The following is a 144,179-nucleotide window of genomic DNA, read 5'->3' on the forward strand; positions in this document are numbered from 1 at the left end:
GCAATAGCATTGGCGAATCATTATCAAGCAGACTGAGCATGGTTCATGAAAGTGAAATAGTGTCTGACTAATTTAAGAGTTTTAATCATCTCAGAGAAAGTGAGGACTGCAGTCAGGTTTCGAGCAAAAGCTCATCAGGAATGAGGGGGTGGCCCAAGGGGGCTGAGAGAAAATGGGAGGGGGTGTGGGAGGTGATGGCAATAGGTCAGAGAAGAGGGGGGAGCAGGTAGGTAGGAAGGAAGATGGACAGGTAGGACAATTCAGGAGGGCAGTGTCGAGTTGGCAGGTTGGATTTGGGATATGGTGGGGGATGGGGAGATGAGGAAACTGGTGAAATCCACATTGATCCCACGTAGTTGGAGGGCCCCAAGGCGGAAGTTAAGGCCTTCTTCCAACATGCATTGGGTAGTTTGGTTTTGGTGGTGGAGGACGCCCAGGACTTGCATATCTTTGACAGAGTGGGAGGGGGGAGTTGAAGTGTTCATCCACGGGACAGAGGGGTTGTTTGATATATGTCCCAAGATGGCGTCCTGTCTCCCCATTGTAGAGGAGACTTCATTGAGAGCAACAGAATCAGTAGATGATGTGTGGAAGTACAGGTAAATCTCTGTCAGATGTGGAAGGATCCTTTGGAGCCTTGGATGGTGGTGAGGGAGGTGGTGTGGGCATAGGTTTTGCACTTGTGGTGACAGGGGAAAGTGCAGGGAGTGCAGGATGGGTTGGTTGGAGATGTGGAACTAACCAGGGAGTCATGGAGGGAATGGTCTCAGCAGAACACAGATAGGGGTGGGGAGGAAAATCTCTCTCTGGTGGTAGGGTCTATTTGTAGGTAGCAGAAATGGCAGAGGATGTTGCATTGTATCTGGAGGTTGGTGTGGAAGGCGAGGACCAGGGGGGTTCTGTCCTCTTTGTGATTGGAAGGGTGGTGTTCAAGGGTGGAGGTGCAGGAAATGGAGATGTGCTGGAGGGCATCATTGACCATGTGGGAGGGGAAATTGCAGCCCTTGTGAAGAACTCATCTCCACATACCTTGACACTGTCCTGTCCCCTTGGTGCAGGAACTCCCCACATATGTTCAGGACACCACCTACGCCCTCCATCTCCTCCAAGACTTCTGTTTCCATGGCCCCCAATGCCTCATCTTCACCACAGACATCAGGTCCCTGTACACAGGCATCCGCCACAACGAAGGCCTCCAGCCGCTCCATTTCCTCCTCATCGTCCTTCGCCAACACAACCAGTACCCTTCCACAGACACACTTTCGATTGGCTGAACTGGTCCTCACCCTCAACAATTTCTCCTTCGACTCCTTCCACTTCCTCCAAACCAAAGGGGAGCCATGGGCACCTGCCTGGGCCCCAGCTTTACATGAGGGATATGGAACAGTACATCTTTCGCAGCTACACCGGCACCATTCCCCACCTTTTCCTCCGCTACATTGATGACTATACCACCATGAGGTAGTTAGACAGTTCATCAACTTCAATCACCTTCCAACCTGACCTCAAGTTCATCCAGACCATCTCAGACACCTCTGTCCCTTTCCTGGAGGTCTCCATGCCCATTTCTGGCAACCGACTCAGCGCACACACACACTTCAAACCCACCCACTCCCACAACTGGACTGCACCACTGTCCACCCTGCCTCCTGTAAAAATGCTATCCACCACTCCCAATTCCTCCAGCTCTGCTGCATCTGCTCCCAGGAGGACCAATTCCACCATATAACAACCCAGATGGCCACCGCCTTCAAGGTCTGCAATTTCCTATCCTACGTGGTAGACGATGCCTTCCAGCGCATTGCCTCCACTTTCTGCACCTACGCCCTTGAACGCTACCCTCCAAGTGCAAGATTGACAGAACCCCCTGGTCCTCACCTTGCACCCCATCAACCTCTGGATACAATGCATCATCCTCTGCCACTTCCACCACCAACAGACCCCACCCACCAGGGATATATTTCCCTCTCCACCCCTGTGTTCTGCAGAGACCATTCCCTCCATGACTCCCTCATTAGGTCCATGCCCTCCTCCAATCCACTGTGCCCCCTCCCCACCTCAGCACCTACCCCTGGCATAGCAAAAAGTGCAAACTTGAGCCTACACCTACCCAGTCACTTCCGAAAGGATCCTTCCATATCCAACAGAGATTTACCTGGACTTCGACATGTCAACTACGGTGTTCGCTGCTCTTGATGTGGTCTCCTCCATATTGGGGAGAGAGGATGCCAACATGCGGAATGTTTCACACAGCATCTTTGGGACGCATCCTCTACTAACAAACTCTAGCCACCTGACACCTGGAAGAAGAATGCCTCATCTTCTGCCTTGGGACCCTCCAACCAAAAGGGATCAATGTGGATTTCACCAGTTTCCATTCCCCCCTCACCTTATCCCAGATCCAACCTTCCAACTGTGTGCCACCCTCTTGAACTGTTCTACCTGTCCACCTTCCTTCCCATCTATCTGCTCCCCCCTCCTTTCCAACCTACCACCATCACCCCCACCTTCATTTACCTATCACATTCCCAGCAACCTTTTCCCCCCATCCCCATCCACTCCCATTTATCCCTCAGCCCCTCACTTCCTGATGAAGAGCTCAAGCTCGAAACATTGACTCTCCCGCTCCTCGATGCTGATTGGCTGTGCTTTTCCGACACCACACTTTGATACTAATTTAAGAGTTTTCTCAACTACACAAGCGAGAGGATCCAGTAGATGCTTTCATAAGGCATTCCACGTAAGGTACCTCACAAGATATTAAAATAGAGTTCATGGTGTTGGAAGTAATGTATTGGCATGGAATTGAGAATTGGCTCATCAGCAAGCAGTGAATGGGAATAAGGTTTTTTTTCCCCAACTTAGGACCAGCAGGGTTTCACAGGGATCAGTACAGCACTACAACGGTTTGTAATATATTACTTGGATGAAGGAAGTGAATGTTCTGTAACCATTTTACTGATGACATTAAATTTGGTCAAAAGGTAGTTTTGTGAGGGATACTGTTCACATTATATTCCATACAAACTAAGTTTGTGAGAAGATTTGTAGCTCAGTTGCTCGTTGTTGTGGTTCTGTTCACAGAGCTGGGAATTTGTGTTGCAGACGTTTCGTCCCCTGTCTAGGTGACATCCTCAGTGCTTGGGAGCCTCCTGTGAAGCGCTTCTGTGATCTTTCCTCCGGCATTTATAGTGGTTTGAATCTGCCGCTCCCGGTTGTCAGTTCCAGCTGTCCGCTGCAGTGGTCAGTATATTGGGTCCAGGTCGATGTGCTTATTGATTGAATCTGAGGATGAGTGCCATGTCTCGAGGAATTCCCTGGCTGTTCTCTGTTTGGCTTGTCCAATAGTGTTGTTCCAGTCGACTTCATGTTGCTTGTCATCTGTGTGTGTGTGTGTGTGTGGCTACTAAGGATAGCTGGTAGTGTTGTTTCGTGGCTAGTTGGTATTCATGGATGCGGATCGTTAGCGGTCTTCCTCTTTAGTTTTGCTCATGCTGGGTATCGGGTCCTTCGTTCTGGTGAGTTGTTGTCTGAGAGTGGCTGTTGGTTTGTGTGCTGTTAAGAGTCCTAGTGGTCGCAGTAATCTGGCTGTCAGTTCAGAAATGCTCTTCACGTATGGTAGTGGGGCCAGTCCTTTGGGTTGTGGCATGTCCTCGTTCCGTTGTCTTTCCCTTTGGCACCTGTTGATGAAATTGCATGGGTATCCGTTTTGGTGAATACATTGTATAGGTGTTCTTCTTCTTTTTGCAGTTCTGGTGTACTGCAGTGTGTTGTGGCCCTTTTGAATAGTGTCTTGATGCAACTTCTTTTGTGTGTGTTGGGGTGGTTGCTTTCGTAGTTCAGGACTTGGGTGGCTTTTCTGTATACCTTTGTGGTGAATTCTCCGTTCGGGTTCTTCCTCTCCAGTGAATCGGATTCCTGAGAGTGTGGTGTTGATGATCCGCTGTGTGTTCTCTATGTCTGTGTTTTTAATGATTGCAAATCCACATATCCGATCCAGAGTTTGGAGTGAATTTAAGCACTACACTCAAGGCCTTTGGGAAGAAACAGAGGAAGACACAGGACTTGTTTGAAGAGAGCTCAAGTAAGCTCACCGCTGTCAGATGCAAAGCATGTTGCACTACTAGAGCACAAATGCCACCCTACCCAGGCAACATTGCAAACACTAAGGATAGCAAGAGGCAAGACCCAGAAAACAGCCAGACGCTGCGTAAGTGATTACTGGCTACAACTATGCATAAACATTCAGTCATCATTTGACACAGGCAACATCTGTGGAGTGTAAGAGGGGGATCAAGAAAACCATCTGTCCAACCCAGAGCAAGACTGCCCCACTGAAAACCAAAACCAAAGACAAAGGCAAGCAGATAGAGATATGGGTGGAGCATTACTCCAAACTCTACTCCAGAGAAAGCAGCATCTCAGACAGCACGGTAGGCACTGTGGAATGCCTGCCTGTCACGGAGGAACTGGATGCATTGCTTTACTCAGCTCTTCGGCAGTCAGCAATCGACAGCCAGGATTGGATGGCATTCCACCAGAGGCCATCATGTGTACAAAGGGCGTCCTGCTAAACCACCTGCACAAACGACTGCGCCAGTGCTGGAAAGAGGAAGCAGTGCCTCAAGACATGAGACTGCAACATTGTCACCCTATATAAAAAAGGGGACAGGCGCGACTGTAACAACTACTGGGGAGTCTCGTTGCTAAGCATCACTCACTCGAATGATTCTGAATAGACTGCAAAAAATTGCCAAAAATGTATATCCTGAGTCTCAGTGCGGTTTCAGGTCAGAACGCTCCAGGATCGACATGATCTTCTCCCTTCAACCTTGTGAGTAGATGTCCTGTGCAAAACCCTCACCAGGATTGGCTGTCCCGAGGGTCCTCAGGATAGCTCAGTCATTCCACACAGACATGGAGGGAGTTATTCAATTTGACAGCTCTTCTTCAGAAGCCTTCAACATTTACAGTGGTGTGAAACAGGTCTGTGGGCTAGCCCCAACCCTGCTCAGTATCATCCTCGCCGTCACGCTAAAGCACACCTTTGTTGTCTACCTCTACACCAGATCGGACAGGAGGCTGTTCAGTCTGTCCCGGCTAAGGGCAAAAACCAAGGTTTGTGAAGTACTCATCAGGGATATGTTGTTTGCAAACGACAAAGCACTGGCAACACACAGAGCAACTGCGATTCCTCATGAACAGTTTCTCAGGACTCTGCTAGGACTTCCACTTGACCATCAGCCTGAAGATGACCAATGTGTTGGGTCAAAGCGTTGACCACCCCCTGCCATTACCATCACCAAGTTGGAGGGAGTCCACAAGTTTACACACCCTGGCTCCACCAACACGAATAGTCTCCTCCTAGACTCGGATCAATAGATGGATTGGACGAGCAGCCTCAACATTCATCAGGCTGACAAAGATGATCTGGGGGAACAGAAAGCTAATGATGCACACCAAGGTTGCAATCTGGGGGCCTGCATCCTCAGCACACTGCTTTTGGGCAGCAGACCTGGAGCCTCCACCCCAGACAAGAGCAACATTGCATGCCTTCCACCTTCACATCCTGGACATGAAATGGGCTGTTAGAGTCACCAATGAGGTCCTGCCTCCTGCCCAGTTATCCAGCCTCTTCACCCTGCACCAACAACGCCATCTTCACTGGATGGTCCATGGGCACCGCATGTCAGACAGGAGGATCCCAAAGGATCTGCTGGATGGGAAACTGGTCTCCAGCAAAAGAGCACAAAGAGCAGCCCCATCTTCATTTCAAAGATGTCTGCAAGAGAGACATGAAGTCACTGCATATGAACATCAAGGGGTGGGAGAACATTGCAAACGATTGCTCTCGCTGGAATTACACAGAGGTCTTTAAAAAAGAATAGCGGAGGCTTACTGTTTAAGAAAAATGCATCTGCTGAAGAAACAGCACTGGAGAACAGTGCCTTCAAGTGCAGTCGCTGCAGCCGGGACTGCCACTCCCATGTGGGCCTCTACAGCCACAACAGACGCTGCTCTATCAAAGATTGAAGCAAGACTTCCCAGGCGCAGATCCATGGTCTCGCAAGACGACCGGGTGCCACCTATAAACTTTATTAGAGGCAGCTCAGGGAAGATTCACTCAGATGATCCCTGGAAATGGAGGAATTGTTTTTTGAGCAAAGATTAAACAGTTTGGATCTTCACTTACTGGAGTTAAGAATGAGAGGTGATCTCAATGAAACAAAGAAAATTTACAGCCTAGTAACAGGCCCTTCTGCCCCTCCAAATCCACCGTCTAAACCTATCATTCAACTCCTAAGCATCTGTATCCCTCTGCTCCCCACCTACTCCTGAATCTGTCCAGATGCATCTTGAATGAATCTACCATGCCTGTCTCTACTGGCAACACATTCCAGGCACCTACCACCCTCTGTGCAAAGTACTTTGTGCATGTATCCCCCTTAAACTTTTCATTTCTCACCTTGAACTTGTGACCTCGTTATTGAATCCCTCATACTGGGGGAAAAAGCTTATCTACCCTGTCTACATCCTTCATGATTTTGTAGACCTCAATCAGGCCCCCCCAGCCACCATCCTTTTTTGTAATGAAAACAATCCTAACCTACTCAACCTCTCTTCATAGCTAGCATCTCCCGTACCAGGCAACATCCTCATAAACCTTCTCTGCACCCTCTCCAAAGCATCCGCCTACTTTTGTTAACGTGGTGACCAGAACTGTCACAGTATTCTAAATGTGGCCAAACAAAAATCTTGTACAATTTTAACATGACCTGCCAGCTCTTATACTCAATACCCCGTCCAATAAAGGCAAGCATACTATATGCCTTCTTGACCACTCTATCCACCTGTGCAGCAACCTTCAGGATACAATGGACCTGAACTCCCAGATCTCTCTACTCAACTTTCCCCCCCCCCCCCCCCAAGGGTCTTCAGTTTACAGTATAATTTGCTCTAGAATTAGACTTCCCAAAATGCATCACCTCACATTTGCCTAGACTGAACTCCATTTGCCACTTCTCCAATCAACTTTTCAATCTATCTATATTCTCCTGTATTCTTTGACAGTCCCCTATGCATTCACTACTCCATCAATCTTGGTATTGTTTGCAAATTTAGTGGTCAGACCAAAAATGCCCTCTTCCAGATCATTTATGTATATTACAAACAACAGTGGCCCCAGCACTGATCCACATGAAACACTACCAGTCATCTTTCTCCATTTTGAGAAACTCCCTTCAATTACTACTGTCTTCTGTTGCTCAATCAGTTCTTTATCCACCTAACTAGAACACCCTACCACATTGTGTGACTTCATTTTCTCCATTAGTTTACTATACAGGATTCGTATAGGACTGGACAGGGTAAATTCTGAGAGAATACTTCCCTCATGAGAGAGTCTAGGTTCAGGGGGTAGAGTCTCAGAATAAAGGAACACCAATTCAAGACTGAGAATGAGGAGGAATTTCTTGTCTCAAAGGGTCGAGTGTCTTGGGACTGCTAACCACAGAATATTGTGGGGGCGGAGTCCTTGCGTATATTTAAGGCTGTGATAGAGAGATTCTTAATCAATTGGGGAATCAGGAGTTATGGGGAAAGGGCAGGAAAGTGGATCTGATGAGTGTCTGATCAGCAATGATCCTACTGAATGGTGCAGCATGCTCAGGGGTCAAAGAGCCTAATCTTTTTCTTATTTCTTACGGTCTTATCAATAGGGTACAGCATGAACTACGTACATTCAAGGAAATATTCATTTGGGAATGATCTACTCAGAGGAGTCTTAATCTCTCAACAATTCTAAGTATGTTTCCTTTTGAGAAGAAATACAGATATAATTACTCATCTTGCACACTATGCATCAAATATTTGGGTTACAGCAATTACTGAGATTACATACTATATAGGCCATGCATTGCTTAAATAGTTAACCAATTTATATAGATAATATAGAAAGGTTTAAGAACCAATTTAAATTGGTTAAATTAGTTCTAGAGATTAAAGGTGACAATGAATTTCCAAGATTCTTTGGTGTCGCTCTACTAACATTACTTAACAAGTAGTTAATATCAAATAACATCTGGAATAACAAGGATACCTACGTGAGGTTTCTATTTATTGATTACAACTCCACCTTCAAGACTATAATCCCAACCAAACTATTCTCCAAACTCCAAGACCTAGGTCTCTGCTCTGTCCTCTTAACTGGATTCTCAACTTCTTGACTCACAGACCACAATCAAAGATAGACCAGCACCTCCTCGACCATAATCCTCAACATTGAGGCCCTGCAAGTTCACCGACTACACTACTGCTGTCAGTCGGATATCAGACAAGACAGAACACAGGAAAAAGGTAGTGTTTGGTGACATGGTGTAAAGGTCACAATCTTTCCCTCAATGTCAGCAAAACTAAAGAGCTGATCATCAACTTCAGTAAGCAAGGAGGACATGCCCTATCTACATCAAGGTGGAGATAGTGAATAGCATTAAGTCCCTAGGAGTGACAATCTGTCCTGGATCACCCACATTGATATGACAGTGAAGAAAGCACAACGTCTCTTCATCTTCAGGAGGCCAAAGAAATTCAGCTTGTTCATAAGGACTCACCAACTTTTACAGATGCAACATTGAAATAATTGGTTTGGCAACTACTCTGCCCAGGACCATAAGAAACTACAAAGAACTGTGAATACAGCCCAGTCCATCATGCAAGCCAACCTTCCGTCTATACTTCATGCCTCACAGGGAGCCAAAGACCCCTCCCACCATGGTTATAATCACTTCCAACCTCCTCTGTTGGGCAGAAGATAAAAGGCGTAAACACATGTAACCAACAGATTAAATAGTTGCTTTCCTTCTGTTATTAGACTTCTGAATGGACTTATCAAATGCAAAATCTAATGTTGATCTTGCTTTTGGTGCACCTTCGTTGCAGCTGTAAATTTGTATTTCTCACTCTGTTCAATCACCCTATGATCTTTGTAGGTTATTGATCTTCCTGTACTGCATGCGAAACTAGGTATATGTGGCAACAATAAATAAAATTATAATTGTAGCCATTCAACCTGTTGAAAGGCTATTCTGTAGGTCTACTGGATCAGTTCAATTTATCTACTCTGCCTGTTTCTGGTTAGTCTTATTCAAATGACAAATCCTGCTGAGAATTGCTTATGTATTCAGAAAACTGTTTTTCTCCCCTTGTTGTACTTTTCAAAATTTTCTTTGAACTTTGGTGAATCACACCAAATCCTGTGGAGACTCATCAGATAAAGGATCTTTGGGGCAACATGCCTTATTTCAGCAGAGACTCCAGTTCGATTCCAGCCTTGGGCAACTGTCTGCGTGGAGTTTGCAAGTTCTCGCTGTGCCCGTATGGGCTTCTGCTGGGTTCACTGTGAAGGCGGCGTTTGGTCAGAGTATTAAGTACAGAAGTTGGGGGGGGTCATGTTGCGGCTGTACAGGACATTGGTTAGGCCACTATTGGAATACTGCGTACAATTCTGGTCTCCTTCCTATCAGAAAGATGTTGTGAAACTTGAAAGGGTTCAGAAACAATTAACAAGGATGTTGCCAAGGTTGGAGGATTTGAGCTATAGGGAGAGGCTGATCAGGCTGGGGCTGTTCTCCCTGGAGCTTCGGAGGCTGAGGGGGGACCTTATAGAGGTTTACAAAATTGAGGGGCACGGATAGGGTAAATAGGCAAAGTCTTTTCCCTGGGGTCGGGAATTCCAGAACTAGAGGGCATAGGTTTAGGGTGAGAGGGGAAAGATATAAAAGAGCACTAAGGGGCAACGTTTTCACACAGAGGGTGGTACATGTATGGAATGAGCTGCCAGAGGATGTGGTGGAGGCTGGAACAATTGCAACATTTAAGAGGCATTTGGATGGGTATATGAATAGGAAGGGTTTGGAGGGATATGGGCCAGGTGCTGGGAGGTGGGACTAGATTGGGTTCGGATATCTGGTCGGCATGGACGGGTTGGACCGAAGGGTCTGTTTCCATGCTGTACATCTCTATGACTATATACAGGTGAGGTGACCATGCTAAATTGCCCTCAGTATTCATGGGCATATAAGTAGGTAGATTAGTCATGCTAACTGTGGGGATAGGATGTGTCTGGATGGGACACTTCAGTGGGCGAGTGCAGATCTGATGGGCAGAACGGCCTCTATTTGCATCATAGGGAGTCAATGCTTCGTCTTCTCCTCTCAAAATCAGAATTCCAAATTCAGAAGAGTTTACTTACAGTTGGCTATCTACTTCTCATCATAGTGCTCCTGAGTTTTATATCACATACTCAACACATTTACATTCAAAGGAGTCACAAGTCCACCTTCCTACAACTGACCACCGATCCTCACCCCTCAACCATACATCAGTGCAATGTGGCAACACAGAAGTTCTTGTGACACCAGGTTTCTTAATCAAGCTGTAATGCAGTTAAAAATAAAAACAAATTGCAAAGCAGAGATTAAAAAAACAGCATCTGCAAAGACTTAAATATCTTAAAAAGATTGGACTTTTGTCATTGTTAGAAATAAATACAACAAATTTGCTTTGAAAGAGTCTTTAATTTCTTTAAGTAAATCTATGACAATATTTCCACATCCATTAAATAAGAGTAATTTGTTTTTAAGCAATTTTTATATTACAAGAAAATTACTGTGCACTATATATTGTACAAAAATATGTCTGTTTACATATCTTGGTAAATCACCCACAATATCAGCATTATAGCAATTGGACATCACAGCAAGCAGCTTGAATCTCTCGTGTTTTAGTGCACTGCACTGTGGAATAGAAACTGCTATTGAGATTACGTAGCCCTTTCATTTTAATGTTGTGAATGGTTTTGGGTGTTGCACATTTCTCTCCTATCCTCCACTTCGTAATTTACTCCCCACCTCTCCCAAAGGCTTAACTCAGACTAAGATATTGTTTCACAGGTGCAAGCTGCCTTCCATTCTTCGATAGTGTCTTCAGATGCAAGCTTTGGCAATGTGAATTGATGGGCTAATTTACCACAGCAAGTACTAACTAGATTAATAAAAAATTTAATTTCACTATCCTGATTCTCAGGTGCAGAGCTCAATTGTAGTGCCATCTTGCCTGAAATTTATGACTCTGCACACCGAGAATCAACCCAAGAACATTCTGTTCCATATGGCTCAGTGCTATCCTGCAGAATATCTTCATCTGCCAAGCCCTTGGGAGAACTTCTTAAGTAGCACTTTCAATTAAAGACTTGACCTTGTGAATGATTAATGCATAAGATTTGGAATGATAAAATATATTAGTGCAACATAGCAACAGGAAGGGAAAGAGAACCCATTTAAGTGTTATTTATTAACTACAACTACATACAATCTCCAAAATGTGCAACTTTTCTGCCACTTGGTTTTTACCTGGTTAGGATATAGGTTATTGGTGATTAGTCATTGTAAATGCATAAAACTAATGCTGACCAGCACATTGTCAACAAGCCAATTAGAGACCCAGATACTCTGGGTAACTATAACAATTTATACATTTTTGCACGATAAAACTATTAAGAACTGTGCAAAGGGGTTAAAACGACCCACATTAATCTGTTCATGCTCAATATTTTTGTAAGCTAGTCTGTCAATGATTTCTTCAAAAATTCACACTCCAGAATGCTATTAACCTATTTCACTAGCTATTTTCCCAACCCTTCCAAAACTAAAAGATTTTGGTTTGTGTTTCAACACGGTGGGTGCAGAAACAAAGAGCTGGAATAAAAGACAATTGCGATTTGCAGGGTAAACAACCTGGGGGTTCATCAAAAATAGTCACTCAGTCTAAAGTGCATTGACGAACAAAGGAACTTGGAGCGGTTCATCAGTGAAGAGAGTTTTAGGAATGGATGGAAAAGTTTATGGAGTCTAAATCAAATCAATTGGAACAGGCAAGATATCCCCTTCTTTCCCAGTCAGAAACACATTTGGAAAACAGATGTGCTTTACTGGAAAGAGAAATGTAGCATCAAACCAAGTGCCTGGGTGCAAAAAAAAAGACAGGGATGGAACTGGGGTGTACAAATCTGTACAAGGATTCATAAACCTCCTGTACAAGAGGAGACTGCTACAACGCAACAGCATTTTAATTATAGCTCTGCGTCCCTTTTCTTCCACCCCAACCTCATCAAGTATCCCACAATGCACTGCAAGAACAAAGTAGCAGAACAAGCAAAGTCATTTCCTCTCATCATCCAGAGCACCAGAACAATCAAACTCCTCTCAGGATTTCCCCCGAGGAACACATACACACTGCTCAACACCTTTACACATTTAAGAGGTTGCATATTATGAAATTGTGATTTATAATATATATTTTACAATTATTTACAATAATTTTTCATGAATTCTTGATTGATAATCACATTTTTCCCAACCTAGCCCAAGGCCCACAATCATATTGCTTTATTAAAAGTCAAATGGTGCCATCACTTCACTCAAGTTCAAAAAAGCCAGACAAAATCAGCACTGCCATTGTGGCACTAGTGAGGGAAAAGAATATTGTGCATACAGTGCAAAGTCAATAGTAAAGAGAAATCGGGAACTGTGTAACTAAGGCTGCTAAACCACACAGGACAGTCTGGGATGGCAGCGTGTAGGACTAGACTAACTTCCATACCAGGAACCCACCTAATTTTAATGACAAATTATGATCATTCTATTTTACCCAAAAATGTCAAATATTAAAATCCCATTGTTGAACGTGGCTTGCACAAAGCATCAGTAATAAACTACTTTTGTTCCCATGATATTTTTCTTGCCGCAATTCCTGAAAGTGACAGTTTTAACTGGGCTTAGTTCATCCTGCTACACATTACCTAGATGGCCATACACCATATATTAGCTCAATGGAAGGTAGTGGTCTATTTAACTGAAATTAGGTCAGAATCAAACTAAGCCCCATCTTCAACTGACATTCCTAAAGATGCACTTTCCACTTGGGATGACGAGTGTCCAATTAGGAATAGGAGTGACTTTACGCTGCTCCTAATCGTAGGGGTATTAAGTTCAAATGTACCACCCCAATTATTATTCTGGTTTCAGCCTAGCACAAAACATGACCAATGTTAGGGCTTCTACCCGATAGCTACTGGTATTGGTCAATTTCAAATGAGGTCCAAAAGAATCTTTTTCACTCCATTTTGTTTGGCTTGTAAGAACCATGTGCAAGGTTGCGATACAAGCACAATGCTTCCCTGAAGACATCATTCCCATTTAGCAAGTTATCCTGTAGAATAAAATTAAATCTCCCCAACATTAAATTCTCTCCAACGGAGACATACTCTGACATCCTGGTTAAGGGGAGAAATTTGGGCATTTTCAGTGCAACTCAGCCACAGGTAAAATAGACTACTTTCAATTTTAGCTCAAGGTAACAATCCAACGCATCCTAAATTCTCAAAATCTTATTTCAAACTTGTCAAATGTAATCTCCTGCCCTGTTATTTCACATGAAACCAATAACTCCACATTTATACTGTTATAATTCAACACAAGTTGGGTGAATGCATCATTTTCCCAATTGGATTGTGGTGAAATGCAACAGGGGTGTGAATTTTTGATATAGGTTTTGAACCAGGACACTCTGTGCGTTAAACAAGAGATTTTATCCTTCTGGATTTCGGCGTTGTAGGGGAATTACTGCCATAACAGCAGGATGAATTACTAAAAGGGAACAAGTTAGTAGTCGGCTAGGATAATTGTGGGAACAATTTGAAGTGATGAATTATGAGCATATGGAACAGCACTGAGGTGCTGGCTTTATTGATTTCTTTCTGTAGTGTATTAGTGCTGCTATGCTAGATATGCTTTGTGATAAACTGACTGGGAATAAAAGATTTAGTATTACACTTCCCAATACAGAACAAATGGATCATTTGACTAGGCAGGAGCTATGAAAATACACATATATAGCAAATACAACCAAATTCTATGATAAGATTCCCTGACCAGCCCTGAAGTTTTTCTTTTGAATGCTGAACGGTAACATTTTACCCATAATTTTTATACATTATAAAAATCAAGAATAATGCAGTATTTAAAAGCTAATCTTCTGAGGCAGTTCTCTTACTTCATTGAAGAAAATCTTGATGTCATCAGTGAATCACCCTGAGAGGGTTTCAATGGTCTGAACATTTTGCTGTTCCTAATTCCCATTTCAGTTTAGCACCCACCACCCTCCTCTCCTCCCCCCCCCCCCCCCCCCCCCCACCTTGAAGGGAAAGACTTCCCACCCATCTCAATGTTTTGTGCTCATTGTTTTTTTTTTCGTTTATACAGTCAAAAAGCAGAGAAGGTAAACATTTTTCACAGCTAATATCCAGAATTTTCAGCACAACACACCATCTCAGGTCAGGAGGCATCAATGGTAAAAGGGAAAAACTGAAATTTAAGTGTCCAAAGTTTAACTAAGGAGGTAGCAACATTGATCAGAGGGTACAGACTATAAAACCGATGAGAGCAGACTCTGTCCAAAGGTTTGCTTTGTGACTGTTGGAGGACCAGACATCAGTAGCATTTTCCACACCTACCACCCTTGAAAGATATTGCAGAATTATCACCAAATTAAGGGCACTTTGTGCGATGGGTCCACACCTCTTGGAATTAAAATGGAGAATTCCCAGACATTTCAAATAAGGACATCACAAGTACAGACAGAACTCCCACTGGACCGGTTTGGCTGGATTATAGCTCAGGTGCCAGAGATAACTTATTGGTACCCATTTATCTTTTCATTTTAATAAAAATGCAACCGGTATCTAAATAATACTCCTTTAAATTTTAACAACAGTTCAACAAAATAACACATTTGTATCTTCAAATCCAAAAAGCCAAACTTAGAATTCTTACTACAGATGACACCCCTGCTTTAAGAAAATGAATCTTTAGATTAAAGTCACATTTAATGCCCAGTTTCAACCTGCCCTATTTGCTGTTTTATAGGAACTGTGACAGTTCCTCAGATCAGACTTCTCCAAGCAACACATACAGTATGTTCATAGTAAAATACTTTAATTAAAATAACTGGAAGACAATTTTAAAATAATGCTGTATTAAATAGGAGCAAGAGTTCTGGCAACAATACAAAGTGCTACCGAGGTGATTCAAATCAACACTTCAGTAAGTAATGTGATGTGCAATAAATATTTATACGACTTAGGGGCTTTTGTCCCCAAGTGGTGTTATTGCTCGTAAATTAAATATTTTACGAAATCAGTAACTTGTTGCAATATCTTTCTTCCTTGGCTAAATACTGTACTTTAGCACTAACCTCAAAGGCACCTCCCACTACATTAGAATAATATTTTTCCATTTTCCCTACAAGTCATTCAGGTGAGATGCCCATTTAGTTCACGCATGTTCCTTAGGCCTTTGATATTCAGAACTAGTCACTAGAATCAATCCTGACAGCAGGCAAAGACTCTAGCTTCAATTTGAGTCCAAGGTTATACATGTTAGTACATGCACCATCAGTTCTCCAGGTACAAATGAATGGTTTAGATTATGCAAACAAAACTTTCATGGTTTGTCTTCAACTTATTTTCTTTACCCCAGAATGGCTAGTGCCTAATTTCCTCTAAAAGGTGACTTTCCTGCTGATAAACAAGTTTTACATTTTTTTAAACTTCCCTTCTTAAAGCTGCTGATTGTCACTGTCACTTTCTAGAACCGTTCGGCTGTTGACACCTTGCTTAAGTGCCAAGCTTCATATCTCAGCTCTGACAGGAAGGATTATCAAGTTGATCAGTTTTTGAGCTCATCAAGCCTGTACCTCAGTCAGACATCCACATGTATGTTCTTAGCATTGGAAAACACTATTACTTTCCTTCCCTCCTTCCACCCACAGCCCCCAAGGGTACACAACCATAAATAGAGTACCCTAATTGAGCTCAGATTGGAGTTCGATTGGAGACCTTACAGGTCAGAATACCTCAAACAACCACCAGAGGTGGTGAGTGACCTAATAAGCCAGAGGGATTTCATTGAGATTTTAAACAAATACAAACTTCAGTTACACTTCAGTGAGCATTTTAAGGGATGAAATTAAATTTTAAAAAAATTAAAGTGCAAAAAAAATCCTTGAAACAAACTCAGTTTCTACAACTCAAAAGTCACTTCTGGCCCCTTTGATCATGTTGTGAAATACTTTGCTGAAAGTCTAAATAGTAATTTCAAATTCCTCAAAATTAATTGACTTCAAATTATCCAGGTATAGTGCTGTGGTCAATTTTGGGAGTCTTAAAATTTGTATAATTATCTATCACACAATACTGAATTAAAAATAATCCATTCCATTCTACCATTCTATGGCCCTGACCACATTTTGCTGGGAACTAAAGACACCAACCTACCTCAGTTAAGAGCTGTGAAAAATGTCCAATTTCCAGTATTAACAGTTTAGCTTTGAGAGATCATGTCCAACATTATTTCAAGCACCCACATTCCATATAAAAACAGATGTGGATTTCTTGTAACCTTAAGACACTTTTCACTGAAGTCCTTCATCAGTAATGGGAGGGATCAACTGAAAGAGGAATACTAGAGGACACTTTGTATTTTCTTTATAAATGCTGTTCTTTCACTTTGGCCCTCAACATCAAATTCTTCACAATCCGATTCAGATAAATCACCATCTTTCCACATGTCAGAAATTCCTTTGTAAGATATAATCCCTTTCCCGTTTTGTAGAGTGTAGACTTTCACTTTGCTGAACTGGAATCCTGACCTGACCTGAAGAACTATGAATATTATAAAAAATACCATTATAATGAAGGCACAGATGGTAAAAGCAAACCATATAGGTGCTTGAGATTCAGTGAGTGGTTCAACTACTTCCTCATTTTCCAAGGGAGATTCCCTGCTGACTTGCATTTGGGGTGAACAGCTCAACTCAACTTCATTGTAGTGTGAATGAGGGAGGCAAGAGAGGCAGCGATTGGCTGTAATCCCATTGCATGTGCGGCAAGAAGCATGACAAGGAAGGCAGGCCAAAACTTCTGGAAATTCAACATTGTTGTCCAAGACACTGTCAACCAATCCTTTATAAAAGCCTGGTGGACACTTTTCCACGCAGCCTTGCTGATGTAGAAAATATTCACCTTCACATTCTGAGGAGACAAAATAAGAGAGAAACAAATACTTCATGAACAATTTCAGTTGCAGTAATTTTACAGCTGCTGAGGTTCCAAGCATGAAAGGCAAAGAAATTCAGACAAAATGAAACATTTTCCCCACCACTTAAGATAAGATTTGACTTGATAATAAAACAAGGTTAAAGAACACAAACACAGTTGGTGTACTTGAATATGGTTTAACAGACTAAAGGCTGGAAAAGTCTGTACAAGATGTAATGAATTTGTCAAACCTACAATTTGTTGGGTTTTAGTTTAGCACTGAAGCAATTAGGACAATTTGATCTTTCAAAGTTGATTTGCATCAGCAAATAATGTTCTAAAGTGATCAAAATTTAAGTAGTAGTTATGGTTACAGAGGAGATCTGGTGCTGACTGCTTTGCTATAGATCCTGTTGGCTTGGGGAATGTGTTGTCATATAGTTGGGGTAGGGTGAGAAAGAGCGTGTACACATTTTGAGAATATTTATAGGGTAAGATTTATAAATTACCTTGTTGTATATGTTAACTAATTATTGCACTTTACTGACTTTGTTTTGATAAGTTGATAATTGTACTTAATGAATTTTGTTAACAGATAATTTTGATCAAAACTTACATAAATGGATAAAGGTATTTAACTAGTCATCCTAGTAACCAGAAAAAAGTACTTGTGCGTTACAAACTGTGTAGTGGTTCTAGAGTGACTGGGTACGCCTTCAGTGTCACTCTTATCAGCATCAAATAAAATAATGGATACTCTCAAATAAATTAAGTAGACAAATTAGCAATGCAAATTTAAAGCTATAAACATACTTCCTAAAATAAAATGAAATAAAAACAAATTAGAAATATCTACAATATCCACCACTATAAGGAGATAGTAAAGGACAATATAGATTTTGGGTGTAGATCATCATTAGAACTCCTTAAAAGCCAAGATTAAAACTGAGAGAATAATCTCAACTTTAGAGAAACTCAAACCTCTCTAGAAAACACCTATTTAAAATGCTCCCAGTTTAACTGAGGCAAAAAACGGTGATCAAAACACCAGATTCCTGTTTCACTAAGAAAGGCAGACATGGCTCATCAGAAAGCAGAAGTTTGTCAGTTTTATAATTCAGTTTATAACAAAGCTGAGGCACCATACCCAAAATGTTTAACAGATTATAATGAAAGATAAATTCACTAAACACAACCCACAGTATCTATGGCCTGCTGGTTAGAGAAACCTTTTAAAATAGATAGCAGGCTGCATAAAGTAATGTCAAACTTTGATGTTTTTCAAAGCATTTTGCCAATTATTTTGTTATAAAATCCAGGTGCATACCTCAACTGCTAAAATTTAGCTAAACAATTACTTCTGGTGTGCAAAGAGCACTTAAGACAACATTCACAGATTATTCAACCACTAAGGGAACTTAAACTCAGATCAACTGTATTTTCACACAATACCACCACAGCAGGAATCATGCTCAGATCTTCCCTCCCTCCAGAGATAGGTGATATGGACTTCAATTGAAGAATGCCTTTTTTGCCCAGCTAAGAACTAAATGAATAGACACTACAGATGGAACCTTGATTTCCTGAATTGTGTATTCACCCACAAAGAAGAAATTTTCAGAAGCTCTAAAAGTTTTAAATCACCAACATTTGCCATTTATATAAATGATCTGGATGTGACCATAGGAAATATAGTTAGTAAGTTTGCAGATGACACCAAAATTGGAGGTGTAGCCAATAGTGAATGGGATCTTGATCAGATGGGCCAATGGGTTGAGGAGTAGCAGATGGAGTTTAATTCAGATAAATGTGAGGTGCTGCATTTTGGGAAAGCAAATCTTAGCAGGACTTATGCACTTAATGTTAAGGTCCTGGGGAGTGTTGCTGAACAAAGAGACCTTGGAGTGCAGGTTCATAGTTCCTTGAAAGGAGAATCACAGGTAAATAGGATCGTGAAGGCGGTGTTTGGTATGCTTTCCTTTATTTGTCAGAGTATTGAGTACAGGAGTTGGGAGGTCATGTTCCAGCTATATAGGATGTTGGTTAGGCCACTTCTGGAATATTGCATGCAATTCTGGTCTCCTTCCTATCAGAAGGATGTTGTAAAACTTGAAAGGGTTCAGAAAAGATTCACAAGGATGTTGCCAGGGTTGGAGGATTTGAAATATAGGGAGAGGCTGAATAAGCTGGGGCTGTTTTCCCTGGAGCGTCGGAGGCTGAGGAGTGACCCTAAAGAGGTTTATAAACTCATGAGGGGCATGGATAGGCTAAATAAACAAGGTCTTTTCACTGGGGTGGGGGAAGTTCAGAACTAGGGGGCATAAGTTTAGGATGAGAGGGGAAAAATATAAAAGGAACCTAAGGGGCAACTTTTTCATGCAGAGAGTGGTGCATGTATGGAATGAACCGACAGAGGAAGTAGTGGAGGCTGGTAGAATGGGACAGATTAGGTTAGGATAACTGGTCGGCATGGACAGGTTGGATCGAAGGGTCTTTTTTCGTGCTGTACATCTCTATGACTATGTCAACTGATAAAGAAATGCAGTAAGATGTGCACTAATAAATGCACTGTCCTCTTGCTTTTGTTGCACTTTAAATCAGCACAAGTTGATCATAATATTGCTCACAAGTGTCCTAATCTGGAGAGATCTCATCACATTTTTTCTGCAGCACACAAGTATATTGTGCCAATTTATCCCTGATAGGCCAGTGACAGAATGTGAAGAAATGAAGTCATTTGATTGCGAAGTCTACAGTCAATGCTCATTTTGTGAATATAAACGACTGCTTTTCTGACTGATGGAATTTCAAAGCTAAAGACATGCCGAGCCCCAAAAAAAGGGCCCACAGACAGTTAGTATTGTTAAAAATATCATGAAATAAAAGCCATATTTGAAAGTAGTCTCAAAATGAGTTGGGCTCCAATCCACCCATGGACATTTCTGCAAATAAATGACCCGATTACTGCACTGTTAAATGCATCTCTATTAAATTTACTTGACTTTACTATTCTTGAGTCTGGAATTTGCTGTTGGTTGCAGTGGACTTTATATCAGAAATTTAATTGAGTCCATTATGATATCTAAAGTGAATATTATTTCTAACATAATTTTTAAAATGCTGCAAAATCCTCTAAGGCTCAGTACTGAAATTCACACAAGACAATTGGTACAATTTAAGTGCATTACTTTGTTGTTCTACCAAACCACAATTTGCATCGTGGGGAGAGCTGCAAATGCATCTTTTAATAGTTAAATCACAAGGATGCAGCGCCCCAATGTGAAACTGTCCAATTCCAATTAATCATTAACCTTAAATTCAAGCCCTCAAAACAGTTAGTGATTCACAGAATTCAGGATGAAGTCAGAGCCATTTTTCATATAAATGACACCCAATATCTCAAGTTTGCCTGCACTGTTCTGTCCAATGATAGCTGCTCTTTAAACGAAGAGCTCAAATTCAATAATTCCGTCCTCATAATACCTCTCTATATCAAATCCGCTAATCATTCCTCATGTTCAATGGCAACTTTTCTTGCTGCCATGTCCCTCATCAACATGATGAAGGTAATTATCCCAAGCCTTTCTGAATAAATCTAAACTACAAATAGTGCATCTGATAATGCTTTTCACTCGTTCAGTTGTTCAATCCTGGGAAAGCATGTTAAAATTCACTTATTCAAGGTTTGTGCGAAGATTTGTAGCTCGGGTGCTCATTGTTGTGGTTCTGTTCGCCGAGCTGGAAGTTTTTGTTGCAAACGTTTCGTCCCCTGGCTAGGCGACATCATCAGTGCTCTGGAGCCTCCTGCGAAGCGCTTCTTTGATGTTTCTTCCGGTATTTATAGTGGTCTGTCCTTGCCGCTTCCGGGTGTCAGTTTCAGCTGTCCGCTGTAGTGGTTGGTATATTGGGTCCAGGTCGATGTGTTTGTTGAGGGAGTTTGTGGATGAATGCCATGCCTCTAGGAATTCCCTGGCTGTTCTGTCTGGCTTGCCCTATGATAGTAGTGTTTTCCCAGTCGAATTCATGTTGCTTGTTGTCTGCGTGTGTGGCTACCCGATACCCAACATGAGCAAAACTAATGTAGTTTACAAAATACCATGCAAGGACTGCACAAAACACTATATAGGACAAACAGGAAGACAGCTAACAATCCGCATACATGAACATCAACTAGCCACGAAACGACACGACCAGCTGTCCCTAGTAGCCACACACGCAGACAACAAGCAACATGAATTCGACTGGGAAAACACTACTATCATAGGGCAAGCCAGACAGAGAACAGCCAGGGAATTCCTAGAGGCATGGCATTCATCCACAAACTCCATCAACCTGGACCCAATATACCAACCACTACAGTGGACAGCTGAAACTGACACCCGGAAGCGGCAAGGACAGACCACTATAAATACCGGAAGAAACATCAAAGAAGCGCTTCGCAGGAGGCTCCAGAGCACTGATGATGTCGCCTAGCCAGGGGACGAAACGTTTGCAACAAAAACTTCCAGCTCGGCGAACAGAACCACATTCACTTATTCCCTCACACTCTTTTCAATGGGCTACATGGTGGCACAGTGGTTCGCACTGCTGCCTCACAGCACTAGAGAGCTGGTTTCAATTCCCGCCTCAGGCGACACTGTGTGGGTTTCCTCCCACAATCCAAAAATGTGCAGGTTAGATGAATTGGCCATGCTAAATTGCCGGTAGTGTTAGGTGAAGGGGTAAATGTAGGGGAATGGGTCTGGGTGGATTATGTTTCGGCGGGTCAGTTTGGATTTGTTGGGCCGAAGGGCCTGTTTCCACACTGCAGGTAATCTAATCTAATCTAAACATGTAATTAGATAATTCTAAATTCCCAAATGACCTTTCTTTTCTCCTTTTCTGAAGTATTAGCCAAATCTCTCTATTACATTACGGCTCTAGTATTTTACTTAGGTTTAGTTAAAAGAAAAATTCTAAAAGGTAAAAGACTAAAAAAAACTGATGAATTACTGTAACATTTTATTTCACCTTTGTAGCTTACACTCTATAACCATGGCAATGCCTGCAAGCTGAACATTACAATAAGGCGATGGCCTGGTTTCTAATCTGTTGTTGTCATACCTAACTTAAATAGATCAACGACCCAAAGTAGTAGCAACTTAGCCTAGTTAGCACAGATGTTGAATTTGGCATTTTTAAGATAAAACGCTCAAGATCATTTTTTTAAAAATGGAAGAATAAGACATTTGGCCCCTTAACATGCTCTGCCATTCAACAGGATCATGGCTGATCTGACAGTGATCTCAGCTCCACTTTCTGACCTGCTTTTCCAATAACCCTAAACTCCCTTGTGGATCAAATGTTTGTCTAATGCTGCCCTGAATATATTCATCGATGCAACATATTATTCTACTTGGAAGAGAGTTCCAAACGATTAACTGATACCCAGAAGATATTCTTCCATCTCCAACCTATTTTAGATCTGTGTTCCATATTGTCACAGACTCCTCCGGGCGGGGAAACACCCTTTCAGCATTTACACTGTCAAGCCCCTCAGAAGCTTACGTTTCAGTAAGATCACCAGGTTCCCACTTCATGCAGAATTCTGCAGTCTCAACCTAATTATTCTGCATCTTTATTTTTGCTGCCAAAGTGGACAACCTCATTTTCCTCATACTGTACACCATTCGTGAAGCCTTTGTTCAGTCATCTGTCATTTGCATCTTTTCATTGTCTAACCTTGTATCTGCAAATTTGGATACATTCTGTACCTTCATCCAAATCATTAACATAAATTGCAAATAACTGAAGAGCCAGCGCTGATCCGTGTGCATTCCACTCATTACATTTGTAAACGTGAAAATGACTCATTTATCCTGTTTCCTGTTAGTTAGCTAATCCTCTACCCAAACTAAATAATTAACACAATGCTTTTATAAACTTTACACAAATCTTTCAGAGCAACACAGAGCACATTTTCAAATCAAAATTTCACAATAAAGCTTTTTTGTAATCTTTTCGCCAAGCCCCATCATGCTACAAAACTCTACCTTTTACAACCGAGGATTTAAAAAGGTCCTTTTCAATGGAACAATTAGCACCAAATAGCCATCAGCTTCACACAGGCAATAACACTGCAAGAGAACCTCAACTACTGAGCCCAAAACACCTGCGCACAAAACAAAGGTTTGAGTAGAAAAACTTTCAAATGCAGTTAAGTGACACTACAAACACTGTTGAACCACTGAAGGGTACCACTAGCCATTCAAATTGCTAAATTTAACAGGTTAACAGCCGTCTGTAAATGTACGTCAATTTCATGGAACTAACTTGGAAAGAATTTCTATTTCCATTTAACTTCAGACATTTTGAAAACCAAACTCAATAGAGGACTGTTTTCCCTTATAGTCAGAATTAACTTGTTAAACATTTCACAGAATACAAACTATTGACAAATGACACTATGTAAAGAGGGGTGGAGGTTAAGGATTGCATGAAATATGTTAATTATTTTCTATTTCTGCTTGTAGAGGGCGCTCTGAGACTAAGCTTTATTTCTCTCTACATTCAACTCTATGCCTTCTCTTGCTTACTTACCTGCACACACTTGCTGAGAGTTCAGTGTTTTGCAGTTGGCAGGTAGTGTAATGTTGGTCGATTTCTGCTGGCTGTTGTTAGTTGGTGCTGTCCCATAAAGAACCAGCGTAAATTGTCTCAGAGTACCTGAACAGAGAAGCTCTATTACAAACTTTCTGCTATAAACAAGCATATTTAAAAAGCAATAACCAGGACAGTAGTAAAAGGACAAAGACACAACTTTTCTAAACACAAAATAGTACCTGAAAGCCACCAAATAGGGCAAGTAGGAACCTGTTAGTGAATGGCCCTTCAACATATTTTCCATGAAGATACTGTGTTGATGCTACTCCTTTAACAAAGTTAATCTGTCCTTGTTTTATCCCCCCAGAGTAATCAAAGGTAGGGGTTCCAATATATCTGGAAATATCTACTTGAAAAACCTTTGTTTCTTTAAAAACATGTACAATAAAAGGGGAGTGGCTAATTTTCCCAGTTCAGGGTTTGTTTTTAGCAAGCTTTGTAGCTGCCGATTAAGTTTTAGCTGGAAGCCCAGAGAAGCCTCCGGGGACCCAAAGCAGCAGTTCCAGGCTGACCCCTGCACCCCCACCCCCAATCCTCTGTGACATCTCTCCTGTAAGAACCAGTGTTTGATTTTATCTATTTTTGCCAAGGGGGTGTGTTTAAGGGGATGCTGCAAGTATTTAGAACAGCATCAAGAAATTAGATTAGAGTCGACTGGGTTTTCCGACAGGTTAGGTTGTTGTAATTTTGGTTCTCTTTTGTTAAGTGTTTCATTCAGTAGTCTGTAAATAAATTCTGATTTGTTTAAAACAGTGCTTGGAGCAGCTGCATCACTCCTGGAATATCCACTGTACACATGCTTAAAAAACTGGAAAAGTTAGGGTCTGGGCTCCCTTCTTGGAATGTTTTGAAGGGATCTAGCCTGGTCCACAGCAATACACACTAACTGTTAAGCTACCTTTTCTCATCTAGATTCAGATCACACTTGTGTTGAAAATGATTAGCTTATTTGAGAGTGTAAGAATCAACAAGTTTGTAAATATGAAGTTGTTGTAAATCAGACCTCAAAACAAAAAATGATATAACTACTCAGCAAGTCTGGCAGTGTCTGAAACTCTGCTACTCTCTCCACAGACGCTACTTCCAGTAGTAGCAGTATTTAACTTGTGAAATGTTGGAAAATATTGTTCCTGTTAGCATGTTAGCGGGCTAGAGATAGGAGACCTATACCAGGCAAGAATTGGGGGTAATTGAAGAAATATAGTAAATCATTAGATCATGAAATATACAAGATGCAGAAACAACATTTAAAACCAACCTGTATTTTGGAAGCTATTATAGGATTGTGGAAAGAACATGGAAAAAAGGCACGAGAGCAGATAGAGTTCCAGCAGTATACTGGCCTTTCTGGTAATACAAGTTTCTATGATTCACAGCAACCATTAGGAAAAAAAGGTTTTAGTCTAAATACTTAAAGACAATTATGGAAACAAACCAAAATTATTTGCACCAGAAGTATTTTCTATTTCCAGAACCCATTCTCCTGAGGGGTTTTCATCCCATGAATGAGTGGTCATGAATGCCCAGTCAGTAAATCCCTCAGATGAGTAGTCATGCTCTCTGCAGTAGATAAAAACACAATTGTGAGTGACTACAAAGCCTTATGGTTCTTCCAACGAAAACACCAAGAAAAATTGATACCATTGTTTTCTTTCATTTCTACCCTAACAGAATTAAAAGGACTGAAATGTCCACTCATTTAATCAATTATGAAAATGCTTAATATCCCTTCTCAACTTTATTACAGATCATTCAATATCAGCACTTTATATAGAAAAGGCAAGTCTATGATTTATTTGGTCAGTGTTGGACAGGAATTTAAATTGTGATCTACCGAAATCCCACTCCAAAGTCACCACATTTAGGATAGTGCTCTGACCATCTCCTATCCATTGAGGCAGACAGGATAGAAACAGAACACTGATTCTGATCCTGAATATAACGATAGTTAAAACACAATATTCACAGAAATGAGTAAATTCACATTTTGTGCAAATTATTGCTCGTGAAGACGACTCAGGTTGCTCATATTGTGCAAGTTCAATTGTCGAGTCAGTTATTAACACCCTCCAGTTTTGAACTCCCCCTATCAGGTGCTCTATATACACTGACAAAACAGACCTAGACACAAGGATACTATATATTTGATGATTTACCTTTGTTAAATGCTTTCACTAAAGATCAATCTCTATAAGCAGGATGACTCAGCTTGTTTTCAATAGCACCTAATATTTGCATTGCCTAACTGAATTAAATAATCAGAGCAATGATTGTGCACTTAGCTCTTTCTAGAGAAAGAATTCCAGTAAGTTACATTGGCAGGACTCCTTCAGAATACTGTAGCGGCACAAACAACAATAATAGCTGCTCATTTTCAAAATACCATTGTGCTTTGTTTACTAGCAAGTGACTTGCTGCGTACAGAATTTAGCAAAATGAGAGCTTTAGAGTGTGTCTCTAAATATTGTTTTAGGGAGTGCCAGACTGTGCATTGCTGTATCTAGTCAGTGTTGGTTGTCATTAAGGCCCTGATTGTGATCCTTGTCAGAAGGGATAAGCGAATGCTCCCTGGTGACTAGCTAAAAACTTTTGCTTTAATTGTTCATGCAATGTGGGTATCACTGGTGAAGTTAACATTGATTGCCAAGAAAGCAGTTAAGAGTCAACCACATTGTTGTGGATCTGGACTTACATAGACCAGGGAAGGATGGTGGATGTCCTTCCCTTAAGGACAATGGTGAATCAGTTTGGTTTTTAATCTGTCGTTACATTAAGCTAACTTTTTATTCCAGATTTTTATTGAACTCAAGTTTCACCATCTGTCATTGTGGGATTTAACAATATTACCCAGGATTCTGGATTACCAATCCAGTGATTTTACCACTAGGCCACCACCCTCAACTACAAATCTGCTGGTCATAAGTGGTCAGCCACTGATTGTGGACTAAGTTTCGAGTAATCTTTCTCAGCAATAAAATCACTCTTTCACTCCAATCTTCCATTGAGCTGTAGTTAATCACATTTGCAGGTCAATTAGGTAATCGAGTCAGTCCTCAGTGAGTCACAATGGACTGAACGTTAAAATCCTCTTTGTCAGGTACTAATCAACAAAATGTTGACAAAAAAAAGAGACACTTACAGCAACAAAATTTACCCATTAAAGAATTACAAGCTAATTTCTATCATCCGCGGGTTATTTAATATTAGTAATTTTCATGCATCATTCTCTTGAGCTGCAGCAACATCATACCTTGGTGCCAACAGAGTTGACCTCGTCCCCATAGGACTGGTGAGAAATATAGCCAAGTCTCCACGCTGGTTATATGATAGTGTAATCCTTGCCTGCACATGCTCTAAGGAGTGGATAAAATTTGAACTTCCAAGGCATGCATCAACCCTTTTTCGAATCTCCAATCGAAGGTTACCAATATCCCTGAAGAGATAAGTTGAACACCAGAACTGTAGAAATCCCTGAACTCTGAATTACATTAAGACAGTATCAGAATACCAATTCAAATAAGCTATCAGCATGCAGAATTAAATTATAATGTGGGGTCACAGTTTCAGGATACAGGATAGCAGATTTAAAACAGATGACGATAAAGTACTTCTCTTAAAAGGAGGTGAATCTGTGAAATGCACTAACTCAGACTGAGTAAAATTAAGGAAATAGATAGATTTTTAGTTAGCAATGGATTAAATGATTATGGAGCGTAGGCAGAAAGTGGAATTAAGGCCAAAAATGATATCAGTCATAACTGTATCAAATGGGAGAGCAAGTTTAAGGGGCTGAATAGACTACTCCTGCTCCTCATTCTTATGCATTTGTTAAGTCAATTGGAAACAAGGGTCTCCTGGGATGAGAGATTTATTGCAGTTCAAATTCTAAATCGAATCTTGTACTTTTCAGCTTAGCCTGGCAGGTAGAACTCCTGCCTTCAAACCAAGTTGTTTAGGTTTCAAGTTCCACCCAAGGACTTGAACAGAGAACCTAGGCTATCAATACAACATTGCACATTTATTGGAGATGTCAGCCTTAAGATGAGCTGATAGATATTCCACCCGCCTATTCTGGTGGTTCAGTTAAACATTAAGATCTTCAAATACACTTTGAAGAACAATACATGGCCTAATTTCCATCAACTTTTCTCAAGTACTGTAAGAAACAGATTAGTTTGACATACATGCATAGCCATGTGCAGCCAGGCTTAAGAAACTCACATACATGAATGTTTTGCAACATTTGAGAAATGTGCTGGGGCAATTCAAAAAAGCCTTCAGTTATTGCATTGAGTGCTCATCTGGATACAATATTTATATTTTCGGTTCTGCAAGTAGGTATCAGTCATCAGCCTGCATGGTGAAATTATAGTTCACAGGACAGACGTGGAAGAGAAAATGCAAAGTACAAACACAAGTGGAAAGCACATCAGAAAGTATACTGGCCAATAAGAATGTGCCTAAGCACTAAGTTTTGAGATTAAGAATTTGCACAACAAGGTTGTTGCAAACAAAGACAAATAGCTGGAGAAACTCAGCAGGGATGGCAGCTTCTGTGGAGAAAAACAGTTAACATTTTGAGCACTCCTCTACTCCAAATAACTCAAAAATGTTAACTGTTTTCTCTCCATGGATGCTGCCAGACCTGAGTTTCTCCAGCAATTTCTGTTTGTTTCAGATCTCCAGCAGCTGCAGTTGTGTTTAATTTTAGGATGGTTTTATTTTATTCACTCATGAGATGTGGACTTCGCTGGCTAGGCCAGTATTTATGGACTCTCCCGGGTTGCAGTGAACTGCTTTCCTGAACTGTTTGTGTGTTTGGTGGGTAGACCCACCTGGCAGGTAGACAGGGAATTTCAAGATTTTTACCCAGTGACAGTGAAAGAATGGCAATATATTTCCAAGTCAGGATGGCGAGTAACTTGGGGAGGAACAGTGTTGCCATGTAGTTTTGACCTTGTCCTTTTAGATGGAAGTGGTTATGGATTTGAAAGGTGATGTCCAAGGATCTCTGGTGAATTTCTGCAATGTATCTTGTCAATAGCACACACTATTGCCACTGAGCTTCAGTAATGTAGGGAGTGGATGCTTGCGACTGTGGTGCCAATGTAATACAGTCTTCAGCTCGAGGATAAATAGCATAAACAGATTATAGGTTTTTGATTAAGTCAGATTATTAGCATGTGTAAATTCTAAGAAAGTAATTGATAAAATATACAAGCACAAACATTTCCATGTAACATGAAGTTTCATAAATTCCCCAAATTTTTCTGAAACTCCCTGGCATGTGATTACTTTTGTTCAAACCACAACTAGACTGCAGAAGTTAACAGGCTCAAGGCAACCCTGATGTCTGACAATCAGCCCTTAAAGAGTTTAAAGTTGAAGAATTTGCAGCAGTATCAGATAAAGCTGAAGATTATCATCTCCATTATAATATAATGCAATTAACTTCACTCTCAAGTTGAACTGTATTGCTCGAGCTGTTTATTTTTTTTCTGTAGAACGTGGGCACTGCTGGCAAGACCCAGCAATTGTTGCCCAGTTCTAGTTGTTTGTGAACTGATTGCCCCTGAAATGGCTTACAAAGAGTCTACAAAGAGTCAACCACATTGCCGTGGATCTGAAATCACATGTAAGTCAGGTCAGTAAGGACAACAGATTTCTTGCCCTCAAGGACAGATGGGTTTTTCCAAATTTGATTGTGGTTACTTTGTCAACTTACGCTAGTTTTTATTTCCAATTTTTCAAACAATTTGAATTCAAATTTTATCACCTATCATACAAGACTTGAACCCATTCCAGAGGCTATGGAATACTGGTACGGTTATATTAGTGTTATGACACCATCTCTCTAGTCAGTACAAAAATCAAAATGCGTGTACCATATTCAGGCAAGTTGCTTCAAACACACACATCCTACTGATAAATCCGCACAATAAGCTCATCATCACATTTCCATGACACTAAAATTGGCAAGGGATATACCTACATTATTGATTTCTTGTTTAATAGACATTCTGCTGCAAATAATAGAACTTACTGTTTCGCCTGTCAAGATTCGAACAGGAGCTCACCATCATACAATGAAAATTGGATTAATACATTTTTAGTGAAAATGATACTGATTAGATTACGTTATAATAGAATGGATAACATGTCAGGCAGAATTCTACAGGGACAAAAATCCATCAAGGAGTTACTGTATATAACATTTCCATCTAGAAGTAGCACTGAGATTTTACTTTATAAATAACTTGACTTATGAAGTTATTTTGCTAATTTAAATATTAATACACTACTATTTTAAGACTGAACAATTTTAAATATGGCTGCATTTATGATATCACACAAGAATCAGGTTGAGATAAGCTTAAGTCAGGGAACTATAGACCGGTGAGCCTGACCTCGGTGGTGGGGGCAAGTTGTTGGAGGGAATCCGAAGGGACAGGCTGTACATGTATTTGGAAAGGCAAGGACTGATTAGGGATAGTCAACATGGCTCTGTGCATGGGAAATCATGTCTCACAAACTTGATTGAGTTTTTTGAAAAAGTAACAAAAGAGGATTGATGAGGGTAGAGCAGAAGATGTTATCTATATGGACTTCAGTAAGGCGTTCGACAAGGTTCCCCAGAGGAGACTGATTAGCAAGGTTAGATCTCATGGAATACAGGGAGAACTAACCATTTGGATACAGAACTGGCTCAAAGGTAGAAGACAGAGGGTGGTGGTGGAGGGTTGTTTTTCCGACTGGAGGCTTGTGACCAGTGGAGTGCCACAAGGATTGGTGCTAGGCCGTCTACTTTTTGTCATTTACGTAAATGATTTGGATGCGAGCATAAGAGGTACACAGTTAGTAAGTTTGCAGATGACACCAAAATTGGAGGTGCGATGGACAGGGAAAAGGGTTACCTCCGATTACAACAGGATCTGGACCAGATGGGCCAATGGGATGAGAAGTGGCAGATGGAGTTTAATTCAGATAAATGTGAGGTGCTGCATTTTGGGAAAGCAAATCTTACACTTAATGGTAAGGTCCTAGGGAGTGTTGTTGAACAAAGAGACCTTAGAGTGCAGGTTCATAGCTCCTTGAAAGTGGAGTTGCAGGATAGGATAGTGAAGGCGGCGTTTGGTATGCTTTCCTTTATTGGTCAGAGTATTGAGTACAGAGTTGGGAGGTCATGATGCGGTTGTACAGGACATTGGTTAGGCCACTGTTGGAATATTGCATGCAATTCTGGTCTCCTTCCTTTTGGAAGGATGTTGTGAAAGTTGAAAGGGTTCAGAAAAGATTTACAAGGATGTTGCCAGAGTTGGAGGATCTGAGCTACAGGGAGAAGCTGAACAGGCTGGGGCTGTTTTCCTTGGAGCGTCGGAGGCTGAGGGGTGACCTTAGAGATTTACAAAATTATGAGGGGTATGGATAGGATAAATAGATAAAGTCCCCTGGGGTCAGGGAGCCCAGAACTGGAGGGCATAGGTTTAAGGGTGAGAGGAGAAATATATAAAAGGGACCTAAGGGGCAACATTTCCACGCAGAGGGTGGTACATGTATGGAATGAGCTGCCAGAGGATGTGGTGGAGGCTGGTACAATTGCAACATTTAAGAGACATTTGGATGGGTATATGAATAGGAAGGGTTTGGAGGGATATGGGCGGGGTGCTGGCAGGTGGGACTAGATTGGGTTGGGATATCTTGTTGGCATGGACGGGTTGGACCAAAGGGTTTGTGTCCATGCTGTACATCTCTATGACTCTATGTGGAATAAAATGCAGGCTTTTAGGTGAAGTGCGCTGAAAGTCTGATAAATAATTGGACTGGAGTGCACATGAATAATTCTATCACTATTTATACATTGTTTATAATGGAAACAGCCTGTTTTAACTGGTTACCTATAAATGAACTTAAAACAATCAAAGCTAGAAAACAAAAATTAGCAGGAATACTAGCCAATTACCCCTTCCAAATTGGAGATAAGATTAGATTCCCTACAGCATTGAGACATGCCCTTTGGCCCAACAAGTCCATACTGATCCTCCAAACAGTAACCCACTCAGACCCATTTCCCTCTACTACGGGCAATTTAGCATGGTCAATTCACCTGACCTGCACATCTTTGGATTGTGGGAGGAAATCAGAGCACCTGGTGGAAACCCATGCAGACACAGGGAGAACGTGCAAACTCCACACAAACAGTTGCCTGAGACTGGAATTGAACCTGGGTCCCTGGGTGCTGTGAGGCAGTAGAGCTAACCACCGAGTCATTGTGCTGCCGTAATGTTTTGTTTCACTCCTGCTGCTGCCTGTCTAATATCAGACCACTTATCACACCTGAGTTTCGTGGTTTGCTTACTGTGGCTGAGTGCTTTAGAAGCAATGCCACGAAGCCTTTACATTAATGCAACAAAGTGCAAGGATTATATTGAAATACTTTAGACAATAATATAAAATAAGCAATGTGAGGTAGTAAAACAGGAAAAACATTTTTGGGAACTGTATCTCAACAGACAATAACAAACTGGATATTAAAATGATTGCTTCGGTTTTCCTTTTCTTTAATCTTTCTGAATAAAGGTAATTTGGCAATAACACACAATAATTGTATCAGATCCATTGCAAGGGTCTTCCATTTCATATTGGCAGTAGACAATTGTCCCTTCATCAGAAACAGATTATTAGCCAAGTCTCTCTCTCTCTCACACACACAGCTCTCAAACATCAATCTTTAACTCTGCTATTAAGCTACTGCTGACACTACTGTGTAACTGATCTGTCAGATCCCCCATCATCACAAAACAACTATTCATTCCTTGACCTGATTAAGCACAAGTAGCAATTAGTGAGATGCATGAAACTTAAATGAGATATCCAGTACTAAGATGTCAGGTAACAGTCAATTCCTTTTCATTTCTTTTCCGTGAAAAATCTTATCAGACAGCTTTTTATACTTTCAAATTTTGAAAAATTCAAATACAACTTGATAAATGTTAATTTACACCAGGAAGCTTCAAAGCTATTTTAATGGTGGTGTTAAAATGGCAGCACAAGTTGAGTCAGCTTGTAACCCGACTTCACAGGGCATTGGTAACAGGACATGCCCAGCTCACACAGCACAGGGCATGATTTCTATAAAGTACTACACTGGAGCTGTGAGCACTTCCAGGACTTATTTTAAGTGTGCCAACACTTCAACTTGCACTCTTATCAGCTGCAAGCTGCACTGCGTGCACACGGAGAGGTCTGAGAGATCAGATTCAGTCAGGCAATAAAAAGTAAAGTGCAGCCACAAATTAATCAGCGACTTTTATTCTGGGGTTTGTTTTCAGACAGACAAAAATAAAAGCCAAATACTGCAGAGATGCTGGAAATCTAAAATAAAAACAAAGTGCTGGAAAATACTCTGCTATAAAGAGAAATAAAAGTTAATGTTTGAGTCCAGTTAGACTCCTCTTGGGAAGAACCATTGTATTGATGTTAGTTAAGACAGAAGCTTCAATTTAAAACGTTGATGACTTGATTCAGTAGTTACATAGGTGTTAAATGGAATTGACCTCCGACATAGAAAGAGGGAAGATAATTGTGAATTGTGAGCTAACTGATCAAATAGCCTTGTTACATAGCATGGATAAGAACTGGTGACCTTCTTGACCATGTTCGGGGAAGAGAGCACTACAGAATGACATGCTGTCTCTCGATAGTCAATGGAATTGGAATCGTAAATTTTGTATTTTTTCTTTTCTGCAGACACCAGTGGCTGTTACCACGTGAACCAGAATCATCTCCAACATTGGGAGAAGCTTCCTGGGGATTGTTTGGTTAAGATAAGCTGCAGATTTCAGTATATAAAGCTGATCCATGATCCAACATGATGTAACAATTCAACTGGACCTGTCACTGGGACAGAAGAATTGATCTTCACATTATAGGTTCTGGGAGAGTAAGATTTGGTTGCTATTGAATATCAGGTATGAACAACGTACATGGCTGGGACGTCTTCCAAGATCCTATTAAAGTTTCACAGATTGATGACAATTAACCAGAAGTACTGGAAAACACCACCCTATACAAGACAAACCATACCCTGACCAGAAATCCATATCTTTAGGATGGGATTGGTATGCAAATTAAAATTGATGCAAAAAGGCGATAAAGAACTGTTCATGTAATTGCAGCCAGAATTTATTCACTAGCATTGTCCTTCACACACATCACAATCCACACTAACAGAAATTATAACATAAATAGTAAATAACTAAGTAAAAGCTACAACAATTCTATGATTGCATGAATGACAAGTTATGATAAAACACCGCTTATTTTCAAGGAAATCAAGGTTAATGACCTGCAACACTTACTTTGGCTCAGATATGATAACAATGACACATTTCCGTTGATCTCCAACGTTTGTCCAGTCCTTAGCTAGTGCAACCATTGCTCCAGCGTCCAACAGCCCATATCCATAGGAGTGACTGACTGTATGAGAACAGGAAGTGTCAGTAATACAGCTTGTAACAATATTCCTGTCCTTTTTTTAAAAAAAAATTGCTAAATTTACAATAAAATTGCTTAATGCGTTTTTAAAATACTGCAAATGTACAATTCAGAATTTGCCTGTCCAGTCATCTGAAGTAGTGAAAATTCTCAACTGATCTCACCAAAATTCTGAAATTGCATTGCTACCATCTCATAAATGGAAAGATGCAGTCATTGAATGTACAGTACATTGATGCGTGCAGAGAGGGGGAAGACAAAAGGGACAAGGGATTCTATTGCAGGTGTGATACTGAACACAGAAGGCTGCTCAAGGACAGGATACACATCAAACTTTTCTCCTACCTTTGAATTCCTAACTTAAATAGTCCAAAGAACAAATCTTTTCTCATCAACATTTTATTCAGATGCTGCTTCTTTTGCATTCTCTTGCCCAACAAAATTTGATAAGCCACATTTACAGATGATCGAGCCTCGAGGAAAGGCTACACAAGACTAAATTCTACAGAATCTACATTTTTTGATGAAGTTTTAAGTGGGAAAAGCTTAACATGTATTCAAATTAAACCAGGAAAACAGAACAACTAAATAAATACTTTATACAAGTATTACAATAACTTCTTTACTCAAGTGTATAGAGTAATCTGCCAGCTGAATAACAGAAGTATTGGAAACTGTAAAGGTTGGAGTAGTTGTTATAGGGAAGTTAGGAAACCACAAGGATAATTTCAAATGGCTGTTTTTTGGCTCATTCTTTAATTTCAAGATGAGTCTCACTGCGAGATTTAAGCATTAAATGAAACAGCTTACCTTTGCGGCCAACGCCATTGATAATCCAATCATCTGTTGACAGATGGGAAGGTTTGGATGTCCGTACCACAAGGTGTTGCATATCCCGCCATGTCAGATTTTTACTAGATGGGGAAAATACAAGTGAACAAATGGGATTTTCAGCATTATTTGAAAGGCATACAATTTTCAACAAAATGTTACTTTACCATACTTATGCATCCGATTAAAAAGTGATTTAAATTGCAACGGACGGCAAAACCAAAGAAAATTAGTTTTTATTTAACTGAGTGCAACAAAATAGATTTTTAAGTTAAAATGCATTTTTGCCAATTATTCTTGTACAATAATCATATTGAAAGAAATTTTAATTTAATTAAATAAGATTCTATAATAAACTTTGCAAATTTACTGAGCAATTCAAATTCAAACATACTGCTTCATCGTGTCATACAGACTGGAACAGATTCTCTGTCCACACCAGACATCCCAATGTGAGTCCCATTTTCTAGCATTTTGCCCATATCCCTCTAAACCCCTCCTATTCATATACCCCATCCAGATGCCTTTTAAATATTGCAATTGTACCCCCCCCACCACTTCCTCAGACATTCCATAAATGCACCACACTCTGCTTGAAATAAGTCCTTTTTAAATCTTGCTCCTCTCACCTTAAACCCACACCCTCTAGTTTTGGACTTGCCCACTCTTGGAAAAAGACCTTGGCTATTCATCCTATTGATGCCACTCATGATTTGGCAAATATCTAACAGGTCAATCCTCAGCCTCCAATACTTCAGGGAGAAAAGCCCCAGTCTATTCAATCTCTCCCTATAACTCAAACCCTCCAGTCAGAGCAAAATCCTTGTAAATCTTTTCTGCACCCTCTATTCTTTAACAACATCCTTCCTACAGAAGGGCGGCCAGAACTATACACAGTATTCTGAAAGTGGCCAAATCAATGTCTTGTACAGCTGCAACATGACATCCCAATTTCTATATGCAAATATCCTGATAATAAAAGGATATTAAATCATGGAAAGAGTTTTCTAGCTCTGGTTTGATTTTTAAGAACTTTAGGGTGGGGAGTGGTGGGGTGGTATCAAGAGGGTTCAGAGAAAATGTCAGGAATAGGATTCATGGCATGATGGGCATCCCAACATTTTTCGCAAGTCAGATACAAACAAAAATTGGCCTGAGCTGATGCTTTCTTGGTCATAAAGCTTGTCAACACACTTAGGCTGAAGCGTAGAATGATTAATTGAATGATATCAATAGAAGTACACCCCAGCAGAATTCAATCATCTCTTGGGAAGATGGAAGAGAATTGAGGGAGATGGTAACGGAATGAGACTAAAATCTGACCAAATCTGGGACACACTTTCCTCATTCCTGAAGGAGGGCATAAGCCCGAAACGTTGAATCTCCTGTTCCTTGGATGCTGCCTGACCTGCTGCGCTTTTCCAGCAACACATTTTCAGCTCTGATCTCCAGCATCTGCAGACCTCACTTTCTCCTCTAAAATCTGACCAACACAGCTCATATTTTAACAATCAAATCCTATGATGCAGTTTTGACAAGCAAATAGCTACAACTTTGTTGCTTTTTTTTCAAAAGTAGTTCAACTACCAGGTGGCACACAAATGTCACACGAGTAGCTACATGGTTGATTACATGATAATGCATACTTTGCTTCCAGTGCAAGGGCAATGATTCCGGCAGCAAGGGGAGCAGATGCAGAAGTTCCAGTATGCGATTCTGTACATTTCTGTCTGAGATCAGTGGTAACCTAAAGAGAAATAAAATGAACAGATGTAATGAGGTTGCAGCCATTTCAAGAAGGCAGTAAAACTGGCACCAAGAGCTGGAACATCAGAAAACAGTCAATACAAAACAGGTTTAGCCACATTAGCTCCAATAAAGGATCACAATCTGAACCATTCAACAGTCTCTACTTGAGGCCAGATGTTTTCTGATCTGATCACAAATGAGTGACGCAGCATTAACACCTGGTTTATAGTGTTTTAAATGTGCCAACATTCAAGTCTATCCAGATAATTCTAACAAAGGTAGTTTGTACTGAAGTCTGTCACAAATTAGCTGGTATTAACGAACAATGCACAACAGGCTTACGCAGGATGGGGCATAGAGAGATCAAAGTTTTAAAAGCTGTGGAATTTGAATAGGAAAGCACCACTGTGATTTTGTCTCATTTAGAAGAAACTAGCATTATAATGTGTACATGAGAATTATGGAATAGATTACTAATAAAGGTGGTGATAGAGAATCAATGGTAGAGTTTTTTAAAAATCTGTTTGCTTGTTAAAAAGGTTCATTAGTGTCAGCTGCAGAATACTTAAAAAAAAATTAGAATAGATAGATCACAAACCTGAAAGACCTTTGCATATAACATTACTATGTGCAAACTTGTCCATAATTTACCCTTTCAAATGTAGCTGTTTCCATATTTGTGTTTGCTTCTTTTTCTAATGTCCAACTGAGACAAGCTAATGTAGGAGGAATTACCCAAACCTTCAGGCAAAAACTCAAACCAAAACAGCTGGACTTAAACACAAAGGAAGCCATCAGTGCAAGCTTGTCTTCAGCTGTCCTTTCTCATCTTGCTTTCCCAGATTGTAATACATGCCCTTTAATATTTCTAAGGGAGAAGTAACCTCTTAAAAATTGTGACTGAATCAGATTAATAGTCACTAGGATAAAGTAAAACCTGAATGAGAATAATAATTCAGGCATTACTGTTGCTAGATATTTACCCAATTAAAGAGCTTTCAGTGCTACATTTTGAAATTGGGTGCAGATTATTCCAGTATTGTTCTGTTAATAACAAAGCAGTCATACAAAGATTAGGACTCTGGACAACAAAACTTTTATCATAATAGCTACTTACGATCTGTTTTTCAAATTGACCTCCACTACTGTATGTAGTGGCAAGTGTTGAAGAGCATGCCTCGCTGTACCAAGGTACATTCCCATTCTGAGTTGTACTGCTGATTGAAAGGGTGTAGATACTATTTGTATATCCATCACAGTTACAGCTGTCATGTTCCCGGCCACCATTCCCAGAAGCCCACACAAATATCGAGCCAAGACGACCACGTCCCTGCAAATATTTTTTTCAAAACAAGTTAGCATGCTCACCTTGTTAACCATTATTGCATAATTGTATTACAAAATGGTCTCTGCTCACAATTATTAAATCTGCATTTTACCCAAGCCCCTTGCATAATAAGAGAGGTCTTTTGACCGATCAAATTTATGAAGAAATGAATATTCAATTCTGCACTTATCTTGAACATACAAGTATTATTTACTTTACCTGTGAAATGCCTTTAAAAAACGCTGCCTGTGCTAATTTAGCAGGACCATCCACTGTCTTTCCATCATCCTCTGGACCCCAACTAGCACTGTAGATATCAATATGTTGAGGGTACATACTAAGGGACCTAGCTTCCACAGCATCAGTCACCTCTCCATCTAGCATCCGCACACCTACAGAAACCAAGAAAGTGTACAACTCTTAACATTGGCACTAGCCAGTTTTGGAATGAACTATGAGACATCTGCAGGTTCAAAACATAGCTGAAACTACCAGAGGGAAGGGGCAAAGTCAGAACACAACATTTTTAAGGAAAAGATATTGAAAAGAAATTGCCAATATTCAAAAATAAATTGCAAGAAACATTGGCTAGTAAATTAAAAACAGGGACAAAAGAACACATCCCACAGACACAATGTAAGAGGAGGAGGCACTCAGCCCCTCAAGCCTGCTCCACCTCTCAATATGATCATGGCTGATCACCCCGTCCCAGCTTTCTCCCCCTCTCCTTTGGCCACTTTCGCCTCAAGAACTACACCAACAAAGTTACTCCAAAGTCTTCAATGTTTTGGACTTAATTTCCTATGTCTGAGAATCCCCACGGTTCATTACTGTCTGGGTGAAGAAATTGCGTCTCATATCTGTCTGAAAAAGTCTACCCTTTTTTCTTGCACTATAACCTTGGTTCTGGACAAACAAACATGAATACTACTAGTAGGGCGTGGGTGCGAAGGGAGAGGAAAAAAGAATTGAAAAAATTGACCACATTTTCTGCTCCCAGGTGATACCCACTTCCTGTTGGCAAGACCATGTAAAAGATTAAATTTAAACTGTATTGGCCTTCGTGGATACTCACTGACAAGTCTTGCACCTAAACAGTCTTTTGGGCAATATGCCAGAGACAGACTGGCGCCTAACGTAGTGATCTTAGCAAAGAGGGAGGGAGGACAGGAAAAACCCAAATTGAAAGTACTGTGCTTTAAAAATATTCCGATGTGCATACTGGTGTTTTCTATTAAGCTAATTGCAGTTGGCTAATATAAAACAGATTCATGTCAGTAAAAGATCACAGCATTTTATTCCACAAATGCCTCAAATTTGCCACAACTGCCATTGGCAGCCAGTATGAAGGGTTTATATCATCTGACAGGTTTTTGAGCAACTGAAAGATAATCTTTCAGTAGCTGACAAGCTGTTGTACGAGCACCACTTCAGCTTTGAAGATTCACCAATTATTAATTGTCTAAAATTTTTAATGGGATAATTTGAACAAGCAAATGATCTAAAATTTGTGGGAAAGTAAGCGACAATAAAGAAATAAGCAATTTACAAATGGATATGAATAGGTTTGGTGACAGGGCCAAAATTTGGCAGACGGAGTTGGATATGGATGAGTGAGAGGTAATCCATTTTCATCAGAAGAATAGAGAGGCAAACTATTATTTAAATGGAGAGAAACTTCAGTGTGCTTCAGTGCTGAGGGATCTGGGTGACCTTGTGCATAAATTGCAGAAAACTAGCATGCAGATACAGCATGTAATAAAGACAGACCAGTGGCATTTTGATATTTATTGCGAAAAGAAGAACGTTTAAAAATAGGGAAAAGCTGCTGCAATTGCACAAGGCATTAGTGAGACTGCATTCAGAGTATCACAGAGAGTTTTGGCCCCATTTACTTGAGAGGGGATGTGTTTACATTGGAGGCAATTTAGACTGATTCCATAAATGAGAAATTTGTCGTATAAAGTGAGATGAGCAGTTTAGGCCTGTACTCTAAGAGTTTAGAAGAATGAGGGGAGATTTAATTGAGCCATACAAGATGCTAAGCAGATTGACAATAGATATGGAGAGGACATGTCCTTATATGAGACAATATAGAACAAAACGTTTTCCCATAAAGGGTAAAACATGAGATAAGAAAAAAATTATTCTCTCAGAGGGTTCTGAATTGTGGAATTCAATACTCCAGAGTGTGGTGAATGCCAGGACAGTGAGGAAATTAGATTAGATTAGATTAGATTACTTACAGTGTGGAAACAGGCCCTTCGACCCAACAAGCCCACACCGACCGGCCGAAGCGCAACCCACCCATACCCCTACATTTACCTCACACTACGGGCAATTTAGCATGGCCAATTCACCTGACCCACTCCCTGACACAGGGAGAACGTGCAAACTCCACACAGTCAGTCGCCTGAGGAGATAGTTAGATTTTTGATTAGCAACTGATTGAAGGTTATGGGAGTGGGCAGGAAAGTGGAGTTGAGGCAGAGATGAGATCAGCCATAACTGCACTGAATGGTGGAGTAGGCTTGAGGATTGAATTGAAAATGTGTTGCTGGTTAAAGCACAGCAGGTTAGGCAGCATCCAAGGAACAGGAAATTTGACGTTTCGGGCATAAGCCCTTCATCAGGAACGAGGAGAGTGTGCCAAGCAGGCTAAGATAAAAGGTAGGGAGGAGGGACTTGGGGGAGGGGCGATGGAGATGTGATAGGTGGAAGGAGATCAAGGTGAGGGTGATAGGCCGGAGTGGGGTGGGGGCGGAGAGGTCAGGAAGAAGATTGCAGGTTAGGAGGGCGGTGCTGAGTTGAGGGAACCGACTGAGACAAGGTGGGGGGAGGGGAAATGAGGAAACTGGAGAAATCTGAGTTCATTCCTTGTGGTTGGAGGGTTCCTAGGCGCCTGGGAACCCTCCAACCACAAGGAATGAACTCAGATTTCTCTTATCTTAGCCTGCTTGGCGCACTCTCCTCATTCCTGATGAAGGGCTTATGCCCGAAACGTCGAATTTCCTATTCCTTGGATGCTGCCTAACCTGCTGTGCTTTAACCAGCAACACATTTTCAGCTGTGATCTCCAGCATCTGCAGACCTCATTTTTAAGTTGAGGATTGAATTGCCAACTTCTGCTCCTAGTTCTTGTGTTCTTCATCCACCCAATATTCACTCCCCATTATTCATGGAATTGAGCACCCACCCCTGCTCACATAAGACTTTTGAAAGCCAATGCTTTGGCTCAACATCTGCACTCAGCATAGCTTGGGTGTGAAATTTAATGCATTAGGGCTCAAAACATTCTTGTTCTAGAAAAATGGTTTGTTGCTATGGGATTTACAGATGATCACCACTAACCTTTTGAGATGAATCGCAAGCAAAGCAGTCTATAAATAAACCTTCACATAAAACTTGAGGAATAACATGCCAGACAAACACCATCACTAGAGGGAGTGGTGGTGGAATGTGGGACGAGAGAGAGAATAATTACAAACGCCAATTAAACCAATGCAATTCTTGCAAAAAGGAAGGAGGGTTAATGCTCTACCCACCAGCTTCTCTTTTCGACAAGGTAATTACCTCAACAAACAAAAGGTCACTGGCTTCTGGTTGGCATGGAGTTGGCAACTTTTGTAAAATACAATTCACCAAATATTCTTGGATCTGACCACCGGGGGTGGTAAACAGGATCAGCTCGAACAACAATGCCCCAAATAGTGGGCCAACATTTATGATGTGCACAATTGGGTTTGCACCATTATCAGAACTATGAGAACAGCACGAGTAGATGTATTCAGCAGTGACAGATGGGGTGGAATTGAGGAAGTAACAGTTGATACATACCCCCGATTCTGGCATTATATGCCACACCCACACCACAAATCCCATTGTTGGCTACAGCTGCCACCTCGCCAGCACACCGTGTTCCATGTCTGTAGAGAAACAGCAACCATCAGAATTCCACAAACCATTTTATTTAAATAGCCGTACAAGCACACTTTTTTCATAGGGACACAGTTTCACATAGTCTTCTATCCCCTTCATTCTCAACTCCATAAAACCTACTTAGGTGCTACTGACTGAAACGTTAAACAGTTCAATTCATTCCCTCAGTCAGAATCAATAAAACATTATTACATTGATGAGACTTCACTGTCAGATCAATCAGTTTTCTCCATAACTAGGTATGAATTCCTGTGCCAAGAAATTGGTACACAATCGAATCTTCAACTACCAGTGACAAAAACTTGCAACCAACCATTGGTAATTCACCATTATTAAAATAATCCTTCCAAGCCAACTTTGGTTGGGTGTTTTTCATCATGGCAGAAATGGAAGTACAAGAATTTTAGTTACAACAGTAATTCATTAATGCCAAATCGTAACATTCTTCTGAAAATTTACCAACAAGATTCAAGACAAATCATTAGCGTGCTTCCAGAAGTTTGTTTTTCTGCATCAGAAATGCCCTCTTGTCCTCAGTGTTTTTAAGATTTTATTAAGCACCAGATGATTAGGTCTTCAGCACAGACTCAAAGATAAATTACTTCTTTTCTCCATACAGTCACCATTAGGGTTAAGTTCAGGGATACTGATTATGAGGAATAAGGTATGGTGAACAGGAAGACATATTATCCATTAGTTGATGAGTCAATAACCAGTGGCATAGATTTAAAATAAGAAAGCCAACAGGAGATTTGAGGATTTTTATTTTCACCCAGAGGATGGTGGTAATCTGGATCTCATGCCTGAAAGGATGGTTAAATCAGAAACATTCATAACATTTAAGCAGCATTTAGATATTCACTTGTGTTTACCACAGGAAAACAGGATTTGTGTGGATAGATCTTTGTTGTCTTAGACTGGGTGAGCTGAACGGCTATCTTATGTACTGTAAACAGCTGAGCTCTGAGGTAGATGAAAGTTTTTTTTATAGCATAAAAACAGCCATTTAGTCCAAATTTACATAATTTGTCAAAAATTACAAGCTGGTCCTACTTCCTTGCTTTCCTCACCATTGCAATTTTATCTCCCTTGAACATTTAATCTTATTTTTAAGTTATCAAATCTGCATCCACCTGTCAATAGATGGTGGTGTGGAGAACCCAGCTCATGCAGGGAGACAAGGCCTACTCCAAGGCTTGGTGGCCAAGTACATTTATATCACGGCAAAATAGGTTGAGGAAGATCTTGCAAATGGTTCCAACACACAACAATGGCAGGCAGTATGATGAGAGATTCCAGGCTCCAAATAAGCAAATAGAAACCTCTACCATTATTATGTAAAGCTCAGTTGGCTAGAAAGCAAGCCTTCTAAATCAGAGTGACATCAACAACACAGGGTTTGATCCCAGAGGAAGATTTGGGAGCTGCTTCCTTGCCATACCTATGGTAGACGTATCAGCTGGTAGATCGGTATTTCAGGCAGATGACTCATGCTGGTAACCCAGCCAGACAGTAGGATGTTTTTGCTAATGTCACTTCTGGTTCTTTTGCCAATCAACTTAAACTTGTACGCTTTGATTATTTACTGTTCAGCCACTGGAAAAAGCTTCCCTTTATTGGTCCAACAAAACTATTCATGATTTTCTATCATATTTCCAAAATTGCTTTAAAATTTTGTCTGGAGTTTAACAGAGTATGTCAACAAAGTCCTCACAGGAAAGCATTTGGAAATCAATTACACATTGAGATATGGTAACCGGAGGTTAAAATCTTCAAAAACCCTTGAATTCACCATGGCCTTTATCTGAAGTGACCTACCGATTATCATTCAGCTGGGTGTAACGGGGCTGAGGATCAGGATCATTCTCATTTACGTCGTAACTGGCACCTGGATCCTGGAATAGGAAGAAAAACACTGATTAAGTTCCCTTTTTCCTATGCATCACTCAGAATAAAAAACAAACACTTCAATCTTGGTTGATTCCTGCTAGGGCACTGACACGATTCCTGAGAACCCAATAACGTTAGCTGAGTTGAGAACAGTAAAAGGTATTCAAGTCAGGTATTGTATTTAAACCAATTTATTTCTGTATCTTCACCCACCAGCTCCACAAGTCAAGTATGCATCATTCAAGCTTTTCATGTTAACAGGGAGAGGAAAATCAAAAGGTAGAGAAGAGGGAGAGTATTTTTATTGAACATTAGCTAATTTGTTTCAACTTGAAATTGAACATTAATTCTAAAATTGAAATACGTGATTCCAGATAGACTGGATCTTATCCAGTTTGCTGAGTTGCATGGGCATCAGCAAAGAACGGCATCCTGGGTATTAGTCTGTTAAATGTCAAGAGGATTCGGACGTTAGACTTTTGGACAGCTAGGTTTGGGCTTGTGTGTTGATGAGGCACCTAATAGTTTAACGTGAACCAGTTAAAATCAGCTTTCATCACGTGGGACTCAAAACTTTTTCCATCTGATAGTGTAGCAGAAAGGACACAATTCCAGTTTATCCTGAAGACCATTAAACTTGGGAATTAAGTTTTTTTTCTTTAATCATAGGTACAAGGTTGAGCAATTGTTAGATCGGGTCCCCAGCAGCAACCCAAGAATAAAGCAAACAGATCTACTTACATAATTAGCTGATAGGTCTGGATGATTCTTCTCAATTCCGTCATCCAGAATAGAAACTACAACACCCTTTCCTGTATAACCCTGCTTCCAGGCTTCTTTTACATTTAAGTCACGATGATCCGTGTTATGCTAGACAACAAACAACCAAAGTACCGTTGAACAAAGATATACTATGCACAGTACAGGCTGACAAGCTTAAAAGTACAGTCCTAACCAAGTGTTTTCCCATGAGGTCTGTATGAATAGGAATACTATTCACCCGTTCAATATTTGTAGAAATCTTCTTATAATACACATTAAATATGGGAAGGGGACAAACTAGCCCATATATGCACCCAAAATTTACCTAAGAACAGTCATAACTTAAGAAGAGAAAGGGGCAGTTGCTTGTTTTATAGGATTCCAAAAGCTGTCAAAATTCGTCAATTGTGCCGGCAAGGTGGCACAATGGTTAGCACTGCTGTCTCCCAGCATCAGAGACACGGGTTCAATTCCCACCTCAGACAACTGTGTGTGGACTTTGCACATTCTCCCACTATCTGCGTGGGTTTCCTCCGGGTGCTCCGGTTTCCTCCCACAGTCCAAAAATGTGCAGGTTAGGTGAATTGGCCATGCTAAATTGCCCGTCAGAGGGAAATGGGTCTGGGTGGGTTGTTCTTCGAAGGGTCGGTGTGGACTTGTTGGGCCGAAGGGCCTGTTTCCACACTAAGTAATCTAATCTAATGTAATTCAGGACAAAATGCAATGCAAAACACGATGCTTTAAAATGCTGCTCTTGAAACAAACAGGAGAAGCCAATGCATCACCTTGAGGGTCTGCCACATTCAAATAAATCAAGGCTGCTCTATATCAATCTACATACTTTAGAGTTAAAACCCTCAACATGCTCATCTAAAAAAAAAAATTAATCTCAGCTTTAAAATTTCCAAGTGACAATATGTACCAACGTTCTGGAGTTCTGGGAGGGAAAAACCATTTCAGATATGCACAAAATATTGTGCAGGGGCGTGAGCCTGACATCACTCCTGAATGACCCAGTCCTAATTTTAGCAATAAAACAGTGAATGGAATGTTTAATAGATAAAGGATATTTTTCCCAAACAAAATATGTCCCCACAAAATCTCTTGACAGGGCTTATTCTCTTGATTAGAGGCTTATATTAAATTCACATACCAAGATTTTCCTTCACTTAAATGAAATGAAAATAAACAATTTTCTCAAACATTTCAAAACATCCTTCTCTAACGTCTTGGTCCACAGTTCCTCATACCTTGTAGACCATTTTTTCCCTTTACAAGTCTCATGCCATTCCCTTACTGCACCACATCATTCCCAATATAGGAAGTCTTCATTATAGAGACTGAAAAACCTCTGGGGGGATTGATGGAGCAGAATCTGCACCTTTCTGTACTTGCACAACACACAGAGTTACTTACCAGATACCATTGGATTGGGAATTTGGGGTCATTTGGTTCAATGTAAATGTCTCTCTTTTTCCTTTTCTTAATTACTTGCTGTTCCAGCCATGTGACCTGTTTGCAAGAATGAAGTCTTTGAGGAAAAGAAACTTTTTACCTAGAAGGGCATTACAAAGCAATTTTGTTTAACCAGATTAATTGATACAATTAGTGTAAAAGTTCAAGTAGAAGGAAATAGTGGCAGACTTTACAATCTGTTCTAGGTAATCGACGTAGATTTGACTAATTTCCAAATGTTTTTTTTTAAGTATATGGCATAACAAAGGCTCAAGAGTTGCTTACACAAAGGAAATGCAGAATTTCTAATGCCCTCCCTCCAAAAATTGCTAAAGCCTACGTTATGTTTAGCTAGAAACACAATTTCAGCTAAGTCAATTATATCACAATCACAACTACCAGCTGTGCATGAAGGCTATGACTGAGCAGTTTACATGAGGTCAAATCACAAAAGGGATTTCATATTACTGCAGTATAAATCCTGCTGATTAATACCCGTGACCTTTCCTCATTCTACACTGCACTATCAATGGATTGAGGAAGGTAACCCATTTTCCGGTTGCGTTTTGTTCAGGGCTTTGCGCTTGACAAGTCACCATAGCCTTACCAGAGCATAGAGCTGTTCTCTCAGACAGTGAAGACTGGTGATGGAGTTGAACCTGAGGGGTGAGGTTGAGAAAGAGGCACCTTCATGTTAACCTCAGCCAGTGCAGGACTTGAACGTGTGCTATCAATGTCACACTGCATCACAAATCAGCTGTCTAATCAACTGATCGAAGCAAACCCCGCCCCCCTCACACTCTTGACAGGTAGCATGAAGATTGAATATGTACAAGCTTTAACATCCTTGCCAAAAGAACAATTGTGTCAAAAGTTATTGCTTGCTTACTGGAAGTGCTTGTCCTTGCTAGAAAAATGAAGATTAGCAGCTTACAATCATTTATAAAAAGGTAATAGAAATTGTAGTTTAGAGTACTGAACTTGAGCATTGCTGGTCACAAGCTTGTTATTTCTGTGTAAGAGGCGAACCTGCAACGTGTCAACTATCCTCTCTTACAGACAAGATGCTTGTTTTAGTTCAGAACTTTTTTTTCTCTCCTCTATCTGCACCAAGTCACGCATAGTATTTCCAATCTTGGTAAACCGTTACACTTTTTAATTCAGGTATCACCAAGGAGAGACATAAAACTATTTTGGCTCCAAATGGAATATCAGTAGGTGGTTATGTCTACAAGTGAGTCCTTTACCAACATGAATAGATAACAAAGGGCAGACCAGCTGAGAACAGTGCAATGTAATATATGAATTTAGTCAATGAAAACCATTCACAGTATTTCAAAACCAAAATAAAAAAAATTGCAAAGATGATATGAAGTCTCCTTCAAAAGTACTTCACAATTTGGCTGGAATGTAAACTTGCAAAGAAATCAGATTATTTCATTATTAGTTTGCCATCATACGGACCAAAAAAAACTCAAAAGGAGTTGAGGATTGACTGACTGCTTCAGCTTGCATTATGAAAATAACACAGAATGTTCGCTCACAAGGTGTCTACAATCCTGTTCACCACTTGGGGTGTCTCTTTCTCACAAAGTTTTGAGGACTGGCAATATTCTCAGGTACAAAAGATCTTCAGGTGTTTGATCAATAAGGGATTGACTGCCCCACAATACCTGCAACTGCTTACTGTGGAGGTCGTATAGGATATTGGTATGAGGAAAGGACAGGCTCCAATATTTGGGAGTAGATGAGGCATTGATGGATTCTAAGCTCTGTGGATTCTCACCCTTTCATGTTCACATCAATGGAGCTGTGAAACCTAACTGGAGATTTTCTGAGACATGAGCACCAACACTAGTTATTCCTGAAGTTCTTTGAGAATTTCACTCCTACAGAGTAAATGTTGTTCTGTGCCATGCAAAAGAAATCACAGGTGTGTCGCAGATATTTGGCTTGGTGATCCTTAGTCTGGGCAAGGGAAGGAGGCCAGCAGAACAGTAATAGCTACTGCGGAAGAGAACTTGAGGACAAAATGATGTCTTTCCAATCTATGAGTATAGGACATACACCTACCATTAAATCCCTCATTAAGAGGTTTACAAACTTATGAGGAGCATGGATAGGATAAATAGACAAAGTCTTTTCCCTGGGTGGAGTCCAGAAATAGAGGGCATAGGGTGAGAGGGGAAAGGGACCTAAGGGGCAACATTTTCACACAGAGGGTGGCACGTGTATGGAAATAGCTGCCAGAGGAAGTGGCGGAGGCTGGTACAATTGCAACATTTAAAAGGTGTCTGGATGGGTCTATGAATAGGAAGGGTTTGGAGGGATACAGGTCAGGTGCAGGCAGGTGGGATTAGATTGGGTTGGGATATCTGGTCGGCATGGACGAGGGTTGAACCAAATGGTCTGTTTCCATGCTGTACATCTCTATGACTCTATAATTGGTGGCATGTCCTCCCTCCATCCTGAAACTTGATGCCACATGTCAGCCAGCATACCACACACCTACAAAAAAGGGATAATGGTGAACTTCATGGCCTATATCTACCTTCAAGAACAGGAAAACCTGAGATACAGGAAATGCATCAGCAAAGTCCTAAATTACCTTGATAAGAGGTTGCACATCTCTCAGACTCATGGACAGCACTGCTTTTGGAGCAACCAAAACAGAGGGGTCTGAACAAGATTTGCTGATGAAATGCAGAAGTGAAATAGAGGGATCAGGAGCACAAAACAACCAATCTATCCAACCCTTGAAGCACCAGCTGCCCCAAATGTCAGAGTCTGGTCATCACACTGTATTTGTTATCAGTCAACTCAAATGATTGAACAAGTACACAATAATATTATCAAGGATAACAACGGATTGCCTTAGGTGAAGTTGACTCCACCTATTTTTCTACTCAAGTGGCAAATCTGTACTTCTGGTTTAATACCTGCAAGCAGTCTCAAATTATGGTAAGACAGCAGTTAGTACCATAATTGTGTATTAAATTCACAGTTTTACATAGGTACCTCATGAGCACATTTAGCACGTTTTTATTCTCGAGCTAAAATTACTTCAGACTCTCCTTGGAGATTGAATTGCCCCAGCTTCACTCAGGTTTTATCCAATAGAACAGGCTCCTAAAATCTAACATCCAAGCATCAGTCCTCCAAAATCATCTTGGTGTCTCCTTGAACTGGAAGATTCTTGTGGTAACTTGCGGTGGAAAAAAACCAGAGCAGCATTGGAAAAAAGTTGCGTTGACTTTCTTTTCTATGTTAATATTTTATAATTAATATTACTGCAGATAGTTTTAAAAAGGGTTATTTGTTCATCATTTATATATTAATAATTTGAATGTGAGCATAAGAGGAATAGTTAGTAAGTTTGCTGATGACACCAAAATTGGAGATGTAGTAAAAAGCAAAGGAGATTACTTCAGAGTACAACGGGATCTTCATCAGATGGGCCAATGGGCTGAGGAGTACTAAATGGAGTTTAATTTAGATAAATGAGAGGTGCTGCATTTTGGGAAAGCAGCACTTAATGGTCAGGTCCTAAGGAGTGTTGGTGAACAAAGAAACCTTGGAGTGCAAGTTCATAGTTCCGTGAAAGTAGAGTCGCAGATAGGTAGGATAGTGAAGGCGGCGTTTGGTATGCTTTCCAGTATTGGTCCGAGTATTGAGTAAGGGAGTTGGGAGGTCATGTTGCGGCTGTACAAGACATTGATTAGGCCACTTTTGGAGTATTACGTGTAATTCTGGTCTCCTTCCTTTTGGAAGGATGTTGTGAATGTTGTGAAACTTGAAAGGGTTCAGAAAAGATTTACAAGAGTGTTGCCAGGATTGGAGGACTTGAGCTACAGGGAGAGGCTGAACAGGCTGGGGCTGTTTTCCCTGGAGCTTAAGAGGCTGAGGAGTCACCTTATGGAGGTTTATAAAATCATGAGGGGCATGGATAGGATAAGTAGACAATGTCTTTTCACTGGGGTGGAGTCGTCCAGAACTAGAGGGCATAGGTTTAGGGTGAGAGGGGAAGGATACAAAAGAGACCTAAGGGGCAACTTTTCCATGCAGAGGGTGATGAGTGTAAGGAATGAGCTGCCAGAGGAAGTGGTGGAGGCTGGTACAATTGCAACATTTAAAAGGCATCTGGATAGGTATAAGAAGAGGAAGGGTTTGAAGGAATATGGGCCTGCTGCTGGCAAATGAGACTAGATTGGATTGGGACATCTGGTCGGCATGGGCGAGTTGCACCGAAAGGTCTGTTTCCATGCTCTATGACTGGCCGAGATTATTGGAAAGGAGGTTCGTTATTGAAACTTCTAAGAATACAAAGGATTGGCAACGTCCACATTGGAGAAATTGGAGTGAAACAATTCCTCAGCGTGAACTCTCATGGAAGTTATGTGCATGTTTTCAGCAGCTGTTCGCACTACCCCAATGATCATAATTAAGCAGTCTTTACACCACACATACTGTTAAAATAGACAGCATTTCATCAGCTGGAAAAGCAGTTGCAGTTACACCTTTCCTCAATGTAGAACTGAAAGAAAGAGGGAGAGGTCAGCACCTGTGTCAAACCACAGCTGCAGGTTGCACCAACTGAATAAGAAAATTAGCTCATCTGTCCCTGATTTGCTTAATTAAAAAGAATTAAGATCATTTGCTTGATTAAAAAGAATACACAATGCTGCAAAGACTGAAGGTTATAGAATATTCAGTAAACACAAACTCCTTTTATATTTATCAAACTGTGGAGCAAAAACAATGCAACTGGCATGACTTGCCTCTTTGCGTGGGAATATTTCACAAATCCCAGGTTGAGTGTTTTCAAATGTTTTCTATGTATTGTTTGTCTTTGCCAGCTGCATCCTGTTGGTTTACTCCAAAGGAAATAAACCCATTGCCTTTGTTATTTAATCAAAGTTCAACCCAAGTCCGTGCTGTGCTTCCTCTATTAATTTATTAAACGCCCTGCTTAATTGAATTATAATACTCGGAAATTTTTTTGAAAATGCAAAACAAAGCTAAGAAGTCACAGAAGCTTCTCAAAGTACCATCGCTTTTTAGGATTTCAATTCAAAATATTCCCCTCCAGTATCTCTTGCAGGTGGAAATTTTTAAGTGTTGACAGACTATCCCTTTAAGGGACAAGTCATATTCAGTAAGATGGTGTGTAGTGAGGTGCCTCACTATTTCCTATTCACCTCTCATTGAGCAAATGTACCAATGATGTTATCAGCTGACAATGGTTAACCCACCGGAGGCCAAGAACTGTACCTGGCAACTTCCAAATCCTCTAGGCTGTTTTAGATAATTTTATTAAATATAAATTCTTTTACACTGAACGTGGATTCACTAGCTATGTCAGCATTTCATTTACAACTGGAAATGGTGCTTTAGCATCACCTTTCTGAATCACCAGTCCATGTGGTAGAAGAATGCTCATATTTTGGTTAGAAAGTGAGTTCTAGAATTTTGACCCAGGAACATTAAAGGAACACTGATATGTTTCCAAGTCAGGATGGTGCTTTCCTTGCAGAGGAACTTGCAAGTAGTTGCATAGCCAATATCTGCTGGCTTTATACTTCTTGGTGCAGCAGCTTGCAGGTTTGGAAGGTGGTATCAAAAGAATCTCGGTGAGCTGCTACTGAGCATCTTGTAAATGGTAGACACTATTGCCATTGTGCATCAGTGGTAGAGGGAGAAAACGTTGATGGTGGAGGATAAAGTGCCAATCAAGTGCACAGTAGAAAATGAGGACGGCAGGTGCCTCAGAATCAGAGTTGAAAGAGTGGCACTGGAAAAGCACAGCATGTCAGGCAGCATTCAAGGAGCAGCAATGCTGATGGTTCAGGCATAAGCCCATCATCAGGAATGTGGAGGGATAAGGAGGATGAGAAACAAATATGGGGATGGGGTTGGGCATGTGGGGAAGGCAATAAGTGGATGCAGGAGGGAGGTAATTGTGATAGGTCAGTGAGGAGTGTGCACAGATAGGTGGGAGGAAGATGGACAGGTAGGACAGGTGAAGAGAGTGGTTTGGGAGGGGCAAGATTTGGAAACTAGTGAGATTGATGATGCTGTTGTGTTGTTGAAGGGTTCCAAGGTGGAAGGTGAATAATTTTTCCTCCAGTTGGTGGGTGGCTTTGATTTGTTGCTGGAGGCAGCTCAGGACGTGCATGTCCTTGGGTAGTGGGATGGGGGAGTTGAAGTGGTCAGCCACAGGGTGGTGGGGTTGTGTGGTGCGTGTCCCCCAGAGATGTTCCCTGAAACGCTCCGCAAATTGGCGTCCTGTCTCACCATTGTTGAGGAGACCACATATCAAGAGCAACAGATGCAGTAGATGAGGTGGGTTGGTGTGCAGGAAAATCTCTGCCGATGTGAAAAGATCCTTTGGGGCTCTAGTCGGAAGTGAGGGGGGAAATCAAGTGAATTGCTTTGTGCTGGATGGTGGAGAGTTTGAGTATTGTTGGAGCTGCACCCATACAGACAAATGGACAGTATTCCATCACACTTTTGACTTATGCCTTGTAGATGAAGATTGAGAAGTCAGGAGGAGAGTTAATCGCACAGAATTCCCAGCTTCTGACCTGTTATTGTAGACACAGGTATGTGCCATTTCAGTTTCTGATTAGAATGCTGATACTTGGGATTAACTGCCTTTTTAATGACACTACCATTAAAAGGTTAATGGTTAGATTCTCTTGGAGGTGATGATTGCCTGGCACTTGTCAGCAAAAATCTGCCCAAGCCTGAACCTTGTCCAGGTTTTACTGCATTTTAACACAGACGGCTCTAGGGTCTGCGAAGGTACAACTGATGAGGGGCATTGTGCAACCACCTACAAACATCCCTAACTTCTCATTTTATGATTTAAGGAAGGTAATTACTGAATGAGCTGAAGACAGTTGAGCTGAGAACGTTACCTTTGAGGAATTCATGTAGTGACATGCTGGGATTGAGATTATTGACCTCAGAAATGACATTTTCCTTTGAGATGGATAGGATTTCAACAAGTAGGCAGTTTCTCCCAGCAATTCCAGATTTATTAGGACTCCTCAATGCCAAACTCATTCAAGTACTGCTTTTAGGCAAGGGCAGTCACTCTCACCTCAGTCCTTTGGTCCATGTTTTAGTAAGGCTGGATTGAGATCAGGTGCTTGGTGGGCCTGGAACCCAACTTAGTGTCAATGCAATTATTCCCTTACCACTGTTTGATTCGCTCACTGGCATGGTCGAAGGTCCTTTCCATTGCTTGACTGCCCATTAAACATTCACTGATAGGGAGATAATTGGTTTGGTTGGATTTGTCCTGTTTACATACATAGGACATAGGCAATTTTCCACATAGCCAGGGAGATGCTGGTGTTAACGCTGTACTGAAACAACTTGGCTAGGGGCATGCCTGAAGAAGAGCTCATGCCCGAAACATCGATTCTCCTGCTCCTTGGATGCTGCCTGACCTGCTGCGCTTTTCCAGCAACACATTTTTCAGCTCTGATCTCCAGCATCTGCAATCCTCACTTTCTCCAAGGGGCATGACCAATTCTGAGGTGCAGGTCTTCAGTCTTATTGCCCAAATAAGGCAGGGCTCAAAATCTTATTCACATACTAAATTGTTGCGAACCTTCAAATGAACTATTGTATTCTCCATAAAACCTCAATACAGCACATTTTCTAAGAAAAAGGTACTATACATGGGCTAAACTTGCAAAGTGGTTATTTCTCTCAAAAGGGATAAAATGTTTACCTACATTCAATCTGAACATCCCAGAATAATCTTTCTTTGACGGTTATGTGGTTGAGAACATCCATCCCTATATGTTCAACATGCTCAAGATACAACTGGTTAAATGGCTGCTTTCAATGCGAACCAGACAGAGAGTACTAGGATTTACAACTCTGCTCAAGCAGTTCTATACCCAAGGTTGAAAAACCTGCACTGCCAGCCTGCATTTCAAATTAAATTGTACATGAAATGGACTGATGTCAGAATATAGTGTGTTAAGCCTGCAGATATTGGATACACGTCCACAAGCTTTGATCAGAAACTTAAATGCACAAGCAGAATTCAGATTCAGTGTTCACAATTAGTCCAGTACTGTTTAAAAAAAAAAGAACAGAAGTTGGAAGAAATGCACTTTGAAGACTACATCATCACCTTGAAAGCTCAGTGTATAACAACTGGTGCTACTAAAATAGAAGTTTCAAGATTCTCTTCTGCTTCTCAATGGAATCTGAGGAATTAGCACAGGAGTGGAATCCGAGCTTCTTGTTTGTCTGCACTCCTGCACATACAATCTTGGTCCCACCCAAAAGAAACAAACAAGCTCAGTAGGTTCAGCTCAAAAATAAGGTAAAAACAAATGACTGAAGATGCTGGAAACCAGAGTCTGGATTAGAGTGGTGCTAGAAGAACACAGCAGTTCATGCAGCATCCGAGGAGCAGTAAAATCGACGTTTCGGGCAAAAACCCTTCATCAGGAGGGCTTTAGCCCGAAACGTCGATTTTACTGCTCCTCGGATGCTGCCTGAATTACTGTATTCTTCCAGCACCACTCATCCAGCTCATATATTCCCAAGCTGAATTTTGTTTTTCCTCTATAACTGACTTCAGGTTCTGAATGACAGTTAGCAGGTCTCAGACACCAAAACCAGTCTGGCAATTAGAGCTAGTAAATCCAGTTCAAGGCACCAAAAAATTAGGCTTCTGAAATGAATAATCGGACCGACTAATTCAGGGATTTTAAGTACATATGCTGAGCTTATTAATTAGTCAATTTAGGGGAAGATTATCGAAGGTCTTTTGATACTTCAGATAAATTGTATCCACTGCATTATCATTGTCGACCCACTGTCATTAATTGAAAATAAAGGCTGGTAAACCAAGTTATTCTCTTTTGTCATACTGATTATTTATGCTTTCATGTAACTCAGAAACAATCTTTCAGCAAAAGCTATTTTTCAAGATATAGGTTGTTCTGCTATAACACAACAGTTGTGTTCCTCTGCAACCTCACGTTATGGAAAACTACTATAGAAAATCGGACTCTAGAAGATCGCTAATAGAAAAATCACTACCTGTTCAGTCGAAAGTTCACATTATCCAAACAATGTTCATAATTCATCAATCATGCTAGTCAATTCACGCCGACAAAATGCACATTATAGCAGTACAACCTATAGTCAAAAATTGCCATTTCTACTGATTGCTGAGGTGTATTTCACTGTAGGAGAATTCACTGCAATTCAAGCCTGATCCTGAACATACCTGAGGATCCTGTCGCAGTTTATTCTGATGATGCACATGTTGAGTCAATGATCGTTTCGTCACGCCCATATGCCGAAAATGATAATAATCATCAAAAATCTGCAGAACAGAAACACAAGGCTTATTAGCACATACAATAAATATTAAAAATATCACGCCTATTAAGTCAAACGAAAGGAATGTTCCTGAAGAAGAAAAAGCATGTTTTTGTGTAATACACAAGGCATAAGACTCCTTCAGAGTCACAACAAAGATCTCAGCCTTCCTTTAACTGTAGCCTTTTGAGCAACCCCAATCCTAATTACTTCATCAGTGGCAGCTGTAGCATCAGCTGCCAAGGGTCTAATCTCTGGAATGCCCTTCCTAAACCTCAGTCTCTCCCTCCTATTTTAAGTTGCTTCTTAAAACTAACTACCAAAGTTTTGGCCATCTGCCCTGATATCTCTGAATTTGGCTCAGTATATTTTTGCCTTATAATTTTTCTGTGAAGAAACCGGAGACATTTTATTACCTTAACACTGTACATAAATGAAACTGTGCTGATAACAATTTGATTTCAGCTGAGTTAGTTGATCTTATTCAGAACAATATGGGTGCTACACATGGTTGCAGTACCATAAAGTTGAGTCTTCAAAGCAAACTTGTAATCTTACAGAATACGAGTTTAAATTTTATGATGACACATACAAACACAAGAATAAGGAACAGACCAGTTCGCCCCTCAAGCCTACTGCACTATTCAATAAGATCATTATTGATCTGATTGCAGCCAAAGTCCAATTTCCTGGACACCTCTGATATTCTAAGGCTCCCTTGTTAATCATTTGTCCTTACCTTAAAATTATTCAATGACCCAGGTTCCACTTCTCTCTGGGGTAGAACATTCCACAGATTGTCAACGTCTGTTTTTAAAAAAAACTCTTCTCATCTCAGTCTTAGATAAGACTGCTTACTTTTACATTTTTGTTTCTGAGATTTATATTTACACTGTGTAGTTTCCAAATGCCCAATTGTAAAATTTACCAAATCACAATACACTTAACATGCAGGAATTTTTTTCAGAATATAGTCAGTCATCTTAAACTTTCTGACACACACAGCAAACCTTTCCCTCACTTGGTGAAGTCCACAACTATTGTGATGGGTACATCATTCGAGCAGCCAATTTGTTGCTGCAGTAAGGGTGGCAGGTTATTCGACTATCAAGAGATTCACAGCAACCCTCATCCGATCCTTACTTTATTCAAACCCAACCAGTACCGTTTCTCTCCACAGGTTAAAATTATAAGGATAATTATAACTATAACCCTAAATCTGCAACCCCACAAGTTAAGTGGGCAAACAATTTGACAACTGGTGCTTAATGTCAGGAAGTGCTAAGTCACGTGCTTTGGTATACAGAATCAAAAGGAAGACTTAGTTAAATGGGAAGACTTCCCAAAAATATGCAAGGATCAGAATTTTTTGTGCACAAACACAAAGTTAGCATGGAAGTACAGGAAACAATAAAGACAAATGGAATTTATTGATAAAAGGTTTGGAGCTTAAAAATAGGGAAAAGTCTTTTTAAAACTCTACACGGTGTCAATCAGGCAGAATCTGGAGTAGAGTGTACCCATAGAGTTGTATCGTCTTCAGCCTATGTAGTCAAAAATAACCACTTATGCATGTTTAAATATTCCTTAAATGATGAGGATTTCTGCATTTATAACCTTCGCTGTCATTGAGTTCCAGATTCCCAACACTCCGAAGGTTGAAAACATTTTCCTCAGGTCCTCGATCTCTTCTGCCCCGTACCTTAATTTTAATCTCGATCCTTGGTCATCAATCCTTCCGTTAAGGGGATAAGTTTCTTCCTGCCCACCCTGTCTAGTGGAGAATGGATGCGCTGACATAGAGGCAGTTCAAAATAGATTCGCTGATTCCTGGGATGCCAGGGTTGATTTATCAAATACAGTTAAATGGATTAGGCTTTTATTTGCTAGAGTGTGTTGAGAAGAATGACAGGTGATCTTAATGAAGCATACATGATTCTGAAGGGGTTCGACAGGGTTCGTATTGAGATGTTTCCACGAATGGGGTTTCTCAAACTCGGAGGGAGCATGGTTACAGAACAAGGGAACGTGCATTTAAAACCAAGATGCATAGAAATTTCTTCTCTTAGCAGGTAGCAAATGTTTGGAATTCTCTATCCCAGACAGTTGTAGAAGGTGGAGCAGAGAGTATATTTAAAGAGGAGATCACTAAGATTTGTGAAATATCAGGGAGTCAGTAGCTATGATGAACTAACACAAAAAAGGAGTTCAGGTTTGGGTCAAAATCAGCCATGACCTTACTGAATAATGGGGTACATTTGAGGGGCCAAAGATCAACCGAAATAACAGATTTGAAATTGAACTGGGTAAGATATATATGGATTTCTGCCAAATTAAGGAGCTGATAGACTGTTTTTCAAAATGGTGCCTTTTCCCCTCCAAGTAGAGATAAAACTAATGAGCTTGTGTAAAAACAGCTGGACATAACTGGAAGGCATAAAACAGGCATGAATCAGCTTGGATCCAACAGAGTTCCTGGATAATCAAATATGTTTCTACTTGATCAGTTTATAAATGGCATAGTAAACCAGACAAGCAACAAATACTGCTTTAAAAAATATACATACATGTGCACAGAGGTTCATTTTTTATACACACCAAGCCATTTCAACAGGTTTCCTTCGATGGTTTAGTTAGTACATATGCTGTAACAGAACCATATTAGATGGAAATGTTTCAGGTTAAATTAAAAGTGTTTGAGTTAACAGATACCTACTGGGGTAATATCAGCAATTGGCCCCTATATCTTTCAAGAATGGGGGAACAAAAGTGAATTTGAATTCAACCTTATGCTAATCACAACTCTCCATGCCTCACCCCCAAACAAAAAACATACTCTGCACTCAGATTCACATTTGTATGTTACCTATTTCTTAGTACAGTTACCTTGGTGTCTTGTCTGCATATATTCCTGCATATTACAAGTTCTCCCAAATACGCTAGTTACCAAATACTTTTGAGCTCTTTGCCATGTGTACAGCCAGTAAAATCTCTCTTGAAAAACTGCACTTTGTTGAATATGCAGTGTTAAAGCACCACCAAGGATATATTTCCCTCCCCTCCCCTATCAGCGTTCCGCAAGGACCACTCCCTTCGTGACTCCCTTGTCAGATCCACACCCCCCACCAACCCAACCTCCACCCCCGGCACCTTCCCCTGCAACCGCAGGAAATGTAAAACTTGCGCCCACACCTCCACACTCACTTCCCTCCAAGGCCCCAAGGGATCCTTCCATATCCGCCACAAGTTCACCTGTACCTCCACACACATCATCTATTGCATCCGCTGCACCCGATGTGGCCTCCTCTATATTGGTGAGACAGGCCGCTTACTTGCGGAACGCTTCAGAGAACACCTCTGGGCCGCCCGAACCAACCAACCCAATCACCCCGTGGCTCAACACTTTAACTCCCCCTCCCACTCCACCGAGGACATGCAGGTCCTTGGACTCCTCCACCGGCAGAACACAACTACACGACGGCTGGAGGAGGAGCGCCTCATCTTCTGCCTGGGAACCCTCCAACCACAAGGTATGAATTCAGATTTCTCCAGCTTCCTCATTTCCCCTCCCCCCACCTTGTCTCAGTCGGTTCCCTCAACTCAGCACCGCCCTCCTAACCTGCAATCCTCTTCCTGACCTCTCCGCCCCCACCCCACTCCGGCCTATCACCCTCACCTTGACCTCCTTCCACCTATCCCACCTCCATCGCCCCTCCCCCTAGTCCCTCCTCCCTACCTTTTATCTCAGCCGGCTTGGCTCTCTCTCTCTTATTCCTGATGAAGGGCTTATGCTCGAAACGTCGAATTCTCTATTCCTGAGATGCTGCCTAACCTGCTGTGCTTTGACCAGCAACACATTTGCAGCTGTGATCTCCAGCATCTGCAGACCTCATTTTTTACTATGCAGTGTTAACAAAACAGAATGCATTAATAAATAAATTAGGTGCCTAAATATTTAGCAGCAGGAAAGACGTTCACCAACCTGCCTGATAGTCCAGCTGAAGCATTTCCCAGTGAAGAATTGCGACTGGGGTGCAAACCCAGAAGACAACCAACGTGCATTATGCTAGATCCTATCCAGTATGACTAACAGCCTCACGGAAGGCAGGCAGCATCAAGGGAAGAGTGTGTGAAAACCCAAAGACAACACTTGAGTAGGATTTACAATATGAATTGAATGAAATGATTCAATTAGTTTGTCAGGGGTTAGCATTTACTATATACATGGATAGTGAGCTAAAGATTCTGGCTTTATATGGGTGTAAGTGATTCACAATGATATCAGAAACAATGTTGTGATGGTCTGCAGCTGACTCTAACACTTAAAATATGAAGTGGCTGGACAATTACTCAGCCCTTCACTGATTCAAACTATTTTTACAGCCTGACAGCACTTTACAATTCAGCATTCGCATTGAACTGAAGTATCTAATAAACCTCAAATTGAAAAAGTTGAATAAATAAAATTGCATTATCACTTTTTTGGGAAAGTGGCACTGGAATAGAGTCGAGAGTGTGGTTCTGAAAAAAACGCAGCAGGTTATGGCAGCATCCGAGGCACTGGAATAGACCCTGACCACATTGGGAAATGTCTGAGCCATACAGGGGGCTTTAATTTTTTTATAAAGGTAAACTCTACTGAAGGGCCAGTGTGGCACAGTGATAGTGTCCCTACCCCTGGATTTGGAGACCCAGGTTCAATCTCAGCTGTTGCAAAAAAGGTGTGTAATAACATTCCTAAACAGGCTGATTAAATTTTTAAAAACCCTTACTACACAATATTCTTAGAATTTATGAAATTTGCAACAATTAGATTCACAGAACTTACAAAATGACCTTGCAGTAATTCTATCTCTAGTAGCATATTTAGGGCAAAAAGGAGTTATATTCAGTTGCAAGCAAAGTGTTTAATTAGCATGTGTAATTAAGGGTTTAAACTTTTTAATAGATAACATGCATGCAATGGAAACTGTGGAGTGATGAGCAAGGATTCAATGTGAGCAATAATGTAGAGCTGTCAATGTCAGTGTTAGATCAAATATATAGAGTTGTACCTGCTTTATTCTCCATTAAAGACAGAAATCACATCACAATTTGCACAATTGCAGGTGAAAATGTTCAGCCCTTGCCCCCACCCTTACTATATCCAGAGTAATTCTCTATAGGTTTCTTGACTCCTACTTTCTCCCTGAAAGCCCCTTCCATAAACATGGCTGCCTGACAGCAGACTGAAAAAAAAAGTTTCATTATTCTGAACATCCAACCCCTAATCTACTAAATTTCTTTAAAATATCCAGACGTATGCTCAAATATCTATATCATCCTTTTAAAGATGAAATCCTCAATTAGATTAGACTTAGTGTGGAAACAGGCCCTTCGGCCCAACAAGTCCACACCGACCCGCCGAAGCGCAACCCACCCATACCCCTACATTTACCCCTTACCTAACACTACGGGCAATTTAGCATGGCCAATTCACCTGACCCGCACATCTTTGTGACTGTGGGAGGAAACCGGAGCACCCGGAGGAAACCCACGCAGACACGGGGAGAACGTGCAAACTCCACACAGTCAGTCGCCTGAGTCGGGAATTGAACCCCAGGTCTACAGGCGCTGTGAGGCAGCAGTGCTAACCACTGTGCCACCGTGCCACCCAAATTACTTCTGTATTTTCTCATATCTCAGACCAAACATTCAGAAGGAAAGCAGCCTCAAGGCTCTTCCCTGTCTCCAACACTTGTACATCTTCTGTTCCTCAACTGAAGTTACACAGCACTTGTGGTATAGTCAGCAGAACACAACACATTTTAAATCTAAAAAGGAGAACTAATTTTCCCACTAAATTAACAAGACTTGACAGGCCTAAATGATGTCATGCAAGTTTCAAGTACATGTAGAAACATGAGATAGAATACTTTACATACATTAATTGTACATGCAAGCAACACTTTGCACATATTGATCCTAAATGAGAGTAGGATCAAATGGCACCTGCAACCAGCAGTTATAACTTCTTGGATTTTTATTTTTTTATAATAAATTCAAAGCAGTAACAATATTTTGTTTTAAATAGCAACAATATACATTTAAACAGCACACAACATAATAAAAAAAACTAAAGGCACTTCACAAGAGCATTTTGAAACAATTCAACATGTACGGAGAAGCTATTATCCTTGGCAACCAAAAGCATGGGCAAAGGTAGAATTTTCAGGAGGGCCTTCAAGGAGAGAAAGGGGGGAAAAAAGGTATTCCAGAATTTAGGGCTACACTGTTTGAACACACAGCAACTAAGACCAGGAAGAAAATGTTATCAGAAGCCCTCATTTGTAAGACTAGCTCATTGTTCTTCCAGTGCTCTCTATGTACACAGCCTATTTCACGACAATTGTTGATTGTACTAATTTTCCTAATTAAAATAACTTCTAAACAAACACTTCAGTCAACTTCATTCAGTTTAGTAATCTTAGCAAATGTGTTTTTTTAAAAAAAGCAGACACATGAATAGATTCAAGTTCCAAAATGTGTCATTTGAAGTTAGGAAAAAATCCTAACATTTTGAAGCTACCATTTAAAATGCAAACAGTTGAAGTATTGAAATGCTACATTGGTCTATATCAGTTTATATAGTGAACAACTTTAGAAAAATTGAAGCATTAGCAGTTTTTAAATGTAGTCAGCAAGAGATGTTGAATGTTAGCAATAAATTTTAAAATCTGATGGCTATTTTGGCAACACATTAGGCTTCAAATTTACAATAATTATGTAGTTGATGTAAATACCTTAAATAAAAATTTGGGTAGAAAAATTGAGTTTCTATTAAAAAATCATGCTTTTAGACAAACTGTATATAATCAGCCATCTTTGGAAAGGTTTAAGATTTACAAGTAGTTGATGAACAGAGATGGATTACAAACATGTTATTGAAGGTTTGAAGTTAACATGTTTGCTTTGGAGTGAAATAACTCTTGGGACCCACCAATGCCCATTTGTTTTGCATTATTTAATCTTAAATCACCCATCATTACCTTTTGTGGATCTATTTGATTTAAAAATGCATATCACCTCCCACATTTAACGTTTTCATCCCCAACCCACACAGGTTTCCGCCCAGTAGAGCTAAAATGCAATTTTAGACTCTAAGTTAAACATCCCCCTCCAGCCTTTTTAACAGTTAATTCTTGATTATGGGAAAGTATGAACAGTTAACTTGATTATCCATTTAGAAAACCAAGAATTCTATGTTAAGGAATAAGAATTACAGCATCTGGGAGGTAGAACCATTGCCTCCAAGTGGGAGCTTCTCGCCAGGACTAGAATACATAATCTAAGATTAGTGTCATACAAAGTAAGACTGCATTGGCATAGACACCATAATTCAAATTGCCCACCTTGAAGCTTTTAAAAGATATCCCCCCCCCCAGTATTTTTCCAAAATTAATTCAACAATTATCTGCAAATACACTAACTAGTCATACAGCCAACATGTCACTTGTGAACTCTCAGTGCACAAACTGGTTAGTGTTTCCCTACCTAAAAACCATAATTATGCTTTGAAAGCGATTCTTTGAGTCAAATAGTTCGGCACTCTGGCACTCACTTAGCATGACCAGCACAGTTCAAATACAGTTTCTTTAGAAGTTATATACATATTTATGTATATTTATTGTAAATTTATTTCAACTTTAGATGAGAAGGCATTGTCATAAGCAACAGCACACAGAGTTGGTCTCAAATACAAGCCTCAGGTTCAGAATAATTTGTCAACAACAATGTTTACAGGCCTCAATTTTCTCAATTCCCATAATACCTAAATTGTATTCATTACTGTACACTAATTTAGTAGATATGTCGGCTTGTTCATATTATTGAACTACTTATGGTACAAAGGTAGATCTATACATGTATGTAAATTATTGGTTATACCAGGATCTAGGCCTGTGACTCCAGCGTTTGATTGGACTCTGCACAGTGCACTGCGCCAGCCTGCAGCATTTGCGCTGCTGGCTGCATTTGGAACTCATTGCTCCACATTGTTGCAATAAACCCACAAGGCAACTTTCAAACAAAAAATTCAAACAAAATCAATATGGTGAAATAAAGAGATTCCATAAACTCCAGGAGATCGTAACTTCTCAAATACATTTTCCTAAATTATGAAACCAATTGCAGCTGTGAATCTACTTTAATGAGCCACTGATTCAAACCACCTTCATCAATGCTCCACTACAAAAAAAGCTTCAAGTTCAATATCAGGCTGGGAAATTAAACAATCTGCACATTTAGCCAAAAATATACCACGATTACTAAGGACAAAGACAATCTGGACCTTAGTTAATTACATTTTTTTAATATAACTTTCAATTAAATTTGCCAGTTAGCAAGTCTGAAATCTCTCTCAAGGTTGTAATTTACAAATTAGGCCTACTATGACACATGATGCATGTATTGTTGTTAATAGGCAACCTGGTTTCAAAAAGGAGCGGAAAAATAGATTTTACTTTTCAGTTCAGTGAAGGTGATTTTTTTTAAAAAAAGCAAGCAGCAAAACCATTTTAAGCAGTGAACCTACGCAGTTTCTCCAAGTGAGCATGTGATTTAAAGATTCTCAATTACCTGGGATATCAATTGCTGAAATAACAAAATTGAGTTTTATCATACAGAAAGAGATTGCCAGAGGCCACTGGGCGGTTCATGTTGGATGAATAGTCATCTTAGCAGCAGAGCAATTATTTCATTAATGAAGTCTCCAGACTGTCAGAATTGAAAGTCTCCAGATCAATAGAACTGAAACATCTTAAAATTCCACCCCCCACCAAACAACTGAGGAGGGATAGTCTCAACTGATGAATAACTAAATCCCTGATTATGCAGCTCTCCAACATGGTGAAGCCAGTAGATATCCAATGCTGACTTCTGTGGACAGGTAGTGTAATGGTCTCTGCCCATAGACTTTACCCATAAATACTGGAGAATGCTGGCCAAGCCAGAGGCCTGGAGGAGCATGCAGCACACTAGCTGAGATAACTGCAGTGACTTTCAAGTCAGAAATTAATAAAGTACTAGTAGATGTAAATGTTGATATGCCATGCTGCTCACTAAATAGGATTTACATCATTATTCAGACCTGGGACGGAAAAAAAACTGTTTCTTCAACAAAAACCTTGTTTAATGAATCTTGCCAATTGACACAGTATTGTCCATGTCATTTAGAAGCTAGAAAATCCAATGTCGTGCTCCTCTTCAAGTAGGACCATGGTATCTTTAACATTCTTATGGTGCTGGCAGATGTGATTTCTAATAAATATTTGACATGTGATAAAGCAGAACTTGCCCTGAAACATGAATCTCAAGTGGGGCTTGACCTCTGATTTATGAGCGCCACCACCAACTGAGCAAGCACAACACGACAAATGAAAGCAAGACAATTGTGGGAGGAAATTTTAAAAGGTCCTTGAAAATAACGAGCTAGAAAAGAGCACACTGAACTAAATCTTCATTTCTAAACAGAGGGTATAGAAAGCAGCTATGTGAGAGAGAAAATTCAGTGTACAGAGTAAAAAGGGAAAATAGATAGACTTGAGAATATAGAATGAACCCATGTCTTTTTCACTCAAAGACTGATACCTTGTCAGAGGCTTGTCTAACTTGTTTATAATTCATACAATGCATTTATTTCAAATGAGATGGTCTTGTATTTGAAGTGTAGCCAACTGTTGCTTTAAAAGATTAAAAGCTCAAGAAATTTCTAAAGGATGTGACATTTTGTGAGACTACCGATTAGTTTCCTTGGAAAAAAAACTGTACAATCATGTGAACACATACCTAGGGCGTCACAGGGGAAGATATTACTATTACAGTGTACAGTGCAGCATCTCTCAGGCAGACAGTTAAGGGTTTGGATTAACATTTTATTGTAAACGGAAAGCATTTGTGAATTAAATGCAAGGAAGACGAGGTAGCATTGAGAAATGGACAATACTTTGGAATCCAGTTCATAGATGCACCAACAACCAGATCAGGTGGGGTAGTTAGAAGCGAGCCAAAGCTCTTAATTCCGTCCAGATAGCACTCACCTTCTATTGGAGCACAGAATTGCCTATGGCACCAGTTCTTTTCCACACTTGCTATTACATAACCTCTGACAGAATCTGTCAAATTATTGCTAGTTTTGTTTTGTTGAGCCTTTCCCTTCTGAAATTGAACTGAAAGTTAAGATTGAATTTCAAATTGATCAACTATTTTCCTATTCCAAACTACAAGTGGTTACTTCACTTGATATGCTTTTCTCACTGTTAACTTTTTCAAGAGTTAAGATCTACAGCTATAGCCAGAGCCAAATTAATGTGTTCAATATCAGATGTCAAATGTTTTTTTAATTAGTTATAAACAAATTTTGCAAATTCTTTTCCACTATTCCAAATGCATAAGATACTGTAATTGTGATCTTCGCTTATCAACACTTTCAATTGCTCTGTTTATTCAGGAAATATTTTATAAAGCACTCACAAAGAATGAACAGAAATTTAAAAGATTGCAACTGGACTTTTAATGTAAAGGAAAAAATCAAGTTATATAGTAAGCTTACAATTCATTAACCACCTGAGCAGAATAGACCTTTAATTGCCAAGTTGCTCCAACACAAAATTAAACAAACTTGAAAGGGTTCAAAAAAGATTTACAAGGATGTTACCAGGTTTGGAGGATTTGAGCTGTGGGGAGACGCTGAATATGCTGGGGCTGTTTTCCCTGGAGTGTCAGAGGCCGAGGGGTGACTTTATAGAGGTTATAAAATTGAGGGGGACATGGATAGGATAATTAGACAAGGTGGGTTGGGGTCCAGAACTAGAGGACATAGGTTTAGAGTGAGGGGGGAAATATTTAAAAAGGAACGTAAGGGGCAACTTTTTCATGCAGAGGATGGTGCATGTATGGAATGAGCTGCCAAAGGAAGTGGTTAAAAGGCATCTGGATGCATATAATAATAAGAACAGTTGTGAGGGATATGGGCCAAGTGCTGGCAAATGGGACTAGATTAATTTAGGATATCTAGTCAGCACGAATGAGTTGGTCCAAAGGATCTGTTTTCATGCTGTACTTCTCTACGACTAATTCTCTCTCCTTCAGCATACAATTCTTTGGTCTGGCCTCAAATCCTTCCATTTATTCAATCTTTCATTGCTTCTGAGACTTTTAACATTCAGGATTGTCATCTAACCAGATTATCTCCACCTCTCCTTTGTTAGTTTTTTTGAAAGTATTGTTATGGGCCTCAGGAATCATCTAAGTTTAGCACAGGAAGTATTAGTCTTAAAAATGGTAAGTTGGGAAATCAAGCGCTAAGTGGCTGACAATTATAATTTTGCAATTGGACGCCAAGTCTATTTCATTGCACAACCCTTCTTCACCCACAACCCATGTTTTAGCCCACTGTTCAGGTCTGAACAACTTTGGTCTTCCTTCTCAATTATTATATTTGCTTTTCTGATGTCAGAAATCAGAACTCTCATTTCTGTAAGCATGCATCAAGGTGAAGGATTAATTCCTTGGAGTGAAAATCTTTTTGTCCAAATTTTGCACATTTAACTGACTGCTGATTCTTATTTCCTCAATATTTTCATTTTTTTACCTAGCGTCATTTGCACAGAATTCTTTCTTGAAACGGAAACAAACTCATGAAACTTGGAAGCTTGCCTCTCGGTTCACTGCTAAGAAGGTCCAAAGTTGAAATTCTGGTCTCAGTTTCCTGATCCCATGTTGGATGATGTATGGTGTTGCCACTGTCGCTGGGAGTAAATTAGCCAGAGTTCCTGCTCATAATCACTGTCCAGTGACCACAGACAAAAGTGTACATGTTGACACTCAAGTAACAGCTATTGTTTTTATTTATCCTGCACCTTTTAACAAAGGAAAATCCCAAGGCTTCTCACAGGTACATTATAAAGTTTGACAGCAAGTCATACATGGAGATACTAGATCAGATGACCAAAGGCATTGTCAAAATGTTAAATTTTTCAGGAACATCTTAAATGAGATAACAACAACTGAAAGTGGAGAGGTGTAGAAGAGGAATTCCAGAATTGGGAGTTCTAGGCACCCTAAGGCACAGCCGTGAATTGTGGTTAAATTATTTAGAATGCACAAGTGGCCAGAATAAGTCTGCACAGATATCATAAGGTCAACTACAGTATACCTTTTCCAGCCTCTTCTGGGATATACAGCCTAAGGTGCTTAACATTCACTGACAAGCGAACTAAGGAGAACTTCACCATTCTGTATGTGAGACTTGAACCCTATTTTGGTGCAATGAAGTTGAAAAATAGGCAAGCAATGCAGAAGTTTTAGCAGAAATGCTATTCAAAGATCAAAGGAATGGCATTTACATTAAGAGCATACTGCATGAAGTAACAGGAACGGGAGGAGGAAAAGAAGAAAACAGGAGAAAGAATGAGATATCAGGATATACTATTAATTTTCAGTGTTTATCAATTTACTTTAACAAGCCTCAACCAGGCCATGAATAACTTTGGCATCATGACATGTATTCGAAACAAGACATGAGAAATTCATCCAGAGATACCTTTGGGCTGGTGCTCCCCCAACACTGCAAGGGACATAAAGCTATGAATTTTCTATATTCTTGAATAATTGGAAGACTGGGGTGAGGATGTAGGGCTGCTATGCTTTATACAGAACAGCAGTGATGCCAGCTCTGCCACGTTAAGTTCTCAGCTTTGTACTTCTTAATCATTCTGTTCATGGGCTTATAAAATGATGATGATCAATTTTCTCAGATTTTCTTTATATAGGAAAATGCAGCACTAGCTACATTTTCAGACATGTCTGTGCACATTAGAAATGGTGTGACTGAGTCCCACTAACTTTTGGACAATTTGAAATCAGTTATTACATATGTGGACCTAAACTGATGCAATGAAAACATGCAATGTAATGGACTTTTAACAATATCTATACAACATCACTAAGTACACAATCCTCATCCGAAATTCTGAAAACCGAAAAGCTCCAAAAGTTTGTCGTGGAATATGGAACATCATTTTGGCGTGCAAGCAGGTGACCCAACACCACAGCCACTTGAAACACGCCACTCAGGTGTGATGTGGCGGCGTGGCCCAACACTGGCAGGCTTCAACTGTGTCTCAACACTCGTACTATTCACACATGGGTCTGCTGTTAGGTTTTGTTTCATTTCACAGTGAAAATGTCAGTTATTCCAAAATCTGAAAAATTCCAAATTCCGCAAAACAACTGACCAAGGATTTCGGGTAAGGAATTATATACCTGTACTTGCATTTCCCTGAACTCAGGCTGCAGCACATAGTTCGTGGTTACATCAAGTCCAACTCAACATTAAATTAACACAAATAGCAAGACCTTACTTAGTCCATTTTTGTCACTGAACAAGACATTACCACCTGCATGCATCACAGGTTTGCATAATAGCATTGCTAATAGTCTATTTTACCGATCAATTTTAATTAGCTGCATCTGCATGACAAAAAGAAAAGTTCTACAAACTGAAGATTGTTAAATGCAAAATCTTTTAGCCTTTCAGACTACAGTATGGCCTCGACATACGAACGACCCCGTTCACGAACAAAATGGTTTATGAACAGGATTGTACGTAAACTTTTGCTTCAATGTACGTACGAAATTCAAGGTACGAACGCAAAAAGCCCGCGTGTTACCACGTGGTTTCATTGTTCTGCTTTGCTACATGCTTGTTGAACTCAAAAGCTCTCAGGCCCGCATGATCTCATTCAGTTTGTCTTTGGTGCGTGCACTGTGAACAGCGTTCGTTGCTACGTCCAAGCATTCTTACGCTATCCGAACAATGGGAAAAATTGATTCAGTTCGCAAACCGGGTCCCGGAACGGATTAAGTTCGTACGTCGAGGTGCTACTGTATAACCAAAACTTCTGTCACCAACTTGAACTACCTTTCTTAATGTCATTCTCCCTCACTTGTGAACACACAGAATTCCTTAGAAGCTTCACCCCGCCCTTGAGGGTATAACCTGCAAACTAATAAAATCCAACCGTGCTTCATCTAGCCATTACTCATTGGACAGGCCTATGGATGAGAATGGCACAGTGTAGGTTAGATGGGCTTCAGATTAGTTTTACAGGGCGGCGCAACATAAAAGGGCCCAAGGGCCTGTACTGCGCTGTAATGTTCTATGTACTATTGTGTACTTTTACCTGACCCTTGTCGACATTATGTTTTCAACTGAAAAAACATTTTCACCCAAAAACAATACCAATGAATACTTAATGTATAGTACGATCCTCAAAACCTTACATCACTTTAAATTGTTTGGTAACATGGATTATAGATGATGATAGAGATCATGCCTCTGTCAAACTGTACCACAAATACATTAAAATTGACTATCACTTAAAATGAAAAAATTTGCTTAGTGTAAGACTAGGATCAATTGTGGATAAATGTGCATACTTTTGTTTTAACATGCCACAGAGCTGAACAAGTCACCATCCATACCCATTTGTTTCAAAACAAGTTTCAAAAAAGTCATTAACCTTATTCATTTGTGTTTAATGGAAAGAAAAATGTTTAATAACAGATTGTTCACTTCCTGTGCTGTCACTGGCCACACTGCACAGATAAGTGTAATTTCACATTACAACTATACATAAATTTTAATTTGATCAAACAACTTTATTTTGAGTGACCTGCCCCTCCTCTCAATTCACTTACCCCAAGCTCTTCGCCGAACTTTGAAAATCTGCACAACCGCACACACCACTTACTTACACTTAACTAGTCATGCCTTGGCAATAGATATCCATCGTGTGATTTCAACGTTACAGCGTGGTTGTGCTTTTGCACGGACATCATGACAAAACCAATCTTTTCAACTGATCTCCAGACTGTGGGCAAAGATCAATGACGTGAGTGGGGTAAACAAATGCATTTAAATGATGGTAACCCAACTTCACACATCTGCTGGATCATTTAGAAAGTAAAGTTACCGATATAGGTGCTTGCCCGAAAAAAAAACAAATGTCTAAAGTGCTGCAAGGTACAGCAACATGTAGGAGAACAAGCGATTCTGGTTTCCAAGTTTACTGGTCTCTATGATAACACCGACCTAATGTTTTAGGGTTTTTTTTACAACCCCTTCACAAATCTAATGTGCATTTTAAGGACATTCAAGCTTTCACTTCGATAGCTAGCATTTTCAGGGCTTTTATTGATTATGCCAACACTGCATTTATTTAGTCTCTTTAACATAGCAAACCAAATTCCCAAGTCCAATGTTTCTTTCTGAACATAGTACTGTTAGTGGTATCTTCAGTTTGAGTGAATTCAACTTCCTTAGATTCAGCCAGTTTCTCCCATTGCCTATGCTGACAATGAAAATAAACTAACAGAAGTAGAGAAAATGTGAGTAATTGTCATGCAAACTTAAGATATTTAAGGCAGCACAACTCAACTACATGATTGCATTATGTTCTGGAAATTACAAAACATCTCAGTATGTCTCAAGTTTTAACGAACCATCAGCACAGTTACAGATAACACTTTTCAAAAAGGGAACCATGCAAGTTCTGACCCCTGACAAAATAGATATTTTAATCTATACTGTTTCAAAGCTAACTGTTAAAAATAAGCTCATTATCCCAGTGAAAACACATTCTTACTAACTGAATTTCAGCTATAAAAACTAGTTTGATCTTTGTTTTAATCTGAAATATTACTATTTTGCAGAGAACAAGAACTGAGGAACAAATTGCATCAAAATAAATCAGATTATGGGAAGGTGATGAGATAACTCCACATATGTAAAATTGGAAGATAAGCCAGGCTTCTGAGCACATGTGGACAGCTCATGGTGTTTAACTGCACATTTGTTCCCTTTAAGAGATTCTGACCTGTGAACTTCGATTTGATTCAGACTGCAGTTCTCTCATTCCCCACCCTCTTTAAAAATCAGTGCTTGGAGTGTCTTTTTAAAAAGTGTTGGCTTGTAGTTTTCTGGAGCTAAAGTTTAAAAAAAACATTTTCCATTTGTAGATTCAAGTTTCAGGTCAAAGCCATGTTAAAAAGAAAACAAACAGCACAAGCACACATTCTGCAAAGCACTGCAAAGTTCATGTTTACTGTCTCAGTCACCCTGAGCAAGCTGGTGTTGACATATCTTTAGGTTAACATGCAGGCATGTGGCCACACTGGTTGCATAACATGCCCTTCAAAAACTGACAGCAAAAACATTGTACAGTTCAAATAGAGATTAGCTCTGGAATCTGAAGCTGCATTTCAACACTTCCCTTTCATCCTGAGCAATTTAGCACTGTTTTTAGGTTAAGAGGCAATAAATGACATCTACTTTGAGCTCAGGTAATAAAATTCTAAACTTCACCCAAACAATACAACATGGTATTGTTATTTTTCCCCATATTTGATATTTATCATTTGAATCGTTAGGCTACAACAGTGGCAACTACTGGCATTACACAATTTATTTCCTAAACAAAGACAAAGACAGTCTTCTGTACATTTTGAATGTGAACTGAAACGGGAAAGGGAATGATTTTAAAACCAAGGATTGTGCAAGGGACTTGCTCTACGTTTTAAAAAGAGCAAATTGCTGAAACTTACTGGAAGTAGTGCTTACCCTGCTTTGCTCAAAAAAATGGGGAATGTTGATTGCAGAGGGGCTGTGTACTAAGTGAGATTTGGCTGGCAACAAGTTGCTGGTTAGTTTTTGGAATTGTAACCAACTGTGGATGGTTGCCAACAACCATATAGAGCTCTGGGTAGCTAAACAGCTTGTGGACATTAACAATATTACCAAAAACCTTTGAACCCCCTGAAGAGGTGGTGGTAGATCTCTCAGCAATAGAAAATACTTCATGCTTGAAGAAAGCTAGTTTATGTTCCCTCACTAATTGCTTTTAAACAGTAAATCAGATACTTTATAATTTGTAAACCAATTGTTCTTTGTTTCCTACAAGGAAATAATAAGTACCTGGAGAAAAGAGACCGAAGAACAGCAAGTCCTGGCAAGCAAAAGGATCGTCACAATGAACCATGTGGACAGGGGCCATTGAGATGCCGCCCCAGTTTTCCCTCCATACAAAACACCAACACATGTTTCAATATCTGTGTAGGAGGAGCTTTACAAAGGGGTTTGTGCTTTGCCTAATAACCAGCAGTTCATAGTTGCTTACCTGTATCGAGAATCCATTTATTTGCAATAAATAGTAATTCCTGTTAAGTACAGAAACCTGGTCCATGTTTACTGTTCACCTGGGTCGATAAAGATAAATTGAGGAATTTGTGTACTTTGAGAAAATCTTTACTTTTTGTAACAAAGTTTGAACAGACGGGTTTGAACTTGAGCATGCCACCCTTCGGCACCACCTTCGCCAGATGGAAGGGTGGAAACAGTCCTAAGCTACCTAGCCCAGACACTAATGTAACATGTTCTATTTTCTTCTACTTTACCAGTTATATTTTGTTTTCCCATTTCTTAGTTTTCATAATATTCAATAGTTCGGTGTAGTACAATTGGTTCTCTGGATTAGATTGCTCTAGCCCTTGACAGCCATCTAATTGAACTGAGTTTGTTTCAAATTTCACTTCTTTGGTTGAAGTATTTTTCTAGGCATCCATGCCTATGCACAGGAAGAAAGAAAAATGGAATGGCCAATAATAAGATCACATCTTATTTGAAACTGACCATATGCCCAACACAAGACCCAAACAACTGCTCTACTCAGTTCTGCTATGGTAAGCGATCACCAGGAAGGCAGAGGAAATGCTACAAGGACACCCTGAAGCAAATGCCACATCCCTACCAACACATGGGACCTGCTTCCCCTAGAATGCACAAACCAAAGCAGCAGCAAAGGCACAACCAGTTTGAACATCATCAAGTGAAGCACACAGAGGCCAGGAGCAATTAGCACAGAGTGCTCAGAATCTAGAGATTCCCACCTACCCACCTCCTCAAAACACCATCTGCCCCACCTCTGGCAAAGTGTGAAGCTCCAGGATTGGACTATTTAGCCACGGGAAAACCCACTACCAGATCCCGGATTGGAAGCAAGTCATCCTCATCTCAGAGAATGCCCAAGACAATGAGAAAAAAATCTACAAAAGCAGGACCATTAAGACAGTGATGAGATTGATTTTGCAATACAGAAATTTAAAACAGATGCAGTTTAACATCAGTTAGGACTACTGAGAAAGGATAGCCATAAAAATTGCTTCCCGTGGAACACAAACTAGAATTGTGAATGAGTTACAGCAGAAACAGCTGAGATGCCTACTGTAAACAAGGATACTGCTGTAAGAACTTATAGTTAAATACTGTGATGCTGCAAACTTTAAATTAAGAAAAAGGTGTGGTGGCAATGGCACTGGACTAATAATCCAAAACCATTCCACTTATTCCAGAAATGTGTAATATCACTCCTGAACCGGTTGATTAAAAATGTGTAAAAATCTCCTGAACTTATGTTCTGCAGACACGAGCTCAAATCTGACCATTATACATGGTGAAATTTGAATTCAATAGTTTAAAAAAACTGGAACTAAGAATCTAGCCTAATGGCAATTTAGCCACTTAACTGTCATTTTAAAAAACAACATTCTGGTTCACTAAATGTCCTGAAGGGAAAAAGAATCATCCATCCTAACCATTCTGGCCTACATGTGACTCCAGACTCAGTGATGTGGTTGACTTTTAACCACCCTCTGGCTAATTAGGGATGGCAATAAGTGGTGGGTTCAGCCAGTCACATGCACATCCCATGAACGAACAATGATGTGATTACTTGTGAGGTCTGCCAGCATCTGTTTGACAGAAGCAGAGTTAAGCTTTCAGGTAAAGAACAGTTCTGAAGATCAGAAACATTAATCATATTGCTAAAAGTAACTGAAACAATATTCAGCACACAAATTACACTGAAAGTTAAGCTATAAAAATGAATAGCTTCTTTAGTATCATTTTAGTCAATGTAAATTTTTTTAAAACTGAATTTAGATACATCACACACATTTCATATAGCTAGTTGTTAAAAGAATTTAAGAAAATTAGGTAAATCACAATTGAAGAGTTTAAAATGCTGAAGATTTAGGAGAAAAAGGTACACAGTCATAAAGCATCTAAACTCAGGAAAGATTATTTTTAAAAACCACAGATAATAAATACATGTTGGTTTCAAATTTGTTCTTCTCGTCTAAAAAGTGCTTCCCCACTGGATGGTGACTTAAAGAAGCTAACTAATGAATCTGCAATGCATATTCAAGACACCATGCACCTAGCAACCAAATGGGCAACAATCAGCAGCCACTTTGCATTTATACTGCATGTGTCACATCATAATTTCCCAAAGCAGGTTACAGAATGTTGTGGTTCTGTTCGCAAAGCTGCGAGTTTTTGTTGCAAACGTTTCGTCCCCTTTCTAGGTGACATCCTCAGTGCTTGGGAGTCTCCTGTGAAGCGCTTCTGTGCTGATTCCTCCGGCATTTATACTGGTTTGAATCTGCCGCTTCCGGTTGTCAGTTGCTGTCCGCTGCAGTGGTCAGTATATTGGGTCTAGGGAATCAGCACAGAAGCGCTTCACAGGAGGCTCCCAAGCACTGAGGATGTCACCTAGAAAAGGGACAAAACGTTTGCAACAAAAACTCCCAGCTCGGCGAACAGAACCACAACAACGAGCACCCGAGCTACAAATCTTCTCACAAACTTTGAACAGGTTACAGAATATCAAGCCCAAAGTACTGAGAAGTTACAAGAGTTACCAACACAGTCAAAGGAGGCAAGTAGCCCCTGCTTGGAGAACACAATGGAGAAGGAGGAGAAAGATTGGACTCAAGTAAAAATAAATGTAGCATTTTTGCTAACTAAAAGCTCATCCAAAATAGAATGCATTCTTTCAGCAAACACTCGCAGTTAAAAACACCTGCTATTTTGAGGAACTTGTACAGAGTTTTCATTAAAACACCTGTGTGCAAAAATATGCACAAAATGAAAAGTTAGCTTCAGAAGTAGTTTATTTTTCAAATTACACAGCAAAACCTTCTACTTGTTAATGTATCTAGCCACCCATTCTTGCACAATGGCATTAATGTAAAGCTATATGTTACCAATATTTCACCCAGGAGTGCTAAAAAGGTCATCTGCCCTATCCTGATAATACATTATACAAAAAAAATTATACATACCACATAACACTGCCAATAACAGGCATGAGAGATTTCTGCAGTGAAATTCAATATAATAACACTCAAAACAATTAAATTAAATGATAGAAACAGGAATAACTATCCACAAAATGTTTTGAATTACGTGAAAATCTTGATCACTTGAAAAAAATGTTTTAAGGGCCTTTTCGATACATAAATAATTAATTCTACACTACACATAGAACTTGCTGAAACTAGTGAAACATTAAATCTATAATCTAACCATTCCTCCTGCGATGGTTCCTTACTTCCTAGGATACAATTCCACAGCAGATTCGCTCACTCAAATGGCCCAAAAGTGAAGTCAGACGACTGTAAACTATTGAGTGATTCGCCCACATTCGCAATTACTCAGCATCAAACAGCAGGGACCAGAATGATCTTAGCCTCCCTATACAAAGGGATTAGGGATCAATTGCAGCATTCCAACTTCATAATGTAGAAGTGATGCAGTTTTGTTTTTATAAAAGGTATTTCACCTGTGGCTCTGACCAAAGGCTACTTGCAATGAGTTATTGTGGCAACTCACTTCTACGAATGTTTAAGTCAATCCCCAAAATGTATTCTTAATGCACTCAACATGCAGATATTGGATAGTACATAAATTAACAGAAATCAACTGTAGCAAACAGTTGCTTATCAAAATACTTCCTTTAAAAAGATCCTGCTTGGGAATGAATCCACATCATTTTTGTTTTCCTGAAAGAAAATTTAACCTATTTTGTCCCCAAATTCAGCTAATCCTAAAGTAGCAATTTCTGAAATATTCAAGTCATTTTCAGCAATGAGAGGTTTCAAGGCTAGCATCAGATTCAGCTACAATTTCCTCAATTTCTACTAATTTACTGATGGGACTTTAATCACAGAAGAACGAGAAAGAGAGCATCCAGTGCGAAGCTTTCAAGAGTTTTCTGATGCAGGATAAATCAAAGATTGAAATCAAACTTCTGTGAGTAATAATAAGATTACTGAAAGAATTTATTTTGCCTGCTATTTCAGGAACTTAAAATTCTGCATATCTTCAAGATACACAAATTGATGATAACAAAGATTGTTAAGTTGTCTGAAGGCTGCTTTTTCAAATGAGTAAAGATCATTCTTCCTAAAGCTCAGAATATTTTCATTCAACTAAACTCTTATGATTTTAAAAAAACATTGATTGCAGAAGCACTATCCAATATATTATCCACGTGTCTCAGCAATTAGAAAAATGGCTAATTGCGGTTGTGATCTTTAATTAGAAAATGGTTGCAATTTGTATGTTAGTAAATGGCTCACATGGAATGCATAGAATGAGAGCTCTGAAAAGAAATGATTTCTTCGTTAGTTACTGCATATTTATTACTCTCTAAAATTATGTGGCAGAGTTGAATGCACAATTACCATGGAAGGACAACAACATTGCGTAGAGACAAGGGTGTATTATTGTGGTCAGCTTGCAAAGTCCAGGCCAGCAGAAGTCAATTAAATTAATAACTAGCAGCTCTAACCAAGCAAAGAAAGCCAAGGCAAAGGTGCAAACCCATTCTGGATTGAGAGTAGGCATGTAACTGGGGTATCTTATGTAAATCAACATTCACAACAATCTTATAGAGTTGAGTACTGTGTGAAGCTCCTGGATAAATACTTGCACCTTGGACTAGGATGTGCTGTGTCTTGAAATTCACACCAGATTTGCAAATTTCATCAACCTGGAAAGGCTGACAGATTTTTTCACTGCATGCTTTAAGGTACTACTTAATTAAACACAAATAAATAAAACAGCAAATAAAATGTATTTACCAGAGCAGAGAGAACTTTCTATCAAATTGTGCATTGCTAAAATGGTGCTGCCATAGTCTATTAAATCATTGCTTCATTAACCACCCCATAACATGAACATATAAGCCACATGCAGGCACACTATTAAATACTAGCATGGTTAGTCCGACATTTTCATGGACAATTTCAGGCCTCAATCCTGAATCACAGAGCAAGGACCTCGCGTGTCCCTTGAACTCCAATTACCATGGTAACTAACATTTGTGCGCACAGGGTTATTTCTTTCTGTACAAACTGTGGATAAACATTCCAAGCCCTGAACTCTAGGAACTGAACGTTCCTGAAAGAGTAGAAAACATCCAATAGGAAACACATACAAAAAGCTGTCTTTATTTTTCCCAGTTATTAGAGATACCAGTTTTGATTCACCTCAAAGTTGATTATTTTTGTTTTAAACACCCCTCAGCATTTTCCCATCTATGGCATTCACATTTACAGCATCTCAACTAACCCCCTCAAGGAAAACTCAAATACAAAAACTGGTAATGTATAAATGGCAGTCTTTGGCTTGCAAACAACAGTTGCCTGCAAACCTAAGCAATTGTTTATGATAGATGAACTGTACGTCTTATCATTCTACATTTTTGCAAGTACTATCAAATGTAGTGAGGTTGGAGAATGTCCATGTATGGTTATGCTATTATGGACTCCACCCCCCCCCCACCTTATCTGTTGTTGAATAATTTTCTTGGTGTAAATCTATGCAGAATAGCTAAAGGAAATATAGTGCAAGGGGGATTTGGACATCAATGCATCATCTGCACATCCAGGTAAAAACCAATGCTTAAACCATAGACATTCAGACTGTGAATTCTAGCGAAGCAGCAAAGACTCCGAGCAGCTCTTGAACTGCTCAGAATTACAGTCTCCAGGTGAAATAAAGCAAGGGAAGCAAAGTAAAGAAGAACTGGGTACAGACTGGATTTGGTAGAAATGCAACTAATTTTATATCTTGACTTGGTTGCGTCAAGAGAGGTCATGCCACATTAAATTAGATAAACTAATGAAATATTTGCAAGTGATCAAATCACTTTAAGATGAGTAGGGAAACAGAATGGACAGCACGAGGGGGTGGAGCAGAGAACACAAGGAGCACGAGAAGAGGGGAGGGAAAGAAGAGGGGAGAGAGGGAGGGAGAGAAGAGGGGAGGCAGAGGCACACAGATACAGAGAAGAAAGAGACAGAGGGGATGGGAAAAGAGAGAGAGAGAAAGAAAGAGAGACACACAGACAGAGACAGAGAAAAGGGAAGAGAGACTCAGACGGGGAGGGGGAGGAGAGAACAGACACAGGTGGGGCAAAAGAGAGGGGGCTGGGGTCAGGAAGAGGAGGGAACAGACAAATGTCTGAAAAATGTGTGGGTCAAGAAAGTAGTTTCCTTCATTTTCTCACTCAGCTGTTAATTCTTGTAAACATGAAGTTTTTTGGGTAAAGAGACACTCCTACATGCAAATATTTCTGCTTTCTGACACGGATGACTCTTCAACTGAAGTGAATCAGGTTCTGCAAATTTTAAAGCACTTTTCCGCTCACCAAAAGCTTGGGAAAATATTACAAACAGAAGCCAAGATTTGACAACAGAACATCTGTTTTCACATCCAGCACTCAAATACCCCATAGCAGCTCCAAAACAAACCAACTGATAGACAGAATTCCTGTACCCACTCCCCCCTCCACCAAACCCCCAACCCCTAACCCAAAACATATAAAATGACTTGCAATATAGCTTAACAAATATTCAGTCACGTTAAACATTACCACGTTACTCTTAGCTCAAACTCTGAACTAAACAAACAGCTTCTCTTCATAAATAAACAGCTACAGTACTGCATGGCCTCCAAAAAAACTACTTTTTTGTCCCTACTAACAAGATGTAAAATAAGCTTAGATGTTATAATATTTGCTCAAAAAGTGAATACAAAAAAACTTTTCCAGAGAAAGATAGATCAGTAGCACTTCTTAATTGCAGCTAATCTTTCAGTCAGAAGTGAAAAGTTGTGTGTTTATTTACACAAATTAAATTAGAAAAAAGCCAGTTTTTTCATATTTATAAATTAAGCATATATTGGAATCAGAAATTTGCAAGTATGAAATAAAGTCTCAAAATACTAATTGAGCTTTAACATAAAGTCATAGAGATGTACAGCACGGAAACAAACCCTTCGATCCAACCCGTCCATGCCGACCAGATATCCAAACCCAATCTAGTCCCACCTGCCAGCACCCGGCCCATATTCTTCCAAACCCTTCCCATTCATACACCCACCCAAATGTCTCTTGAATGATGAAATTGTACCAGCCTCCACCACTTCCTCTGGCAGCTCATTCCATACACGTACCACCCTCTGCGTGAAAAAGTTGCCCCTTAGGTGTCTTTTATATCTTTCCCGTCTCACCCTAAACCTATGCCCTCTCGTTCTGGACTCCCCGATGTTTAACATGTGACCAGAGATCAATTTAATCATTCTTCTCTTCTATTTCAGTCCCTAATTCAAGGTATACAGAAGCTCTACACAAGTATGACCTCTTGGATTGCATTTTGCTTACTTGTCAGTTTTAACTTAAGTAGTTTTAGGGAAAAAAGCACAATTTTCAAACATGTTTCAACAACTAAACTCCAAACCAAGAATCTCAATACTTTACCTCATAACTGACTATTATAACCATAATTCTCAGAGTTCAAATTTAATATGAAACATTGCAGCTTTAAGCCAGTTTAGTTTAAAACTCAAAAAATGTCTAACAAATCATAAAATTATTTATGGTTGAAAAGTGTGGCACTGGAAAAGCACAGCAGGTCAAGCAGCATCCGAAGAGCAGAAGAATCAACGGTTTAGGCATAAGCCCTTTTTCAGGAATGTGGAGGGGGAAGGGGGCTGAGGGATTAATAGTCAGGTTTTTTTTATTCAGTTGTGGGTCATGGGTGTCGCGGGCCAGCTAGCACGAATATCCCACGTCTAATTGCTCTTGAGAAGGTGGTGGTGAGCTCCCTTCTTGAATCACTTGCTGTGGGTTGACCCACAATGCCAGTAGGGAGAGAATTCCAGGATTTTGACCCAAAGACTGAAGGAACAGCAGTATATTTCCAGTCAGGGCAGTGAATGGCTTGGAGGGGTACGTACAAGTGGTGGTGTTCCAAGTGCTTGCTGCCCTTGTCTTAGATGGAAGTAGTCACGGGTTTGGAAGGTGCTTTCTAAGGAGCTTTGGTACATTTCTGCAGTGCATCGAACATTGGTGGTGGAGAGATTGAATGTATGTCCATGTGGTGTCAATCAAGCAGGTTGCTTTGTCCTGGATGGTGTCGAGCTTCTTGAGTGTTGTCAGAGCTGCCCCCATCCAGGCAAGTATTCCATCACACTCCTGACTTGTTCCTTGGAGATGGTGAATAGACTTTAGGGTGTCAGGTGTTAAGTTACTCGCCACAGTATCCCTAGTCTCTGACTTGCTCTTGTAGCCACTGTGTTTATGTGGCGAGTCCAGTGGAGTTTCTGGTCAATGGTAACCCCAAGGATATTGACACTGGAGGAATTCAGTGATGGTAATACTGTTGAATGTCAAGGGATGGTGGTTAGAGTGCTTCTTATTGGTGATGGTCATTGTCTGGCATTGAAGTGGCACAAATGTTACTTGCCTCCAGCCATTTCTTGATATCATATGGAGTGAATCGAATTGATTGGAGGCCTGTATCTGTGGAAGAGCCAGAGATGGATCATCCACTTGGAATGTCTGACTGAAGATTGTTGTGAATTCATCAGCCTTCTCTTTTGCACAATAGGCGAGTGGGGGAGGCGATGAAGGTGATGGGGCGGGGGGTGAAGTGGATGGGTGGAAAAGAAGATAGGCAGGTAGGACAAGTCATAGAGACAGTGCTGAGCTGGAAGTTTGGAACTAGGGTGAGGTGGGGGAAGGGGAAATGAGGAAACTGTTGAAGTGTTCCGAGGCGGAAGATGAGGCGTTCTTCCTCCAGGCGTCTGGTGGTGAGGGAGCGACGGTGAAGGAGGCCCAGGACCTCCATGTCCTCGGCAGAGTGGGAGGGGGATTTAGCATAGTGATTGTGTTGCGTTGCACTATGGAGGTTATTCTCAATGTGAAGGCAGGACTTTGTCTCCACAAGGACAGTGCAATGGTCACTTCCAACTAAACTGTCATGGACAGATGCGTCTGCAGCCAGCAGATTAGTAAGGATGAAGTCAAGTGTGTTTTTTCCCTCTTGTAGGTTCCCTCAACACCTGCCCTCCGGGGGGTGAAGAGAAGAGGAGGTAGCTGGGAAAGTCAAAGTGGATGCAGGTAGGTCAGTGGGGAGGATGGAGTAGATAGGTAGGAAGGAAAATGGACAGGTAGGTCAGGTCATAAGACCATAAAACATAGGAGTGGAAGTAAGGCCCTGCACAGGTCAGGCAGCATCCAAGGAGCAAAAAAATCCTGCCTTGCGTAGAGCAGCGTTAGCCATATGAGAAAGTTCAGAGAGCGAAAACATAAGACAATAAGACAGTAAGGCCATTCAGCCCATCGAGTCCACTCCGCCATTCAATCATGGCTGATGGGCATTTCAACTCCACTTACCCGCATTCTCCCCGTAGCCCTTAATTCCTTGTGACATCAAGAATCTATCAATCTCTGCCTTGAAGACATTTAGTGTCCCGGCCTCCACTGCATTCTGCGGCGATGAATTCCACAGGTCCACCACTCTCTGGTGAAGAAATGTCTCCGCATTTCAGTTCTGAACTGACCCCCTTTAATTCTAAGGCTGTGTCCACGGGTCCTAGTCTCCTTGCCTAACGGAAACAATTTCCTAGCGTCCACCCTTTCCAAGCCAAGTATTATCTTGTACGTCTCTATTATGTCTCTCCTTAATCTTCTAAACTCCAATGAATACAATCTCAGAATCCTCAGCCGTTCCTCATATGTTAGACCTACCATTCTAGGGATCATCCGTGTGAATCTCCGTTGGACACGTTCCAGTGCCAGTATGTCCTTCCTGAGGTGTGGGGACCAAAACTGAACACAGTACTCCAAATGGGGCCTAACCAGAGCTTTATAAAGTCTCAGGAGCACAACGGTGCTTTTATATTCCAACCCTCTTGAGATAAATAACAACATTGCATTCACTTTCTTCATCACGGACTCAACCTGCATGTTTACCTTTAGAGAATCCTCGACTAGAACTCCCAGATCCCTTTGTACTTTGGCTTTACGAATTTTCTCACCGTCTAGAAAGTAGTCTATGCTTTTATTTTTTTTTAACAAAGTGCAAGACCTCGCATTTGCTCATGTTGAATTCCATCAGCCATTTCCTGGACCACTCTCCCAAACTGTTTAGATCCTTCTGCAGCCTCTCCACTTCCTCAGTACTACCTTCCTGTCCATCTAACTTCGTAACATCGGCAAACTTCGCAAGAATGCCCCCAGTCCCTTCATCCAGATCATTAATATATTATGTGAACAGCTGTGACCCCAACACTGAATCCTGCGGGACACCGCTTGTCACCGGCTGCCATTCCGAAAAAGAACCTTTTATCCCAACTCTCTGCCTTCTGTCAGACAGGCAATCATGAATCCATACCAGTAGCTTACCTTGAACACCATGGGCCCTCACCTTGCTCAGCAACCTCCTGTGTTTGTGGTTCTGCTCGCCGAGCTGGAAGTTTTTGCTGCAAACGTTTCGTTCCCTGGCTAGGGAACATCATCAGTGCGGTGGGAGCCTCGTGTGAAGCGCTGCTTTGATGTTTCTTCCGGTATTTATATTGGTTTGTTCTTGCCGCTTCCGGGTGTCAGTTTCAGCTGCAGTGATTTGTATCTGGGGTCCAGGTCGATGTGTCTGTTGATGGATGTTCTTGCCGTTTCCGGGTGTCAGTTTCAGCTGTAGTGGTTTGTATATGGTGTCCAGGTCAATGTGTCTATTGATGGAGTTTGGGGATGAATGCCATGCTTCTAGGAATTCTCTGGCTGTTCTCTGTCTGGCTTGTCCTATGATAGTGGTGTTTTCCCAGTCAAATTCATGTTGCTGGTTGTCTGAGTGTATGGCTACTAGAGATAGCTGGTCGTGTCGTTTGGTGGCTAGCTGATGTTCGTGGATGCGGATTGTTAGCTGTCTTCCGGTTTGTCCTATATAGTGTTTTGTGCAGTCCTTGCATGGTATTTTGTAAACTACGTTAGTTTGGCTCATGCTGGGTATTGGGTCCTTTGTTCTAGTGAGTTGTTGTCTGAGCGTGGATGTTGGCTTGTGTGCTGTTATGAGTCCTAAGGGTCGCAGTAGTCTGGCTGTCAGTTCTGAGACACTCCTGACGTATGGTAGAGTGGCTAGTCCTTTTGGTTGTGGCATGTCCTCGTTCCGTGGTCTATCTCTTAGGCATCTGGTGATAAAGTTGCGTGGGTATCCGTTTTTGGCGAATACCTTGTATAGATGTTCCTCTTTTCGCAGTTCTGGTGTACTGCAGTGTGTTGTGGCCCTTTTGAATAGTGTCCTGATGCAGCTTCGTTTGTGTGTGTTGGGGTGGTTACTTTCATAGTTTAAGACTTGGTCTGTGTGTGTTGGTTTCCTGTGTACCCTTGTGGTGAATTCTACGTTGGGTGTTCTCTCTACTAACACGTCTAGGAATGGGAGTTGGCTATCCTTTTCTTCTTCTCGTGTGAATCGGATTCCTGGGAGTGTGGCATTGATAATTCTGTGTGTTTTTTCTATATCTGTGTTTTTGATGATTACAAAGGTGTCATCAACATATCTGATCCAGAGTTTGGGTTGGATTTGTGGTATGGCTGTATGTTCTAATCTTTGCATAACTGCCTCTGCTATGAGTCCCGAGATTGGTGATCCCATGGGTGTTCCGTTGATTTGTTCGTATATCTGATTGTTGAATGTAAAGTGTGTGGTGAGGCACAGGTCCAGTAGTTTGAGTATGCCGTCCTTGTTGATAGGTTCGGCCTCCTGTGTTCTCTTATGTATGTCCAGTAGGTTGGCTATTGTTTCTCTGGCTAGGGTTTTGTCAATTGAAGTGAACAGTGCCGTCACGTCGAATGATACCATGGTTTCTTCTTTGTCTATGTGTGTCTTCCTGATGACGTCCAAGAATTCCTGTGTTGATTGTATGGAGTGTTTGGATCCGCTGACTAGGTGTTTCAGTTTTTGTTGTAGTTCTTTGGCCAGTTTGTATGCTGGTGTCCCTGGTAGTGATACTATGGGTCTGAGTGGGATGTCTGGTTTGTGTACTTTGGGTAGTCAATAGAATCTGGGGGTGTTGTTGCTTTCAGGTTTCATTCTTTGCTGGTCCGCTTTGGTTATCTGTCCGTTTTTTTGTAGATTCTTTAGTGTGTTGATTATTCTATTGGTGAGTTGTGGTGTGGGGTCGGAATCCTTCATTTGGTAGGTGTTGGTGTCTGCGAGTAGTTGTTGTGCTTTACTGATGTAGTCTGATTTATCTAGGATGACCGTCATTCTGCCTTTATCTGCCGGTAGTATGATTATGTTTTTGTCATTTTTCAGTGCTTCCCTCTCTTTGGTGTTGAGGTTATGTGTTTGTCGTTTTCTTATCATCATGGGTACTACCGTTTGTCTCACTGTTTGTTGTGTCTCTTCTGTCAGTCCATTGTTCCTGAGTGTGCTTTCTAGTGCTGCTAGGAAGTCTGCTGTGTTGGCATCCCTGTGGTTGTATTTGAGTCCCTTGGCCAGTATAGTTCTTTCCATGTCTGTGAGCTGTCTGTGGGAGAGGTTTTTAACCCAGTTGTGTGTTGTTGTGTCCTCCTTTTTGTGTGTTAGTTTGTCCATTTTTTCTCTTAGTGCTGTTTTTTTGCGGAGTGTTGTCCTGTTCTGTCCTATAGTGATAGCCTGTTCTATGGTCCGGGTCCATTCCTGATTAGTGGTTTTTGAAATTAACGACTTTTGGCGCGCAATTTCTTGCTTGTATCTGTGCAGTCGGTTGTGAGCGTCTGTGATCATTACCTGGACCATCCTGAATCCGTTCTTCTTGGCTGTTTCCCTGGCTTGTGGGTTATTTACTGGAGGTCTGTACTTGACACATTGTGGAAGGATTTGATTTTTTCGGCATTCGTGGAGGAACCGGAGTTGTTCGTATGTTGCGCTGAGGCAGTTAGCGCAGGATTCCCATCTCCTGGCTTGTTTCAGCGTTTCTCGCCCGTAAGTGTTTAAAATCTGATTGAAGATTTGTAGCTCGGGTATCCGTTGTTGTGGTTCTGCTCGCCGAGCTGGAAGTTTTTGCTGCAAACGTTTCGTTCCCTGGCTAGGGAACATCATCAGTGCGGTGGGAGCCAGGCCAGGGAACGAAACGTTTGCAGCAAAAACTTCCAGCTCGGCGAGCAGAACCACAACAACGGATACCCGAGCTACAAATCTTCAATCAGATTTTAAACCTCCTGTGTGGCACCTTATTAAAGGCCTAGGGGGTGGTACCAAGTTGGAGGGTTGGATCTGCAATGTTGTGGTAGGGAGGGGAGATTTGGAAACTGGTGAAGTTAATGTTGATGCCGTGTCATTGAAGGGTACCAAGGTGGAAGATGAGGCACTTTTCCTCCAGTCATCAAGTGGCTTGAATTTGGCGGCAGAGGCAGCTCGGGACATGCAAATCCTTGGCAATGTGGAACAGGGGAGTTGAAGTGGTTGGCCACAGGCCGGTGGGGTCATTTGGTGACAGTGTGCCCTAGAAATGCTCTGCAATTTGGTGCCCTGTCTCCCCAGTGTAGAGGAGACCACATCAAGAGCAACAGACACAGCAGATGTGCAGGAAAATCTCTGCCAGATGTGAAAAGATTAGATTAGACTAGATTAGATTCCTAACAGTGTGGAAACAGGCTCTTCGGTCCAACAAGCCCACACCAATCCGCTGAGGAGTAACCCACCCAGACTCATTTCCCTCTGACTAATGCACCTAACACTATGGGCAATTTAGCATGGCCAATTCACTTGACCTGTACATCTTTGGACAGTGGGAGGAAACCCGAAGCACCTGGAGGTAACCCACGCAGACACGGTGAAAATGTCTGTGTGGAGTTTGCACAGTCGCCCGAGGCTGGAATCTAACCTGGGTCCCAGGTGCTGAGAGACAGCAGTGCTAACCTCTGAGTCACCTTGTCACCCCTGACTGTCTTGCACTATAACATTTTTCTTAATCAAAACTGCATGGGTGGGTTGATGGGGAGTATGGACCTAACAAGGGAGTCCCACACCTACGCCCTTGAACTCTAGCCCTCCAACCGCAACAGAGAGAAACCTTCCCAATCCTCACCTTCCATCCCACTAATCTCCGATTACAGCACATTATCCTCTGCCTTTTCCACCACTTATAATCCGACCCCAACAATGATATATTTAATCTCCCCACCAGTGTTCCACAGAAATCATTCTCTCCACGACTCCTTCGTTGGGTCCACACCTCTCACCAACCCACAGTCCATACTTGGCACCTTCTGGCTGAGACTTTCCTGCACATCCATCCACCCACCTGATCTATTGTGTCCATTGCTCTTGATGTGGACTGCTCTACATTGGAGAAACAGGACGCCACCTCACAGAGTGTTACAGTGAACATGTCTGGGACACACGCACCAAACAACCCCACCACCTTGTGATCGACCATTCAATTCCCCCCCCGCCCCCCCTCCTATTCCCCCAAGGACGTGAAAGTCCTGGGCCTCCATCGACGTATCCAAGGCACCTGACAAATGCAGGAAGAATGCCTGATCTTCCAATTGGGATCCTTCAACCACATGCCATCAACATCGACTTCATCAGTTTCCTCATCTCCCCTCCGCCAGTTCATCCCAGATCCAACCCTTCAACTCTGCTCTGCCTTCTTGACCTTTCTATCTTCCTTCCCAGCTATCCACTCTACCCTCCCCATCGATATATTACTTGCATCCATCTATGGCCTTCCCAGTTACCTTCCTCGCAGCCCGACACCCAACCCCCTTTTTATCTTTCCACCCCCTTCCCCTTCCACATTTGTGAAGGGCTTGTACCTGATATGACTCTCCCACTGCTCGGGTGATGTCTGAACTGCTCTGCGGTTCCAGTGCCACACTTTTCAACTCTGACTCTCCAAAATCTGCAGTCCTCACTTTCTTCATAAATTATTCGGAGTTGAACAAACATAATCCAACAGAGAAAGGCCGACATTGTTTGCAAAAGCTGAAAATTCAGAGATTACAGGAAAAGAACTGCCCTGCTGGAAAGTGTACTAATTAACTTTAATATCTTTGTTAGTGAAACTTTGGCAGTTGGGATTCCTAGCTAGCAGAAAATTAGCCTTTCATAAAAGGGAGTTTCAATGCTAGGAAAATAACTTCTTTGGGTAGCTGAATAGCAAGAGCAAAGAGATAACAAGCTGAAGGTGCTCCAGACTCCTGAAATATCCAACATTTAAACAACTAGGAGAAAGTGAGGACTGCAGATGCTGGAGATCAGCTGAAAATGTGTTGCTGGGGAAGTGCAGCAGGTCAGGCAGCATCCAAGGACCAGGAGAATCGACGTTTCGGGCTCATGCCCGAAACGTCGATTCTCCTGATCTTTGGATGCTGCCTGACCGGCTGCGCTTTTCCAGCAACACATTTTCAACATTTAAATAACACCAACTTAACAGGCAGTGCTGTCTTTAAAACTTATTTAACTACAGGGATTCAGCATAACTAATTTCACAGATTAGATGCTGTTGTTTTGGCTTTGAATCAACAAACAGCATTAAATATCATATAAAGAGCACAAGAGTTTCAAATGCTTACAAAACACTTTAGATATTATTTTAAACGTATAATTTTTTGGGTTGGGTGATAAACACCAAGTTGGATGTTTGCAACATGAAAATGTTGTATCGCATGCAAGCATCTCCAAACAAAGCTACTACAATATCTACGGATACTCATTTATCAACAGAGGGAACAGTGGGACGTTCCAATGAATCTCACTTTCTGATGCTGGGATGAGTACTTGTGCAAAAATTTAATTTTACTGGTTAGGAATGGTGTGCGGCAGACAGGATAATTATCATCTGCTAAATCTTATAACTAAAGCAGATGAAAGACAAATATCCAGAATACATTTATTGAACTACTGTGGAATAAACCAATGAAAATATAAATTTTCAAACTCATGAACAGCACAAACTACAGATATAGGCTGATCATACAATGCATAACTGAGCAGTTAAGGATTTTAAAATTTCACAATCATGCTGATATTTGCTTTTCCAAACATTTCTTTGCTCAAAGATTCGATTTTAAAACTGTCACATTTTTTGTGAAACCTTGCTGTGCATGCAAGGGTGGCTATATTTGACTACTGTATGCAGTCAGAAACATTAATTAAAAACAACAGTGGGTAACTAAGTCTTCTCAAATACTTCTAAGAATTTCTCTTGTACAGCATAGGTCTTTAACAAAAAAATGTAACAATAATACTGGGTTTCAACTGCAATTCTAACTAAACTGCCATACTGTACTCATGTCAATTGTCTCTAGTCTTCCTTTCTCCTGAAGCTGCAATTATGGTACCACCTAGTCACGAAACTTTACCTCTGCTCCACATTCACTGGTGCTCTGCATTATTATCGGCTTTGGTCCATCAGCAAAGTTTCTCAATTTAATAAATAAATTTACAGGTGTTGAGATAATGTACAGCTGCCATATCCTTTTATAGTTCACAGGGAATGTGCACTTCACAGCTATTTGTCTAACAATTCTTTCAATTGAAAAAAGGATTTCATGCAAGCACAAGGCCTTTTAATGAAAATAATTCACCCAGTGCATGCAACGGTTAACTTCTTGTCTCAATGGGTTATTTGAAAACTGATAGCTTTGGAAAACTTATTGCATTTCCCGAATTTACTTCATTTTTTTAACGTACACATTAAGATATGTGACAGCAAATTAGTGAAATATCTTTGCTTAAGGTCATCAATAGATTTATTGATGAATTCTAAAGTACTTTGGGGTTAGATATGTGAACTCGTAAATACCTCTAAACTGCTAGAAAAGCTGTCGAATTAGACTGCTCTTATTAAAAACATCTCAAGCTCCAGAATAAACACACACAGAAGGATTTAGGGATCATTCTTATGCAAAATACAAACTTGATCAAATTCCTCAGAGGAGGTTGTAAATTTTTTTAAGACATCAACACATTGGCACAACTGAGAATCACAAACTGAATGACAAAGGTTCAGTAAAGCAAATATTTAATCAAAAAACAAACCAAACATCGAAACAGACTTGCACGGACGATCATAACAACTATAAAAAAGCTTATGCTGATGATTCTGCATTCATCTCATTTTTTTTGAATGAAGGATGTCAAATTAAACTTGGACAATTAGTGGAATAATTAACATGCTTCTGGCTAACATGGGTCTTCCCTCTATTCAGAGGAACCCTGTTTAAAACAATTAAGAACTGGACAACTTTCACGTCTCATTCCATGTTAACTGATCAAATGGAGAACCAACAAGCCACACTAACTAGAAGTGTCTCAATCAACGAAGCATCTTCCAAGATGTGACCTCTACCATCTATAAAAGGACAAATTTGAAGACTCATGGAACTACCACCAACTGCAAGTTTCCCTTCAATCTACATGATATCCTGGCTTGAAACTAGATTACCATTCCACCGTCACTGGAGCAACTTGTTACAAACTTGAACTGTGGCCCTCTCAAGGACAATGGGGAAGGGCAAGAATTGATAACCTTACTATTGACATTCACATCCATGAAATAATCTTTTATTTCCAAATGCTGTTAAATTAAGGTGTATCAAAGAGAATATAACTTGCTGTTTATATAAAAGCATAAAACTAGAAACACAATTTAAAGAACATTAGCTACTATGCAATCCTTTCCCCATTTAGATATAATCCTAACAGGGAAAAACACAATGCTCTGCCACACTAAGATCAATACATCTAACTCAACTACTTCCAGGTTTCTACATTTTAAAAAAGATAATTTATTCAAAGACCATCTTCTGTGGTCCAGCTTATAGTTTGTCAGAAGGCACAATTATTTCTTGGTTTTGCACAGCAACGTATACAATGGAAGTCTCCTTGCAAAGATCTTGATGTAACTAAGTTTGTCCTAATGAATGATCAACTGTATAGGGTCCACCATGCATCAGTAGTAGAATATCTGTAGCAGGAGAGAAACGTACAAGAATGGGATAAGGTCTGATCCTTGAATACATAGGCAATTCTACAGGGTGGCTCCTACATAGAAACATGTGGCAAATAACACAGAAAAAATCTGGGCGACTAAAGAAATTGAGAGTTTGATTAAGAAAAAAAAAATGTAAGGTATAGATAGGATAGATCGAGTGAATCCCTAGAAGAGAATAAAGGAAGTAAGAGAATACTTGAGGAAAATCAGGAGGACAAAAAGGGACATGAGATAGCTTTGGCAAATAGAATTAAGGAGAATCCTTAATTTTTCCAAATACATTAAGGACAAAAGGGAAACTAGGGAGAGAATAGGGCCCCTCAAAGATCAGCAAGGCAGCCTTTGTGTGGAACCACAGAAAATGGGGTAGATACTAAATGAATATTTTGCATCAGTATTTACTGTGGAAAAGGATATGGAAGATATAGACTGTAGGGAAATAGATGGTGACATCTTGCAAAATGTCCAGATTACAGAGGAGGAAGTGCTGGATGCCTTGATACAGGTAAACATGGATAAATCCCCAGGACCTGATCAAGTGTACCCTAGAACTCTGAGGGAAGCTAGAGAAGTGATTGCTGAGCCTCTTGCTGAGATATTTGTATCACTGACAGTCACAGATGAAGTGCTGGAAGACTGTAGGTTGGCTAATGTGGTGCTACTCTTTAAGAAGGGAAGTAAGGACAAGCTTGAGAACTACAGACCAGTGAGCCTGACATTGGTGGTGGGCAAATTGTTGGAGGGAATCCTGAGGGACAGGATGTACATGTATTTGGAAAGGCAAGGACTTATTGGGGATAGTCAACATGGCTTTGTGTTCGGGAAATCATGTCTCACAAACTTGATTGAGCTCTTTGAGGAAGAAAGAGGATTGATGAGGGCAGAGCAATAAATGTGATCTGTATGGACTTCAGTAAGGCGTTTGACAAGGTTCCCCATGGGAGACTGATTACCAAGGCTACTCTCACTTAATACAGGGAGAACTAGTCATTTGGATACAGGATTAGAATGGTGCTGGAAAAGCACAGCAGTTCAGGCAACATCAGAGCAGGAAAATCGACATTTCGGGCAAAAGCCCTTCATCTGAAATAGAGGCAGAGTGCCTGCAGGGTGGAGAGATAAATGAGAAGAGGGTGGGGGATAACATCATTTATTGTATCCGTTGCTCCTGATGCGGTCTCCTCTACATTGGGGAGACTGAATGCCTCCTTGCACAGCGCTTTAGGGAACATCTCTGGGACACCCACACCACTCTGAGGCCCAACATTTCAACTCCCCCTACCACTCCACTGAGGACATGGAGGTCCTGGGCCTCCTTCGCCGCCGGTCCCTCACCACCCGACACCTGGAGGAAGAACGCTTCATCTTCCACCTCGGAACACTTCAACCCCAGGGCATCAATGTGGACTTCAACAGTTTCCTCATTTCCCCTTCCTCCACCTCACCCCAGTTCCAGACTTCCAGCTCAGCACTGTCCCCATGACTTGTCCAACCTGCCTATCTTCCTTTCCACCTATCCACTCCACCCTCCTCCCTGACCTATCACATCCATCCCCACCCCCATTCACCTATTGTACTCTATGCTACTTTCTCCCCAGCCCCACCCGCCTCTCATTTATCTCTCCAACCTGCAGGCATTCTGCCTCTATTCCTGAAGGACTTTTGCCTGAAACGTCAATTTTCCTGCTCCTCCAATGCTGCCTGAACTACTTTGCTTTTCCAGCACCAATCTAACCCAGAATCTAGTTTCCAGCATCTGGAGTCCTTGTTTTCATCCATTTGGATTCAGAACTGGCTCAAAGGTAGAAGACAGAGGGTGGTGGTGGAGGGTTGTTTTTCAGATTGGAAGCCTGCGACCAGTGGAGTGCCACAAGGATCGGTGCTGGGTCCTCTACTTTTTGTCATTTACATAAATGATTTGGATGCAATCATAAGAGGTACAGTTAGTAAGTTTGCAGATGACACCAAAATTGGAGGTGTAGTGGACAGGAAGAAGGTTACCTCAGATTACAACAGGATCTGGACCAGATGGGCCAATGGGCTGGGAAGTGGCAGACAGAGTTTAATTCAGATAAATGAGAGGCGCTGCATTTTGGGAAAGCAAATCTTAGCAGGACTTATACACTTAATGGTAAGGTCCTAGGGAGTGTTGTTGAACAAAGAGACCTTGGAGTGCAGGTTCATAGCTCCTCGAAAGTGGAGTCACGGGTAGATAGGATAGTGAAGGCGGCGTTTGGTATGCTTTCCTTTATTGGTCAGAGTATTGATTACAGGAGTTGGGAGGTCATGTTGCGGCTGTACAGGACATTGGTTAGGCCACTGTTGGAATATTGCGTGCAATACTGGTCTCCTTCCTATCGGAAAGATGTTGTGAAACTTGAAAGAGTTCAGAAAAGACTTACAAGGATGTTGCCAGGGTTGGAGGATTTGAGCTGGAAGGAAAGGCTGAACAGGCTGGGGCTGTTTTCCCTGGAGCGTCAGAGGCTGAGGGGTGACCGTATAGAGGTTTTACAAAATTATGAGGGGCATGGATAGGATAAATAGACAAAGTCTTTTCGTTGGGGTCAGGGAGTCCTGAACTAGAGGACACAGGTTTAGGGTGAGAGAGGAAAGATATAAAAGAAACCCAAGGGGCAACTTTTCACACAGAGGGTGGTACATGTATGGAATGAGCTGCCAGAGCATGTGGTGGAGGCTGGTACAATTGTAACATTTAAGAGGCATTTGGATGGGAATATGACTAGGAAGGGTTTGGAGGGATATGGGCCGGGTGCTGGCAGGTGGGATTGGGTAGGGATATCTGATTGGCAAGGACAGGTTGGACCGAAGGGTCTGTTTCCATGTTGTACATCTCTACGACTCTATAATCATTTAGCTCATCCTCCTCAATAAGATAAATAACAAATGTGAGAGTAAATTCAGTTAATAACAAAGTAACCTTTAAACGTTTGTCCTTATTTGTATGATACATACTATCAAATCAGCTACTTAATCAGAATACAGTCGACTTTGGTTTAAATTAGCACTGAAGTCTTATGAACTTTATTCATACTGAAAGATAATTTATAGTTACAGTTCCATTAAAACATACCATATAAAGAGATAGTCACTTTGATTTCTTTAAACTAAAACAAGCTTGTGAAATTCAGACTAAATATCCACCTGAATAGGAACAACCATCAGCTCATTTTTAGATTCAACCTGTCAAACTGAAGTTATCACTGGAGAATATTTCATTGAATTGAACAGTAGAAGTAAAATGCTGATGGTGTGCACCTGGCCGGTGCAATGGCTTAATAATTTAAGGTATGAAATAAAACATGTACAGCACAACACTAACGCATACTTTCTCATGACTTCATGAAGTTTCTCATTTCACACAGAGTCAATGTGAATGATTTGTTTAGGAAGTGAACTAAAAAAACCATTCATTTGACATTTTCGCACATACCTGTTATACCATGCAAATGAGCAAAGTTAAATTATTTCCTTGGTGTTTGAAGATTTATCTCGAAGTAAAAAGCAAAGAATTCTGCTCATGTGCTGAACTTTAGATAACACCCACCACTCATCCCACCTCACCTAATCTCAGAAAATTAGGTTAAACCCTAAAAATGGATGTCACATATGTTTTGACAACTCAAAATTAGTTCTTCAAGACAGTCAAGGACTAGAGGGAACTTGGATGTTTATGGTCAAATGTTTACTTTCATTCAGGTATAGGGTGAGAGGAGAAAAATTTAAAAGGGCCCTGAGGGGCAACATTTTCACGCAGATGGTGGTGTGTATGGAATGAGCTGCCAGAGGAATTGGTGGAGACTGGTACATGCACATTTAAATGACATTTGGATGGGTTTATGAATAGGAAGGGTTTAGAGAGATATAGGCCAAGTGCCAGCAAATGGGACTAGATTAGATTAGAATATCTGGTTGGCATGGACGAGTTGGACTGAAGGGTCTATTTGCATGCTGTACTTCTCCATGACTCGGACTAAAAAATTCATGTAAGCACATTGTACAAAATAGTTCAGTATATGTAAGCTAGCTTGCTGAGCTTGAAGGTTTGGTTTCAAATATTTTGTCACCATATTAGGTAACAAAATTCTTAGAGGCATGGCATTCTAACCAGAACTCATCAATAAATACATCGATTTAGATTTTATTTACCTTCCCTTAAGAAAAAAACAGAAATGACATCACCCACCTTAAGAAACCAAGACCTATAAAGAGAGAGGTGGGAGATACCACCAGCGCTTCACCGGAGACACTCACTGATGTTACCTATTATGCTGATGAAATGTCTGAAAACAAACCTTCAAGGTCAGCAAGCTAACTTACTTACTTATCAACCTGAGCTACAAATCTTCTCAAAAATTGTAAATAGTTCAATGTGTCAAATGTTTACTTATTCACAAAACTGTCTAGATATGCAAGTTGCTTGAAACAAATTAGCAAAGATAAGCAAATTGAATTCATTGCCCTACTGCTGAATTTTTATATTAAAAGTTCCAGTTTCTCCAGAAGCTCTGTTCAAGTGGACAATCTGTACTGTGGATCAAATAGCTTCATTATGTCAAACATTAGCTATCTTTAATAGATATAATATATGTCTCCACTTACAATGCTTTATTCAACCAGTTTCTTTATAAATGGCAACAAAACTAATACCCCATCACTTCTACTGTAGGTTTAGGAGAATACATCAATTAAGTCTGACTCAACAGTAATATGCGCAAGTGATTCTGAAAAACTTGTAGATTCAACGCCACCCAGTAATTTCAATTGGGATGGCAATAGAAATGTTAGGCGGGAAAATATCTTTTTTCCTGAAAAGGCAGTTGTTCTCTTCAATACTTATTCTTGAAACAAAGCAGATTAACTGGTTTGTAAAACAGATTTGTCGAATTTGCTTCAAGCAAATAGACTCTCAAGGGCAATAATTGCTGGTCTTGTTAGTTACATTCACTTTTTTTAAAAAAAAATTTGTTCACAGGATGTGGTTGTAACAAACTCGACCAGAGATGATCCAATCTCCAAGTGCCCACAAGTAGTTAGTGACTAACTGCCTTCTCAAACCAATGCAGATCAGGGATATAGACATTGCTGTGCTGTTAGGAAGAAAACTCTGATTTTAATCAATGACAATGAAGAAATAACAGTTCAAGTAAAGATGGTTTGTGGGTTGAAGGCAACTTGCACATGGTGCATCTGAAGACCTTATACTTCTTGTACACAGAGGTCAGGTTTGGAAGGTGGTATCAGAGAAGCACTGGTTATGTTGCTACAGTGGATCTTGGTGATGGTACACACTGCTGCCGCTGAATGCAGGAGAAAGTGAATGTTGAAGATACTGGATGGGGTGCCAATCAAGCGAGCTGTGTTGCCTTGGTTGGGATTGATCTTAACTGTTGAAGGTGCACTCACTCAGGCAAATGAAGAGTCTTGCATCATACTCCTCACTTTGAAAGTAAAGAATGGGTTTTGGGGAAATCACTAGATGAGAAATGAAATATTAAATAAACATGAGTAACTACATTTCCAAAATAAAAAAGTATTTCACATGTTAAATTAGAACACAAAGGCATCTAAGAAATAGAAAGAACTGGTCACATGGCTATTCCAGCTTTCAAAGCCATTCAGCAGACAGATACTGAGGATGTGAAAAGTGCTACGTAAACAAAAACTCATTCTTCTCTCCACCATAGCACTACTTTCACATCCACCTCAGCAGGTGCCATAAACTAAATTCCGCTTTAGTCCTTTGATACAAAATGAAGCAACTCAAACTTTAAAAGTGAGCACCATTAATTGCCAAATAACTGGATTCATCAACATGGGGAGCTTCTGCATTACTTGCTCAATCTGAGAAAAAACTAGCCACTCCACAATAAAGCTAAAATCAAGGGTCTCAGTCCTGGGAGTTTAAAACAAATCTAGATTTTAATAACCTTAACAGATCTATATTGATAGCTTACAATGCAACAAAATAAATGGAGCTATTTGAAACAAGTCACTCAAGCTAAACTGTATAAGAATGAGGGGTGATCTAATTGAGACATATAGGAATCTGAACGTTCTTGACAGTGTAAAATGTTACCCCTCATGGGTGAGTCTAGGACCAGTGGGTGGAGTCTCAAAAAAAGGGTGCCAATCTGAGATTGAGATGAGGAAGAATTTCAGAAGGTGGGGTCTTTGAAACTCTTTGCTACAGCTGTGGGGGCAGAGTTCTTGCGCATATTTAAGGCCAAGATAGATTCTTGATCAGCGGAGGAATGAAAGGTTATGGGAAGGGACAGAAAAGTGGTTCTGAGGAATGTCGGATCAGCCATGACCCTACTGAATGGCAGAGGAGGCTTGAATGGCCCACCCACGTTCCTATATCTTATGGTCTTAAGTTTCAAAGAGGGAACCTATAAAACAAAAGGACATCATAAGGGACAGATAATGATCCAGATCTCCCCATGGAACTTCAGATACTGCTCCTCGAAAACAAACTTCAATGAAGCAAGGGTCAACATTTTAATTGATAACTGCTCATGCATGCATCATTGAAATAGTGGTATACAACTAAACTATAAGTGACACAAAACATAAATTTCAAGTTTAAGTAACTTGTAATGTGAAAAAAAGTGGAAGATTTCTTGGACACAAATCATGCCAAACGCAAGAACCTGTTGAAAGCTTACTCTCTTCTTTGCCTATTCTGATCCTGTCGAGTACCTTACAAAGAAAATCACAAATGTTCAAATGAAGGGCCATCATTTTAACTTTCTCACCACAAATGCTACATGACTTGTTTATTGTATTTTCTGTTTTTTATTTTAGATTACAGCATCTGAAGAATTTTGCATCCGTAACAAAAAGCCCATGATTAGAGATCTCTGGGTTAATGGAATAGACTGGATTCCACAATTGTTAGAAGACATCCTAAAATTAAAATGATAATTGTAAAAAGGATGTGCAACCTGGTTGAAAAAAATGTTCTGAAAGCACAGTGGGTGGCATGGTGACACAGTGGTTAGCACTGCTGCTTCACAGTGCCAGAGACCCGGGTTCAATTCCCGACTCAGGCAACTGACTGTGTGGAGTAAATGTAGGGGTATGGGTGGGTTGCGCTTTGGCGGGTTGGTGTGGACTTGTTGAGCCGAAGGGCCTGTTTCCACCCTGTAAGTAATCTAATCTCATCTAATTAAAGCACTTCTCTGGATTACAGGCTCAAATGCTAGAATCTAATTCTAATCAAGTAGAGGTTAAAATTGCACACTAATTGGAATTGTGATCTGAGAAATCGCCAAGTTTAAATAACACACAAGTAAACATTCACACATTATTAAATCAGAAAGCATTTGGAAAATATTTATCATGATGTTGCTGGGAATGAAGGGTTTAAGATTTAAAAATAGATTGGACTGGGACTTTTTTCACTGTGTAGGAGGCTGAGGGGTAGCCTTAATGAGGTTTATAAAATCATGAGGTGCATAAACAAGGTGAATTACAAGCATCTTTTCCCTAGGGTGGGGGAGCTCAAGACGAGGGGGCACATTTAAGGTGAGACAGAAAAGATTTAAAAAGAGTCCTTAAGAGCAATTTTTTCATGTAGAGTGATTAGCGTGTGGAATGAACTGCCAGAGAAAGGGGTGGATGAAGAATGTTTAATGTTTAAAAACACATTTGCATAAGTTCACGAATAGGAAAGGTTTTAGAATGATGTGTCAAACGCAGGCAGATGGAACTAGTTCAGTTTGGGAACAGGGTCAGCATGGACTGATTGGACCAAAGGGTGTTTCCATGCTGTATGACTCCATAACCATGATAAGATCTATGGACTGGGCTATTAAACTGCACTAAAGATCTGAAAAGAGAAGCCAAGTCAGCAAAATTCATCTCACCTTGGACATATAAAAACAAATAAATAACACATTCAAAAGAGCAAATGTTACACTGATCAAACATCATCTGAGTTTTTATCAAGTTAAGCAAGTCTTTTTGGTGTTTAAAACCATATAGGCCCCCACAAAGAAAATGTCAGTTGTCAGAGAAACGTCTATAAAATTAAACTGGAGTAACGAATGTGCTGCAGTTGTGGAGGCAGAGGAATGGATTCTAATTCATTCTGATGAACAGTATTAAAAGTCAAATGTTCTAAAATAAATGGCTGATTTAACATTTATCAGTTCAGCTAATTGACTTCAATTCAATCAGTTTTATGGCACTGAAATGGCTAGTATACAGCACCTCAGTCTCCAACATTTATGAATTTCAACATGATGAACTCAAACTACTGCTGCAGTCTGTCTTTCTGCCATTACCAACTGAGGTTTCATACTTGTGCTTAATTCCATTGGCTAAACATGTATTTTTGACCCTCAGAAAATATGACCTTCTTTAACATAATTTATGTTGAGTAATATTTTCAATCTAGCTTTAGAAGATAGTTGCATGTTGACAAGATATTTAACAGTGTGATACAGTTTTCTTCATTCATTAGCAAGCTTGTAACTTCTGACCCTTAGCCCAGCCAAGTAAATGAACTGATGTCCAAAGAATCTCCCTTTACTGTAGAAGGTGAGGTGCAAGATTTATATTTGAGGTCAATTTTAATCAATATACAATACAAAACCAAATACCCATTTAAAATATGTTTGTACTTTTGAACTGGATTGTAAGGAAGTGTTCACTTGAATTTCCCTCAAGGAAAAAAGCAATTCTGATTTTATTATGAAACCTTACTTGTACAGTACAAACACACCTATTTCGTAGTTGAAAATTTAGCAGTGTCTCAATTCAGGAAGACTGCTATATTTCACACCAGGACACATTTTCAGCAATATCTTACAGTTCAGAAATACTTTATAGAAACAATACCTTCACATTAAATGGCATACAATCCACAGACTTTTGATTACTTAATACTCATGTTAATCATGGTAAGATAGCATCCTTCTTCTACAAGTACCAGAAAAGGGAAAGATTAATTTTCTGATGCTCTCAAAATAACATGACCATACAGAGAGATAGAGATCTCATTTGTCAGTTAGTTGCAAGAACCAAACTTAAGACTAGACATCATGAGGTGCTGTGAGTCATCAACAGCAGGAGAACTGTACTCCAGCACCCACTGCAACCTCATGACTCGACATATCTCCCACTCAATTATCAAGCCAGAGATCAACTTTAGTTTAATGGAGTGTAAGACAGCATGCCAGGAGCAATAGAAGTCATACCTAAGAAGGACACAGCAACCTGCTAAACTACCAAACAGCATCAGCAGCAAGTGGAAACACCAACCTGGAATTCCCTCCTTAATGGCATCGTTGGTCAACTCACAGCAGGTTGACCGCTGTGGTTCAAGGCAGCAGCTTACCATCTTAAAAGGCAACTAGCAATGGGCATTAAGTGCTGGTCAGACAATGACACCTAAATGCCACTAAAAAAATGTTAAAAGCAGCAAAGAAATCCCACAACCAATGATCAGATTTGCTTTATGATCACATGTACCAATATAAAGTAAAAGGTACTGTTTATGTGATATCCAGACAAATTATACCTTACATAATCATAGAATCACTACTGTGTGGAAACAGGCCATTTAGCCCAACAAGTCCACACCGACGTTCCAAAGACTAAACGACCCAGACCCATTCCCCTACACGATTACTCTACATTTGCCCTTACTAACACACCTAACCCACACATCCCTGAACACTATGGACAATTTAGCGTGACCAATTCCCCTAACCTGCACATCTTTGGACTGTGGGATGAAACCCATGCAGACATGGGGAGAACGTGCAAACTCCAAATGGACAGTCACCTGAGGCTGGAATCGAACCTGGGTCCCTGGTGCTGTGAGACAGCAGTACTACCTAAGTACATCAGGGTAATAGAACAGAAGAATGTAAAATACATAGTGGTACAGTTAAACAGAAAGAGGAGGGGAAAGGTCAACACTAACATGTGATATGCCCACTTATAAGTCTGACAACAGCGTGGAAGAAGCACTTCTAAAATTTTGGTCCAGGTTTTCAAACTTTTGTATCTTCTGCCCAATGGAAGAGGGAGTAAAAGTGTGTATAACCGAGATGGGAGGGGTCTTTGATTATATTGGCTGCTTTCCAGAGGCAGTGGGACATGCAGATGGACTCAATGGAAGGAAGGCTAGTTTGCATGATAAATTGCGCTGATTTCACAACTCGAATTCTTGCAGTCTTGGACAGAGACACTGCCATACCAAGCTGAGTTTGTTGAACTCCATCAACAAACACATCGACCTGGACCCAATATACCAACCACTACAGCGGACAGCTGAAACTGACACCCGGAAGCGGCAAGGACCGACCACTATAAATACCGGAAGAAACATCAAAGAAGTGCTTCGCAGGAGGCTCCAGAGCACTGATGATGTCTCCTAGCCAGGGGACGAAACGTTTGCAACAAAAACTTCCAGCTCGGCGAACAGAACCACTACAATTAGAGGTATTGCTGTGCTTTCTTGACGCCAGCGCTGATGTGGATGGACCAGGACAGATTGTGTGATACTTACCCCAAGGAACTCCGTGCTCTCAACCACCTCCACCTCAGCACCATTGATACAGCAGGGTCGTGTCCTCCACCTCGCTTCCTGAAGTCGATGATCAGATCTTTAGCTTTGCTAACATTCAGGGAGAGATTGTTGTCTATGCACCATGCCACTAAACACATTCACTCTCCTACTCAGTTGCATTGGTGTTTGATATCTGGCCCACTACAGTGATGTTATCAGCAAACTTGTGAAATGGAGTCAGAGCCGAGTTGGCCGCACGGTCAAGAGAGTTTAAGCAATGTACTAAGGGGGTCAAGTATGCAACCTTGCAGGTCACCAGTGTTGAGGATTACTGTGGAGGAGCTGTCACCTATTCTTACCGATTGTGGTCTATGTGACAGGAAATCAAGGATCCAATAAATACAAAAGCAAACTCCTTGGCATCAAGAGTTTGGTTGGAATTGTGGTGTTGAAGATGGAGCTAAAGTCAATAAATAGCAGCTGACATAGGTGTCCATATTATCCACATGTTCCAGGGAGGAGTACAAGCCTGGAAGATAGGTCTGCCATAGACCTGTTGCAACAGTCAGCAAACTGCAGTACAGCAGCCAATCTGGAGGCTAGAGCTGATGTGTACCATTACTAACCTCTCAAAGCACTTCACAATGACAGATGTCCGAGCCACCAGGCTGTACTCATTAAGGAACACAATCTGATTTTTCTTTGGCACTAGGATGACACCTTCTTGAAGCAGGTGGGAATCTCACATCAGAATGAGAGGTTAAAAATATCTGAAAATACTCCCACTAGCTGGTCTGCACAGGATCTGAGCACATGGTTGGGAATCCCATCCAGACCAGTTGTTTTCTGTGGGATCTAAGCGTTACAGTCATATTACACCCAGTCGTAAATAGTGCTGGACAAATAAATAAATCACTGCAGGAGAAGGTTGCACAAATGTGTCTCTCCTCAATTATGGTAGAACCAAAAACATTCGTACAAAGGATAAGGCTGAAGCATTCACAGCAATCCTCAGCCAGATACGCCAAGTGGATGATCCATCTCAGCCTCCTCCAGTAGTCCCTGGTATCACAACTGACAGTCTTCAGCTAGTTCAATTCAATCCACGTGATATCAAGAAAATTCTGAGGCACTGGATACTGCAAAAGCTATGGGCGCTGACAATATTCTGGCATTGGAAATGAGACATGCTCCAGAATTTGTCACTCCTGTACAGTTACAACACTGGCATCCGCATGTAGAAATTTGTGTACAGGGCATATCTGGACAAAGGATAAATCCAATCTGGCCAATCACCGTCCTATTGGTCTACTCTCAACCATCAGTAAAGTGATAAAAAGGGTCCTCAATAGTGCTATCAAGCAGCACCTGCTCATCAATAACTCTGCTTGGTGACACTAGTTTAGGTTTGGCCAGGGCCACTCGCTCCTGACCTCATTGCAGGTTTTGGCACAAAAGTGCCAAATTCCACAGGTGAGGAGACAGTGACCGAGTTTGACATCAAGGAGGCCTAGCAAAACCAGAATCAATGGGAATCAGAGGGCAAATTCTCCACTGGCTGGAGTCATACCTGGAGCATAGGAAAATGTTGCAAGTCAGTCATCTCAGCTCCATGACATCTCTGAAGGAGTTCCTCAGGGCAATGTCCTAGGTCCAGCCATCTCCAGTTGCTTCAGTGACCTTCCTTCTATCATGAGGTTAGACTGGGGATATTCACAAATGACTGGGCAAAGTTCAGCATCATTCGTGACTGCTCAGATATTGAACTATATTTAAATGCAATAAGATCTGGGCAATATCTAGTCACAATAACATTCACAACATACAAGTGTCAGGCAATGACTATCTCATTACTATTACTTGACATTTGATGATGGTACCAACACTGAACCCCCCACTATCAACATCAATACCTTTGTATTTATATGGCGAGTTCAGTTTCTAGTCAGTGTCGACAAGAACAGGTCAGAGGCTAGGAATACTGCCTGACTCCAAAAGCTAGTTCAGCGTCTACAATGCAGAGGTCAGGAATGCAGTGGAATACTCCCCACTTACCTGGATGAGTGCTGCTCTAACACTCTCAAAGCTTCATGCCATCCAAGACAAAGCAGCCCTCTTGAATGGCACCACACCCACAGGCATCCACTCCTTCCAGCACTGACACTCAGTAACAGCAGAGCATACCATCTACAAAATGCACTGCAGAAAATAGTCTTGGCTTAAGACAGCACTTTCTAAACCATGACACCTCCATCTTGAAGGAGGCGGCCAGTAGATATATGGGAACACCACCACCACCTGCAAGTTTGCCTCCAAGCCACACACACCATCCTGACTTAGAAATGTACTTCTGTTTCTGGACTAAAATCCAGAAATTCCTTCACTAAGGTTTTGAGAGTCGACCTACAGCACATGGACTATAGTGGTTCAAGACAGCAGTCACTATCACTTTAAGGGCAACTACAAATAAATGCTGGCCCAGCCACCAATGCCCAAATCCCATAAGTGAATTTAAAAAGTGAAACTAGGTGGTGTTACGGCAGTCTCGGTATAGAATGGAATAAATTGGGTGTACAGTGCAAAGCTACTCCAACTTGGCAACAATTGTTTCAACAAAATACAACAGTCTGGCTGGTATGGAAATTGGAAATAAATGTCACAAGTTGCAGTAATGGAGGGTGGAGCTAAAACAGGCACACTACTGGTAAAGAACTGGGCTTTGGCTGAAGTACACAACCTGGAGACAAGCAATGGGTGCGAACACCAGATGCTTAGAAAACTATTTTCCAGTTTGGTGAGCATAAGTATTTAAAGAGATGGGCAAATTGGTGAATCATGAACAGTCAGAGCACAAGTTTGTAATCATTTCCGTGCCAACACTCTGCAAGAGCAATTCATCTAATTCCACTCCCCTGACCTTTTGCTACAGAATCTCCCATGTGAAGCATTGTAGGAAAATGCACTTCCTACTTCAAATCTATGAGTTATACTTGCACGTCACCCACTGAGCCTCATTCTCCAAAGTACTTTAAGTGCTGATGCACCACTTTTCTTCTAAAATGTGATCAGATTAATCATTTCCCTCACCTCTCATTCCGTTCAAGATACAAAGTGAGGAGCTCTGCCTGCTGTGAGCCATCACAGCCAGTGTGTGACAACTGCACTACCAATTCAAACAGAAAATAAACTAAGTTCTTAAATAAAAGAGATCAGTAAAACTCATCTCCAAATGCATTCATCTGTGACAGCTAGATTATGCTTTTAGGAGTACAGTCATTGTACATTATTCATTACATTAATCTTGTTGCAGCAAAAAAACAAATTGCTTTTTGAAGGGTAAGTGGGATGGTGAGGAAAGAATCCGAGAGAGAGAGGAACAGATATAAAATAAAATTGTGAACCAGAACGATATGACCTTCCTTTTTTTTCTACCATATGGAAATGACCACTAAGCTTTAGCTAAACAAGAGGCAGAGTTTGAAGCTCTACAATTAACCTACATGGATTTATCTACTTAGTGTCTTAGTAGTTCCTATAGTACATGCTCGGCCTACACTTCAATGTCAATAATAATAATAATAATAATATTATTATTAAGTTAAAATTTACATCAAGCCCAAACATTACTGTAATAAAGTGCGTACATTCAACTTCTTTTGTGTATGTAACAGCAGTAGTAGGGAACAAGCCAAGAACAGCAACAGAATTGCCGGTGTTATTGCAACAGTTGTCAGCTCTGCTTTAAAATTTGATGGTATTAAACTTCAAATACACAATCCTATATACAGTTCATCTTGTGCTTTGCGCTACTCCAGCTCAAATTATTTTCTGCTCCCTTCCCCCAACTTTCAAAAATGCCAGAATTAAAAATATGCTGCTACATCAGCCTAACGATTAACAAAGGGAAATTTTCAAATATTAAAAAAATTAGAAATTTATTTCTAAAATCTAACTTTTTTATGCACGGCTCATTGGCCCAAAGTTAGTTGATTAATTACGATAAAAGCTAATGTGACATCTAATTTTACACAGCAAGGTCCCCCAAAGTAGAGGGGTAAATAATATGATTTGTTTTGGATAGAGATAAAAGTGCAATTCAAGAAAAAGCTCCTGACCTTCTTCAAAAGTAAGGCCACTGGACTTTTTCTTCACCTCTGTATGAACAGACTTGCAGGTTTAATCCTTGGTTTGATACAAACAATAAAATGTAAAAAGGAGGTCCTCAAGGGTAGTAATGTCTGGATTACTCCCAGTTCTACGAGCTAGTGAGGGCAGGAATAGGAGGATAGAGCAGATGAATGCATGGCTGAGTTGCTGGTGTATGGGAGAAGGATTCACATTTTTGGATCACTGGAATCTCTTTTGGGGTAGAAGTGACCTCTACAAGAAGGACAGATTGCACCTAAATTGGAAGGGAACTAATATACTGGCAGGGAAATTTGCCAGAACTGCTTGGGAGGATTTAAACTAGTAAGCCGGGGCGGGGGGGGAACCCAGGGAGATAGTGAGGAAAGAGACCCATCTGAGACAGGTACTGCTGAGAACAGAAGTGACACAAACAAACAAAGTCAGGGTAGGCAGGGACAAGGTAGGACTAATAAATTAAACTGCATTTATTTCAATGCAAGGGGCCTAACAGGGAAGGCAGATGAACCCAGGGCATGGTTAGGAACATGGGACTGGGATATCACAGCAATTACAGAAACATGGCTCAGGGATGGACAGGACTGGCAGCTTAATGTTCCAGGGTACGAATGCTACAGCAAGGATAGAAAGGGAGGCAAGAGAGGAGGAGGAGTGGCATTTTTGATAAGGGATAGCATTACAGCTGTGCTGAGGGAGGATATTCCCAGAAATACATCCAGGGAAGTTGTTTGGGTGGAACTGAGAAATAAGAAAGGGATGATCATCTTATTAGGATTGCATTATAGAACCCCCAATAGTCAGAGAGAAACTGAGAAATAAACTTGCAAGGAGATCTCAGCTGTGAGAACAATCGGGTAGTTATGGTTCAGGGATTTTAACTTTCCAAACATAGACTGGGACTGCCATAGTGTTAAAGGTTTAGATGGAGAGGAATTTGTTAAGTGCATACAAGACAATTTTCTGATTCAGTATGTGGATGGACCTACTAGAGAAGGTGCAAAACTTGACCTACTCTTGGGAAATAAGGCAGGGTAGGTGATTGAGGTGTCAGTGGGGGAGCACTTTGGGGCCAGTGACCATAATTCTATTCGTTTTAAAATAGTGATGGAAAAGTATAGACCAGATCTAAAAATTGAAGTTCTAAATCGGAAAAAGGCTAATTTTGACAGTATTTAGGCAAGAACTTTCAAAAGCTGACTGGAGGCAGATGTCCGCAGGTAAAGGGACGGCTGGAAAATGTGAAGCCTTCAGAAATTAGATAAGAATCCAGAGAAAGCATATTCCTGTCAGAGTGAAAGAGAATGCTGGATGACTAAAGAAATTGAGGGTTTGGTGAAGAAAGAGAAGGAAGTTTATGTCAGATATAGACAGGATAGATCGAGTGAATCCTTAGAAGAGTATAAAGAAAGTAGGAGTATACTTAAGAGGGAAATCAGGAGGACAAAACGGGACATGAGATAGCTTTGGCAAATAGAATTAAAGAGAATCCAAAGAGTTTTTACAAATATATTAAGGACAAAAGGTTAGGGCCCCTCAAAGATCAGCAAGGTGGCCTTTGTGTGGAGCCACAGAAAATGGGGGAGATACTAAATGAATATTTTGCATCAGTATTTACTGTGGAAAAGGATATGGAAGATATAGAATGTAGGGAAATAGATGGTGACATCTTGCAAAATGCCCATATTACAGAGCAGGAAGTGCTGGGTGTCTTCAAACGGTTAAAGGTGGATAAATCCCCAGGATCCGATCAGGTGTACCAGAGAACTCAGAGAAGCTAGAAAAGTGATTGTTGGGCCTCTTGCTGAGATATTTGGATCATCGATAGTCATAGGTGAGGTGCCAGAAGACTGGAGATTGGCAAACGCGGTGCCACTGTTTAAGAAAGGTGGTAAGGACAAACCAGAGAACTATAGACCGGCGAGCCTGACCTCAGTGGTGGGCAAGTTGTTGGAGGGAATGACGAGGGATAGGATGTACATGTATTTGGAAAGACAAGGTCTGATTCGGGAAAGTCAACATTGCTTTTTTGCATGGGAAATCATGTCTCACAAACTTGATTGAGTTTTTTGAAGAAGTAACAAAGATTGATGAGGGCAGAGCAGTAGATGTTCGACGAGGTTCCCCACGGGAGACTGATTAACAAGGTTAGATCTCATGGAATACAGAGAGAACTAGCCATTTGGATACAGAACTGGCTCAAAGGTAGAAGACAGAAGGTGGTGGTGGAGGGTTGTTTTTCAGATTGGAGGCCCGTGACCAGTAGAGTGCCATAAGGATCGGTGCTGGGTCCTCTACTTTTTGTCATTTACATAAATGATTTGGATGCGAGCGTAAGAGGTACGGTTAGTAAATTTGCAGATGACGTCAAAATTGGAGGTGTAGTGGACAGTGAAGGAGGTTACCTCAGGTTACAACAGGATCTGGACCAGATGGGCCAATGTGCTGAGAAGTGGCAGATGGAATTTAATTCAGATAATTGCGAGGTGTTGCATTTTGGGAAAGCAAATCTTAGCAGAATTTATACACTTAATGGTAAGGTCCTAGGGAATGTTGTTGAACAAAGAGACCTTGGAGTGCAGGTTCATAGCTCCTTGAAAGTGGAGTCTCAGGTAGATAGGATAGTGGAGGCGGTATTTGGTATGCTTTCCTTTATTGGTCAGAGTATTGAGTACAGGAGTTGGGATGTCATGTTGCGGCTGTACAGGACATTGGTTAGGCCACTGTAGGAATATTGGGTGCAATTCTGGTCTCCTTCCTATCAGAAGGATGTTGTGAAACTTGAAAGGGCTCAGAAAAGATTTAAGGATGTTGCCAGGGTTGGAGGATTTGAGCTACAGGGAGAGGCTGAACAGGCTGGGCTGTTTTCCCTGGAGCGTCAGAGCTGAGGGGTGGCCTTATAGAGGTTTACAAAATTATGAGGGGCATGGATAGGATAAATAGACAAAGTCTTTTCCCTGGGGTCAGGGAGTCCTGAACTAGAGGGCACAGGTTTAGGGTGAGAGGGGAAAGATATAAGAGAGACCTAAGGGGCAACTTTTTCACGTAGAGGGTGGTACGTGTATGGAATGAGCTGCCAGAGGATGTGGTGGAGGCTGGTATAATTGCAACATTTAAGAGACATTTGGATGGGTATATGAATAGAAGGGTTTGGAGGGATATGGGCCAGGTGCTGGCAGGTGGGACAAGATTGGGTTTGGATATCTGGTCGGCATGGACAGGTTGGACCAAAGGGTCTATTTACATGCTGTACATCTCTATGACTATGGCTAATTCATACATCAATGCACAAAAATTAAAAAAATTAGTTAAGAAATTCACAAGTCAAAAATCTCACCAATCCAAGAAAATAATTTTCTAGCATATAGAATCAACTGCACAGTAAGAAGCTATTCATACCCAAGTGGGAAATGCCAGCATTTATGTTCCACACAAGCCTCTTCTCACCTGACTTCATTAAACTCCTCTCTGCACCTCTTTCTATTGCTTTTCCTTCAATTTCTTTCCCCTCAACTATATCAAAGCCAGTCACAAACAAACAGTCAACATGGGAGCAAGGTCCACAATGTGATTACACTCTTGAATAAAAGATATGTCACCCTAATTTTCAACATCCTTTCCAGATCCCTCCCACCCTTCCTGAAAGCACAGCATCCTGTTGAGATACAGTTTCAAGCATGCCAATCTAAATTAACAACATTAATAAACCAAGATGATTTGTATCAAACGATTAGAAAACATTTACAGTAACTCAAAGCATCAGAAAACAGGCCATACATACAAGATAGTCACTAATAACTAATAAATACAATGAGGAATCCAGTAAGAAACATCTGCACCAACACTGTTATGTTGAATTTACTACCTCGTAGATTAATTAAGCGGATTAGTTTACAAGTATTTAACAGGAAGCCAGATAAGCACATCAAGGAGAAAGGAATGCAAAGATATACAGATAGGGTGAGATGATGCAGGGTGAGACTAGGCTTATGTGGAACAAACAACAGACACTTGCTGGGTCCAATACCCAAGGAACAATTGTTTCTGATCTGCTGTATCCTGAAATTAGAAAATTTCAATCTAATCCCAGATATAAACTATCCCTAAAAGATGCAATTATTTAACTGCCAAATACACTTGGACTTAATGCTCATATTTTACATCAATTACATGAACTAAAAATCTAATTCAAACATGTGACTAGCTCAATTACTAACAAACTGCAGTAACACTCCAAACAAAGGAAAAAAAGATTTTAAAATGCTGTAACATTAGCAATTTGAAGATTATGGTCCTGTTCATTTGATGCAGTTTTCCCCTACATTTGCATTGCAAACACCTAAGAACCTGCTAAATCATGCTTAGTAATGCCAATGGTTTCCCCAAAACATTTGATATTTAATGCAACAGGCTAGGGTTGGCACTGTTTCCACACTGTAGGGAATCTAATCTAAATCTAACATTTATCACGCAGGTGAAATCTATTCAAAAAAAGGAATACACTAGCAAACTTTAGAAAAACACTTAGTTGGAATAAGCTAACTCAACAGCAGCACAAATAGTGGTTTGATGCATCACCCTGAGTCTACTACAATGATTACCTATCACTTGAATTGAAGTGACAGAAGATGAATGAAACAAAACAAACTGTCTGTACTATTCCCGAATACAAAAGACAATGCAGTTATCTTGAATAATCTTCAAGACAACCTTTAATACAGAGACATGTTTTTAAAATTGCCTTTGATATTATTTTGATATTAGAAATTACTTTGTATGATCATTTTAAAAATAACACGTTCAATTAATGATATACAAAATGGATTTCCTAGCAATTTTACATTTTTATTAACTCTGTAGAAAATGGCTATCATCTCAGTTGCAGTACAAGGTTTAATTATGTTGTTTCAGTATGCATGTCAGAACAGCTGTCTTCCAAATTCAAATACAGATCTTAATAGAATGCAAGGTACACTCAAGGCCACAATCTATATTTGGCTGATTTCATGCACTGCTGCTTGCAAAGATTAGATTTCTAACCTGACAGATTATGCAGAAACAAACCTGACATGGTTGTAAACCATGTGGATTTTTCAACAATTACAGTGTACAAATCTTCTTGGCTCTCCAAATCTTTTCAAAAGTAGAATGGGGAAGAACGCCCTCAATGTTCTCAGTACAGAGGGCTGAGCAGTCAAATGATTGTCAATATTCAGATGAGCTGGAATTTATACTGCTCGAACAAAATGAATAGGTAATTCAAATCAATAGTTACATTACAATCACAATTCGTTTGGAAACGAAACCTCATTAATCTCCATTTCAATGAGCCTCCATTGGACAAATTAAAATGTACTACTCTCCTGTTACTTATCCCATGTAACCCGATAGTTGAACACTTTAAAGATTCTTGCAAAAATCATCCTGGTTTTCCCTTCAATAGTTATTTCATCCAATAAACTTCCTATGGGAAACATTTTCTGCAGTACTTCCTGATAGTGCTGCCATTACCCCAGCCAAAACAGACAGATTCTAGTGTTTTGTAGCTTACCTTGCACATTGGTACCAAAATGCTCCACGAAAAAGAAATTAGTAAATACATTTTAATGTTGTGCCAATAAGCTCTTTGCATGATCCTCATTCATCATTTCTAACTATTTCCATTAAACACTATTTCACCTGAATGTACCTCTCAAAATGCAATATCCATTCCCAATGGTCATGCAACAATTTCTGCTCATGAATGTATGCACGAATGTCACAGTAAGGGGAGAGGCTGTGGTGACAATAAATAAAACCGTGCACAATTTTTTTATTGCACAAATTGGAATTTTAACTGAATAAACCCACATTGACTTTTCCTACTCACTTCTTCCATCCAATATCCCTACTGCTTAAGCCAACTTAGGAGGAAAGTCATAAAACTACAAAGTCAAAAGATATTAAATATTTAAACCTCATGGAGTCAAATGTTATTTACTAGTGCCAGTATTTATTCTGGAAAAAGTAGTACAGAAAGTGACAAAAAAAAACTTGCACATCATAGGCATTCTAACACTGTGCCACTCAATGATCTATTAATATTGCATTGCTCTAAGAAAATTAAGCACTGCCCTATCACCTGTGAAATGCAACATTTATCAAAATCCTTCTCAATAGCTCCTTTACCTCTTTGGCAATAAATGCCAAATAAGTGGTGCCCACATCCATTGAGTGAATAAACAAAAATCTTGCTAACTTATGGATGGTGCAGGGTACTCTCCACTCCTGACAATATTCATTCCTCTGATTATCCAAGGATCCTATATACTATGTTGTGGTGTCTTAATCAATTTACATACCAAAGACTTGATTTCCTAATTCCTCAGCTGCCAAAGACAATCAGGAGATCCTCAAAAACTGACAGAATCCCAAAGTTCAGCTATTGAAACAGCAGAGGTGCTGCAATTTGTTTCAGCATCTCTGAATTAGTAATGGGGGATTGCAGGGTGGGGGGCAACAGCCTCATCTATAAGTACTGGTGCAGGCAAATTAAACCTGGCTGACATTCAACTGCTTCGAAAATCTAGTTGGTATTTAGGTTTTATGATGAACACAGTCATTTGAATGGATTATAAACATCACTACCTACAGAAGTACAGTAACATAGAATAACAAACCTCCAGAGTCAGGAACCCCCAATTTTGGAGGCAGGAGGGGGGGAATAAAACTCAAAATCTATTCCCTAAATTTCAGGTTTAATCATTTCCCCTCAAATGTCTAGTAACCAAGCTATAATAGGAACTTATGACAACATTTCATTATAGTACAACGACATGCAAATATCAGAATGTCTCGCAAAGTGGTGATGAGCAAAGTGACACAGCACCATGACATTCCAGTCCCAATGGTGATTGGGAATGACAATCGAAGTTATTTACACAGTTGACACTTCTGCAGTGACAACTCAATGCAAAACACTACCCCGCAGTTGTATTAACATTAATGTGAAATTTTACTGTAACATACACGTGGTTACTGTAAAAACCAAAGTGCAACTTTGTGATACGTAATAGGAAACCAAAGATTATATTCTTTGACTACAAAAACAGACTAACTTCCACACATTTTCTCCTGAGAAAGAATTAACTGCAGAGATTGGAATTTTAAAAAAGTATCATTTGTTTCAAATCTTAAATGTTCTTAAAATAATTGCCTTCCAGAGAGATTGCGACAATATTTAGCTCAGGAATAGCAATCAATATAATTTAAACTGATGTTTGAGAGTAGATAGATATTATAACTTAATACAGAGCATTACAAAAAGGGTTTGTCCAATCAAACCAGGATTACATCTGGAGACGGCATTTTGCTATAGGATGAAGTATAAGTGGTTGTAGGTGTGTCACGAGAACAAATGCGAAATCAAAGCAATTTTCAATGATTTTTCCTGTTACTGTTAGTACAAATATGTAATAATATCCCAGTAGCAACTTGCATAAGGCAATATTAACCAAGGCATGAGCCACTCCCAAAAGTCAAACAAAAACAAAATATCACATTAAATACTCCCTTTTTCTGCTATCCACCTCAAAGCATACTATAAACGAAGGGCCAGATTTCAGCATTAAATTTGTTTCCATGTTTCAGACAATTACAAGTTTACTTAATCATATTCACCACTTCCAAAGCTCAGCATTTAAAATCTCAATGCCTGTTCCAATACTATTGAATTACAATTAGATACTGTACATAAGAAAACCTATTGCTGTATAATTACACAGGCAAATGTTAAGTTTAGCTCTAATAAAAGCAAAGCTACTAAAATTGGAGACCTGTTTAAAGTCAACAAATTCAAACTCAGAAGTACAGGTCTATGGACGAAGACTTTAAAAAACCTAAATACATTTTACAATCAACTTTTTTTTCTTTAAAATTTTTAAATCAAAATTTATTTTCAAGTCAGCAAAAAGATGCACACTCTTCAAAATATAGCAAGCATTCAAAAGAGTGCTGCTCAAGTTGCACCATTACGTGACAATGTATATTTGCAAATCAACCACCTTGACCTCACCACATCTCTTTCCCGGTAAATGGTGAATTATCTTTACTCAGAAACACGCCTGAAGTTTCAGGAAATGAGCACAGGCTTTGTTTAATTAGGAATTTGGAAAGCAACCACACAGGTTTATTTGCAGGTTTCAAAAAAGTACAATAAAATACAGGCAAAACTTTCAATTTTATAGCATCCTTCCATCTATGAGAAGTGACGATCTTCATCTACTCTATCTTAGCCTATGGCTGTGAAGATCAATCCTTCAGAAGCAAGTTCTGCTTGTGAATTTGCTATCTGACATTTGGAACTGTCATTTTGAGTGTTGACACCTGCCATCACTGTTGATCATTGTGATAGTGTAGGCAGTCCACAGGAGATGCCATTGTCTTGATTTATTTTTAAAATTCCTCTCCAAAAGTAGAAAATGAAGGTCTACAAGAATTCAAGACACTTCAAACAGGGTACTTAAATATCTAGAACTTATTTTCTTCTGGTTAGAAGTCACCTGTTTTGCATACAGGGTGTACACACATCAAAACATGAACTGATCAACTCATGACCTCTGACAGCAGCAAACTTGGTCACTGTGATAAAGAGGAATACTGTATTTTGCACACATCCTGTTCTCAATATATACTTTATACAACCAGTTTTTCAGAGCTCACTCCTAACTCAGCAATACTCTTCTACTCGAGTCAGAACCATGAATCCAAACCTCATTCCCGAGATTTGGAAACGATCTAGGCTGACATTTTACAACAGTATGAGCAGTGATGTGGTGTGGACAGGCCCATTTTTAGATTATAGCATACAAATTGCTTACTAGAAACAACCAAAGTCTGTCTAGTTCACTTTCCACAAACCTGATGATTGCACAATGAGAATGGAGTTGCCCAGATGTAAATCTTCTAATAAATCAACAACAGCACTTTGCAGTGGTGTACAAACCCTCATCACTCAGTAAATTCAGAAATATCAAAATTGGTTTTGTCCCTACTTCAGGAATATTTTCAAAAAAATTCAAAATGCTTCATAAAAGCTGTACTGAGATGATACTGGAAACATCCCATTTGCTAAGAAATTGCATCTTGACCAAATCAAGTTAATGGGATACACAAGTTATGCCAAAATTACCTCAACTTCTTTTCTAAGATTTATTCAGAACAAGGTCAAATATTAACATTACTCTTTAAACTGTAAATAAACCTGATCTGTTCATCCAATAGTCGCTAACAATATTTTCTAGATCATTTAACTTGTTCTGATTGTGATAACAATTCTGATTGCTTAAGATACCATTGGCCCAAATCCAAAAACAAGGTGCTCACTGAATCTGTACATGAACCACCTCAATAACGACAAAGTGAGTTTTATTTTCGGAATTCAGGGTGTAAATTTTGTGATTTACGATGTATGGAGCCAGGATGCAGCCATCTCACTGGATGCAGAATAGAATCAAGGAGCTAAATAGTCTCCTCTTGCTCCTAATACAAAATAAAAGTCATGGCATTCTAAGTGATTGCCATATTCTATGAAAAGGTCAAATGTAGCTTTGGGCAAAATTAAACTGGTGAACATTTCATTGAGGCTGCTCTAGAAAATTACTCAACAGCATGACAAAGCTATTGAAAGTCAGAGTTCAGAATTACCACATTAGACCAGTAACCACTTTGTCTGTAACAATATCTCTCTTTTAACCCCAAAGCAGTAAGTTTATTTTACAAGTAAGACTAACTTGTGTTTCATACACTTAAAAATTACTGTAGGAACAGTTCTAAATGAAATCAAAAATCTATTTCACTCAAGCAGTTTGGTTATCAAACAAAAATGTCAGTGTAATTTGATGCTCAGCTCCTGTTGCAAAATACAATCTGTGATACAAAGAATCCAGTGTCACTAGAGACATTTTCAGAACTTTGAGTTCCCATTACACTTCCACCGCACCCCCCCCCCCCCCCCCAAACATACACCCACCACAAGCATTTGGTGCCCTCTTTAATTGCAGATTTCCTGACTCAAGCAGATCTCCAGACAGTCAACACTAGCTAATGGAGATAAAAATGAGCAGCACAGAAAGATTAAAAGTCACCATAAATAACACTTCACCATACTCCATATGAGATGATTAAAAGAGCAACATACATGTAGTTTAGCTCGTCATCTGAACCTCTCAATTTGCTTTAGTGACATTATAATGGTTATATTCACTGCTTTCCAAAGTATAGAGACACAAGCTCGCTCTCAATCTGAAGCTCAAATTGTAAAAGACTAACTTGCTTATTGTTTTAATCACACTGTACATCTGTGAATTCTGAGTCCCAGCCCAGCCCCTCATCAATGTCTCATGAGTGATTGTGAATAAGCACGTTAAAAGAGGAATTCTATGCTGAGCCTCTTCAACCAATTGGCAATAGTTAGGAACATGATTTACAGAAACAAAAAAAAACACTACAGCACAAATAAGCCAGGCTAGTGTATCATATGTGGACAGTCAGTTAGCTCACTTCAAAACTGGGTATTTACAAGTAGTATTAAATTTGAGAGATAATGGTTAAATCTACTTCCCAGTTTCCATATATCAATTAGTTTAGAAAAATTGTGGTCTGAGTTTTTTTTAATGGAAATAAAATTTGCACTTGGAGACAGTGCAAATCATTACTTTTAGTTAAGGATATCCTTAACTAAATACATACTTTGGATCACATACATCAAATATTAAACCTTGAATTACTAAAACTTCTATCACTACATGTGACGCACTCTCAGACATCAAGACAAAATGTAAATCAGACTGCAACATAATGAAAATTGGTCGACATCTAAAGATCTGAAATTCACGTACAGTGATATGAAGCTCCTTGTCCTAACTTGGAAGCATTATTCTATTGAGCTCCAAGAGTCCTAGTTTTCTCCACACTTGTTCCTGCCATGTAATACAAGTGGCAGCACACAGCAAAATTATTTTACTTTATTACAACACAAATACCGCCATTCCAATCAGCTTGTGGAGAGAGACCCAAGTAAGCAACAAGTAAAACCTATTCAAACTGTAGGCTTTTGAATACAAAACTGAATGTCCACTATTTTCCACCCGTTTAACTCTACTGAACAGTCCGTGCTTTAGTTTCTATAGCATTAAAAATTGAGCAAATAATAAATGTGTGTTGTATTTAAGCAGAGAGAGATGTTTTCATTTCTCCCAAGAGTAATAAGAATTAGGAGATGAAAAATGTTGGACAAGAGTACACAAACAGTGGGAACAAACTCTGGTTTTGGTTATATAATGGAACTACTTAGGAAATACCTGTAAGACAGTTATGCAAAATAGAAATTAGAGCATAAAGACTCAATGATAAAGCCTTCAGATTGCAAGAGTCTCTCGTCCACAGCCTCTCTATGTCGTGAATCCCTGGCAATGTTGTTGTAGATGAGAGAGAGAGAGAGAGATGTAACTGATAATCAGGCATGAGTAGTTAACTGAATAACACGTTCTCAGAAAAACAAATTGGGTGAGACTAAAAATATTCATACAAAGTTATTGCAATACAGAATGCAGGACAAGTGACTACTTGAAACAAAATCAGTGGTTTCCTTGAGGCTATAAGCTTATCAATTAGCCCATCATTCCTGTCGGATCTCTGAAGACAAATCACCTTTGCCCTTAGATCTTAGAAATGTCTTATCGAATCCCTTTTTAAATTTACAGCAGATTCTGTAAGGAGCACATTCAAAATACAGGTAAACAATAGGAAGAAAAACAAACTCTAATGGGACGACCGGAAATTTCGGAGTTTGTTCTTAAACCAAAAGTTTCGCCGGAACAAAACAAAGTGACCAACGTTCTGTGAAGAACAGCTCACGCATCTTCCTACTGATTAAAATGTGAATCATCACAATATCGTCATCACAAATGACAAAGGGTTATTTCTTTAAAAGTCATTTAAACGTCCTGAGTTTTGAAATAAAGTTGCCAGGGGTGCCTTTTTTTAAAAAAAACAGGACGGGAAGGAAAAGTTACTGTGAATTAACTCATTCGCTCGTTACTTATAAACAAAAGGAGGCTCTCTTGTGAATGTGGTGGGGAGGGTGTAGGTTACAGGGGGGGCAGTTTGCTCACCTGTCCCAGGTTGATGAAGCCGTGCTCCCTGGCCACCCTGGAGGCCTCCTGCTGCCCGCCGGGGATCTGCACCGCCCAGCTGTTGGTGTAAACTTTCGGCGGGGTCGGGGAAGCCGAGCACAGCGCGATGAGGGTCCAGGACGACAGGACGGCCTTCAGCCCCCACTCCATCCCCGAGGCCCGGGTTCACAGTCCAGGGGTCAGGCGGAGGAGGAGGTGGGGGGGGGGGGGGTGGTCGTCGCTCTCACACTCCGGCCAGTGCCTTCTCCTCGGGGGTGGGGGGGTCCTCCCAGGAGCTCGGTCTCCTCCGGGGGTGGTTTGCAGACACACACCCCTTCCCTCACTCAGTCCCGGGGGGGAGGGGGGGGGGGGGTGAGGGGAGACCGGCCCCCGGTGACGGGATGGAGAGGGGGGGGGTTAAGTCGAATGGCCGTCTCCTTCGCCCGGTCCTCCTCCCGCTCCTGACGGACCGGTCACTCGGTGGAGAGGGACGTCTTGAGAGAAAATATTTTCTTTTAAATGAGCCAGCGGTGGGTCAGTGTCGGACAGCGGGCCCTCAGCGGCGGTGCCGGGTGTCCATGATGAGGCGACAGGGTGCTCTCTGTGTGTGTGTGTGAGAGACGGCACCGGGGAGCGGGCACACGGACAGCCTCTGGTCCCGCCCTCAGCTCCGAGCGAACAAACCCCCCCCCCTCCGTCCCGTCCCCCTCGCGCGCGTGCGCGTACACGTTCGGGCGGGAGGAGGGGAAAGGGCGTGCAGGCACGCGCTCGGCCAACCAATCCCCGCGCGCGATGGGAATGCGGGCCGGCGTGGGATAGGCGCCGCCTCTTTCCCCGCCCACCCGCCCGGCGGACCCGCCCTCCCACCTCGTGCGCATGCGTACCGGCCGATCACATGGTTCCTCCCAAGACGTCAGCCACCCGTTCCCATCGCCATGACGTCAACAACCTGGTCAACACTGTTCCTGGTTTCTTGACCTTCCTTCCCACATACACGTGTCAGGGCACCAACTGTGAGGACAATAGCACCAATTACAACGCTAACTGGCTCTAAGATCATGCCTGACCCAAGGGCTAAGGACATTAGCATTGCTTGGCATGATAACAGGCTCTAAGATCATGCCTGACCCAAGGGCTAAGTAATAAGTGGATAGGATTCAGGTTGCAGCCATTTGCACTTTGCAGCCTGCTCCAACTTTCCATCTGCATTTCACCTGGCAATGGAGCAGCGCTCTGAGAGCTTGTGATTTCAAATACACCTGTTGGACTATAATCTGGTGATGTGTGACTCCTGACTTTGTCCACCCCAGTCCAACACGAACACCACATCATGGACTAATTATTTCAACCCTTCTGCCATGTATCAGTCAGAAATAAAGTTTCATAAATCTGTGACTGTTATTTGATGTCATAGAATCGTAGGGTCCTGACAGTGTGGAAGCAGGCCATTCAGTCCATCAAGACCACACCAACCCATGAACAATCATCTCACCCAGACCCACCACATCCCCACAACCTTGCATTCTCCATTGCTAATCCACTGAGCTTGCATATCCCTGAACACTATCGACTATCTAGAATGGCCAAACCACCTAACCTGCATAACAATTCTACCTCATTGAAAATTCAACTGCCCTGTATCCTGACTTGCACCAATTCATCTATACCCCAATGCCTCCTAACTGACATTGTTTCCTAGACTAGAAATACCTAAATTTTAAATGTTCATCCCTATGTTCAAATCACCTCCATTGACCTATGACTTCCTTCAGTCCACCACATTCTAAGATCTCTGTGCTCCACCAATTCTGGTCTTGAGAACAGCTCCAATTTTAATTGCTGACTGTGTCTTCAAATGACTAGGCTCCAAACACTGAACTTTCCTCCCTAAACCTTTCCAGTTCTCAAGTTCTCTTTCCTCTTTTAACACACTCATTAAAACATACCTTTTGGGTCCATGGAGTTGGTTATTTTTCTACTACCTCCTTGTGATTGTGTTTAATTCGATAAAGCACAAACGAAGCATCTTGAGTTGAATGTTTTATGAGATACAGTATAAATGCAAGTTGTTATATCCCAAAGCTTGCCTGCATAACAATGGTCCCGGGAAGTGAACACATTGAAGTGTGTAGATGGGATTCCATTGGTCTAACAACTTGATTATTAGAATTACTGTATTTAACAGCATAGGAGAAAATGACAGGAATGAGATTTATCACAAAATCAATTAAATTATTGACTTTTCCATTGAAATAAATCATATTTGAAACCAACGCAATTGAATAAAAAAGACTGCCAGAATTGAATCATTTTGTCATTATCTTTCAGAGACATATAGAGGTGTAAGAATCCATAGTACAGCTCCTGAGCATGACCCTACAGAAAGACAAGGCAGCAGATGATTGAATGGCTAAGATCTGCTTGCCTGGCTTTCTTGGCATTGTTCATGTCTGGGTTTCACAGTGTTCAGCAGTTACATCCTGTGGCACCCCTGAATATGTCACCTGAATTTGAGCTTCTTTTTTAAAGTCTTTTTATTTCAGTTACATTAATAAATTATTGCTGCTTTTTCTGTTAGTTCCTCTTTGCTGTCAATATACCAACTAGCTAAAAAAGGTCCATAAATCCATAACACTCAACACTAGCTTCAAGAAAACAACATGTTATAATGCTTCAAAATGCTTCACTGGAGAGCGAACAGAACAAGTGATGCCTCGTTAAGAAAGGAAGCGGGTGTAAATGATGACTAAACCTTAGTCAAAGAGATTGGTTTTAGGGAAGGCACTCCTGCTGTCACTGTACCAGGTCATTCCCCCAACATACACAGATTCCTCAGGGGGAAACAGATTTTCAAACCAAAGACCCAGCACTAAAGAATATGAGAAATAGGAACAGGAGTAGACCACTTGGCCTTTCAAGGCTACTCCAGCATTCAACACAATCATGGCTGATCTTGGACTCCAATTTCCACTGATTTCCTGAGAGGCCAAACATCTATCTTTCCTAGCCTTGAATATATTCAATGATGAAGCATCCACAATTCTCTGGGTAGAGAATTCCAAAAACTCATGACCACTTGAGTTAAAAAGTTTTTTTCCCTAAGCCGCAAAGGTTTAAGTGTGTACGAGACCCATATCCCAGTGAGAGTAGGTGTGTGTCAGACTGTACACCAGTGAGAGTCAATGTGTAAGGGCACCCTATACCCCACTCAGAGTCAGTGTGTGTGGGATCCATACCCCAGCGAGAGTCAGTGTGTGGGGGACTATACCCTGCTGAGAGTCAATGTGTATGGGAGCTATATTTCAGTAACAGAAAATTTTGTGCGGGATCTGCATCTGTGTGCCAAGTTCCCATTTTCCAGTGTGTGTTACCATATCCAACTGAAAATGATGTTTGGGACATGTTACCTTTGAGAGTCAGTGTGGATGGGACCTGTATAACAAAGAGAATCACTGCATGTGGGTAACATTATCCAGTCAGAGTCCATGACAAGAATTCCATACCCCAATGAGAGTCACCATATGAGACCATACAGCTGTGTGAGCTGATATGCTCGAGACATGCACAACAGTGAGATGCAATGTGAGAATTTGTATCCCAGTGATAGTCAGTATGTCGGACTCATACCTGAATGTGAGTTAATGTGTTTGTGTGTGGGATCTGTACCCCAGACAGAGTCAGCATGTGTGAGATCCATACATCAGTGACCGCCAGTGTATGTAGGGGACCCCTTACCACACTGAGAGTCAGTGTGTGCAGGACTCTTACCCCAGTGACAGTCTGTGTGTGTGGAACCCCATATCTCAGTAAAAGTCAGTGTGTGTACGACCCTGTACTTCACTGATAGTCATTGTGTGTGGGATCTTGTATCCCAGTGAGAGTCATTGTGTGTGTGGGACCGCATAGCCCAGTGAGAGAGAGAAAGTGTGTGTGTGTGTGCGCGCACTTCCCTGAACCCTGGTGAGAGTCAAGTGCGTGTGTGGGACTGCATAGCCCATTGAGAGTCAGGTGTGTGGGATCCTGTACCCCAGTGAGAGTCAGTGTGTGTGTTGTGCGTGTGTGTGTGTGTGTGTGCACGTGTGTTTTCCCATACCCCAATCAGAGTCATTGTGTGGGGACCTGTACCCCAGTGACAGAGAGAGTGCGCGTATGTGTGTGTGGGACTCCGTACCTCAGTAAGAATCAAACAGTGTGGGATCTTGAACCCCAGTGAGATTATGATCAGTGGAGTTTCTGCAACCCCTTTTCAAGGAATAAAGAAAAGACTGGGGAAAGTCCGTTTATAATAATCAGAAAAACCAACAGAGGAAATTCTTGCAGCAGAAGAAACCAAAATAGCAGGAAATTGGCTGACACATGTTTTAATTCTTCCAAGAACTCAGTTTGACCACAGCATATTTTCCAGAAGGTGATAACGTATCTCCTCATTTGGTGCTGTCAGATATCAGCTTGTCCTGTCTTAAAGTCAAGGCTGCCAACTCACACAGATACAAAGCTAGGAAGCAAGAAACTATGTACAGTCATTAGAAATGGAAGGGTTTACCACCCATTGAGGCAGTTCCACCATTTAACAAGGCCACCGACCCGCCGAAGCGAAACCCACCCATACCCTTACATTTATCCCGTCACCTAACACTATGGGCAATTTAGCATGGCCAATTCACCTGACCATCTTTGTGACTGTGGGAGGAAACCGGAGCACCCGGTGGAAACCCACGCAGACACGGGGAGAACGCGCAAACTCCACACAGTCAGTTGCCTGAAGTAGCAATTGAACCCGGGTCTCTGGCACTGTGAGGCAGCAGTGCCAACCACTGTGCCACCGTGTTGTACCATTAATATTAACAAACTTGAGAGCTTGATAAAGTAATCTACTAGCACCCACTACTGAGAATACTTCGAGTGTTTAGAATCCCTACAATGTGGATACAGGCCCTTCAGCCCAATAGTAATTTTGTATTACCTACAGTATCCCCTAAAGCTTCCTAATCCGTTGCTTTCTTGTATTGCAGATTAGATAGATGCCAAAAGTCACAGTGTCAGACTACCATTATTGTTATAAAACCCAAAACGTAGTCACTTTGGTTTAGTCAAGACTTCAGGCCACCCCAAAATGCTTCCAAACCCACTTTGAAGTGTTGTCATTCTTCAATATAAGAACCACAGCAACCAATTCCTACAAACTGTAACAGTAATGACCAAATAACCTTTCTTTCATTGGGATCAATATTGGCAGGGACACCAGAGAAAGCCCTCCTGCTGCTCTTTGAGGTGCCAAGGTGCCTTGGCTCCTCTTAGAGGCAGAGTGGGCCACAATTTTAAAATTCCTCTGAATTGTTGGTGCCTCCCACAGTGCAACATAGCGTCAGACAGCATGGAAACAGATCATTCATTCCAACTTGTTCATACCAACCAGATTTCCCAAACTAAATTGGTCCCATTTGCTTGCATTTGGCCCATATCCCTCTCAACCCTTCCTATTCATGTACCTGTCTATGTTGTAATTGTTAAATGTTGTAATTGTACGCACCTGCACCACTTCCTCTCGCAGCTCGTTCCATATACACACCACAATCTGTGTGAAAAAGTTCCCCTTAGGTCCCTTTTAAATGTTTCCTCTCTCACCTTAAACCTATGCCCTCTAGTTTTGAATTCCCCTATCCTAGGGAAAATACCCTTACTATTCACCTTATCCATGCCCCTCATAATTTTATAAACCTCTACTAAATCACCCCTCAACCTCCTATGCTCCAGTGAAAAAGATTCCAGTCTATCCAGCCTCTCCTTATAACTCAAGCTCTCCAGACCCAGTAACATCCTTGGAAATCTTCTCTGTATCATTCCCAATTTAATAAAATCCTACCAGAACTGTACGCAGTATTCCAAAAGTGGCCTCACCAATGTCCTATCCAGCTGCAACATGACGTGCCAACTCCACGCTCACCACTCTGACCAATGAAAGCAAGTGTGTGAAATGCCTTCTTTACCACCGTGTCTACCTGTGACACCACTTTCACGGAACTATATATCTAAACTGCTAGGTTTCTCTGTTCGACAACAATCCCCAATGCCCTATTATTAACTCTGTAAATCCTGTCTTGATTTGCCTCATCAAAATGCAACTCCTTGCATTTATCTACATTACACTCCATCTGCCACTTCTTAGCTCGTTAGCCCAGGTAATCAAAATTCTGTTGTACTCTTACACAACCTTCACTGTCCGCAATACCACCGATGTTATTGTCATCTGCAAACTTACTAACCATACCTCCTATATTCTCATCCAAATCGTTTCTGTAAATGACAAACTAGAATGGACCCCAGCACTGATCCCTATAAAACATCAATGGTCATAGGCCTCCATTCTGATAAATAACCCTCCACTACCACAATTTTTGTATCCAATTGACAAACTCTCCCTGGATCCCATCTGATCGAACTTTACTAAGCCGTCTACCATGCAGACCCTTGTCATAGTCTTTACTAAAGCCCATGTAAACAATATCTACTGTTCCGCCCACACCTTGTCTTCTTGGTCATGTCCTCAAAAAACTCAGTCAAGTTTGTGAGATGATTTCCCATGCACAAAACTATGCTGACTACCGCTAATCAGTCTTTGCCTCTCCAAATGCACCTAATTTTTCTCCCTCTCAATGGAACCCCTACAATGGGTTACTCACTACAGGCTCACTGGTCTGTAGTTCCTTGGCTTTTCTTTGCAGCCTTTCTTAAATAAAGACACAACATCAGCCACACCCCAGTCCTTTGGCACCTCAACCATGGCTGTAAATGACATAAATATCTCTGCTAGGGGCCAAACATAGGGGCCAACTTCCCACAATGCCCTAGGATACACTTGATGAGGTCAAACAGTCATAGTCATACAGAATGGGAGACCCTTCAGTCCAACCAATCCATGCCAAATATAATCCCAAACTAAACTAGTCCCACCTGCCTGTCCCTGGCCCATATGCCTCCAAACTTTTCCTATTCATGTGCTTATTTAAATCTCTTTTAAACATTGTAACTGTACCTGCATCCATCACTTCCTCAGGAATATCAGAAAACCACCCTTTTGTGAAAATAGTTTGCTCCTCAAGTCTTTTATAAAGCTTTCTCCTCTCACTTTAAAAATATCCCTGTTGGTCTTCAAATCTTCCATCTTAGGGAAAAGGTCTCAGGAATTTATCTACCGTTTTACATTTTTTAAGACCTTCAACACTTCCTTTTCTGTAATATGGATTGTTTTCAAGACATCAATATTTATTTCCCCAAGTTCCTCGCTTCTATGTCTTTCTCTACAGTAAATACTGATAAGAAATATTAATTTAGTATCTCTCCCATCTCTTGTAGTTCCATAAAAAATGGCCTTGTTGATCTTTAGGGGGGCTTATTCTCTCCCTAGTTTCTTTTTTGCACTTAAAGAACTTGCAAAATCTCTTTGGATTCTCCTTAACCTTATCTCTTTAACCTTACCTCATGTCCCTTTTTTGCCCTCCTGATTTATTTCTCCCATTTCAGCCAGCGGGAAGACTGGCAGTGCACCCTTCAACAGCCTTTGGTTCATTATCATTGGTGGTCCCTTGCAGATAAGGATGACTCTCTCTTACTCTCAGGGTGAATCAGTAGATGGCTGTAAAACTGATGCGGCTACCACAGGCTCTGTTACACTTGGGGCAGGTAATGGTCATGAGAAGGGGTGGGTGGTGCATTGGTGTGGCAGTGCGCTCCATTTGCTGTTTCACTTGGCTTCCATTTTTTCCAGATGGCAAGTCTCCAGGTGCACAACACCTTCCTGGATGCTCCTCTTCTACCTTGGACAGTCTTGGGCAAGTGATTTCCCAGTGTCTGTGGCAATGCCGCACTTTGCCCGTAAGGTCTTGAGGGTACACAATGTGAAGAGTCATCCCTGTTGCCAACTTCTGCCCTTGGAGTTTGTAACTGGCGGGGTTTGGTGCTGGCAGCCAGTAAACCTAGAAAGGTTGAAAGTGAATCTGCAGTCATAATGATGCCTCACTACATTCCAGTTTTGGAGCAACCATTAGTTGTGTCTGTCTTGAAGATAATAGTTTCCATGGAGACACCATTGCTTCTGCGGGGAAGGTAATGGTGGCCACTGTGTGTTCAATGTAGCTGTAGGAATGGCAGTAGTTGCTACAGTGTGGCCTTTGCAGAAAAGGCCATTGTTGTGGCTGCATGGAAGGCCATTGTGACCATGAGGAAAGCCATATGCAGTCTCAGAGTGGGCAGTAATTGCCACGGAATAGTTGGTGTGGATGTGGGGGTTGGATATTATTGTGGCTGAAGGGAAGGCAGTAGCAACAAAGGGTTGGCCATTTTGGATGCAGAGCAGCCACTGCAAATGGTCGTTCTTGCAGTCCAGGTCAAGGGAATTACAGTGGTGTGGGAAACTGTGGGAGGAACCAATGAGGTAGGAGGGTGCAAGGATGAAACTGGGAATGGGAGGGAGTACCCCCTTATACCCCTTAAGGGATTCACTTGATCCCAGCTGTCTGTATCTGACAAATGCCTTCTTGTTTTTCTTACTTCCTGAGTACTGGGAAACTCAGCCAGTCTTTGTAGGTAAACAAATAGGTAAACATTGGTGTGTTTAGATGCAAATGAACTAAAATGGAAATGAGGAGAAATATTTTCACATGGGCGGTTTTTTAAGATCTGGAAGACACTATTTGAAAGTCAGGTAAAGTCACATTCCACAGAAAGTTTTAATAGACAATTACCTGAAGAGGAATAATTTACAGTGGAACAACTGGGCATCTATTAACATAGACAGAATGGACTGAATGGGCTCTTTCTTTGATAGAAGATTCAGGTTGACTTATTTAAAAAGGTATCTGAATAGGCATCTGAGCATCTGCACCACTTGAGAATGTGGATAAGGTGCTGGAAAATAGGATTGGACAGTGTGGTTCATTATTCAGCCAGTGTAAGGAAAGTGGGCAAATTGCCTTCCTTCTGGCTGCAATCATTTATTCATCATTTTCAATATGCAGTAAACTTTATATTATCCAACAGCAAATGGGACCAGACATGTGCTGATTAAATATTCTGGATAATCAAAAGGTCCACATAATCAAAAACACACACTAGATAATAAAAATGTAATACAGGGATACATACATTACAATTATACATTATTTAGAGTAAAAATCACTTAAATAATAATGCAACTTTGCCTTAAAAAAACATACTAGTAGACAGCCATCTCACTTACACCCTCAATGACACTTGAACATTGCAACAGATCACAGTATTTGAGGAGAAATTGAGTCAAAATTTAATCAACTGCTAATATTTCAGGTAGTATTCAAGTGAACAACAAACATTGAGTGAAAGAAAGTAAAAAGCTGTAATAATTGGACAGAATAATACTGTAAACTTCAGAATATTTGAGTTATGCAATTTTTGCCAGTTTATTAAGTGTGCCAGTTAGAACATAGTTTGCTGCACTACAAAGGCCTGAAGATCAGCAATGTGCAGGGATTGGGGAAGGGGACAGCATGGGCATAATGGGTCAAATGGCCAATTCTGTGCTAAGGGGCAGCATGGGGGCATAATGGGACAAATGGCCTGTTCTGTGTTTAGGGACAGCATGGGCATGATGGGTCAAATGCTGAACATGTGTTGCTGGTCAAAGCACAGCAGGCCAGGCAGCAACTCAGGAATAGGGAATTCGACGTTTCGAGCATAAGCCCTTCATCATGAATGAGAGAGAGTAGCCAAGCAGGCTAAGATAAAAGGTAGGGAGGAGGGACTTGGGGGAGGGGCGATGGAGGTGGGATAGGTGGAAGGAGGTCAAGGTGAGGGTGATAGGCCGGAGTGGGGTGGGGGCGGAGAGGTCAGGAAGGAGATTGCAGGTTAGGAGGGCGGTGCTGAGTTGAGGGAAACGACTGAGACAAGGTGGGGGGAAGGGAAATGAGGAAGCTGGAGAAATCTGAATTCATAGAAGATTTTAACCTACTGCGAATCCTCTTGCAAGGATGCCTTCCTTGAAGAAGCTCTCTTCCTCCCTCTACAAGGATTTCAGTGAGTCTCTCTCTCACTGCACCCCCCAGGTCATCTCCTCTGCACAGAAACTCTTCAGCCACATTCTCAAACAGACTCGTTACCACAGCCACATCTCCTTCCTCAGCACCTGCCTAAGGAACCGACTGATCCCACACGGACTATGAATTCAGATTTCTCCAGCTTCCTCATTTCCCCTCCCCCCACCTTGTCTCAGTCGGTTCCCTCAACTCAGCACCGCCCTCCTAACCTGCAATCTCCTTCCTGACCTCTCCGCCCCCACCCCACTCCGGCCTATCACCCTCACCCTGACCTCCTTCCACCTATCCCACCTCCATCGCCCCTCCCCCAAGTCCCTCTTCCTTACCTTTTATCTTAGCCTGCTTGGCTACTCTCTCTCATTCCTGATGAAGGGCTTACGCTCAAAACGTCGAATTCTCTATTCCTGAGATGCTGCCTGGCCTGCTGTGCTTTGACCAGCAACACATTTTCAGCTGTGATCTCCAGCATCTGCAGACCTCATTTTTTACTACTACATGATGGGTCAAATGGCCCATTCTGTGCTAAGGGACAGCATGGGCATGATGGGACAAATGGCCTGTTCTGAGCTAAGGAGCAGCATGGGCATGATGGCACAAATGGCCTGTTCTGAGCTAAGGGACAGCATGGGTATGATGGGACAAATGGTCTGTTCTGAGCTAAGGAACAGCATGGGCATGATGGCACAAATGGCCTGTTCTGAGCTAAGGGACAGCATGGGTATGATGGGACAAATGGTCTGTTCTGAGCTAAGGAACAGCATGGGCATGATGGCACAAATGGCCTGTTCTGAGCTAAGGGACAGCATGGGTATGATGGGACAAATGGTCTGTTCTGAGCTAAGGAACAGCATGGGCATGATGGCACAAATGGCCTGTTCTGAGCTAAGGGACAGCATGGGTATGATGGCGCAAATGGTCTGTTCTGAGCTAAGGAACAGCATGGGCATGATGGCACAAATGGCCTGTTCTGAGCTAAGGAACAGCATGGGTATGATGGGACGAATGGCCTGTTCTGGACTCTAACGATGCTGTCAGTCTAACAACACTCAGGAAAATGCCTTGAGGAATCTGATGGGCTGGGCCTTCTGTGCTGCTGCTGCTGCCCCCAAGGCCCCAACTATGGCACCGTCCCGCCCGTGGAGTTGCTCCTGGTGCAAGTCAAATGACGTTCAGGCCCCACCCACTCACATGCCACGCCCACTCAAGCCCCGCCCCGGTGACCGTCCCTGCCCAGGGATGTTGTGACAGCATAGAGGAGGGTGTGTCCTTCTTGGTGAGGTCATCACCCTGCGCGATCTGGTCGCCATCTTGTTGTTTTGGGGGCTGTTTGTGTTGTCTCTTTCGCCCGGGCCTCGGTCTCTGGAAGCTGCCACCGCCGCCATGGCCGCCCCGCTCAGCCTGAACGCAAAGCAGCCGCCGATTCAATCCACGGCCGGAGCCGTGCCCGTCCTCAATGAGAAAGGTGAGCGCGGGGTGGGGGGGCCGAGTCCGCGGACTGAAGCCTGGGGTCGGCAGGTACAGGGCCTCCCCCTCCCCCTCCCCCTCCCCCTCCCCCTCCACCTCCACCCCCTCCCCCTCCCCCTCCACCCCCTCCCCCTCCACCTCCACCTCCTCCCCCTCTCCCCCTCCCCCTTCCCCCCCACCCCCCCACCCCCTCCCCCTCCCCCCCCCCACCCCCCCCCCCCCACCCCCTCACCCCCTCCCCCTCCCCCCCCCCCCTCCCCCCCTCCGCCCTCCCCCTCCATCCCTCCCAGACCCCCCTCCCCCTCCCCCCCTCCCCCCCTCCCCCTCCCCCCCCGGTACAACCATCCCCCCCACCCCCCCGAGCTCTTGATATAGGCGATAATGAGAGCTGGACATCACACATGGAAACGCACAGCTGGTCAGGCAGCATCCGAGGGGCAGGACTGCTTTTCCTGCGCCACACTTTTTGACACTCTGTACAGGGATCCCCTGAACGCCCACTCCCCAGGGTCTCAGTATAGACCCCCCTCCCCTCACCCCAACCCGTTGTTACAGGTGCAACTCCCTTCCCCGTGCAAGCTCTCTGTACGGGGAGTGGGTTGCTCCTGTGTACATTGATCAAGTGAAAGCTGGGTTCTGCTGAAATGTGTTTGGTTTGTTAGTCAAGTGGTGATCCCTGTAGCCTCAGAGGTTTAAAAAAACAATGACTGCAGATGCTGGAAACCAGGTTCTGGATTAGTGGTGCTGGAAGAGCACAGCAGTTCAGGCAGCATCCAAAGTGCAGCAAAATCGACGTTTTGGGCAAAAGCCCTTCATCAGCCCTCCTGATGAAGGGCTTTTGCCCGAAACGTTGATTTCGCTGCACTTTGGATGCTGCCTGAACTGCTGTGCTCTTCCAGCACCACTAATCCAGAACCTGTAGCCTCAGAGTCCAGCCCAATCCTTGTACCTTCTTTCCCTGCCTACCTCTCGTACTTGCATACTTCATTTCTACCACATGGGTTCTTTTGGCCCTGACCCTAAGACCTACGAATGTCCTTGGATATATTCTCTGCTTTCCCTCTCCCAGGGCTACATTAATGAATGGGCCACTGACTGTTCATAGAAAACAGTCCAAACACTCCCATTCATCGGTGATTATTCTGTATGGTGTGATCATGGGAGTGATTGCAACTGCCACTTCCTGCAGTCCCTGGTTCACCGAAATCAGGGAGACCCTGTCATCCTCTTCACCAAATCATGCCTTAATATCCCCCAGCACCTTTTTCCCCTTTGAGTACTTCGAGGCTCCCTCCCCCCCTCCCCCAGCCAAGATGTATGTACTGCTTTGCTCGCAACCCAATGTTACCCTGATGTGCTGTCCTACTCTGCAGCCTGTAAACAGGCCCTTTGGTCTTGCTACTCCATGCCAACCATGTGCTTCATCCAACTCTGCTCTATGATGTCTCGTCCATGGTGCTATTAATCTCTGTCTCCTCTTGGCCAGACTGGGATGAGAGTGCTGGTAACTGGGCTTCTTTGGATCACTTTTTGCTGATGATCCTGTGGTTGCTGTGTCAGGTGAGGTGTCGATGGAAAAAGTGAAAGTCAAGCGCTATGTCTCTGGTAAACGACCCGATTATGCGCCAATGGAGTCCTCAGATGAAGAGGAGGAGGACTTCCAGTTTGTGAAGAAGCCGAAAGATGCAGAGGCGGAGCCTGAGGTTACCGAAGAACTGGCAAACGATCCTCGTCTGAAACGTCTTCAAAACCGACTCTCTGAGGATGTAGAGGAAAGGTAAGAGAATCCGTGCCTTCTGGTGATTGCATGGGTTCCTACCAGGCAAACCCAAGTTAATTTTTATATATGGCATACTAAAACTGAAATTGCTGGAGAAACGCAGCACTGAGAAAGCAAAATTAACATTTTGACTCCAGAGACTCTAACATTAACTGTTTTTTATCCATAGATGCTGCTAGACCTGCTGAGTTTCTCCAGCTGTTTCTATTTTTGTTTCAAATCTTCAGTTCTTTGTTTATAATATTTTATTTGTCTCTGAAAATGACATGGTTCCACCCTTAATCTCACTGTCTGGTCCTGGACTCTATAGATCATGGAAGATGTGGATAAAATGTCTGCCCTTAGTTGATGGTAATGGAAGTGATCAGTGGTTTCCTTCAGTTAATGAGAGGAATAAAAAACACCAGAATTTTGTTGCTAACCAGGAACTGAACATATAAGCCAGGCTGACGTTTTAGCATGAATTTGATTTGGTTTAAGCTTTATTGTCACACGTACTCAAGAATGGAAGTACATGATTACAGTGTAAAGTGTATAACGAGACCACACATCTTAGGACTGAAGGTTTAGGTACAAATAGTAACATAGCAAAACAAAGTTAAAACTAAAACATTACAGTTGTTCTCAGTATAAGCAGAAAAATAAAGAAATAAAGTTACAAGTTAACATTATAGTCCTTCCATGGTGGATCAACGGTTGGCACTGCTGCCTCTCAATAACAGGGACCCAGGTTTGACTTGAGCCATAGCCAACTGTGTGCAGTTTTTACATTCTACCGGTGTCTGTGTGGGTTTACTCTGGGCTGCTCCATTTTCCCGTCTCAGTCCAAAGTTGTGTAGATTAGGTGAATTGACCACGTTAAATTGCCCATAGTGTCCAGGGATGTGCAGGCTCGGTAGATTAGCTGAATGCAGGGTTACGGTAGATTAAGGGGGATGCGTCTCAGTGGAATGCTGTTTGTAGGGACAGTGTGTACTTGATGGGCTGAATGGCCTACTTCCACACTGTAGGGATTCTATGATGATTCGAGTTTTAAGTGGAAAAATAAAGGTAAAAGTTTCTGATAAAGGGCTTTTGCCCAAAACATTGATTCTCCTGCTCCTTGGATGCTGCCTGACCTGCTGTGCTTTTCCAGCACCATGCGCTTTACATAAAAGTTCAACAGTCATCCTTAAGTGCACTCCCTGCAAGGGCTGGGTCTCCTCCACTTTGGCCTGCTTTCTGGGAAACCTCCAGCTTCCTCAGTGGTATTGATAAAGGACTGCACAAATAGAGGTGTCATCTTTCAAATGAACTGTTAAACCAACTCTCATCTGCCAATTCAAGGGAATGTCTAAGATCCCATAGCATTATTTCCTGGTGTCCTGGACAGAATTTCTGCCTTAAACAAAATTGCCAAGAAAACAGACTAACTGGTGATTTATTTTGTTGTTGCAACCTTAACGACAGTGATTGCATTGCATGGAATTCAGCTTGGGAAATCCTGATGGTGTGAAGATTGTACAAATGTTAGAGCTCTGTTGTTCTCCAAGGGTTGACACTTTCCCCCCCCCCCCTTCCTGCAGACTGGCAAGGCATCGGATGATTGTTGAGCCTGAGGTGGTGATGGAGGCGGAATCTGAGGATGAAGGGGAGCCTTGGCACATAGATCGTGAGGACACCAGTGAAGAGGAAGAGGAGGAAGTGGACGACGAGGTGAGTATGGATGTCATACCAGTGCCTAAGTAACAATCAACACGAAACAATGACATGTTAAAAAAGAGGGCAGACCCACAGCTGGAAGTGAAGTGCCGAGATACTGACTGGATTAAGGCCCAGTTCGAGGCCTATTGCAGACCCCAGAGACATTGCCAGGCAGCACAGGCCTGATAGTGACGAATCTGGACTTCTCATGAGGATGTTATTTCTTTCATGCTTGTGGCTAATGACAGTTGAAGAAAGGCATCGCAAGGAGTGGTAGAAGTAAAAAACTTTGTCGTTAAGGGGAAGCTAAATAGTGAGGAAAGAAATTGTAGTATTACCTGAGATGAAGTAGAGTGGAGCGCAAACATTGAAAGTGACCTGTTGGGCTGGATGATCTGTTTCTACACCTTTAATAAAAAGGCTTTCAAGGCTAAGGCAGCCCTTGAATTTGTCCCAAACTGCCATGGTGAGATTTGAACATGTCTCAAGATCACTTGCGAAGCCCACTGGATTACAAAAATCAGTAGTATAACCATTCTGCTTCTATCCCGGTCCAATCCTCTTTCCATGTGGCCTTTAATAATCCAAATTCAGCCGGTAACTTCGGATGCACCTCAGGCTTTGGTTTTCTGGCCGTGGAGCTGTTCTCCCAGTTGTCTGCTCACCCAGAATATAGGTGTTGGGGCTGAAACTCTCTCAGGACCTGGTATCTTTGCTGAGATGGCTTACTGCAGCCAATGCAGATAGAGAATGATTAGCTTCAGCCTCCCAATAGCAACGATCAGGACTCTGGCTGTGTTGCTGCTGTGGTGTAATGAAGACGTGGTGCCTTCCTGTTTGAAATAATCTGTCAAGGTTAACCCCTTCAATTGCATAAGTGAGGGAGCCGGAAAGAGTCAGCACCTAAACAACTACATGTTGGATAGGTTACCATGGCTGGACAAGGGTAAGGGAGTAGAGGAGGGGAAAAACTGATCTATTGTCCGATAGATCTCGGGAAGGCCATTTGCAGTCCAAACAGGTCATTCGATTCAATGGGTTTGCTCGAATCTCCACCCCATCTCCTTCATCTCAGAACATGTTTATTTTTTACATCTCCCTCACGTTTCCTAGATTTCCTTTAGGTTCATCTATATTGGTTCACCTCTACCAGTCCCAATGGTAACAAGCTCCACATTCTTGCTGCTCAGTAAAGCTGTTTGTCTGCATTCCCGATTTGAATTTAGAGGCATTCTGATTATGAATTGAGTTGTGACCACGTGGAGAGCCTCAATCAGTTGGTCAGGTGACAGATTTAGAGCCATTTCTCTGGTATCTTTGACAGGAAATTGAGCGACGTCGGGCCATGATGAGACAGCGGGCTCAGGAAAGAGAGACCGAAGAATTGGAACTTCTGGAATTGGAGGATGAAGGTCGATCTGGAGAAGAGTCAGAAGAGGAGTCAGAGTACGAAGAATATACAGACAGTGAGGATGAAACTGAACCCAGGCTAAAACCTGTCTTTATAAGAAGGTATGATTTATCTGTAAGATTTGTCAATTCACTTGGCCCGCAGGCTGGCTGGTGTGAAATGAGTGCAATAAGGAGGCCCTTCTGGAAATGAAGTTGGACAATTTAAGTAACTGGAGTGAGATTGACTCTGTTCAACTTTTCTGCCCCTTCACCATGACTGTTTGATGGGGATAGTCTAGAAGAGCTTCACTGTGTATCTGACCCCATGCTGTAACTGAACATGGGAATGTTTGGGGAGACTGTGGAGGGCCCTCTCCTTTGTGTCTAACCTTATGCTGACCCTGACTTGGGAGTGTTTCGGTACATCCCAGAGGGAGTTTAGCTCTGTATCTAACCCCATACTGGCACTGCTCAGGCGGTGTTTGATGGGGTCAGGGGGTTTTATTTTATATTGAACCCCTTGCTGTACCTGCAAGCGTTTGTTTGGGACTCAGTCAGATATTATCTTTCGTCTTACTAGATAATTGCAGTTGAAAAAGAGCGACACAGTGTGGGTGAAGAAACTGCCATTGCTGTATTTAATGGTCAGTAAGACAGACTAGAGTGAGAAAGGAATGGAAGGAAATGCTGATGGAGTGGGATGTATTATTGGGTTGAATAAACCAACAGCTGATTATTATCAGCTTGTCTTTGTGGGATTTTGCTGTGCATAGATTAGCTGCCGTGTTTCCTGAGTTTCAACAATATTTCAGAAGTATTTCATTACCTGAAAAGGGCTTTGGCAATATAAAATTGGTTTTAGTTAATTTGGTTATCTCTAGTTTTGTATGGTGAGCTTGTCTTTTGCAGCTCTCTTGCTGAACGTCTCCTTCTGATTTTCCAGGAAGGACCGTGTCACTGTGCAGGAACGTGAGGCCGAGGCCATAAAGCAAAAGGAGCTGGAGGTGGAGGCCAAGCGTTTGAGCGAGGAGCAGCGCAAATACACGTTGAAGGTACCGAGCATAGCCAATGCTCCCTGTGGGAAATCCTGCGCTGTGGTTACAGGTTGGGAATCTGGGACACCCTGGACCAGTTGCGTTGCGTCAGAACATTGATGTGGGAAGCCTGGTGGAGTACGGCTGGGTTTTGGAGACTGTCCAGTTTTTGGGGTGCACAAAATTGAAAATCTCAACACCAGGTTCTCGTCCCTTTGGAAGTACCAGCTTTTGGAGTACTGCTCCTTCATTGGGTAGCTAGTGGGGTAAGATCATAGGTCGCAACTTATAGTAAAATATCAAAAGTGTAATACAACTGATGTGATGTCTTGAACAAACCTAGTTTGCGGTTAAGTTTTTAATCACTTAGAATGGGGGTGCAGATTTTAATTGATTAATATGTAAACCCCAAACTTCTTTAAAGTCACAGTCTCGCAATAACTTAAGGTTTTGTAATAAAATGGTGACATCTCACCTCAGATGATGCATTAAAGGTGTGAGGTTAGAGTCAGACTGGTTCTATTTCCAAAGTGGGAATTTTTTGGGGTGGTATTGGTGGAGGGAGACAACACCAATTTGTGGGGATGGGGGTTAATGGAAGACCATTTTAGTAAGGGCAGATAATTCCCTGGTATATCACTGATGTGGCATCTTGTAGATTGTGGAGGAGGAGGCCAGGCGAGAGATTGAAGAGTCCAGGAGAACATTGTCAGCTCTCGATGCACTGAACACAGATGATGAGAACGATGAAGAGGAATATGAGTCATGGAAAGTGCGAGAACTTAAACGTATCAAGCGGGACAGAGAGGAGCGGGAATCGTGAGTACTGTGTTTGATCATTAAGTAGAAGTTTGTCAGAACTGCAGCAGCTACCCATCCCCTAAACCCTTGCAGCAACACAATCAGCATACAGGTTGCATACCCAATTCTCACTATCCCATATTGAAGTTACTTGGTAATTTTTTTGAGCAGCATTTCTGATGTGTAAGTACATTTCTTCCTTTAGTGTGTCTGTATTTGTAATCAATGCTTACTTTAAATAAAATTAATTTTGCTTTCCTCTTCTAATTATGGGACAGTCAGTCTCTTTCCCTGTCTCTGCGTGACTGTTTGCATGAATGAGTTGATTGTTTTGTGTTTATGAAGAGTCACTCCTTGTTTCATTCCCATCATGTGTTGCAGCATGGAGAAGGAGAAAGCTGAGATTGATCGTATGCATAATCTGACTGAAGAGGAAAGGCGAGCAGAACTTCGAGCCAACAGCAAAGCCATTACCAACAAGGCCAGCAAAGGGAAGTACAAATTCCTGCAGAAGTACTACCACAGAGGAGCCTTCTTCATGGTGAGTGTGGCTAATTTCAACCAACACTGACCCTTATGTCTGCGGTTCTCTTGTGATTCTGCTAATGGGTGCTTTAGCATGTGCTCACACTGCCATTGGTTATCCAGTGAATTGTACTGAGAAGTGTTTACAGCAAGACCGGGCTCCAACATGGCAGCCTAATACTCTGAATGCTATTGGCCAAGACTAACAACCATTCGGTCTTGTCTGAGAGGGACTGCTGCTGCATGTGGCACCAGGCCCCAGAGAGAAAGACAGCACCTTTCGGGGACAGGCATGGCTCTCACTCTTGTTCACTCATCAAGCAAGTGCTGATTATCTGCATAAATTGGACTAAAGGCAAATTTTGTGCTTTGTTTTACTGTAACCACATTTGGTCTATTTTGGGAATTATGCATCACTTAATTAGTATAAAATACCCATTGCTGTGTCAAATGAACTGATCTTTTTAATATCTAACAGGATGAAGAGGAGGATCTTTACAAACGGGACTTCAGTTCCCCGACACTGGAGGACCATTTCAATAAGACCATTTTGCCCAAAGTCATGCAGGTACGGTATTGTGCATCTCGATTACTTGATGTTGCACAGGCACAGACGGTACCAATATGTGTGCGTTCCTGTACCACTACTGTCTGATAAGGAGCAGCTTCTGAGCAGTTTAGAAAAATGCACCTTTATTGCTTTATGGGGACCTGGGATAATGCCAGAAAAAGACTGGGTTTCAGAAAGAATCGCAGCTCTGGATGTTGTGGCATAGAAGGGGATCAGCTGGAAGAACAGTGTCTTTGTAGTCAGATGAGTAGAGGAAGATACTAAGTCCCACTGGACTCTGAGAACATATATGACATAGTCAGAGATATACAGCATGGAAACAGACTCTTCAGTCAAACCCGTCTATGCTGACCAGATATCCCAACCCAATCTAGTCTCACCTCCCAGCACCTGGCCCATATCCCTACAAACCCTTCCTATTCATATACCCATCCAGATGCCTTTCAAATGTTGCAATTGTACCAGCCTCCACCACTTCCTCTGGCAGCTCATTCCATACACGTACCACCCTCTGCGTGGAAAAGTTGCCCCATAGGTCTTTTTTATATCTTTCCCCTCTCACCCTAAACCTATGCCCTCTAGTTCTGAACTCCCCCCACCCCAGAGAAGAGATTTTGTCTATTTAGCCTATCCATGCCCCTCATGATTTTATAAACCTCTATAAGGTCACCCCTCAGCCTCCGACGCTCCAGGGAAAACAGCCCCAGCCTGTACAGCCTCTCCCTGTAGCTCAAATCCTCCAATCCTGGCAACATCCTTGTAAATCTTTTCTGAACCCTTTCAAGTTTCACAACATATCTCCGATAGGAAGGAGACCAGAATTGCACCCAATATTCCAACAGTGGCCTAACCAATGTCCTGTACAGCTGCAACATGACCTCCTAACTCCTGTACTCAATACTCTGACCAATAAAGGAAAGCATACAAAATGTTGCCTTCACCATCATATCTACCTGCGACTCCACTTTCAAGGACCTATGAATCTGCACTCCAAGGTCTCTTTGTTCAGCAACACTCTCTCGGACCTTACCATTAAGTGTATAAGTCCTGTTAAGATTTGCTTTTCCAAAATGCAGCACCTCACATTTATCTGAATTAAACTCCATCTGCCACTTCTCAGCCCATTGGCCCATCTGATCACGATCCTGTTGTAATCCGATGTAACCTTGTCCAATTTTGGTGTAATCAGCAAACTTACTAACTGTGCCTCTTATGCTCACATCCAAATCATTTATATAAATGATGAAAAATAGAGGACCCAGCAGTGATCCTTGTGGCATTCCACTGGTTGCAGGCCTCCAGTCTGAAAAATAACCCTCCACCACCACCCTCTGTCTTCTACCTTTGACGCGTTCTCCCTGTATTCCATGAAATCTAACCTTGCTCGCCAGTCTCTCATGGGGAACCTTGTCGAATGCCTCACTGAAGTCCATATAGATCACATCTACTGCTCTGCCCTCATCAATCCTCTTTGTTACTTCTTCAAAAAACTCAAATCAAGTTTGTGAGACATAATTTCCCACGCACAAAGCCATGTTGACTATCCCTAATCAGTCCTTGTCTTTCCAAATATATATACATCCTGTCCCTCAGGATTCACTCCAACAACTTGCCCACCACCAAGGTCAAGCTCACTGGTCTATAGTTCCCTGGTTTGTCCTTACCACCCTTCTTAAACAGTGGCACCACGTTTGCCAACCTCCAGTCTTCCGGCGCCTCACCTGTGACTATTGATGATACAAATATCTCAGCAAGAGGCCCAGCAATCACTTCTCTAGCTTCCCAGAGAGTTCTAGGGTACACTTGATCAGGTCCTGGGGATTTATCCACTTTTATGCGTTTCAAGACATCCAGCATTTCCTCCTCTAACATGGACATTTTTTCAAAATGTCACCATCTATATCCCTACATTCTATATCTTCCATGTCCTTTTCCACAGTAAATACTGATGCAAAATACATCTCCTGCGGCTCCACACAAAGGCTGCCTTGCTGATCTTTGAGGGGCCCTATCCTCTCCACAGTTAACCTTTTTCCTTAATGTATTTGTATAAACTGATTGGATTCTCGATAACTTTATTTGCCAAAGCTATCTCATGTCCTCTTTTTGTCCTTCTAATTTCTCTCTTAAGAATACTCCTACTGCCTTTATACTCTTCTAAGGATTCGCTTTATCTATCTTGTCTATAACTGACATATGCTTCCTTTTTCTTAACCAACCCTCAATTTCTTTAGTCATCCAGCATTCCCTATATCTACCAGCCTTTCCTTTCATCCTAACAGGAGTATACTTTCTCTGGATTCTCGTTCTTATTTCTGAAGTTTTCCCATTTTCCAGTCATACCTTTACCTGCGAACATCTGCCCCCAATCAGCTTTTGAAAGTTCTTGCCTAATACCATCAAAATTGGCCTTTGTCCAATTTAGAACTTCAACTTTTAGATCTGCTCTATCTGTTTCCATCACTATTTTAAAACGAATAGAATTATGGTCGCTGGCCCCAAAGTGCTCCTCCACTGACACTTCAGTCATCTGCCCTGCCTTATTTCCTAAGAGTAGATCAAGTTTTGCACCTTCTCTAGTAGGTCCATTCACATACTGAATCAGAAAATTTTCTTGCACACACTTAACAAATTCCTCTCCATCTAAACCCTTAACACTATGGCAGTCCCAGTCTATGTTTGGAAAGTTAAAATCCCCTACCATAACCATCCTATTATTCTTACAGATAACTGAGATCTCCTTACAAATTTGTTTCTCAATTTCCCTTGACTATTAGGGGGTCTAAAACATAACCCCATTAAGGTGATCATCCAGTTCCACCCAAATAACTTCCCTGGATGTATTTCCGGGAATATCCTCCCTTGGTACAGCTATATTGCTATCCCTTATCAAAATGCTACACCCCCTCTCTTGCCTCCCTTTCTGTCCTTCCTGTAGCATTTGTATCCTGGAACATTAAGCTGCCAGTCCTGCCCATCCCTGAGCCATGTTTCTGTAATTGCTATGATACCCCAGTCCCATGTTCCTAACCATGCCCTGAGTTCACCTGCCTTCCCTGTTAGGCCCCTTGCATTGAAATAAATGCAGGTTAATTTCAGTCCTACCTTGTTCTGTGCTTTGTCCCTGCCTGCCCTGACTGTTTGACTCGCCTTTGTTCTCAATTCTACCTGTCTCAGATAGAAATCTTTCCTCACTATCTGCCTTGGTCCCACCCACCCAAACCCCCCCACATCGCCACCTTACTAGTTTAAATCTTCCCAAGCAGCTCTAGCCAATCTCCCTGCCAGTATATTAATCTCCTTCCAATTCAGGTTCAATCCATCCTTGTACAGGTCACTTCTACCCCAAAACAGCTTCCAATGATCCGAAAATGTGAATCCTTCTTCTGTACACCAGCTCCTTAGCCATGTATTCATCTGCTCTATCCTCCTGTTCCTGCCCTCACTAGCTCGTAGCACCGGGGATAATCCAGATAATACTACCCTTGACGATGAGTAAAGTTCAACTGCTGTCTTATTTGTTGCTTCACTGACCTACACTTCATCCAGGAAAATGCACAGCACATTGATCAGCCTTCGAAAGAGAGGAGCTGTCTGTGTTTCTTGTGGATTCTTTGTCAGAGTAATGTACTGTGTAATGGAAGATCCCACCGGCAACTATAAAACTCCTTTTTTAAATATTGTCTGATCTCACTTTCCTGGCACCTTAACCATCTGTTGTAAAAGATGGGGAATGAGAAAATGCAGTTGCTCCCTGAATGACATGTGCCATTTATTAACTGTAAAGAATGATTCACTTGGCCATACCTCCACATGGGAGAAAGTGGGGAATGCTGGAATCTGAGCTGAGTAAGGATACCAACTTCAACCCATCTTTTCTACTTCTTTAGTTATTTTGTCTCAAGCCTTTTATTTAGACTTTAGAAATTTCAATTACCAAGGGAGTAACTGAAAAGTTTTCAGATTTAAATCTGACAAATTTCAATGATGTGTTATATTCAGCTTTAATGGACAGTGAAGATCGAATACTAGCTTCCAAAATGAAATTTAACCAATACATAAAAGAAAAAAAATCTGCAAGGTATAGGGGAGATTCTATTGGGGAGGTACAACAAATCATGTGGCACCTTTTTCAAAGAGCCAGCCCCATCGTGATGGGCTGAAATTATGGCTAATGGACTACACTTTTCTAGCGCTTCATTCTAAAGTTTTCTTCACTGATGTTTTAAACTGAAAGTGGGTTTCATTTTACTCCCTTCAGGTCAAGAACTTTGGTCGTTCGGGGCGGACCAAATACACTCACCTGGTTGACCAGGACACCACCTCATTTGACTCCGCGTGGGCCCAGGAATCTGCTCAGAACAGCAAATTCTTTAAACAGCGGGCAGCTGGTGTGCGTGATGTTTTTGAGAGGCCATCAGCCAAGAAAAGGAAGACCACGTGATCCTGGGGAGGCAGGGACATTGTAGCTACACGCACTTTGTGCTTTACAACGAGCATCAGAACTCTCACACGGGATTGTACCAGCCCTCGTTCCAGGTTCTAAACCTCCTTTGTTGACGTATTGTTTCCTTTGCTGACAATACTGTTCACACAAGTAATTTAAAACTGTTTTTTTTAAGTAAAACAAACATACTTTCTGAAGAGTTTACAACCCTGTAATCATGTATTTTTTTTCCCTTTGCTGTTGTTTTATCAAACTTGATAAAAACTGAGTTAGTGAATTTATTTATAATGTTCTTGTTTCATTCGTATGGGATGGGCTGTATACACTCCTGAAGGAGAAAGACCTTCCTGCTCAGGAAACAGTGAGATCCTACACATTGACAAATCAAACCCAAGACATTGATTTACAATTCAATTACATTACAGTGTAAGTAGAAATTGCAGTGCAAAAGTATTAAGAATATTGATTAATGCATTGTGAAAATCTGGAATGTGCAGTCTGAAAGGTTGGTTGTAGCAAATTCCAAACAAACTTTCAGAACCACCGAGAACTGATGGCACAGAAAGATGCTATTCAGGTCATTGTGTCAGGTGTCGATCCAAGTGTTTTTTTGAATGAAATGAGTGTTTCTGCCTTACCACCAAAACCAACAGTGAATTCCAGCCACCCACTGCTCTCTGGGTGTAAAATGGTCTTTCTCATGTCCTCTCTCATCCTCCTGCCAGCCACTTTTAGTTTGTGCTGTCTGGTAACTGTCCGCTCTGCTATGGGGAACAGTCTTTCCTGTCTACTCTATTCAAATCCCTAATGAGTTTGTACACCTCAGTTAAGTCACCCTTACACTTCCACTGCTCTACGGCAAACAATGCCAGCCTATCTAATCTTCCTTTTATGTCTGCAATTTTCCAATCCTGTAGCGTTCTTGTGAATTGCCTCTGTAGTCTCTCATGTGGAATAGAATACATACAGTGTGGAAGGAGGCCATTTAGCCCATTGAAGAGCATCCCACCCAGACCATCTGTGCCTGTAACCCTGCATTTCCCGTGGCTACACGACCTAGCAGTACCAATCCATGTAACCTGCACATCTTTGGACTGTGGGAAGAAACTGGAGCACTTAGAGGGGACCCATGCAGGCATGGGGAGAACAAATAAACTCCACACAGTCACTTGAGGCTGGAATTGAACCTGGGGATAAGAGGCAGCAGTGCTAACCACTAAGCCACCATGCTGCAATTTCCTGTATGCGGTGACTCGAACGGTTATGTAAAATTTCAGCAGTGGCTGACAATTTTCTACAGTTCCAGCATGATATGCTAGCTTATGTTTTCTATACCTTATCTGATAAAAGTAGGCATCTGTATGCTTTCTTTACCACCTTGTCTTGCTGTCCTGCTACCTTCAGGAACCTGTGGACATACAATTTATGTCTTGCTCACTTTACCCCTTTCCACATTCTCCCATTGATGTATTCCCTTGTTTTGTCTGAATTCTCTTTCGCTCCTTCGGATTGAATTCCATTTGCCACTTTTACATCTATTCTGATAACTTCCTGCAGTTTGACAGCTGTCCTCTTCACTTTCAACCATGTGGCTAATTTTTACGTCACCCACAAATTTCCAAGTCATGCCTATCATATTTAAATTCAAATCATCGTCGTCATCATCGTCAGTGGTCCCTCGCAAATTAAGATGACTCTTTCCACCCTCGGGATGAGTGTGTAGGTGGCTGTACAGACCAATGCAGCTACTGTTATATTTGGGGCACGTGGTGGTCACTGGAAGGCGTGGGTGGGGCATTGGTGTGGCAATGTGCTCCTTGCGTTTGTTTCCCCCGGCTTCTGCTTTTCCCAAAAACAAGTCTCTAGGTGCTCGATGCCTTCTTGGATGCACCTGCTCCTGTTTAGATGGTCTTGGTCCAGTGATTGCCAGGTGTCGGTGGGAATGCCGCACTCCTCACCTGCCCCCCTTTTAAAAATATCCCTGAGGCGCTTCCTCTGACCACTTGGGGCTCGCCTGCTGTTACAGAGTAGAGCATCTGCTTGTGGAGCCTCGTCTCGGTCATATGGATGACGTGCCCAGCCCATTGTAGCTGATCAAGTGGGGTCAGTGCCTCGAGGCTGGGGATGTTGCCTTGGTCGAGGATGCTGATGATGTGTGTCTGTCTTCCCAGCAGATTCACAGGATCTTGTACAGGCAGCATTGGTGGGACTGTTCTAGTGCCTTGAGGGGTCTGCTGTAGACAGTCCATATCTCAGAGCCATATAGGAGGGCAGGAACCACCACAGCTCTGTAAACCATGATCATTAATATATAAACCAAATAGCAAGGGACCCAGCACTGAGCTATAAGACATTGGAGCAGAATTTGCCCCATTGATTTTGTTCGACAATTCAGTGAGATTGTGGTTGATCTGATAATCCTCAAGTCCACTTTTATTTCTTTTTCCCATAACCCTTGATTCCCATACTGTTTAAAATTCCATCTATCTCAGTCTTGAACGTTCTTAATGAACTGCAGTAAAGAATTCCACAGATTCACTACTCTCAGGAGAAATATTTCTTTGTTTCTGTTTTAAATGGGCAGTCACTTTCTCTGCATTACGTCCTTTGGTTCTGGACTCATCCCATAAATTTCCTTATTTCTACCTTAAATAAATTCAGTACTTAGTAAGACCTACCCTTAATGAAACTGTGCTGACTGATTATTCTGTGGATTTCTCAGTGTCTGTTTATCCTGTCCTCAGAACTGGTTCTAATAATTTGT

At 41.3% G+C, this 144,179-nt stretch overlaps 2 protein-coding genes across 3 annotated transcripts; one reads left to right on the forward strand and one right to left on the reverse strand.

Annotated features, from left to right (window-relative positions):
* Positions 1-14,232: 14,232 nt before the first annotated feature.
* On the reverse strand, positions 14,233-118,340 carry LOC132834659 (furin-like). 2 transcript variants are annotated; one of them, XM_060853593.1, is made up of 15 exons: positions 117,652-118,340; positions 55,507-55,605; positions 46,203-46,298; positions 44,766-44,894; positions 43,953-44,029; positions 42,033-42,121; positions 38,415-38,587; positions 37,986-38,198; positions 36,766-36,866; positions 35,099-35,202; positions 34,153-34,270; positions 27,045-27,227; positions 25,245-25,354; positions 23,732-23,857; positions 14,233-17,146 (listed from the first exon to the last, which is right to left on the reverse strand). In XM_060853593.1, exons 1-15 carry the CDS (start codon positions 117,820-117,822, stop codon positions 16,578-16,580), a joined length of 2,358 nt encoding a protein of 785 aa, XP_060709576.1. In that variant the 5' UTR covers positions 117,823-118,340; the 3' UTR covers positions 14,233-16,577. The 2 variants fall into 2 exon arrangements, with proteins under 2 accessions (XP_060709576.1, XP_060709575.1); XM_060853592.1 differs by having other exon boundaries at positions 14,234-17,146; positions 25,230-25,354.
* A 10,660-nt stretch (positions 118,341-129,000) lies between these two features.
* On the forward strand, positions 129,001-141,696 carry mfap1 (microfibril associated protein 1). Its single transcript, XM_060853626.1, has 9 exons — positions 129,001-129,180; positions 130,743-130,959; positions 132,528-132,657; positions 133,970-134,157; positions 134,981-135,089; positions 135,730-135,890; positions 136,254-136,413; positions 136,876-136,965; positions 141,230-141,696. The coding sequence occupies exons 1-9, from the start codon at positions 129,099-129,101 to the stop codon at positions 141,410-141,412; spliced, it is 1,320 nt and encodes a 439-aa protein (XP_060709609.1). The 5' UTR covers positions 129,001-129,098; the 3' UTR covers positions 141,413-141,696.
* Positions 141,697-144,179: the final 2,483 nt, after the last annotated feature.

This window comes from Hemiscyllium ocellatum, chromosome 42 (assembly GCF_020745735.1).
Source record: "Hemiscyllium ocellatum isolate sHemOce1 chromosome 42, sHemOce1.pat.X.cur, whole genome shotgun sequence".
Taxonomy (NCBI): Eukaryota; Metazoa; Chordata; class Chondrichthyes; order Orectolobiformes; family Hemiscylliidae; genus Hemiscyllium; species Hemiscyllium ocellatum.

What these genes read in the sequence shown, in the direction of transcription:
- LOC132834659 (XM_060853592.1), bottom strand. Translation starts at nt 117,822, where the DNA reads ATGGAGTGGGGGCTGAAGGCCGTCCTGTCGTCCTGGACCCTCATCGCG. An exon ending in TTTTTAAAGGCATTTCACAG is followed by an intron (nt 38,199 to 38,414) that starts GTAAAGTAAATA and finishes AAATATTTGCAG; the next exon opens with GGACGTGGTCGTCTTGGCTC. An exon ending in CTCTCAGCAAGTGTGTGCAG is followed by an intron (nt 17,147 to 23,731) that starts GTAAGTAAGCAA and finishes TTGTCTCCTCAG; the next exon opens with AATGTGAAGGTGAATATTTT.
- mfap1 (XM_060853626.1), top strand. Translation starts at nt 129,099, where the DNA reads ATGGCCGCCCCGCTCAGCCTGAACGCAAAGCAGCCGCCGATTCAATCC. An exon ending in AGCGCAAATACACGTTGAAG is followed by an intron (nt 135,090 to 135,729) that starts GTACCGAGCATA and finishes GGCATCTTGTAG; the next exon opens with ATTGTGGAGGAGGAGGCCAG. An exon ending in GACAGAGAGGAGCGGGAATC is followed by an intron (nt 135,891 to 136,253) that starts GTGAGTACTGTG and finishes CATGTGTTGCAG; the next exon opens with CATGGAGAAGGAGAAAGCTG.